This window comes from Mus caroli, unplaced genomic scaffold, assembly GCF_978045245.1.
Source record: "Mus caroli unplaced genomic scaffold, Mus_caroli_1 scaffold_5, whole genome shotgun sequence".
NCBI classification, from domain to species: Eukaryota; Metazoa; Chordata; class Mammalia; order Rodentia; family Muridae; genus Mus; species Mus caroli.
The window spans coordinates 116,851,989-116,996,167 of record NW_028227260.1 but is presented as its reverse complement, the minus strand read 5'-3'; the positions used below and the strand labels follow the sequence as shown (position 1 = coordinate 116,996,167).

Below are 144,179 nucleotides of genomic sequence, written 5' to 3'. Positions count from 1 at the left end.
GGTGGCCCACAACCATCCATAATGAGCTCTGTCACCCTCTTCTGGTGCATCTGAAGACAGCTACAGTGTACTTAGATATAATATATAAATAAACAAATAAATAAATCTTTTTTAAAAAAGGGTGTCAGATCTCATTACGGATGGTTGTGAGCCACCATGTGGTTGCTGGAATTTGAAACTCAGGACCTTCAGAAGAGCAGTCAGTGCTCTTAACTGCTGAGCCATCTCTCAGCCCTAAATAATTGTTAAAAAAAAAAAACCAAAGTGCTAGAAGTGGGAGCCCGTAAGGAAACCGGAAGGATGATTGGGAAGAGCTGGTGAGGAGGCTGAACAAGGAAGCGAGGCCAGTGTTTCTGTTGAAATGGGACTCCGGGAGTGCATATGAACATGACTTTTGTCGCTCATGTTGGTTCACATGTTTAATCTCATAATCACTGGAGGATCTCTGGGAGTTCGAGGCCAGCCTGGTGTACATATTAAGTTCCAGGACAGCTTGTTTCAAACAGGAGACCCTGTTTCAAAAACAAAAGCCAAATAACACAGCCCCACAAAAGGAGCATGGTTCTTGAAGAACTATGTGGCTGGAACAGAGGTGGGTTGGGGCTCAAGGAAGGATGGAATGAGAGGCCCTGGGGGAGAATGTAGGTGAAAAGGCACCTTTTCTGGGCTTTATCCTAGTAAATAGTAACAGAGCCATAGAATACTGTGTGAGACTAAAGAGAAGTCCAAGGAAGAGGGAACTGCCAAAGACATAAATTAAGACAAAGCGTTGGATTTGGCAGTTGGGAGTCGTAAAGTGTGTGTGTGACTTCAAAATTTCTGTGTTGGAACCTAACCCAACATATATCCAATACACTGTAATAACACAAGGATGCTGGCATTAGGTGGTAGGTAGGTCCCTTGGGGGAGACAATCAAGTTATGAGGGGGGGTCCGTGTCCATCAATAGGATTAATATCCTATAAAAACAATCTTCAGCCAGAAACTGGCCCCTCCGTCTTCACATGTGAAATCGCATAGAAGGCATTGTAAATGAGGAATGGTAGGCCCTCAATAGACACAAAAGCAGATTGCTTGTACCCTGGTCTTTGACAGCCTAGCTTCTGGGATTGTGAGCAAGTCATTCCAGTTTTTTTGTTTGTTTTATTTTGTTGTTATTTTTGATTGCTTGATTTTTGATTTTCTGAGACTGGTTTTACTACATAGAGCCTTGGCTGGCCTAAAACTCTATATAGAAACCAGACTGCCCTTGGATTTGCAGCTAGTCTCCTATCTCTGTCTCCTGAGTGCTGAGATTACAGGCAAGAGCCAATATGCTTAGCTTTGCTGTGTGTTTGTGTGTGTGGGGGGAGGTGGTGGTGGGAGGTCTCATAGTCCAGACTGGTCTGATCCTCCTGCCTCTGACTCCCAAGTACTGCGATTACTGACATGTACCACCATGGGCAATTTATGTGGCACTGGGGATGGAACCCAGAGCTTTTTACACACTAGGCAAACATTCTACCAACTTAGCTATGCATGCCCCCCTCCCCCGCTCCATCATCTACCTCTTATGGTTCAATTAGGAGAAAAGATAAGGAGGCTGGAAGCACTAGACATGGTATGTTAGCTGGAATAAGGGCATTTCCATAGATAAATAGGGCTAAGAAATGAAAGGCATGTTTAGCTTTCTTCTCTTCAGCAGATTTCAGACTTGGTTTGGACTCTCATTTGAGACTTCACTGGAAACAATATCTGAAATATTTAATATTTGTTGGACATTTAATAAAAGTTGCTTTTGCAAGACGTGAACCTATGTCCTTGTGCATACAAACCAAGAACTCTACCACCTGAGTTATTTACCTAGCTTTTTAAAAAGCTGGGCATGGTAGCTCACATCTATAATCCAAGCTCTCAGAAGGCTCTGATTCAATTTCCTTGAATTAGGAAGCCACGGTTGGCTGACAAAGTAAGTTCCAAGCCAGTTTGTGCTGAAAGACAGAGACAGAGAGACTCTGCCTCAAAATAAAACAAGGTATGAATAAAATGAGAGAGAGAGAGAGAGAGAGAGAGAGAGAGAGAGAGAGAGAGAGAGAGAGAGGAGAGAGAGAGATGTGGTTTGTGTATCTGTAATTCCAACACTTGTGGGTAGAGGCAGGAAGGTCAGTTTAAGGCTAGCCTTGGCTATACGAGGCTCTCTTTCAAAATCAACAACTCCCTGAGGACTATAGCAGCAGGAAAAGTGTATCTCCATAGTGCAGCATGAGCTTTATGCAAGAGACCTCAGCACCAAACAAAAATAAATAAAAATAAACAAGTCAAAGTCCACAGGTTATGGAGAGCATCAGCAGAGCCATCAATGTCCCTTTTGGGGAACAACTACTTCTCTGGCACATGTGGAAAATGACCAGTAATAAACATGAAGCCTGTTTCTCTCCTCTCTTTCTTCAGTCAAGGATGGCCTTGAACTTGTACCCCCCCCCACACACACACTTGTCCACTGCTAGGATTGCAGACATGTACTACCACATAGGTCTATGCAGCAGTAGGAATCAACCCACAACCTCATGCATGTTGAGGCGGTCCTCTCACTACTGAGTTACACTTTCAACCCTAAGGCAAACCCATTTTAAACCTGAGAGAATGCATCTCAGCCCCAAGATTCCTCCTGAACTACCCCAGCCTATCAGATGGTGCCACCACATGTCCTGCTGAGCCCTTTGCACCGGCTTCCTGTAGCACGCTTTCTACTCCCCATGGGTTTCTAGTGTGCTAATCAATTGTTGGCAGAGGCTTTGGGATCTGAACAGCTCTCTCGGAGAATGGACTGTTCCTGTTTTGCTGACGAAGAAACTGCAGCATTCAGAGAGGTGGGCCTTCTTCTACTCAAGATCACTCACTGAGTGTCAGGATTTGAATTCAGTGCAGGCTGGGCCCTTTCTACTCCATCAGCGGGACTGAATTTTCCTCCAGAGGCCACCTGTCTGTCCATCTAGGAAAAGGGGGGGGGGTGTAGGAAGTGGAAAACCTTCAGCCTGCTGCAATCTGAGGAGTTCCACGTTGCCAGCTCTGCGCATCGGGCTTCTAAGTAAGCCTCACTGGAGTGCAGGTGTAGAGAATAGGAGTCCCCAGTCTGTGTGTCACCACCCCTTTTAGAGTCAAACGACCCTTTCACAGGGGTCGCATATCAGATATCCTGCATACCAGATATTAACATTACCTTTCACAACAGTAGCAAAACTACAGTTATACAGTAGCAATGAAAATAAATCTATAATTGGGGGGGGGGGGAGGTCACCACAACATGAAGAACTGTATTAAGGGTCACAACCTTAAAAAGGTTGACAACCACCGATGTAGAGGGAAAGAAAAGGCTCAAGGCACCGCCTCATGGGGGTCTTCCCTAGCCGAAGCATTGCTCAAGGGACACTTTGCTTGAGAGCCCTTTGCTCTCGGTTCACCCCAGCACAGCCATCCAACCTCCCTGTGATCCCAGAGTGATTTCCTTAAATCCTATCCGCTTAGAGACCTTTGCATGACTTCCAAGTATCTTTTGGCTAAATTCATCAATATGTCTCTTTTAGCACTGCCTAGGAGGCCCGTTGTGATCCGGAGTCCCAGCTGCGTTTCCAGCCTTATCATTAACCACTCCCCAGCTCCCATCCTGCCAAACTGACTGGCAGTTCCTGGCACTTGCTACATTCACTGGCCAACTCCCACTCATCCCCCCCAGCCTCCCATACCTTCCTGCCTTCCTCCCCAGAAAGCCCTTGCGGCTCTTGTGCCTGCATATCAAGTCAGTCCCTCCCCCACCACCCACAGCTTTGTCTGCACCCACTTCCCAACTCTCTCGCTTACTTGACCCATTCTTGCTTTTATAGGTCTTTCTGGCCTGCCTTGTCCAGCACTTGAGTTTAATTTTGCATCATTTTTCCTAACTCTGTTTCTCAGAGAACTTACCCTTTTTCTTGGTGTGAGCATACCAGGGTTGCCTCCAAGAGCATACCAGAAATGCCAATGGCTTGATGCTAGGCACAGAGCAGTTTCAGCATGGGATTCTAGCCTTCGCAGCCAATCCTCAATTTTACATGGAGGCGACAGGCTAGGCCAGATCACAGTGATGAGAAAAAGTCTGTGGGAATGAATAGCTAATTACAGGATTGGCTGTGGGAAGTCACTCTGAAATCCCCCAGCTGCCTTCAGTTGCTTCTTGGAAAGAGCAGCGTGTTCATCTCAGGTCCTCAAATCTCCTAATCGTTTAGATGCATAAACTTCTTACTTTGGACAGCTAGCATAGGTGTCTAAAGTAAAACTCAGTACATGCCAATCTTACCTTACAAGCCAGTAGACATGTGGCAGGAAGACTCACGAGAGCCAGCCCTCACAAAGTCCAATTCACCTTGGCAACTGGAAATGGGGAGGTGTGGACTGGGAACAACAATCTAATATAAATTAGCCAGTTTACGTCTAAAAAACGGTCATAGGGATAGAGGGACTAAGGACACAAGCTAGTGACACTTGATGGGATCTAGGAACTGTTCCCCCTTCCTTATCCTTCAACCATTCCTGAACAGTTTATTTATAAGCAAAAGGAAATGACAGGTGACACTGTACCAATATACCTAAGGTGTAGTTCCTAGAGACACTGGGTAGGCTAAAACAGCAGTAAGAGGGGATTGGGTCATCCTGTGGATAAGAAGAAACGACAGGGTCACTACAGGAAAGTAGGGCAGCTCCTAGCACAGGAGGGACAAAGAGGATCATGAGGCAGGGGTGGGGAGGCCTGCATGTATGGGCTCAGGGGAAGGTTTATGGGCTGTTCTGTAATGACTTGGTTTGCCCCTGGTGTTCAAAGACTGGGCTGAGGGGCTAGGAGTCTATTGAAATCTTCTGAAAGCATCCAGGGATCCAGCAGTTTTTCAAAGCACTGTTCTATAAAGCAGCACAACTCTCTAGTCACCCATCTATCCACCCCCCTCTACACACACACACACACACACACACACACACACCACTTCAGCTGAATCAGCTCTCCTGTGCTCTGCTTCATTCATGCTGCTTCTGAATGGGAGCAATTTTCCAAAACTACAACTTTCATATTACACTTAACTCAAAAAAAAAAAAAACCAAAAAAAAAAAAAAAAAAAAAAAACCAAAAACGTGAATGAGAGCCAGGCACGCTTGAACGAGGAAAGCCCTGTCTCTACTGAGTGGGCGTGTCTCGTTGGAGAACACAAGACAACTCAATTACTGATTCACAATGAACTATCGAAAATATAAGTCTGATGGCTTTCCCTTTTCATTAATTACCCTTGGGCCTCCCTCCAGGACAGCTCTTCTAGGATGAGACATGCACTTAAAGCCAGATGTGGATGCCAGGGCTGAGGGAGCAGGGGGGACTGTGTATTTCTGCTCAGAGCCAAGGTGAATGGCATTCCTTTGGTGCAGGGCTTCTGACCATTTGCCCAGACAATGAAACCCAGAGCCCACCACAGAGCACTAGCTTCAAGGAATTGATTGGTACCCTCTTTCTTGCAAATGGAAGTAGGTCCCCTTACCCCATGGTTAATGAGAAAAAAAAAAGGCACTCAAAGACAGCTTTGTTATGTGGGGTGAAAAATCCCCTTTAATGTACTTAAGAACTCATTCATGATATATTAGACTCTATGAGACTGCTCAGGCCTGGCCATTCTCAGGAGCAGGTTGCCAGAGGCTAACTCTACCAGCACATGGGGATATTTTAGCAGCAGACCCAGGCCGGCAGGTATTAGGCATTTGCTCTGCATCAATAGTTTACAGTCTTAATTTTTTAAAATGTTTTCAATCTACCCAGAAAAGTCCACTAGAAGCTTAATTTCCCCCCTTCTTCTCTTCCAAGGAGGATCACGAGCCCCGTTCCAAATGTCCCAAGTCCCACAGTATTGGAGCTGGGTACCAGGGCCAGCCTGGTTCTTTGGTCGCTTTCTCTATTGATTGTTGTGACAGTTAGCTAGCTACAGAAGACCTGGGACAGGACTAGGGCCCCAGATGTGGTCAGTGTACCCACTGCAAGCCCAAGCTGTATCAGAGGAGCATCTACTTGAGTGGGGTCAGGAACAACCTAAGAATGAGCTCTCTAGTCCATGTCATCTTCAACGATTCTGGGTGAAGGGGAACAGATAGCGCCGAAGGCAACGGCCTTGTCCTTCCTGGGTGCTTGATGCCTTCTTCTCTTTGACGGGCTGAGACGCCTCTTTGTAGTGTACTCCCGTGGACTTGATGCGCGATGCACTTGGGGTGCGTTTCAGCCACCGAGTGGTGGTGGTAGTAGTGGTGGTAGTGCGGCTGCTGTTGTTGTTGGCGTTTTTGCGCTCCCTGTAGCGTTCAATCTCCCACTCTTCTGCCCCGGACAGCTCCCGGAGGTTCAGAGATGCATCGGGCCGCAGATAGTGACAAGGTCGATTGCCGCTGTGATCTCGACGTGAGGGGTCAGCACCCAGGGCTCCCACCAGCACCTTGATGACCATATCATGGCCTTGCAGAGCCGCCAGGTGGAGTGGCGTGAGGCCACCGCTGCCAGGGGCGCTCACATCAAACGGCAGTCCCCGGCGCCTGGCAAAATCGTGCAATAGAATGAGTTCCTCGTGGCGCCCATGCTTGGCCAGCCAGTGCAGGACGCTGTAGCCTGTGATAGGGTCCTCCCGCATCAGCAAGCTGGGCTCAGCCTCCAGCATCTCCAGCAGCACTTCAAAACGGCACTCGGCAGCCGCCAGAATCCACGCGTGCTCCCGCGGCTCAAGGCACACTCGGCTGCTGCCCTGTCCGCTTGAGCGGCGGGACCCAGGCACAGCGGGCTCCAAGTGCTCCTCCGACAGCCACCCGGTGGGAGCCGCCCCCTGCAGCCCCAGCAGCTCCCGCAACTCCCCACGCCGGCGCGCCCAGCTTGCCCCGCTCACCGTCAGGGCGCTGTGGAAGCTTCGCTCCTGGGACAGGTTGGCACTGTCCCTGACGGCTTGTACCTTGTACCTGCCAAGGCAATGGTTGTCCTTGATCTGCGGGTCGCTGGGCGCCTCTGACTCGGCCGACCCGTTCGAGGCTTTGGGCAGCGGGTTCCCGTCTTCTAGGGCCTGGGCCATGGTCTTCCAGCTCCCGCCTGGGTGGCTCCGGGGTCTAGCGTTCGTTGGCCTTCCAAGGGCCCCACGGGGAGAGGAACTGGAGCTAGCGGTGGGGAAGGAAGCGTCTTGAGCAACTGGACTCCGAGGGAGGGAGCGAAGAAGGGGAGGAGAAGGACCGGTGGGAGGGAACAAGCCAGGAGAGGTTGCCTTTGTGGGCGGTGGGGGGCGTGGAGGGCTGGGCCGTCCAGTTGCTGTCCCCTGCACCGGCCAGGCGTCTACATTCTGGGGACCAGTTCACTAGGAGCGCGGCGACCTCAGGACGCGACCAGCTCTACTCCAAGAGGCCAGGTGAGTAGTAGCCTGGCCTCCCGCACCTGGAGGGCGAACTAGGGAGAGTGTGGGGCGGGGTGCGTGCTGCTCTGGTCACCCCGGTTCTCAGCATCCCTGCAGCTGCTGGGGTGAAGAGGCCCCAGGTCGCCTCTTCGTCTGTGGACTGAGCTGGGCTTCCCGTGACAGTCTTCAGGAGCGCGATCTTGGAGCATCAGGGGCGATCGCTCCTCCACCCTCTCTTCTTTCACCCTTTTCGCATCAGGAATCTTTTTGCACTTTGTCCCTATGCTCCTTCTCCCTAAGGCTTCAGGGAGGCAGCCTAGCCCCTCTGACTCAGGCTCGTCTATCCTGCTCTTTCTGTAACCTTGACCTTCTGCACAGCAGCAGCAGCAGCAGCAGCAGCAGCAGCAGCAGCATTAGAAGCAGGAGCGCTGTCGGGGATTCCTGCTGAGAAACTTGAAACCAGGGATAATGGTTGGAGAGGTATTCCCCAGAGCACAACCGCAGATCTCTGCCTAATTCTGCCTTCTTCCTTCATTACTTCTCTGGGTGGGTTTGAAAAAGCATCTGCAGGTGAGTCGGACCCAGCGCCGCAGACACACAGCTTCATTCATCTCTGATATTTCCTTAAGAAACTTGCTGATGTTAGTAAACGCATAGCTTCTAGCTTTTAGAAAAAGGTCCATAGTTTATCTTTTTATTCCAGCATTAGATTATTCTTAGTCTTTCCATTTATCAACGGATGATTTTGCTGTTTGGTTGATTTTTGTTTATATCTTTGAGACAGGCTGGCCAGGAACTACAGGTGAATCCCCCTGCCTTTGATCCCAAGAGACAACAGTTCTTATATTTTGGAAGCGGGGTCTTATGCGGCCAAGGCTGGTCTGGAACTCAATATGTAGCCAATAATGTTGGATTTCTGATCTTTCTTTGTCTTCCTCTCAAGTGTTGGGAATACAGAGGTGCCCATCCCTTGAGACAGTCGTTCTTACCCCCTCTCCTCACAGTGTTAAGGAACTCTGCCTGCAAGCTAGAGGGAGCTACACCTTTTGAACCTGGGAGGGACACAGTCATGATTCAGGATGTGTTTGGAATATGATGTTGAGAGAAGTAGAGGCGAAGCCAGAGTATTGAAGCAGTCCAGATCAGGATGGGTGGCGACTAAGGCCAAGCCAGCCCTCTCATCTGGGACTTAACTGTGGCACCAGCCATGGACAGTGTCAGACGGTGACTTTTCCTCCTTGCTGTTCAAATATTTAGGGCCAGCTCTAAATATCTTGAGTGTTCTTTTGTGACAGTATATGAATTTTAACCTACTTTAAAAATATTTACTCTGTGCTAGACACCGCCAGATGCCTGATATGTGTTACTTCTTAGTTCTTCCCCCATGGTCTTAGGGGCGAATAATGATTTCTACTTTCAGTTTGCACAGAACTTAGACCACTTGCCCAAGGTCACCCAGCAGGAAGTAGCAGAGTAAGTGTGTGTGACACGGTAGCCTTTGTTCTGGCACAAAGAGACTGCCATTCAAGCCAGGTTTATCTGCTGCAAAGCACTCACACAAGCACCAAATTGCAGCCAAATGGCTGAGCCAGACCTAGGTGAAGCTTGCCCTTATCTCTCACTTATATTAGGGTCTTATATAACCCAGCTTGGCTTTGATCTCCTGGTCCTCCTGCCTCCACCTTCCAAGTGGTGGAATTACATGCCTCTGTCACCATGCCTGGCTGTGTTTTGGTTTTGAGATAGGATTGTTTCACCTAGTTCCGGCTACCCTGGGACTCACTGTATAGTGCTGACTGACAGGTCTGGCACTCCCAGCAATCCCCCTGCCCCAGCCTCCCCTTTTCTTCACACTGTGTCTGGTAAAGTTCTTCAAGTTTTAAGATCAGCCTCAGCATCCATCTTATCCAACTAGCCTCCACTGCCCTAGCCCAAACCCTGTTTCTATGACCTCTTATATTTCCCTTCTTTCTCAGACAGGTCAATTGAACTCTGAACTGTTTGATGACTGTACCAAACTATCTTTGTGCGTACTCTGTATTTGCAAAAGAAATAAATAGATGCTACTTTGCTCTAGTTTGGCAGCCTAGGAAAGTGTGATTTTTGTGTGTATGACTGTGTGAGTTTATGTTGGAAGGGTCCATGCCATCTTGGATTGTATTGCTTGCATCACACCAAATCTGCAGGACTTAGCAACTCATTGATTTGCTCAATTTGTAAAAAGAAAGAAAAACAGTGATTAAGTTGATTTTTCCTTGAGCCAAATGGCCAAAGCTACCCCTTTGCTACTGTGGACTACTTAAAGACCAGGCCCTCACCCAGGCCCAGGCCCAAAGTGGACTTCTAAGTTCTCAGGCTTTCATTTTCAAAATGAACTCCGATTTACAAGCAGCTATTCTGTTGCTCTGGAAACTCCCCTCCATAACCCCAAATCTGTAAACACCAAACCACATGCATGCACACACACATACTTCCAGAATATGTGAACAGCTGCAGCAATATTTTCTTTAAATCAAAATGCCAGCATGGAGAATGCTGGATGGAAGGACACTGGGACTATTAATTGTCCTTGTCACTAGGCAAGCAGTTAGCTCCCTTCCTATCAGCATTAATAATATCGCTAGTTCCAGCTCAAAGATGGCAAAGTCAGGCACCTGCCCAGCAGAACACACCCTTGCCACAGTGCTCTTGTTGAATTCTATTTCCAGAGACTGAAGCTGTGTTGCCTCTCTAGTAACTTGTTTCATCTTTGTTTAGAGAATACTCTCTTCCCTAGATCACCAGCTACACACCCTGATTCCCACAAACAGACACACACACACACACACACACACACACACACACATCCCTCTATTTTAGCAGCAAGGGAATTGGGTAGAAGGAATGAGAAACAGAAGGGATACTATCAACTTGCTTAAGACTGAAATGCTAGCTATGTGAAGCAACTGCCAGCCTTCATCTTACTTGCACATCCAGGATGGAACCTAGGCCTCACTCAAGTTAGACAAGGGCTCTACCACTAAGCCACATCCCTAGCGCTCACCTGTTCCAACCCTGGGAAATGATTGACCCAGAGTTAGAAAGTAGTAGCTATGCATATCACCATGCCACCAATACCACACCAAAAGGTGACTGTGAGATGGGTAATTTGTGCTTCTGCTGCTAAAATACTGTATTTGTCAGGGTTCTCTAGAGTCACAGAACTTATGGAATGTCTCTCTATATTAAGGAAATGTGTTGTAATGACTTACAGTCTGCAGTCCAACTAACCCAACAATGAACAGCTCTGAAAGAGAAGTCCAAAAATCTAATGGTTGCTCACTCCCACAAAGCTAAGTGTTTCAGGTGTTCTTCTTTATAAACTGGGATCCTGAAGATTCAGGTTCCAACAGATGTGCTGGCAAGTAAGTGCAAGCAGTGGAAGAAGAGAGAGCCTCCCTTTTTCCAATGTCCTTATGTAGGCCTCCAGCAGAAGGTGTGAGCTCAGATTAAAGATGTGCACCACCACTCTTGGACTTGGAACTTGCTCTGTCCCGGGCTGGCCTTGAACTCAGAGTTCTGTTTGCCTCTCTCCTGAGATTAAAGACATGTATTATCTTGCCTTTGCCTAAGCTTTTCATTGCCACTGTCTCAAGATCTAGATCAACAGCGTCACTCTGTGTCAAAAATCTATGTCTTCCAGCCTCAAGGTCTGGATCACAGATGCCTCCATTTCTGGATTGCAGTTCATCCCATCGTAGTTAAGGTGGCAATCAGGAATAGCCATCACACATACCTTTAATGCCTCGTGGCTTTAGCTGTGAATCCTGTACTATAATGAAGAGGAGTTATTTAGAGAGGCTCTAACTATGTTGTCTAGCTAGCTATGTTGTCTAGGTTGGCTTTGACTTCAAGAGCCTTCTGCTTTATCCCACTGAGTTTTGCGATTATGGTGTAGGCCATAATACCTTGCCTAAAAGAAGTCTGTTTGTTGTTGTTTTGAGAAAGAGCCTCAAACTATGTAGCCTGGGTTGTCTTCAAACTTGTGGATTCTTTGTGACTCAGCCTCTCAAGTTCTGAGATTAGGAGCTTGTATCAGTGACTCTAGATAATTTACACACAGTGTCTCAGGGACACTGGTCCTAGAGTAAAGTCAGAGACATGTGTAGACTAGGAATTTGGCAGTGGACTTTATAGATTCTGAAAAATTGATTAGTGCCCAACAGGCAAGACGAAGATGTGTAGAATATGGTAAGTAAATCTCGAAGACTCCCAGAGTGTCTGTTAAAGGGGGAATAGAGAACATTCTAGAGACTACAGATGTAGGGTTTCCCTTCCCCCAAAGACCTATGCCAAATGCCAAAAGATTTGGGGGCAGGGTGGGAGATGGCAAGGTTTCACTAATGTTGTCCTGTGTGGTCTGGAACTCAGAGATCTGCCTGCCTCTGCTTCCCAAGTGCTGGGATTAAAATGTGCACCATGAAACCCAGATATAATGTCATATGATTTTTAGTGAGATAAAAAAAATCTGTTTTTCCACACTATGTGGGTATGAGTGCATGGGGATTCAAATAGAAATGTCTTCCGTAGGCTCACATGTTTGACTACTCAGTCCCCAGTTGGTGCAACTGCTTGGGAAGGATGTGGAGGTGTGGCCTTGTTGGAGGAGCTGTTCCACCAGGGATGGGCATTGAGGTTTTTATGCCACTCCCCCTCCCATCACTGTATTTCAAGATGTACACTCTCAGATGTTCCCGCCGTCACACCTTTGCTTCAGCACCATGGACTCTAACCCACCAGAATCATGCCCCAATGAAACCCTTTCTTTTATAAGTTACATTGGCCATGGTGTTTTGTCACAGCAATAGAACTGGAGCTAACGCAGAGTGTCCCAGAATGGATGTTTGAGGGGGGTGGTGGTGGTGGTGGTGGTCTCTCTCTCTGTACAATGTCAGTTGAGAAATCATTAAAATGTTAATTTTTGTTTTATTTATTGTGTGTATGTATGATTTGTGTGTGTGTGTGTGTGTGCACATGTGTGCTCAAGTACATGAAAGAGTGTGCATGCTGCAGTGCTGGTATATAGATCAAAGAGCAATGTTGTGGAGTTGGTTCTATCCTTCCATCTTTCTGCAGTTCTGGGGATTGAACTCAGCTCATCTGTTTTGCATCATCTAGGGTAGCAAGCACCTTTGCCCACTGAGCCACTTAGCCAACCAGGGATCTCATTTCCAATATTTTTCCTTCTAGACTATGAACAAGCCATGCTTTGTACTTTCCTGGTACTTTGAGATCACCTTCCTCTATTCTTTCACACACGCACACACAAGTTGAAGTCTTAGTTGTGAGCTGGAGCTGCTCGGAGTACAGGGTGATATTATCAAGTGTACTGAAATCACATGTCCATACTGCTCAAAGTGACCCGGGGGTGGCCAGAAAGCAGAAAGAAGCCTTTCGGCTTCAGTAGAAACTGAGCAGGAAACCTGCCTTAACACTAGGGCTTGAACAACCTGACTAGGGCCCAACAATCCAGCTTCCGGTCTGAAGTGTGAGGAGAAAAAATATTCCACATTGCATTGAAGTCCTGCAGGAAAACGCTGGAAGTATTACCATGTGCGGACACACGAGGGCGCTCTAGCAAACCAATGACTGAGAAAACCTGAAAGGCAGCATTTTAGCCTAGGTAAAGGGCTTTTCAGGTAGGGGGGAAATCAGACTCCTGGCAAGCCTGGCCGGGGCTACTCACCCTTGGCTTTTAGGTAGCAGCAAGGAAGGAGGTACTGGTGCCAGGACTTATGGTAACACCTATAGATGTCATTCTGAAGAAGAGAACCATCTGGAGGGAGGGGGAGGTTTAGATTGACTAAACCATCTAGTCAATAGTGGTTTGTCACTTTACTCAAGAGCTACGAGTTAACTCAGTGGTAGAACGCTTGTCTGGCATGGGTAAGGCCTTGCATTATAACCCTATCACTGAAAAATGACTTTCTGTAATATTTAAGGCTTGGAATAGTACTGTCTTAGAATGTTTTTAAAACATGGTTTCCTTTTTCTTCTTTCTTTCACGTGTGTGTGTGTGTGTGTGTGTGTGTGTGTGTGTATGTTTAGGGCTGGAAGTTGAATGCAGGTCCTCACAGCCACCAGGCAAGCGAGTTCTACTACTGAGCTACGTTCTTGGCCCTCTCTGCTCAGTTTTAGACAAGAAATTGTCGTGTTATCTAGGTTGTTCTTGAATTCCAGGACTCAAGTGATTTTCCTTCCCACCTCAGGCCCCACCCTCAATTATATATATATATATCTCCAAGAGAGTTTAACTGTATGGCCTTGGCTGTTCTAGAACTGGTTCTGTAGTTCAGGCTGGACTCAAACTCAGAGATCCACTTGCCTCTGCCTCTCAAATGCTGTGATTAAAGGTATGTGCCACCACTTGGTAGGAAAAAAATAATTTTATATGCAATTGTGTTTTGCTTGCATGTATGTATGTGTAGCACATGCATTCAGTGCTCATGGCGTCCAGAAGAAGGCATCAGATTCCCTTGAACTAAAATTGCAGGCAAATATGAGCCACATGTGGATGCTGGGAACTGTACCCAGGTCCTCTGCAAAAGCAGCAGGTGCCTTTCTTAATTGCCCAATCATCTCTTCAGTCTGGGGCCTGGCCCTTTTGTATTTTTAATGATCTCTTTAACTTAGGCAACAAGCCAATGATGTTTGTTTAGAAGGCAAGGACTGAGGGAGGCCAAGTGGTCTGCCCAAAGCTGCCTGGCTCAAAAGCCACAGAGCATTGTGGACGTGCTCGTGTATGCCTCTGAGTACAGCACTTAGGAGGTAGAGGATCCTTGTTTTCAAAAGCCCACTCCAGGCCCAGTGTCTCTGCCTCTCTGCCTGCTGATCGGGATGTAGCTCTAAGCGTTGCTCCCACCATGATGATAATGGACTAAACCTCTGAAACTGTAAGCCAGGCCCCAATTAAATGCTTTTATGAGAGTTGTTGTGGTTTCAGTGTCTCTTCACAGCCATAGTGATTTCAGCCCCAAGTTTGATTCTTTCCTGCCTTCTACTCTTCTGGGAGTATTTGCTTCCTTTTGTTCTAGAGCTTTCAGGTGTGCTTTTATGTTGCTGGTGCGAGATCTCTCAGATTTCTTTATGAAGGCACTTAGTGCTATGAATTTTCCTCTTAGCACTGCTTTCATTGAGTCCCATAAATTTGGGTATGTTGTGGCTTCATTTTCATTGAATTCTAGGAAATCTTTGATTGCTTTATTTCTTTCTTCCCTGACCCAGTGGTCATTGAGTAGAGCGTTGTTCAGTTTTCATGAGTTCATAGGCTTTCTGGTGTTACAATCCACTTTAGTCTGTGGTGATCTGATAGGATGGAGGGGGTTATTTCAATTTTCTTGTATCTGCCGAGATATGCTTTGTGCCTGAGTAAATGCTTTGTAAATTTTGGAGAAGGTTACATCAGGTGCTGAGAAGAAGGTATATTCTTTTGTGTTTGGGTGAAATATTCTATAGATGTCTGTTAGGTCCATTTGATTTGTAATGTCTGTTAGTTTCATTGTTTCTCATGTTTAGTTTTTGTATATGGATGACTTTTCAAGTGGTGAGAGTGGGTTGTTGAAGTCTCCCACTATTAATGTGTGAGCTGTATGTGCGATTTAAACTTTAGCAGTGTTCCTTTTACAAATGTGGGTGCCCTTGTGTTTGGGGCATAGGTTAAGAAATGGGGACTGGAGAGATGGTTCAGTGGTTAAGAGCACTAACTGCTCTTCCAGAGGTCCTGAGTTCAAATCCCAGTAACCACATGGTGGCTCACAGCCATCCATCCCAAGATCTGACTCCTTCTTCTGGAGTGTTGAAGACAGATACAGTGTACTTACATATAATAAATAAATATTAAAAAAAAGAATTGAAACTTTGTCTTGGTGGACTCTTCCTTTGAGTATGAAGTGTCCTTCCTGTCTCTCCGGATTAATTTTGGTTTGAAGTCTATTTTATTAGATATTAGAATGACTACTCCAGCTTGTTTCTTAGGTAAATTTGTCCTTTACTCTGGGGTAATGATTATCTTCATTGCTGAGGTGTGTTCCTTGTATGCAGCAGAATGATGGATCCTGTTTTCACATCCATTCTGTTAGCCTGTGCCTTTTTATTGGGGAATTGAGTTCATTGATGTTGAGAGATATTAATGACAAGTGATTGTTATTTTCTGTTATTTTGGTGTCGATGGTGTGGTGTTAGTGTGTGTGTGTGTGTGCGCGTGCGTGCGCGCATGCACGTGCTTTCCTTGTTTTTGCTGATATGGAACTAATTATTTCCCGTGTATTCTTGAATGTAGTTATCCTCCTTGGGTTGGAGTTTTCCTCTGGTATCTTATGTAGGCCTGTATTTGTGGATAGATATTTTTTAAATTTAGTTTTGACCTGGAATATCTTGTTTTCTCCATCTATGGTGATTGAAAGTTTTGCTGGATAGTAGTGTAGGTTGGCATCTGTGGTCTCTTAGGGTCTGCAGGACATCTGCCCAGGCCCTTCTGGCATTTAGAGTCTCTGTTGAGAAGTCAGGTGTAATTCTGATAAGCCTGCCTTCATATGTTCCTTGGCCCTTTCCCCTTGCAGCTTTTAATATTCTTTCTTTGTTCTGTATGTTTAATAGTTTGATTATTATTATATGGTGGGGGAACTTTCTTTTCTGGTCCAGTCTGTTTGATGTTATGTATGCTTCTTTTATGTTCATAGGCATCTCCTTCTTTAGGCTAGGAAATTTTTCTTCTATGATTCTGTTGACAGTATTTTCAGAGTCCTTGAGTTTTTTTCTTCTATTCCTGTTATTCTTAGGTTTGGTCTTTTCATAGTGTCCCAAGTTTCCTGGTGTTTTGAGTCCAGAATTTTTATTTAAGATTTTATTTGTTTTATGTATATGAGTACACTGCAGTTGTCAGACGCATCAGAAGAGGGCATTGGATCCCCTTACAGATGGTTGGGAGCCACCATGTGGTTGCTGGGGTTTGAACTCAGCACCTCTGGAAGAGCAGTCAGTGCTCTTAACCACTGAGCCATCTCTCCAGTCCAGAGTCCAGATTTTTTTAGATTTAACATTTTCTTTGACTGCTGTATCAATTTCTTCTACTGCATCTTCTACACCTAAGATTTTCTCTTCCATCTCCTGTGTTCTGTTGATGATGCTTGCATCTGTAGTTTCTGTTCTCTTCTCCAGGTTTTCCATCCCCAGGATTCCCTCAGTTTGTGCATTCTTTATTGCTTCTATTTCCATTTTTAGGTCTTGAATACTTTTATATATTTCTTTCAACTGTCTGTCTTTTCCTTGCTTTTTTATGTAATAGTATTCACTTCCTCTTTAAGGATCTTCATCATCTTCATAAAGATGGTTTTAAGGTTGTTTCCTTGTGCTTCAGCTGTTTTGGGCATATTCAGGACTTGCTGTCATAGGATAGCTGGGCTCTAGTGGTATCATATTGCCCTTGATGTTGTTGATTGTGCTCTTATGCTGGCATCTAGGCATCTGGGTTTGAAGTGATTATAGGCGTAGTTACTGATTTCCGGGCTTGTCTTTGTTGGATGGCTGTTTTGTTCCTTGGTTTTTGTTTTCTCTCTGGTTTTCTGGTCTGTGTGGCCTGTGGTTAATTAAGTAGGGGGTTCTCTGCCAGAATGAGAGGTCAGACTTCTGGCAGCCAGTGTGCCTGTTGTTGAGTAGGGGGTTTCCACCTGAGTTGGGGGCTGCAGTTCTGTAGGCTGCCATGGCTTCTGGCCCAGCAGTGCATCTCCACCTGAGTCTCCCTACTTGTTCTTTTGACTGGTGTGGCCTGCACTTAAGCAAGGGCTGGATTGGCATTTTCTATGTGACATAACCTAGCCTCAACCTTGTCATCCCCCCGAGGGCTGGGATTATTGGCATGCGATACTACACTTTGATAAGTTCTTAATTTTGTACCTTGAATCGTATTGTTGAGTTGTAAACTTTTTAAAGATTTAAAGATGTATACAGCATTCTGCCCACATGTATGCCTGAAAGGCAGAAGAGGGCGTCAGATCTCAATACAGATGTGAGCCACCATGTGGTTGCTGGGAACTGAACTCAGGACCTCTGGAAGAGCAGCCAGTGCTCTTAACCTCTGAGCCATCTCTCCAGTCCCGAATTTTGGTTTTTAACATCTTTGTTTCTTGGGTGGGTGGGAAATCCTGGTAGAACAGCACTTCATCTGAATTTAAAAAAAAAATCTGTATTTTGAGGTTTAGTGTTATAACTTTGTATTACATTTATTTGTGTGTTTGTGTGTGTGTGTGTACTAGTCATAACAACTTCCTGCTCAGTATTTCTATATGTAAAACAATCATTTTTGATCATAATATATCTGATAATTTGTGTTTCCCTTACACCGGAGAAGTGGTGTAGACCTAAAAAGTGGTGTGTTGAGGATTTCATCAACTGAATAGAGTCTAGTGAGTAAAAAAAACAAAATAAACATCTGGAATTTTAGAGACATTTCCCTTAGCTGCAGATAACACTTCCCATGCTGTCTTTTAGTATAATACTGATTGTTCGAGTCATCACCAACAATTTTAGATGCCACCCAGCAGTGTTTTCTGACAAAGGCATGCATTTCAGTTGTCACCACTGTTTCGAGGACATTATTTTGACTACTTTAACAATGATAAGCAAAATATATGTATCCCCAAAGGACTGGATGAATGTTTGTCTTTTGGTTACTAAGCTAAAAACTTCAGAGCTGGGCTGGTGAGATGGCTCAGTGGGTAAGAGCACCCGACTGCTCTTCTGAAGGTCCAAAGTTCAAATCCCAGCAACCACATGGTGGCTCACAACCATCCGTATTGAGATCTGACGCCCTCTTCTGGAGTGTCTGAAGACAGCTACAGTGTACTTACATATAATAAATAAATAAATCTTAAAAAAACAAAAACAAAAAAAAAAACCCAAAAAAACCTTCAGAGCTCAGTAAGGGCTGCTTAATGGTAGAGCACATACCTCCATCATTATTGACCAGACCTAGGCTCCACCTTTTAACACTAGGGGGAAAAAAGAGGCATTTAAACAGGTATTTTTTTTTTAAAGATTTATTTATTTATTATATGTAAGTACACTGTAGCTGTCTTCAGACACTCCAGAAGAGGGCGCCAGATCTTGTTACGGATGGTTGTGAGCCACCATGTGGTTGCTGGGATTTGAACTCTGGACCTTCGGAAGAGCATTCGGGTGCTCTTACCCACTGAGCCATCTCACCAGCCCTTAAACAGGTATCTTTATTGGAATAAAAATCATGCCGGGCATGGTGGCGCATGCCTTTAATCCCAGCACTCGGGAGGCAGAGGCTGGTGGATCTCTGAGTTCGAGGCCAGCCTGGTCCACAAAGTGAGTTTCAGGACAGCCAGGGCTACACAGAGAAACCCTGTCTCGAAAAACCAAAAAAAAAAAAAAAAAAAAAAAAAAAAAAAATCACAGTTGTCTTGCTTTGCTTTGCTTTTTTTTTTTTTTTTTTTTTGAGACTGTGTCTCTTTTTGTTGTTGTTTGCTCATCCTTTTTTTTTATTAGATATTTTCTTTATTTACATTTCAAATGTTATCCCCTTTCCTTGTTTCCCTTCTGAAAGATCCCCTATCTCCCTCCCCGCCCCCCCCCCCCCCGCTCACCAACCCACTCACTCTGGTCTCCAACTCATTATATAGCTGAGGATGGCCTTAAACTCTTTTTGTAAATTGTATTTAACAAGCATCACCATCATGCTTGTCTCCCATTCGATTATGCCCTATTGGTGTATTCATCTAATCCAGAAAAAAATGGAAACCGAGCAGCCAGAAGAAACTCTCCCCACCACTGAAATAAATGGTGAATTTGTTAAAGGCCCTGCAGAAGGTATGGCAGAGGAGCAAGCATTAAAAGCTCTAGAAACACTGATGGAGATGGTAGAATTGTGTATCTTGCTTCAGTGCAAGAATACTGGTGAAGTGATTGGAAAAGGAGGCAAGAATCTTAAAGCTCTGAGTCTCCCACTGAAGGATGTGCACAATGACGTTTGATGACCACTGTAGATAGTCCGTGGCATTTCCCATGCAGGAAAGAGATAATTTTGATAGAATGCCTCCTGGTTGAGGTGGCTGTCCCATGTTTCCTTCAAGAAGAGATTATATATATTATTGTGGGGAGCAGGTGTGGCAGCAGTCCCAAGATGGCGCCCAGGACTGCAGCCAAGTCTTATGACTTGCACCTGACTTCTTCATACACCTGAAAATAAGCCACGTCCATCGTGAGAGCTGCGCAGGCACACCATGTCGCAAATCAGGCCATTTGATGAAGGCCAATGAACTGAGATTACGCGGACTGACTGGGCTGATAGGGCGTGGTTGAGGGGTTATATAAGGGATTGCAATTGGGGGCTAGAAAGATTTTCCTGCATGCAAGTTGAAAGGTTCCTGAATAAACTGCTTTGAGAAGAATGGTGTGTCATCGCTCTTTTCTGCTGGTCGGAGACAGAAGTGACATATTATACGTGGACCTCCTTCTCCTTGGTTGAGGTGGCTGGGGCAGGAACAGAGCTTGGAATCTTCCTCTTCTTTCACCACCATCAGAGGAGATCTATTGGCTTATGGCAGAAGAGGAAGGCCTTGAGACCACTATGACAGCATGGTTGGTTCAGTGCTGATGAAATTTAGGACTGCAACAGATACAGGGAGCCCATCAGAATAACAGATGGCTTATATGTGACAGGGTAGGTCTCGATATGTTTATTGCTATGCAGGGATTTCTTTGTGGCTCATATGGTGATTTTGGACCTATTATTATTACTACACAAATAACTACTTCCAAAGATTTGGCCAGATGTATTATTGACAAAGGTGGTCAGTGGATTTAACAAATCTGTCACGAGTCATGAGCGTCAATCAAAATTGATGAGCCTTGATCCAAAAATTGGATCCTTACCATTGCTGGAACATAGGAACACATACAGAACACATACTGTTGTGGTTTGAATGAGAATAGCCCACATAGGTTTATAAAATATTTGAATGCTTAGTCCCCAGTTGCTGAACTGCTAGGAAAATTAGATATGTCCTTGTTGAAGTAGGCGTGTCCTTGTTGGAGAGGGTATGTCCTTGTTGAAGTAGGTGTGTCCTTGTTGGAGGGGGTATGTCCTTGTTGAAGTAGGTGTGTCCTTGTTGGAGGGGGTATGTCCTTGTTGAAGTAGGTGTGTCCTTGTTGGAGGGGGTATATCCTTGTTAAGGAGTTGTGTCCTTCTTGGAGGAAGTGTTTCTTTGAGGTAGGTAGGCTTTAAGATTTCAAAAACCCAAGCCAGATCCAGTGTCTCTCTGCCTGCTGCCTGTGGATCCAGATGTAGAACATCTCCAGCATTTTGTCTGCCTGCAAGCTGCCATGCCCCTGCCATAATGAACTAAATCTCTGAAACTTTTAGCAAATCTCCAATTAATGCTTGCCTTTATAAGAGTCACCTTGGTCATGGTGTTTCTTCACAGCAATGGAACAATGTCTAAGACACACAGTATTTCCTGCAGACCAGCATGGTGCAGTATACAGATGTTGAGAGATCCTAATTCAAGATAGGTTTTTTTTTTTTAATAGTGTGAAGAAGTATTCTGAAAGGCTTTTCTAAGATTGGTGAAAAACTGAAGGAGTCCTGAACCTCCACTTCTGTTTTTGTTTAGAAAGCCAGCATCTCTCTGTGTCGTAGATGTTCTGCATCTGAGGTGCAGTGAAACCATTGCTGTTCACCAGGCACAATGTCTTAGAATCTTGCACACAGAGGTGGGGGAACAGCAACAGAGTGAGTTTATTTTATTTTTTTGTTTATTCTTGGTGTCTTAAAAGTCCCCTCATGTAATTATTGTGTACACCTTGCTTTACACTGTCACATTGGGGGCAGTGTAATAGTCCCCATGTCCCTGGCGTTTGCTTAGAGTAATGTGCAGAATGTAATGCTCTATTTTTAAAGAGTTATATATTTTATGTATTCACTTATGTATTTATTTATTTTATGCACAGCCTGCATATACACCTGCATGCCATGGGGGGGTGGAGAGATCACATTACAGATTGTTATGAGCCATCATTTGATTGCTGGGATTTGAACTCAGGAACTCTGGAAGAGTAGTCAGTGCTCTTAACTGCTGAGCCATCTCTCTAGCCCTGTGATGCTCTTTTGTAAGAAACATTTTATGATTTTTAAAATAAAATAGCGAATATAAAAATTGTATATTATTATTGTGTGTGCAAGCATACACATGAACATGGGTATGCTGTGGCATAAAAATCAGCATGCAGACAGATAATGGTGGTACATGCCTTTAATCCCAACACTCAGGCAGCAGAGGCAGAACTCTGTGAATTCTCGGACTGCCTGGTCTATATAGCAAGTTCCAGGACAGTCAGGGCTACACAATGAAACCCTATCTTGGATTAAAAAATCATCAGGCTTAATGACAGCTCCCTTTATCTGCTGAGCCATTATCCCTGGACCCTGGCTTCAAACTCTTGGTCCTCCTGCTTCCCCCTGAACAACTGGATCATAGCGGTGTGGCACCATAGTCAGCTGACTTCTTATCAGAGCCAGTTTGTTCATTACTTTTGCTTTGTAATGGGGCCACTGAAGAGCTAAGACAGGCATGGGAGTCACGCCTTTTCTGTCATTTTTCTCTTGCCCACTTTCACTGTGTTCTTCATAGCATCTCATGTAGGCTGTGCTTTTCTGGTAGGAACCTTTTCAAGACACCTTTCCTTTGCGGAAGGACTGGCTTAGGTAAAAGTAGATTCAGTAAAACCAGAATATAAGTTGTGAATTCACAGACCCAATACAGAAATTGCATAACCTTTGGGATATGCTAAAAATAAAATGAAAGAGAATGGGCTTCCGACTTTGATGTAGTCACTTCTGCTCTCCCTTCACTCTGTTTAGCAATGACCATCTTACAAAGGGACTGAGTGAGGGAACCTTTGGCAAGCCAGGTTTTGGGTACATTTAATTTATATTATATGATTTACTTCATGTATGTATGTATATGCATCTATCTGTGTTAGAGTATGTGCATATGTGTGCAAAGGTGCCCATGGAGATCAGAGGAGGGTACTGGATCCCTTGGAGCTGGAGTTACAGGTGGTTGTAAGCCACCTAACATGGATGCTAGGAACCATAAACTCAGGTCTTCTGGAAGAGTATCAAGTGCTCTTAACTGCTAAGCCATCTCTCCAGCCTTTATTGATTGATTGATTGATTGATTGATGCTACCAAACCCATTTAAGTGGATTTCCTAATATTTTCTTTCCATGCCTCAATGAATCCTTTCTTGTATAGTCCACTTTGGAGACAATTGGTTGACTACATTGAGGCCATTTTTCCAGATAATATGAATAGACACGGGGGCACACGCCTGTAATCTCAATAATTGAGTTTGAACCAGCCTGCCTAGGGTATACATCCATCCTCTTATCTCAAGCAACTGACCTCTACAGGTGCACATACAGAAGCACGCGCACACGTGCATGCGCACCTGCACACACACACACACACATACACACATACACACACACACACACACACACACACACACACACACACACACGACTACAAATAAAATTAATCTCAACAAGGACAATTTTGTATATTATTCTCATATAATAGACACAGAACTGAGGTTTAGAGAGAGTAAGTAACTTGTCCAAGGCCACTGATAGCAAGAGGCAGGTCATCCATCTCCTAACAGATCAGCCTGAGGTGGAGAATAGACAGAATCGCCTTTCTTAGGGAAATGGACTCCAGATACATCAAAAATGGTACAGACTATGGATTAGTGTTTGACTAATGAGATAAGAAAGGAAACTAGTGAGCCCCCATCTGTTTGTGGTGAACCCATGCTCCCCCACCCCTGCCAGGACCACTCACTCCATGAGTTTGAAGTACCTGGAAACCAAATTAAGATGGAAAGACAGCGGGCTGCCCAAGGAGTCAGGGGTGAGGAGTGCAGCTTCACAAGTGTGACAGAACTAGTCTGGGCCAGCCTTTGGTAAATGTCTTGTACCTTTTCCCAAGGTCTATGCTGAGTGACAGTTGAATTGCTACGTGACTGCAATTTGTTTTGAAATCTCTTACCAAATTTTGAGAATTTGGTTTTCATTTATTTATTTATTATTTTCTATTAGTACACTGTAGCTGTCTTCAGACACACCATAAAAGGGTACTGGATCCCATTACAGATGGTTGTGAGCCACCATGGGTGGCTGAGAATTGAACCCAGGAAGAGCAGTCAGTGCTCTTAACTGCTGAGCCATCTCTCCAGCCCTTTGTTTTTCTTTTTTAAAAAAGTGCTTACTTTCCTAGAAAATTTAAAAAGATTAATTTTAAAAAAAGAAAGGAAAAAGTTCAATCCTTGGGACCTCCATGGTAGAAGGAGAGAACCAGATCCCACAAGTTGTCCTCTGACTTCATACACGGCCCCTTTACAGATATAAGTTTTAAAAGGAAATTACAATGTTGGGTATTGTATGACATACTTTTAAAGAAAAGAACTATATAATATTGTGTGTGTGTGTGTGTGTCTGTTGAGTTCTAGCTCCCTACAGGAAATAACATGCCCTGGCCCCAGGTTCCAAGTTAGTCTTATCTGCCAACTCCTAACTGGAGCATGAAGCTCAACCTACCTACAGTATTTCCTGGCTTTTGTTTGATCCTTTTAGTGAGTTATGTTGCTGTTTCTGAGATAGAGTCTCTGTCTCTGTCTCTCTCTGACTCTCTGTCTCTGTCTGTCTGTCTGTCTGTCTGTCTCTCTGTCTCTCTCTCTCTCATTCTAGTCAATTGTGGCCTGGACCTCACTATGTAGGCCCCACTAGGCTAGCCTCAAACTCATGGAAATTCTCCTGCCTCAGCTGAGATCACAGACATGAGCTGCTACTTGTGGCTTTTTAAAAAAATATTTATTTACTCACTTTATATCCCAATATCAGTGTCCCTTTCCTCCCAGTACCCCCTCACATAGTTCCCTCATCTGGCTTGTGGCTTTTAAAATTATTTTCGAAAAGTATCTGTTGCTGACAGTGGAACTTTAGGAGGTAAAGCAAAAGCTTTGTACACAGTTAGTGAAGCACTGATCTCAACAGTGGCCCTGGCCTGGCACTTTGAGAGCAAGAGTGGTCAATGCCATGTAAGGGAAGTAGCCAGCTGCCTAAGAGTGGTTCCCCAACGAGTTTGGGAGTAATTTGATCACCCATAAGTTGAACCTGAAGAGGGTTTGTGAAAGGCAGGGAGGTCTGACCTTATTCCTCTTGAAAGATTTCTAAGAACAGAGTGCTTGACTTTCAATGACAAAAGATTGAAGAGCCAGTCTAGCCTGCACTTCAAGAGCTTCTCCGGCAGTGCTCTCTCCATCTGGCCACCATTACCCGAGAGCATCCGTGTACTGCTCTCCGGGGCGGTGCCCTCAGTGTGGGGTGGACATCACCATCTCTATGTTTACACACAAAGCAGCTGATGGCTACATGACAGGATAGACAGTACATTTCTAGAAAATGGAATTTGAGCTTTAGGGAGCTGAGGGTCTGCACAGGTACCCAGACTCCAACATCTCCCTCCTACCTTCTGCCATGCACCCCAGCCCTGCTTCTCCCCACAGCTCTGCTTGACCAATCGTAACCTAACCTCGTTTCTCTTCACAATACCCCAGAGTCAGAAAGCTCAGCCTTGCACTTTACCATTTCCTAATCTTGATTGGGTCTCAAATGACTTATGTCTCAATCCCACATCTAGGTTAGTGTCCCAAAATGAGTACAGGGGAAAAGGCAAAGGTTGAGCAACCAGAACTGGAGTGGATAGGGGATTAGGACTTAGAGACCATGGGGACTGCCATTCTGAAGTCATGGACAGTCCATAGGAAGGATAGAGAAGCAGAGTGCCAGAGGGCTGGCTTGGAGCTGCTGTTCTCTTTTTGGGCTAGAGCCTGGCACAGGACAGAACCATCAACTAAGGGTTATTTGATTAGCAAACATAGCTCCAGAGTGGAATGCAGAGGAGAAGATGTCTTCTTTCTTGGGCTAGTATTCCAAGCCCCTTAAGGCCTGCCTTTATTATACTGATGAAAACTAATGCCAGGACTGCCAAGATGGCTCAGTGGGGAAAGGTGGTTGCCACCAAGCCTGAAGACCTCAGTATAATCCCCAAGCCTACATGGTTGAAGGAGAGAACCAACTGGCACTAGCTGTCCTCTGATTGCCATGTGCATCATAATGTTCGGGTGTGTACCTGTGCATAAACACAAAATACATAATAACCTAATAAAAGCAATTTTTAAAAGTTTGCACCTGGTGAGCTCCTCCAATCTGCCAGCCGCTGCTCCAACTTTAAATCTTCAAACAGACCTTACCAATTGGTTCCATTATCAACCCCCCCCCCCCATTTTCCAGGTACAGAAACTGAGGCACAGAGTAGTTAAGGGACTTGCCTGAGGCTGTGTAACTAGTACGCAGCAAGGCAGTGTGACCGTAGCTCAGGCTTGACTCAGAGTTTACACTCTGAAGTAGTCGCCTTGTGCTCCGGACCTTCAGTGCATTGATTCATGGAGTGGTTCTGATGATGGGCATCTCAGATGCAGAGGAACTCAATATGAGAGGATTCTGCTCACCCACATCTTTCCTGATGGCAGGGGTGCTATCCAGGCCTTGGGGTTCTGGATGCTCATCTGGGAGATCACAGCTCCCTCATGCGGCACAAACCCTAGGAGATGAACCAAGCCATTCTAACTGCCTGGAGGCTGCCAGCTGGTGCTTTTTTTTATGTAGCTCTGACTGTTCTGGAACTCACTATATAGACCAGGCTAGCCTATACTCACACAGATAACCTGTCTCTACCCCCAAGTGTGACACCACCCCTGGCTGATGGCACTCTGCATGTGTGTAGATTGAGTTTGCCAAAACCATTCTGACTTCACTTGTGAAGGACCTGATGAAATATCCACGTGAAGCATTGCCGGTTGTGTTTTGTTATCATCTAAAGATCAAGAAATAGGGTCCATGTTGTTATTGGCACTGAGTCTGCAACTGTCATCTGTGCCTTCTGTGGTCTTAGAAAGCTGTATCTGGAGCTGGAAAGATGGCCCAGTGGTTAAGAGCACTTCCTGTTCTTCCAGAGGATTCCAGTTCTGTTCCAAGCACCCACAGCAGGTGGCTCACAACCTCCTCTAACTCCAGCTCCAGGGTTGTCTCTTTTTATAGCCTGCAGAGGCATGTGTGTGTGTGTGCGCGCGCACGCACAAGTGGTGTGCATGTGCAAACACACACACAAATAAAATAGAATAAAGTAAAATAAAATAAAATAAAATAAAATAAAATAAAATAAAAGGAAGGTTGGAGAGATGGCTCAGTAGTTAAGAGCACACAGTTCTCTCTCTGAGGATCATAGTTTAATTCCCAACACCTATGTCAAGCAGTTCACAACCACATGTCACTGCAATTCTAGGGAAACTGGCATTCTCTTCTGACCTCCTTAGGTACCCACGCAAAAGTGCCCACACCCACATTCTCACACCAAAAAGAAATGCGAAGATAGCAGCACTGCCTGGCCTTGCTGGGCTGGTGAGTGGTCAGGGTCAAGAGCACGCTGGGTGCTCTAAGACCCAGAAGCCTGCAGTTGTCCGCACCTGTCATGAGGTGGTTCCAACTCTTTTGCAAGTTCAGATCCTCCCCAAGGAATCTTGCCCAGCTCGGACACACATTCTGGACGCCAGCTGGCATCATCAGGACTTCTGTTCCTAGGGCCCCCTGGCAGCCAGTTTGGCAAGAGCAGTCTGGGAAGAATAGTCACTTGATTTGTTTCCTGTCTGCCAGACGCTTGGAGCTGCTGGAAAAGCATGCAGATGCAATAACTAGACATGCTTTCACTCACCCAGATCTGGGGCGGGGGAGATGCACGCCTTCCAGAACAGACAGGGCCTGTGTGCCTGATCTAGAGAGCTGGGCAGGTTTCACATTTGTCTACACATTTCAAAGTCTAATTAAATGTGTTTCTTTTTTTCTCAGCTCACATAACACTTGTTTCCCAGGAGTCCTAGAAGATTGTTGCAAAAGAACAAGACAGATCCAAACATACATGCAAGTTATTCATATGTATGAGTGAAAAATGAGTCCGCCCACAGATGGATGAGACTTTGATCTCCAAGCTGTAGGAATTCTAAGCCATTGTCTGGGGTGGAGGCTCAGGAGACCTGTACTTCATTGATCTGGTCAGGCTTCATCTGAAGGAGTCCTGTGCTCAGGGATTGCAGTTCATCTGGAGGCAGGACCAGAAAGGAAAAGGCCTCATCGTAAGAAATGACAGAAAGCACCGGATATCTTTAACTGAAGGAGAAGATGTGTTGTAAGCATGGCAGCTGCCTTTACAGAACAGAACGCCTGGCCCCTGGAAAGATGATCAGGGTAGATAGTTGGGGGCACAGTGGGAGGACTGCAGTGACCATGGGCTTTGGACTCAGGACTCTGGCTGATTTCATGGTTCTGACACTTACTAGGTCTCTTCCCTTTGCTCAATCACCCTCTCTCCCCTAACTTCAGTTCCCCCACTGGCATGGTGGGTAAGAATGGCTTCTTCACTGTGATGTTGTGAGGATCCTGTGAAAGGACGCCTGTAAAAGAATGTTTGGGATCTGCGAAGACAGTTAGCAATTGGTATTACTTAAGTTTCAGAGCCTGGTCCAGTGAGTAATGCTGATAAAGAGGCAGATTTGGACTTGCACCATTAAGAAGAGCTACCTAACCTGATAGGGGTCATATCAATCGGGGTTTGAACTCTGTGACAAAATGTCTGTCATAGAAAACTCACAGGAGAAAGTTTTGGATGAAAATATTTGGGTTTTCAGTCTTGGATGCTATCAGTAGTCGGAGTACAGGCTGGGTGTTTCCAGGTTCTTGGTGTTCTGGTTTGCTTTCCATTGCTTTGATAAAGAAACTTAGAGAGGAAAGGGCTGATTGCTTCTTACAAGTCTCAGGTCACAATTCATCACTGAAGGAAGTCAGGGCTGGGACCTAGAGGCAAGAACTGAAGCAGAGACCATAGAAGTACTTATCTTACTGGCTGGGCTGGCACTCCATGGCTTGCTCAGCCTACTTTCTTATATACCCCAGGACCACCTGCCCAAGGGTGGCAAGACCACACTGAGTAGGAGTCTCATACAGCAATCATTAATCAAGAGTGAAGATGCTCAAGGGTTGTGAGCATCGCTTGGAGCTTCCTTTATAAGGTTCATGGGCAGGAGGAACTGGCTACTAAGAGTCACAGTCTTGCTGATTCTCTATTTTGGTTGGTAGATTTCTCTATTGAGCTTGTCCCTTGCCATAAAGCATCTGATTTTAATATATGCATTACCCTTATGAATGGGCACAAGATGGTCAACAGGGGATTCCCCATAAAAGTTCACTTGAGGGCATAGTTCAGCCTTATTGCACATGCACTGAAAACCAGTTCAGGCCATATCAACTTTTCACTCTTTGTATCCAGACATATTGGGGGATATATTTGAATAGAAATTATGTTTGATTGTTGCTAGGGAAGGAGAAACATGTTCTGTTGTTTAGAGAGGGGTGCACATGTAGGCTGGAGCAAGTTGCTAGGTGAATTGTTTGGAGATGAGTGTATATGCATCATATAGACAGGTAAAGGGTGTATATGCATCATATAGACAGGTAAAGGGTGTATATGCATCATATAGACAGGTAAAGGAACTAGACCATCAAGTACATTATTAAAAGTGAGGGTGCGCATAACCCAAAACAAGTAGAGTCCTTGGCTGCTAAGCTATTCCCTATGCTTGTCTGCCTCGCAGAGGATTCAGTTTATGGTCTCTTGTCCTCATGGATTTGTGCCTAAAGTAAGACAAAGCATTCATGGTAAAGTCAGGCATGGTGGCTCTTGCTTATGAGCCCAGAATTTGGGAGGTAAAGTCAGGAGATTCTGAAGTTTAAGGTCATACTTGGCCCATGGTCACTATAGTCCTCCAACTCTGTCCCCACCTATCCACCCTGGTCATCTTTCCATGGGCCAGTTATTCTGTTTTGCGTGTAAGTATGTATACACGTGTGTGGGGGTGCCCACAGAAGACAGAAGAGGGTGTTAGATCCCCTGGAACTACCCAATATAGGTGCTAGGGATTAAATGATAGCCCTCTGCAAGAGTAGCAAACACTCAATCACCGAGTCATCTCCCTAACCCCTATTTTATTTTGTTTTTCTTTACTTGTGTATTCCTGTGAAGGCCAGAGGAAGACCTTGGATCTGATGGTATTAGAGCTACAGGAGGTTGAGTCCCCTGATGTGGGTGCTAGGAACCAAACGCTGGTCCTCTGAAAGAGCAGCAAATGTACTTAGCTGCTGAGCCATCTCTTCAGTCCCCAGGGCTATTTTATGTCCAACCTATAGCATACATTTTCTGAAGCAAGTTGCTGCTATGGAAACGGTAGGTTCATCTCCCTGGAGATATTCAAGTAGCTGCTGGACTAGAATTTTCTTGGAAGCTTCAGGGAGGAATTCCTGTACACCGAAGACTGTTGGAACATGTATGAAGGATTTGTTTTGTTGCTATGACAAACATGTGACAGAAGCAGCTCAAAAAACGGCTAAGTTGGGCTGGTGACATGGCTCAGCAGGTAAGAGCACCCGACTGCTCTTCCAAAGGTTCTTAGTTCAAATCCCAGCAACCACATGGTGGCTCACAACCATCCGCAACAAGATCTGACTCCCTCTTCTGGTGTGTCTGAAGACAGCTACAGTGTACTTACATATAATAATAATAATAAAAAAAACAAAACAAAACAAACATAAAAAACGGCTAAGTTGTCTCACAGTTTGATGGTACAGGCCTCCATGACAGGAAAGGCAAGACAACAGGAGCTTGAGGCAGCTGGTCACCTTGTGCCCACAGTCAGGAATCTGAAAGAGGAGTGCTGGAGGTGTGTTCAGTCCCTTTCTCTTTTTATTCAGTCCAGGGGCCAAGAGTTGTTGAACAAAATGAGGGTGCATGTCCCCATCTCAGTTAACCTAATCTAGATCCTCCATTATAACATGCCCAGAGAGGCTTGGCTCCTAGGTGATTCTAGACTCTGTCAAGTTGATAATATAAACCATCACAGAGGGTCACTTCTAAGGGCTCCTGTAACCCTTAGGGTAGAAGATTCTACACTGTCTTTCTGTAAATTTTGCAAATAAGTTGTGCACCCACTATTTCTGTCTTTGACCTACACAAAGACCTTTTTTTTTAAAATAGTTATCTGATTTTTTAAAAATTATTTATGTGTATGTGTGCATCTGTGTAAGCCTACACCACATGTGTGTGGATGCCCGTGGAAGCCAGAAGAGGGTATCAAACCCCCCTAGATCTAGAATTATAGGAAGTTGTGAGTCATCTGTGCTCACAACTGGGAACTGATCTCAGATCTAGAAGAGCAAGCCCATGTTCTTAACCACTGAACCATCTCCCTAGCCCCGAAGTTGTTCTTTCATGGTTTGAGAATTTCATACACACACTTCTGTCTCAGTTCGGGTTTTACTGCTGTGAACAGACACCATGATCAAGGCGATCAAGGCAAGTCTTCTAAAGGACAACATTTAATTGGAGCTGGCTTATACAGCTGGAGGTTCAGTCTATTATCATCAAGGCATGGCACCAGCATGGCAGCATCCAGGCAGGCATGGTGCAGGCAGAGCTGAAAGTTCTACATCTTCATCAGAAGGCTGCTAGCAGAATACTGGCTTCCAGGCAGCTAGGATGAGATCTTAAAGCACATGCCCACAGTGACACACCTACTCCACAGGGCCACACCTTCTAATAGTGCCACTCCCAAGGCTGAGCATATACACACCATCACAACATGTATTTTGATCAAACCTATCTTCCTAATCCCATCCCCCATTCTTTCCTACTCACCCCATGTGTTTTTAAATGACATCTCTCCAATCAGCTCACGGTCATAGCATTGTAGTTTCTTTAGATCTTAGCTTGCCCTCCTACCCATTCCTGACACTCAGCCCCACTAGTCTCCATCAGAAGCTTCAGCTGCCACCCTGACAGAGGTTCACACAGACAGCTGCTGTGCTTGGCCATGCTCCACCCTCTGCGTTTGTCTACTCTGCCAGCCCCTGGACAGACAGTCCTAATTCTTTTCAGGGCAGCCCTTGCCAGTGGATGCTGTCTCTCCCGGCACCACTGTCTTTAGCATTTTCTCCCAGTAGGAGAAACAGCTAGGCAAGCTCCACCTCTTTTCTCCTTCCTTCTAAGATTCCAATGGCAAACTAAAGTTCCATTCCACAAAAGTTCTCCTTAGGAACCAATGGGTCTATTTGGCTCACTCAGAACGTGGGTGAGGGGTTATGGACAAGAGCATGAGGGTGAGCCTAAAACAGCCTCGCTGGAAGGTCTGCACCCAGCAGGGATGATGACTCCCCCCATGGCTGCTTACAGGGAGCTTCCTGCTCCTAGTCCAATTCAGCCTATATCCTTTAGCACCTTCCTGAGACTCCCCCGCCCCCAAGACCACATGCATACAGCTGGTTGGACACTCAAGTGAGGGGCCCATGACATCAAGTCCGGCTGTGATGTTCTTTTGCAAACACATATAGCTGGCCTTCTGAAGACGGCAGCAGTTTGGCTCGGAGAATGGTGCAGGGATAACAACCTCTGTTCTCTGGGGCATCAGCAGGCAGCTTGTCCACCCCAGTGTCCCATGGAACCCCTCATGGAATACTTGGCTCCAAGTTGGGCTTCTCCAAGAGCGTAGCTGGCTGCCAGCTGGCCAGCTCTGCAGTCACTATGGAAGGGAGCTGCCAAGGACTGGCCTTGACCACTAGCGCTGAAGCACAGCCCCTGCTCCCCAGGGGACACCCCGATTTCCACACTTGTAAGTGATCTCCCTTGGGGAATTTGGAACTCCTCTCCTTGGGTGTTAAAATCTGGCTGGAATGGGTGGGTGTGGTGCAGTGGGGTGGGACCTTGTATTTGGAGTCCAGAGCTGCCATTCATCAACTGTGGGAGTATCCATTTTCCTGTCTGAAAACTAGACAATGAAGATGACACCTCTCTTGCTTCAGAAGCTTCCAGAGAACATCCGTTTGGTTAGGTGGACAGCAGCTGCGTGGAGGTACAGGGTGGCAGCATTTCAGCTAAGTTCCAAATTGCAGATTTAATTTTGCGGGAACAGATAACAGTTACTGTTAATTCGCTGAAGTGTTCAAGTTCACTCAAAGGAATGTCCCTTCTTTTCTGGTTTCTGCCTCCCCTCCTACCCACAGAACACTGCTGTTCTTCCCTTCCTCTCTCTAATGGGAATCGCAGCCAAGCTCTCCCTCATGTTAGGCAAGTGCACTATCGCTGACAAAGAGCCATAACCCTATTTCCCCTCTTTAAAAACCACGACCCAGCTAGGCATGCACACGACTATGAGCCCAGCACTCAGGAGGCTGAAGCAGGAACTGTCTCAGGGCTTTTGTACCTGCACTTTCCCTTCCATGATATTCTCCACTCTTTTGTGAGGTTCACTTCCTCACTTTGTTCTGTCCTGGTCAAATGCTACCTGGTCAGGAGGACCCTGCAGAAAATAACACACCTGGTGCCCATCCATTCCCATCACCAGCTTTGTTTGTACTCACATATGTCACCCCACCACCTAACACAACACATAATATATCCATGTGAACCCAAAAAATGGAATCTAGGGAACACTTTTTCTGAAGATAACAAGAAAGATGTTATTTTGTTCTTTAACGAATGGGAACCCAGAGGCAGGTGCATGGTTTGGCCACAAGGGGGCAGCAAAACTCCCTACTCAGGAAAGCTAAGAGGCCTTGCGTTGAAAGCTAGTGAAGAGGGCATCTTAACCAATGCAGCAAATGGGGATCAACCAGCAGATCTTTAAATAATTGGCTAACAGCCACCCCAGGGTCAACATATGGAAACGAGTATAGTTTAAACCTCAGCTCAACTATTAACTATATGTTCTTGGTTCAGTTATGACCTATTTGACCCCTAATTCTCTCATCCATAAACTAGGATAGGGATACTTGCTTCCCTAGTAAACACCTTCCTTTGTATAGCTGTCTTGACAGTGAATCTGAATGATTAAAATAATAGGTGAGGCTGGCAAGATGTCAGTAGTTAAGGGCACTTGCCACCAAGCCTGACGATGTGAGTTCAATTCTTATGATGCTCATGGTGGAAAAAGAAAATGACATCTGCATGCCGTTCTATGTTCTTCACATTTGCACCATGGCATAGACACAGACACACAAAGACACACACACACACAATCAATAAATCAATCAATCAAAATGTAATAAAGATAAAATAATAGGTAAATTCTCATATTCATAACAAAATATAATAAAGATAATATTAATAAGATCTGGTACTGAATACTTGTTAAGTCCCAGAGACCTTGAGTCATAAACGTGATCAAGGAAAGAATGACTAAAGATTAAATGAGACATGAAATGACAGGTGAGAATGTAGATGACATTGTAGGCTCAGATTTGTTAAAAACCTACTTTAATACGGGTTCTTAAACACTTTGACCTCCATATTAGCCCACCAACCAAAGGTAACAGAGAAAGATGGTTAATAGGGCAGGGGGATTGTGGAGCTGTTTAGAAGGAGTTCTTTGGGGGCGATTCCAATCGTTGTTGTCAGGGTATCAGCAGTCCACTCTAATAGCAAACACCAAACATGAATCAGTAGAGCACAAGGATCAGCCGAATCTGCACCGGTCAGTGGAAGCAGCAAGAACCAGCTGGAATACCAGGAAAGGGTCTTTGGTGTGTTTCCGTCTACAAAGTGAAGACCAGCAAAGACCAGCGAAACATTGCACGGATATCGAAGACCAGCCAAGGGTTGCATGGCATAGCAATGCAAGAGTGTCCTCTCACTGTCTGCGGGGCTTATATTTATATTCTTTCTAAACATCACACACCCTCTCAAGGGTCTGCTCCAGCAAAGCATCATATGCCCTCTCAAGTGACTGCTTTGACAAAACATCCTCTCACAGGACAGCGTCCAGGAAAACATCATGTGACATAACTCAGCTTTCAAAGAAACCAAAAATTTCTCCTTCGTGCCATACCCAAGCAAGGCCACATTTTTTTTTTCAACAACAGCATCCAATATCCAGCAAGCACTTAATGTGCACCAGGCACTTATTGCTGTAAGCACTTTGTATGGCGTATCTCACTTCCTACAATGATCCTATACCATAGGTACTCCTAGTGTACCCCTTTGACAGAACAAAAAGCCATGGGGCAAGGATGTGGTTAAATGAGAGCCAAGGAACAGATGGGGGTTTACTTAGTGATAGGACATGTGCTCAAGATCCTGGGCTCTATCTCCAGCAGACAAAAAGAAAAAAAAAAAGAAAGGAGAAAGAGAAAGAAAAGGAAGAGAGGGAAGGAAGAAGGGGGAAGGGGGAACGGCAAGGAAAAGAAAAGTTGAGGTAGAGTCAGATCTAATTATACATACCAGAAATCCCAGCACTCAGGACTCAGAGGCAGGAAGATAAGGAAGAAGTTCAGCACAAGCCTGGGCTTCAATAGTTAATTTGATGTCAGCCTGAAGTACATGATCCTCCTCTGTCCCCAAAGAAAGCCAGGCCAAGCTGTAACAGTCAAATCTGTGAGTTCTAACCGCCATGCTATCTAGCAGAGATAGGATTTAAATTGAGCTCCAGTTAACTTGGTGGTGCTAAAATTCCAGCACTTGGGAGGCAGAGAGGCAGGTGGAGTTCAAGGCCAGCCAGGTCTACAGGACAGAAAAACCCCCGTCTCAAAAGATGAGAAAAAAAACACAAACAAACAAACAAAACAAAACAAAACAAAACCAAAAATTGAGCTCTCGGTAAGGAAAAGTACAGGCTTTGCTGGCCAGCCTACTTCATATCCTGGGAGACTCTCATGCAGAGAACCATCCCAGTCCTCCAGTCCTCATGGCAGCCTGTTCCAGCCACTGCCTTTTCCTCCTGTGTAGGTCTCCTGGGCATACTGCCTTCATCATTCCCGGCTCACTTCCGCTTCCCCCTAGTCCAGCCTAACTATAATCAACAACCAACAGGGAATGAATGCCCCCCCCCCCAATGCGCCAAACTTGATAGTTATTTTTCAGTCCTCCCCCGTTTCTCTCTCTGGCAGCATCTCATTCTGCAACTCAGACTGGCCTTAGACTCATGGAAATCCTTCTGATTCAGCTTCCCATTTTTTAAAATTCAAATTTATCTTTAATTGATACATAGAGACATTAAAATTACAGAACCACGTGTGGTGGAGGACATTTTTCATCCCAGCACTTGAGAGGTAGAGGTAGGCAGATCTCTGTGAGTTTGAGGCTAACCTGGTTTACAAAGCAAGTTTCACAACAGCTGGAGCTAGTTACATTGTGTCAACAAACAAACAAATCTATATATCAATGGTATGCCATGCACTTTTATTAACCCATTCATACTTTATTAGCATATATTAATTACACATAATAATTTCATTATGACTTTTTTGCTTTTATGAGACAAAGGGTCTGTATATCCTTTGGAGGGTTGAATGACCTTTTAGATATCCTGCATATCAAATATTTGCATTATGAGTCCTATCAGTAGCCAAATTACAGTTGTGAAAGAACAAGGAAAATAATTTTATGATTGAAGGGGATCACCACAACATGAAGAAGCAAAGAAAATAATCTTATGGTTGGGGTCACTGCAACCTGAGGAACTGTAGTAAAGGGCCTCAGCATCAGGAAGGCTGAGAACCATGGTTCTACATAGCCCTGGCCGTCCAGGAAGGAGTTCACTATGTAGTGAGGCTCTGCATCCCAAGTGCTGGAGTTAAAAGTGTGTGCTACCACTGCCTGGCTGTGCAATTTTTTTTGAGTTATCACTTTTCTAGTGAACCTAAGTACTGAAATAGACCGGGAAGCACATCTATAAATAGTGTTAACCCCCAAATTGTTTGTGTTATTATTTGTTTAAGATTTATTTATGTTGTGTATGAGTGCTTTGCCTGCCTGTATGCATATGCATCATGTTTGTGCCTGGCACCCTCAGGTGTCATAAGAGGGTGCTCAGATCTCCAAGAACTGGAGCTGTAGATGGTTGTGAGTTGTGCTGTTAATTGATCCAGGCCCTCTGTAAAAGCAACAAGTGCTCTTGAGCATGAAGTCCTCCCTCTAGCCCTTGTTTTGTGGTTTTTCAGACACTGTTTAGCCATGTAGCTCAGGCAGGGCTTGAATTTTCTGTTCTCCTGTCTCATCCTCACAAGGTATGTGCTACCACACCCACTTTGTGTAATGTTTGAATCAGGATAAACAAGCCCATCTCAAATGTCTATCATTTATTTATGGTGAAAATATTTAATATTCTTTCTAAATTTTTTTAAAATTTATTTATTTATTTATCGATTTATCTATTTATTTATCTATTTAACTTACGAGTGTTCTGCTGCATGTACACCTGCCTGCCAGTAGAGGGCATCAAATCGCCTTATAGACAGTTGTGAGCCACCACATGGTTGCTGAGAATTGAATTCAGGACCTTGGAAGAGCAGCCAGTGCTCTTAACCACTGAGGCATCGTACCTTTTTCTCACTTTTAAAAACTGTACCATATATCGTTGTTATCTACAGTTGCCCTACTGTGTAATAGCACACCAGAAAGTCTCCTTTTTATAACTTGTTTCCTTTTAAACAGTCTCATACCTCAGACTGGCCTGTAACTTACTATAAAAGCTCAGAGTTCCCTACAATTCTGTCTTCCTGCTTCTTCATTCAACCCTCTCTCAGTGCTGGGATTGACATGTGCCACCAAAGCAGCCAGTCCACCTGTTGTTTAGTATTCACTGACCAACCCTTCTTTGTCCTCACTGTAGTCAATTCCATTCACATCTTCTTTTTGAGACAGGGCATCTCTTTATAGTCTAGGCTGGCCTGGAACTTTTGCTAATCTTGCCTCAGCCCTCCAAGTGCAGGGATTACAGGCCTGAACCACCACACCTGACTTATTGATCAGTTGTCGCCCGTCCTTCTGCCTTCCCCTTTGGCTTCTGGTGAGCATCATTCAACCCCACCTTCCAACTTCTATGAGATCAACTGTTACATATACTACATGTGGTGAGTGAGATGATCCACCCCTTAACATAATGATCTCCAGTCTCACGTGGCAGGGTTTCTTTCTTATGGTCGAATAGGATTCTATTGTGTATATGTGCCATGCCGTCTTTACCAGCTCAGCAGCTGATGGTTATAGGTGCGTTCTGTTTCTTGCTTCCTGTGGCCAGTGCTGAGATGAACACGCAAGCGCAGAGTGCAGGTGTCTCCTGAACATACTGATCTCATTTCCTCTTGGGACATGCCCACCAGTGAAACTGCCAAATCTTCTGGTGGTTCTACTTTGATGTTTTCGAGGAATCTGTTAGGTTTATGATGTTTTCCATAATGGTGATCTAATTTCCATTCCCAGCAGTGTACGAGGGTTTCTCCTTGCATCCTGATCCTGATTACAGTTGTGAGTTCGTGGATCTGCACGACTTTATTAGCAACTGACTTCTGCTAATCTGCAAGCTGTCTGAGGCCAAGATTGTGTCAGTACTTCCCACAGCTGTGTCCCCAGACCCTAGCACATTGCTGGGTATATATCACCTTCTCACCTGTGAGATAACGGGATTGAAAAAGCACACTGTTTTCATTATTATTGTTGTCGTTGCTATTGTTATCATTACCATCATTATATTTTATGCATATGGTTATTTTGACTACATGCATCATATGCATGCTCACGGAGGCCAGAAGGTTGGTTTTGGAAATCAAACCTGGGCTCTCTGGAAGAGCAGAAAGTGCTCTTAACCCCCCAGCCACCTTTCCAGCTCTGGGGATTGTTTTCTTTTGCTCACACTCCTACCATTGGCCGTGCCACCTTATATCCAGGAAATTGGCTACTCTGGCCTACTTCTGCCAGGAGGAGGAATGGGGTTGATAGATGGAGCCATATACATAGGGCCAAGAAGCAGTGCGAGTTAAGTATGCTAGCACTTCCAATTTTGTCTGTCTTCGAAAGATGAAAACAGCTAGACATGGTGTTGCAGGTCTTTATTCTAAGTACCTGGAAGGCTAAAGGCAGGAGGAGCTTGAGTCTGAGTCTAGTCTGAGATACATGGCCATTTGCAAGCCAAGCTGAAATATATACTGAGATTTGTGTATCTAAAAACAATATGAGGGAGAGAGAAGAGGGAAAGGATGGAGAGAGAGAGAGAGTTGGAGAGAAACGGGGAAAGGGATTGTTACACTTCAGACATGTTGGCTAATGCGAAGCACTTTGGATACGGCACTTGTAGTTATCACTGAAGTCATACCTCAAGTCCCCAGCTCCTCTTTCTAGGGATTGGGGATACAGTGGTAATCAGAATTGACACGCCCTCTTCCCTTGAATAGAGAGGAACAGATAAGCTGGACAGTATAAGACAACATGGCAAGTCTCCTCAGATATGCAAGCATTATGTGCCCTGGAGTCCAGAAAAAGGGGCTTGATATAGCCAGGAGTGGAGGGTGTCCTTGAACCTCCCATCTTCTTTTGTTTGTTTGTTTTTTTGAGGCCTGTTTCAGTTACTTTTCTATTGCTGTGAAGAAAACACCATGACCAAGGTAACTTATAAAATAAATCATTTAACTGGGGGAGTGCTTACAGTTTCAGAGGGTGAGTCCATGGCCAGTGTGGCAGATAGCATGGCAGGCAGGCAGATAGGCAGGCAGTCAGGCAGGCAGGCAGGCAGGCATGGTGTTAGAGCAGTAGCTGAGAGCTTATATATCCACAAGTTGGAGGAGGAGGGGCTAGCATGGACTTTTGAAACTTCAAAGCCTACCCACATGGCACACATTTTCCAACAAGGTCACACCTCCTTATCCTTCCAAAAGAGTTCCACCAGCTAGCACTCATTCAAACATATAAGCCTCTGGAGGTCATTGTCATTCAAACCACAACAAGGCCCCACCTCACCATACAGCCCAGCATGTCCTCAGATTTCCTATATAGTCCAGGCTGACTATGAATTCCCAATCCTTCTGGTTTAGCCTCCTGAACATCTGGAATCATAGGAGTGAGTCACTATGTCCCCTGAACCCAGTTGAGCACAACCTGGTCATTGATGGTGGAGGACTGTGAAAGGTGTGTTTTCAAGGAAATTTGAGCTAGGCACTCTGACAGGAAATCAAATGAGTGTGGAGCCCCTAAGGTTGTCTCTGCTATGATGGACAAGGTTAGCCTTATCGGGAGGGGAGGCTACAGGGCTGAGGCACGGACCTGTCACTCAGGCACTTGGACCCTTTAACAGAGGCAATGGAGAAGGCTTAGTGCAGGGCTCTTCACAGACAAGGGGTGATTTTGTGGTTTGGAAAGGTCCTACCTATGCTGTATTGAGGGCACTATGGGGCAAGATCCACACAGAGATGTGCATCTCAGTCAAGCACTAGGAGTGGAGATAGTTCAGAGGGTGGGTGCTTCTGGGGAGCAGTTGCATACCTGGGAGATGATTCCCTAGCAACAAACCACTGCCAGAGGTACACAGCAAAGACTACATTGATTAGTGGGTGAGTACCCACACAGCACATAGATAACCCAGTAACAGCAAAGAAAATGAATGCCTCATGTGCCCAAGGAGCACCCCTCCCCAGCCCATCTGTCACACAGAAGCCACACAGAAGGGAAGTGACTAGAAGGCAGTTATATAAACGATCAGTTTTGGGTTTTTATTATTTCTAGTTTATGGGAAAGATGGAAGATCTCTGGAAGAGGTCTCATTTACAAAGCTTCTGTTCTTGACTGGGCATGGACCTCTGTCTACCTCTCAGCTGCCATGGAACCCGAGTAGTCAAGATAACGCACTAGGTGAAGTGGTCAAAAGCCAGTCCCACATCATCTGGAGGACAGTACAAAGATGTGGAGTTTGAGAGTGCTGCTAGGTTGCAGGGTGCTAACCTGGCTCAAAGTGTCGGGGATCTACTGCATGTTTAGACCTTAGTGAGAGTGGCAGCGAATTACCCGATCTACACAGGCACCATCTTGCTGGTTAATTTCTATTTGTTTTTGTGGATTTGGGTTTTTGTTTGTTTTTTTCCTTTTTGATAAGATTTCACATAGTTCAGCTGACCTCATACTATGATTTTCCTTCAAAGATTTCTTTGTGTATTTATGTTTATGGATATTTTGTCTGCCCGAGTGTTTGCCCATCAGAAGAAAGCATCAACTCCCAAGGGACTGCAGGTATAGATGGCTGTGAACCACCCACCATGTGACTGCTGAAAATTGAACTCTGGAAGAACAGACAATACTCTTAACCACTGAGTTATCTCTCCTGAGCCTACTATGATGTTTTTGTTTCTGTTTTGTTTTTTCAATCTTCTGTGTCCACCTTCTAAGTACTGGGATTACAGGGAGCATCACTATGCATAATTTATGGGGTGGTAGGGATGAAAGTCAGATGTGGGCTTTCTCTATGGCTTGTGGTTGTATCTCAAGATATTAGCTCTTTTTTTTAAAGATGTATTTATTTATTATATGTAAGTACACTGTAGCTGTCTTCAAACACACCAGAAGAGGGAGTTAGATCTCGTTACAGATGGTTGTGAGCCACCATGTGGTTGCTGGGATTTGAACTCAGGACCTTTGGAAGAGCAGTCGGGTGCTCTTACCTGCTGAGCCATCTCACCAGCCCCAAGATATTAGCTCTTAACTAGTACTTCAACCTCATGCCTGCCTGCCTGCTTGCTGCCATGCTCACTACCCTGATGGTTATGAACTCTAATCCTCTGAAACTGACCCTACTGCTTCAGCCTCCTGAATACTAGCAGTATAGGAATACATAGCCAGATCCTGCTGTCCTTGGGATTTACGTAATGGATACATTTAGTTCAGCAGGGAGTCAAGCCAGAGCCTCCTCATGAAGAAACAAAGGTAGACTACAGGGTGGTATCCATTGTACTTTGATACATGTCAGTAGAAACAGACTCCCTTTAGGCCCAGGACAGATAATGGGTGTAATTCTTTTTTTTTTTTTTTTGGCTTTTTCAAGACAGGGTTTCTCTGTGTAGCCCTGGCTGTCCTGGAGCTCACTTTGTAGACCAGGCTGGCCTCGAACTCAGAAATCCGCCTGCCTCTGCCTCCCAAGTGCTGGGATTAAAGGCGTGCGCCACCACGCCCGGCTGGTGTAATTCTTATCCCTTGATGGTAGTTAGGAAAATTTGAGGGGGAGTTTCTGATACAAAAAAAACATGTAGGACCTGGTGAACCTGGGCAAGCACAATCTTACCATTGAGCTCTACCCCCTAGGCCAGTAAAAGATCTTTGAATGTAATTTATACTGAGAAATTTCATTTTCCATTGTGGCAAACACACACACACACACACATATGCAGAGAGAGAGAGAGAGAGAGAGAGAGAGAGAGAGAGAGAGACTTAAATATACACATGACTCTATCATAAAACTTTCAAAATAATACTCTCACTACATTTGATACACTTAGATATTTTATTTTCTATTTTACTGAACAGAAAGTGCTTGATTTCAAAACATATGAATAGCTAACAGTTTGCAATGCACCAAATCAAAACTCACAAGAGCCTGTAGTGGTAGACAGCAAATAAAAACGACACCTTTTAGGAGATAGTGAATGGGTGACAATCAGGAGGCCAGGAATGTCCAATGTCACAAATACTGTACATATATGCAGATATGTGTAAAAGTATGTAAAATGCATAGTTCTCTACACTTCAGATGAACAGACTCCTATTATCATGTTACAGGAATGGTTCAGATTCAAGGACAAGAATGTTTCTGCACTTCTGCATGGGACAAGAAGCAGGGGCAGCAATCTAGGAAGCACCCTGGGGACACAGAGAAGTGAAGTCAGATCGATTTGAAGCCTGGCTCTGCTGTTTCCCAGCTGTGTGACCATAGGGAAGACATGGAACCCTTCTGAGTTCTGCATTCCACTCCCTACCATGGGGGTCACATGTGTTTAGACGATGTGGTGAATGATAAGCACAGTACAGCTGCTCGGCTCCCTATGCCCTGTAGTTGTTGGCAGCCAAGGACTTCAGAGCCTGTGAGAGCCCTCCCTCCCTCCCCTGTTGCTCTCCGTGCATCTGTTTTGGTGTTCCTTTTGTGTGATGTCTCTCTCGGCTATTCTTTTCCATAGTGTTAGAAAACCGCAGCCCTCAGCTCACAGTGCACCTAGGACAACTTCAGCCACACCTGGACACTGTGCTTGTTAGTTCCACCCTAAATTTACAGTGTTGAACACTTGACTGATTCACCCTGGGTTCATGAAGGGGTTGGTCTACCTATTGCCCAAGGAGTCATAGTAGAGAGAAGAGGTCTGGTAGGTGAGATGGAGCCTCAGAGTCAAACTATGATTGCCTGGGGTTTGCTAAGGGTTAAATTCCCCCCCCCCACACACACACACTCAGAAGACATGACAAAGCCCCAGCCTTCATTGCTGCAGAGTGTAACCTTATTTGGAGATAGGGGTCTTTAGAGAGGGAGAGGTCAAATGAAGCCTTAGGATGACTGGTGTCTTCATCAAAAAGGGGAACTTTGGATCCAGAGACAGACATGCATAAAAGGACAGTGATATGAAGACGTACAGGGAGAAGATGGCCATGTGGAGATGCATCTATTGAGACAAGGAGCCCAAAAGATGCCAGCCGAGCATCCCAAGTCCGGGAGAGGCAAGGACAGAGTTTTGAGGGAGGAAGGCCATGCTACACCTTTATTTTGAACTTAAAGCCTTCCAGAATGGTAAAGCAACAAACTCCCATTATTTTCATTTATTTTCTGTTATTTAAATGAGTCTGTAGCACTTTGCTACTGCAGCCCAAGCATGTGAATGCAGGGAATGCTTTCCAGAAAATGGACTCCAGAGCAGGCAGATACCAAAACCAGGGGTCATTCTGCTCAGCAAGCCCCTTTGCTGTCAGTCACTCTCCGTTTGGAATGAACCTATAATGCTTAGTGACAGAGTGTCCTCTGCAAGTGGTCCTCAAGGGGACTCGATACAAGATAGCTGTTTCCAGAACGCCGTGGCCACTTGAAATCTAGTGCCAAGTGTTTATTTAGTGTTTCCAGCTCCTTGATTTGGCACTAGGCTCTGGGATTTAAGACAAGGGATTGTGGCTCACAGGTGAAAGCACATGCTAAGGGCCCCAGTTCAGATTCCATAGCCTGTAGTAGAAAGAGAGAATGATACCTCTGCTTCCACACTCACACTGAGGCACATGTGTGCCACTACTCACACATATGCGTGCACACACAAAACAAGGATAATTCTTTTAAAGCCGAGGAGATCTGGGTATAGTAGCACATGTCTTTAATCCCAGAACTTAGGCAGCAGAGGCAGGAGGATATCTGAGTTCAGGGCCAGCCTAGTCTACATAGTGAGTTCCCTGACAGGTAGAGCTATATAGTGAGAGCCTGTCTGTCTACCTCCAGTTCCCTTGGAATTGGAGATAACAGTGTTTTTGAGCTGCCATATGGGTGCTAAGAATTGAACCAGGTTCTCTGCCAGAGCAGCCAGTGCTCTTAACTGCTAGGCCATCTCTCCATGCCACTTATCATTTATGATTGCACATTTACTGTATACAGAGCCTTGTGTTAGATGCAGTGAGAATATGAAGAATTTAAATATGGTTTGCTTAAATGAATATTCATGGCTCACTCTTACAATCTTGGGAGCACTGGGATGCTGAGGCAGGAGAATCACAAGTTCAAAGCTAGTCTGTACTAGAGTGGAACTCTGTCTCACAAAAAAATATGGTTCAGTTTCAGTTGATTAACAGCTTTATGTCTGTGCAGGAGAACTATAGGGTACCCTTCTCTCAAAATAACAAAATTAGCACACACATTGAACATGATATGATATTTAAAAAATGCTTTAAGAGCAAAATATTTTCCAGGCCTAAAGCAGAAATAAGAAATTGATTGTAGATGAGCTGGTAGTCCCAGATGGTGAGTTCAAAGCTAGTCTGGACAACTTAAATTCTGTCTCAAAAAGTCAAAGAAAGGGCTAGGGATAGAGCTCGGTGGTAGGTAGGGCACGTGCCAATCAATCCCAAGTATCACACACAGAAAGCAACAGTCCTAAGCCAGGGAAAGAAGACATCTGACCGGAGATGTACAGTCATCATGACAATCAGAAATGGGAACTTGAAAGAGAGTTAGTAGTGTTCTCCCAATGTGGTGGAGTTCAGAGTCCCACCCAGCTCATTGAAATGTCAGAGGTACCCTCCTTAGGATTATGTCTGGATCCCCACACCTTGTCTCCACCATGTGAGATGGACACAGGGAGTCAGAAGAGTAGAGGCTGGGGTACTACAACTAGAGAAAATTAATGAGATGGGTCAACCAGTCAGAGAGAGGCCCTAAAGTCTCAGGGACCTCAAAGGCAGATGCTGAAATAGATGTTCCAAAACCAGACTACAAATAGCTGTAAAGCTTCACTGTGGAGGCAAGGGTTTGGAGTTAGTTATCTAGAGATGATAATGGCTGGGTGAAGTCAAATTGCATAAAGCAAGGAGAGCCCAGGGCAATGCATCAAAGACACTTGGGTGGATTCCTGGGGGCACTGGCTATTGAGGATCTTAAAGGTTATGTTTGAGCTGGCAATGTAGCTCAGTGGTAGAGCACTTTCAGAGCATACTTGAAGCCCTGGGTCGCACAAGTATCACTCGGATGATAACAAGACTGGATGGTAATGAAGGAAGGAAAACAAGGACTGAATTCATGACAGGCAGCTTGTCAGTTCAGCAGAGATGATGGATTTGTTTCTCCTTGCTTGCTGTCTGCAGACTTTGGAACTCCGCAGCTAAGCCGTCGCCTCTGGTTCTGTGGTCACTAAGCAACCTTCTGATTAGCTGTGCTCTCCCACCCTCGTGGGTCTCCTTCTCAAGACTAATGAGCTGAGTTCTTCTTCTCTCTTGATCTTTATTTCTCCACGTATTTTTTTCCCCAAAGTGGGATGTATTTGATCATTCTCCTATTACAACATCTATATATGCAAATCATAGAAGAAATAGACATGTAAAAAGGAGAGCATAACGATCATGGACCATCCTTCAACCCAGAACAGATACTGGGGAGAGTTTCATGTGAGTCTAGATCCTCTTCATGTGCCCTTGTGCCTACTACACATACATATGGCCCTATGCATACTTATTTACCTTTTGTATTCGGCACGTATTTTTCTATATTTTTAAAAGTAATTTATTTAATTGCATAAATAATATGAGTTCATTTTCATTTGTTTTAAATGGTACTGGTCAATGAACCTCATTTACTTATTTATTTTTGTTAGTTAGATAAAGTATTGCTACTTTGGTTGCCTTTGAATTCATTAGTAGCCCAGGATGGCCTAAAACTCATGATAATCTTCCTACCTCAGCCTCTTGGGTGCTGAGATTGTAGGTGTGTGTTACTGTGCCCAGCTTTGTTTTGTTGTTTTTGTTGTTTCTGATCACTGAGATATTAAGGGTTGCTGAGAAGGCTTGCGAGTAAAGTTGCTTACTGCCAAGCCTGATGACCTGAGTTCGATCCCTAAAACCCCCAGATAGAAGAAGAAAACCAACTGCCCTAAGTTGTCCTCTGACCTCCACATATTTTCTGTGGCAAATACAACTCTCAACCTCACATACAAAATTAATAAACGAAAAGACAGCCATATTACATACTATTAAAATAGAGAATTTAGGGTTCTTTCATCATCTTTTGGTAGCTATTTTCTCATAAATGTATAATGATAACGATTAATTCAATTCATTTGTCATTATTTATATAACTATTGTTTGTTGTTGTTACTATTATTAATTGTGGGGGGCATGTGTGTGCCATGACATATATGTGTTGGAGGGGAGCAGACCTCGGATGTCAATCCTCACCATGTCACCAAAGGAACGCTGACATTACAGGCACATACTAGCTGCCTTCGTACTCAGATTGCTGTGGTTTCTGGAGGCTTTGGTCAGGTCCTCAGGCTTTCGAGGTAAGTGCTGTATTCAGTGAGCCATCTCTACAGCCCTACATGACCGTGTTTAATGACCATACAATATTCTGTTCCATGAACTCACTGTGACTTATTTAAGTAGGGTCTTACTGTTTGGCATGGAGGTTGTTTCCAGTGTTTTCCTATTGCGAACAGTGCCTCAGTCAGCATCCACCGAGTATATCATTGTGCACATGAGTGATCATTTGCCTGGAATAAATGTTCACTGGCAGAAGAGTGAGATCAAACAGTGTGAGCATTTGAAGGGCCGATTGGCCTCTGTGCAGGAGGTGTCAATCTGCACCCCACCACCTGGAGGAGGACAGCGCTCGTTTGCTCCAGTGCTTGCCCATGGTGGATATTTTCAGGCTTTTTAGTCTTTGCCAATCCGTGGGCACAATGTTAGGTTATTGTTGCTTTAATTAGCATTTAAAATTGCTCCTGAGGTTTATTCATTTATTTAACAAATATAATTCAGAACCTGTTGTGTGTCAAACACTGTGTTAGGCATCAGAAATACAATGGGGAAGATAAATGGCCACAAATGTTGATTTCTACAAAGGTTTTAATCTAATGAAAGAGATACACAGTAATGAAATGAATGCACAACATGGGTCAGACCAAACACACACACACACATACACACACACACACACATACACACACACACACCCCAGTGCACGAAGTACAAGTATAAAGAGCTCTCTGAGATTAAAATAGGGGAACTTAGCCTTGATGGGAAAGCTTCCCTGAGGAAATGATTACGTTGTTAAGTAAAGGAAGAATAGGCATTATCAGGTAAAGCAAGAAAGCAAACATTCTATGGATGGCCAACATGTACAAAGACCCAATGATAGGAAATATGGTGTGCTCAGCACAGTGAGTGATTAGTTCAGACATACGTGCAGCACCAGAATATCTAGACTTCTAGGGCTGGTCAATCATCCAAGAATTTTTGTGTTTATCCCAAATGTTAAAGAAAGGCAGGGTAATATCACAATTAGTCTTATGAAATGGTCACTGTGGCTGAAGCAGATGAGGCAGAAGGGGTATCCAAGTGGGAGGGAGATGACATTAACTGATGGGGCTTGAACCAGGGTTGTGGTCTTGCAGGTGAAAACAAGGCACAGATATGGACACTGGCATTTTAGGACAGATAAAATGGAAGTAGGAGCTGTCAAAAGTCTTCCCTAAGGAGCTAATTAAAGGTAGTTAATGGTTGCTGGAGAGGTGAAATAGCTTTTTTGGTGGTGTACACATCAGTAGGTTACCAATGCTCTAGGAAATAACCCTTACCCATGTTCCTGCAAGAACCTAATTAAACTCAGTGAGTAGCTGTGTGTGATGGCGCACACCTCTAGTTCCAGCACTAGGAAAGCAGAGGCAAGTGGATCTCTGTGAGCTGGAGACTAGCCTAGTCTACAGAATAAGTTCGAAGACAGACAGGACTATACTGTGAGATGTTGCTTTTAAACAAACAGACAGATGACAGAAAAAAATTCAAAATCAAAATAAATGCAGTGAGTTACCAACCCAAACAAACAGCCATGAACACATGAGGAGGACTTTAGAGAAGGAAAACCTGGGTATGAGAAAGTATCAGGGGTGAAAGTGATGCACATAAACACATATGCACATACAGATTTTTCAAAGAATAAAAAATACATTAGGGGCCAGTAAGACGACTCGGTGGGTAAATATGTTTGCTGGGCAAACCTGGTGACCTGAGTTCAAGTCCCAGAACCCATGTAAAAGAAAGAAAGAAATAACTAACTCCATCAAGTTATCCTCTGGCCTCCATTCCTACACCCCTGCCACAATACTTACGTACACATCATCATCAATACAACTTAATAAAAAGACAAAAATTAGACTATTCTTTTGAGATTTTAAATTTTTACGTGCAAGTCTGTGCACCGCCTATATGAGGTGCCCTCAGAGGCCAGAAGAGAATGTTGTAGTCTCTGGATCTAGACTTACAGATGGTTGTGAACCCCCGTGTAGGTGGTGGTCATCAAACCCGGGTCCTCTGTAAATCTCTCCAGTCCCAGATGAAATAAAACTTTTAAATGCAATAGTAAAAAACAAGATCCAATTAATTTTCAGTCTGATGGAATGGCATGTACCCGTACTCCCAGTATTTGGGAGGCTGAAGAAGGAAGATCATAAATTCAAGACCAGTCAGGATTCTCTCATCATAATCCCTACCCATCCTCCCACACTGCCAAAAAAATTAATTGTCAGCAAGTTTTGACATATCTCTATTCTGTCTATCTATCTAGTGACCTTGACCCAGGTCAGGCTTCCTTCTCCTGCTCAGGCTAATCATGTTCCCGCCTCTGCCTTCCCTCCATGGGGCTTTTATAAAATAGCAACTTGATTAAGATACAATTCTTATGCTACACAATTGGCTCTCTTAAAATGTACAGCTCAGGACTTGGAGAGATGGCTTAGCAGTCAAAAGCATCGGCTGCTCTTGTAGGGACCCAGATTCAACTTCCAGTACCCACATGGTGTCTCACGACCTTCTGTAACACCAGTTCCAGGGGATCTGATACCCCACTCTGGCCTTTGTGAGCACCAGGCACACATGTGATGAAGAAATATACACAGGCAAAACATGCATACACATAAAGTAAAATAAAAGTTAAAACGCACAACTCAGCAGCTTTTAGTATCTAGCTGTGTGTGTGTGTGGTTTTCACAATCACCTATTTTTAGAACATATTCATCACTTCCAAAAGAAACCCCGCACCCACCAGCAGTCACTCCTCATTCCCTTCCTGCCCTCCAGCTCCTGGCTATAATTACTAATTACTACTACTAATTTGTAATTGCTGGTTACTAATCTACTGTCTATCTCTGTAGAATTCTCTATTCTAGGCATTTCACAAAATTAGAATCATGCAGTGTGTGGGTTCCTTTTTATTACTTTTTCAGTTTCTTCATTTAGTGTGTGTTCAAGGTTCACTCGTGTTGTGGTGTATATTAGAACTTCATGCATGGATTGTTGCATAACATACTATACTGTGTGGACATACTACATTTTATTAAAACCATCCATCCATTGATGGAATGCATTTATTTTCATCTTGGCTATTATGATTAATGCTGTCATGAGCACTCATGTACAACATTTTTGTATGGATATATGGTATTCTGAATAGTATATGTGTGTTGTACATATTAATGCATTATATTTTCACACATGTATATCATATACTTTGCATCTAGTCCCTCGCTACCATTTCTTGTCTCCACCTTTCCTGTTGGTCATCTTCTTCTTCTCATGTAGACATACTATTTTCATGGTGTGTGTGTGTGTGTGTGTGTGTGTGTGTGTGATGGCTAATGATACTGGGCATCTATTTCTAGTCTCGGTATGCCTATCATATGGTGTATCTTGTCTATGCACATATTTTGCTTTAAAATTAGTTATTTGGTTTATGTATTTGTGGTAATTCTTTATATGTTTTAATTGTAAGTGTCATCAGATATATACTTTGCAAAAAGAGCTCCATGCTTTAAATTATCTCTTCAATTTCTTGCTTGGAATCCATTGGAGCATAAAATTTTGAAAAATTGATGAAGTTAAACCTATCTATATGTTAACAATATTAAACATTATTTTGTTGATAAAAATGAAGAGAGGGTGTTCCGACACATAGCTCAGTTGCTAGAATGCTTCTCTGACATGAATAAAGCCATGGGTTTGTTCCCTAGCACTACATAGAGCAGTTGTGGTGGTGTACAATTGCAAACTCAGCATTCCAGAGTTTGACGCTTGAGGATCAAGAGTTCAAGGCCATCCTCAGCTACATTCGGAGTTCCAGAATAGCCTGGAACACAAGAAACCCTGTCTCAAATAGGAAAATAAAAAGGAAAAGATCATTGTCAGGGATTATATTGGATTAGTAAATAGTAGTCATAAAATTTTCTCCAGTGTTCTGTGACTTCACTAGCACTGATTATTTAGCTAGTTTTCCAGTAACACAAATGGTATCCCTGTTGTTGAATGGGTCTTAAGTCCAATTAGAGAGCAATTGGTTAATACCAAAGTATGTGTTCCAGTAATTCACCCCTTAGGGGTTATCATGCCATTCTGGTCATTGACTTGGTTCATAGACATCTAACAGTCTATGAATATTTGTCCTGAGAGCCCTCATCAAGGAAACTTCTCTTTGCAACAAAGTTCAGTACAGAAAACCACAACCAATCACAATGCAGAGTCATGGAGCCCAGTCCCAACAGATACATTTACAAAACACTCCCACACCTAATGTTTGGCAACATTGTAGATGAAGACACCAGAAGGACCGTGAGAACCAGGGGATCAGGGAGTTTGCTGTTATAGTGTATCCTCTGGTAGCAATAAAAGCTAAGCCCAAAAAGTCTTATCAACAAGAGCAAATGAGAGCTAAACAAGGATAACATCAAAGAACATGTCAAACTGGACTGGGAAGTCTACAAGGTACAAACACTACACAAACAAGCAGGAGAGGTGGTCTTCCTCCGAGAAGAGCACACCAACTGATCATCTGGTGCCAAACAGCCAGCCAGCCCTGAAAACGTGCATGTAAGTAACATATGGGCTGAGCAGGTTATCCTTATGAATATATATATAATTACAATGAAAAAAGAGATCATGGATTTGAAGGAGAGTGGGGAGGGGTATGTGAGAGGCTTTGGAGGAAAGAGAAGAAAGGGAAATGTTACAATTATAAACTCAAAAATAAAACTATTTAAAGGTGCATGTAGAATTGGTGAAATGTAAAAATAAATAAATAAAAAAATAACAAAACCCAAATTGCTTTTACTTGGGTATAGCAGCAATCACATTTAATGGAGATGAAGACATAGTAAAAAGGGGTCATCTATAAGTACCTTGATTGCGGTGTTCCCAGCCTCTTGAAGTAAGAAAAATAAATTTCTGTTGTTTATAAGCTGCCTGGTGTATGATATTTTGTCAATAGTAACCTGAATGTACAAGACAACATTCTTGCTGAAAATCAATTGACTATAAACCAGAGGGTTTATTTCTGTACTCGAATCTATTCAATTGATCTTTATGTCTATTTTTAAGCTAGGACCTTTCTGTCTTTTTCCCATTTTTTTTTTTGTGTCTGGTGTGTGTGTGTGTGTGTGTGTGTGTGTGTGATTTGCATGTGTGTAGGTATGTGTGTGCATGTGAGGGCTGAAGGTTGATGTCAGGAATTACCCTCTATACTCTTCCACCTTATTCACTAGGGAAGGATGTCTCAGTCAATCCCAGAGCGCACACATATGGCTACTTTTGCTAGCCACCTTGCTCTGGGGACCCTCTCTCTGCACTCTCTGAAGCTGAAACTGCAGACTGGCTGCCATGCCCCTACCCGGAATTTGCATGGGTTTCTTAGGACCCAGAACTGTAGTCTTCATGGTTTTAATACTTAACCACTGAGCATTCTTTCTAGCCCATCACTGTCTTGATTACTACAACTATATGATGAGTTTCTCTTCTCTCTCTCTCTCTCTCTCTCTCTCTCTCTCTCTCTCACACACACACACACACACACACACACACACACACACACACACATCTGCTCCTTTTTATGTCTTTCTAGCTGTGTCTCTGTCTCTATCTCCCTCTCCTGTACATCTCTCTGTGTGTGTGTGTGTGTGTGTGTGTGTGTGTGTGTGTGTGTGTGTTTAGGACAGCATCTCTATGGAGTTCAAGCTACCTCAAACTCACAATCTTCTTACCTTGAAAGTGATAAATTTTCTTCTTTTAAATTAGTTGAAACTGGGTTTTTCTGTCTATCCCTGGCTGGCTTGATATTCACTATGTATCCCAGGCTGGCTTCAGACTTACTGCAGCCCCACCCCTCCTGTTTAGTCTTTCTCCACCTCCCTAGTGTTAGGATGACAGGCATGTTAACCACACTTGCTTAACATTTTCCTTTCCTTTTGATGTTTTGCCCTCCTGGGAATTGAATCTAGGGTCCCACATATGCTTGGCAAGGGCTCCACCACTATTCCGCTGTTTTAGTCACCCCTTCCAAACTATTTGGACTATTCTGGGTCCCTTAAGTTGCCATATGAATGATCACCTTTCCAACTTCTAGAAATTGAGGTAGCTTTGTTTTTTTATATAGATTGTTTTAAATCTATAGATTGGCCTGGGTTTTGTTGACTTTTAAGCAACTTTAAGCCTCAATACAAAGATCAAGAAAGATGCATTTAACAAGAGAAATGTAAGAGGTTAGGGGGGTGACTCAGTTGGTGGAGTGCTCTACCATGCAATCAGGTCTTGAATTCTGATGCCCAGCACCCACATAAAAATCTGGGATGGAGCCGGGCATGGTGGCGCATGCCTATAATCCCAGCACTCGGGAGGCAGAGGCAGGTGGATTTCTGAGTTCGAGGCCTGCCTGGTCTACAAAGTGAGTTCCAGGACAGCCAGGGCTATACAGAGAAACCCTGTCTCGAAAAAAACAAAAACAAAAAAAAAATCTGGGATGGTGGTGATATTATGTATTTGCAGCTCCAGCACTCAGGGAGATGGAGGCAGCGAGAAGCAGAGATAAGCAGATCCCCAAAGCTCAACAAGCACCCTACCCAAATTGATGAGTTTCAGATCCATCAAAGAGAGCCTATCTAAAAATAATATAGATGAAGAATAATCGAAGGAAGACATCTAACAGTGACCTCGGGCTTCCATACTCACCATACTCACATGGACACACTTACACTGCACATACACACCAACTTAAGTTCAAGATTTATACACTGAAAATCAAGGCCTAGGGTTTGCTTCTGTTAGCAGAGTGCTTGCCTAACATGAGGCAGCCTCTCCCCCCTTTTTTTGATCCCCAGCACAGTGTAAAACCAGTTCCATTTAGGAAGGCCCTACCCGAAAGTCTTCTTCCTTTCCTCTGGTGGCGGCCATCAGGTAAGCCAAGATGGGTGCATACAAATACATCCAGGAGCTATGGAGGAAGAAGCAGTCTGACGTGATGCGCTTTCTTCTGTGGGTCAGCTGCTGGCAATACCGCCAGCTCTCTGTGCTGCACAGGGCTCCCCGCCCCACCCGGCCCGAAGACTGGGGTACAAGGCTAAGCAAGGCTATGTCATTTACAGGATTTGTGTCCGCCGTGTTAGTCATAAACGCCCAGTTCCTAAGGGTGCAACTTACGGCAAGCCTGTCCACCATGGTGTTAACCAGCTGAAATTTGCCCGAAGCCACCAGTCTGTTGCTGAGGAGAGAGCTGGGCGCCATTGTGGGGCTTTGAGAGTCCTGAATTCCTACTGGGTTGGTGAAGATCCCACATATAAATTTTTTGAGGTTAACCTCATTGATCCGTCCCATAAAGCTATCAGAAGAAATCCTGACACCCAGTGGATCACCAAACCAGTCCACAAACACAGAGAGATGCGTGGGCTGACATCTGCTGGCCGAAAGAGCCGTGGCCTTGGAAAGGGCCCCAAGTTCCACCACACTATTGGTGGTTCCCGCCGTGCAGCCTGGAGAAGGCGCAATACTCTCCAGCTCCACCGTTACCTAATACACGTGATATTTGTAAAATTTGTAAAATTCATATTCAATAAACAATTTAGGACAGTCAAAAAAAAAAAAAAAAGGAAGGCCCTACCCTCACTCACGTACCCAAATTTGTAATCCTAGCAATGGGGAGGTAAAGGCAGGAAGGACAGTTCAAGGTTTCCCTTGGTATATAAAGACAGTTTGAGGTCATCCTGGGCTACTTGAAACATGTCTCAAAAAAAAAAAAAAAAAAAAGCAAGTCATAAAACAATTATTGAATGAATGAATGGTGGCTCATTATTACTGACTGCAAAGCTTCATCTGATACCCATCTTTTTCAGTTCCCTATTTCTTCCTAGAGTAAATTCCTTCTATTTGGTCATTTATAGGATTTTTAAAAATTATTTCATCAGGGCTGTGTAATCGTTAGCATTCGGTTGTTTATATATAGATATTCATGGCATTTCCCTATAGTCCTTTTCATTTCTGTGAAAATTGGTCAGACTGGCTCCTTTTTCAGTTACGGTTTTGCTAACTTGAGTGTCTTTTCCTTTATCAGCTTAAAGAAATCTTTGTCACCTTGATTTTTTCCCAAAGAAGAAACTTCTGGCTTTGTCAATTCTCTGTTGCTTTTTTGTTCCTTTCCCTTCTGCTCTAGTCTATAACTCTTTTCTTTGGTGTTGTGGAGCTTTAAAAATTATTATTTTATTCTTTTAAAAAATATTTATTATCTCACACATATGAAGGTTGGGACTGTGTGCATGTTTGTACACCATGTGTGTACATGGTACCCGAGGAGGTCAAAACAGTGTTGGATCTCCGAGAACAGGAGTTACAGAGGGTTGTGGGTCACTCTGTGGGTGCTGGGAATTGAACTCAGGTTTTCTGTAAGAGCAGCAGTGCTCTTAACTGAAGAGCCATCTTTCCAACCTCCCATTATTTTGTTCTTGATGATGTGAATTTGTGTGTGTTTGGGTAGGGATATGTACATTTGAGCCTAGTGTCCACGGATGAGGCCAGGAAGAGGTTGTTGGATCCCCTGGAGCTAGAGTTACAGGTGACTGTGAGTCACCTGGCACGGATCTTCAACTAGAGCAGTATGTGCTCTTAACTGCAGAACCATCCCTCCAGCCTCTACTGTGGGATTTATTTGACCTTGCTTTTGTTTCCTTGGGTGGGAGGTTATGCTATCGATTTGAGAGCTTTCCCTTTTTAATGTGGGTATTTCTAGCTACACATTTTCCTGTATGTATTACCTGGAGGGATAGTGTACATTGTTTTCACTCATCATGAGAATTTCCCTCATTACCTTGTCCTCTCTTCTTTGGCCCATTGCTACTAGTGAAATTGTGTTGCTGATCTCTTTCCTGGTTACAGATCTCAGGATTCAGGATCTTCTTGCAAGGACACTAGTCCCATTGAGGAAGGCCCCACCCACATGAACTAATTACCTCCCAAACACCCCAACTCCAAATACTGACACATTAAGAATTGAGGTTCGGGCTGGTGAGATGGCTCAGTGGTTAAGAGCACCCTGCTCTTCTGAAGGTCCTGAAGTCCCAGCAACCACATGGTGGCTCACCACCATCTGTAAGGAGATCTGACTCCCTCATCTGAAGTTTGTGAAGTGTCTTCTGAAGTGTCTGAAGACAGCTGCAGTGTACTTAGATATAATAAATAAATAAATCTTTAAAAAAAAAATTGAGGTTCAAGTAGTCTCAGTTAACCTGGATCTCTGAGATCTCTCAGACACTGGACCACCAACCAGGCAGCATACACTAGCTGATATGAGGCCCCCACATATACAGCAGATGACTGCCGGGTCTGAGTTCTGTCAGAAAGATACATCTAACTCTCAAGAGACTGGAGGCCCCAGGGAGTTTAGAGGTCTGGTGGCGGGGGGTGGGGTGGGGGGGTGGGAGGGCGGAGTTGGGAGTGGGGGGTGGGAGGTTGTGGACAGGGGCATGGGGAGGAGGTATGGGATATGTAACAGTCAGAGGGTGGACCAGGAGGGGGATAAAATCTGGAGTGTAAAAAAAAATTAAATAAAATTTTAAAATAAAATAAAAAAGAATTGAGGTTCAGCATATTAACTTAATAGGGATATAAACAGGAAATACATATTGGCAACTCACTATTTCACTTAATAAATAAACAGATGGGGCTGGGGAAGTAGTTTGGTTGGTTAAGTTCTTGCCTAGCATTTCTAAAGCCCTGTGTTTGACTCCCTGGCACCACACAAAATGGGCATGGTAGTATAAGCCTGTAATCTCAGCATTTGGGAGATGGAAGCAGGGGGATTATAAAATTCAAGGTCAGTTTTGGCTGCGTTACAAGTTTGGGATTCATGAAAAGAAAAAAAAACAAAGTGGTTAATGTAGCTTTTATTATATGACAGTATTGTTCTGAGCATCCTGCAGATTTGGAGGTATTTAATTTTTATATAACCCTGTACTATGTCTAGGTTTTCTTCTTTTCATTATCTCAGTTATATGAGAAAACAAACTATGGCACAAAGAGGTTTATGATATTGCTTAAGGCCACATAGCTAGCAAGGGACTCTGTGAGGCTTACCCCTAAGAGGTCTGGTTTCAGATTCCATTTTTTTTTTTAGTGCCAAGTCACATGAAGAGGTGAATGAATAAATAGGTTCTATCAGTTCAAAGAGAAGCTATTAAAACGTCCAGTGTTCATTTGTTATTGGTGGGGTATATACATCAAAAGGTGAGCAAGATTTAAGCACTGTATGTAAGCCAAGAGAAATTGGGTGAGTCTAGCTGTCATTGCCTCATAACATAAACTTTGCAAGTTCGATTTACCACACATGTAATGGAGGAGGCAGCAACAAGCATAAATTTTCTCAAGCCTTCACCACGACCAGCTTCCAGGCTGCTTAAAAGATACCAGATCTGAAGATGGCCTGAACTTCAGCCACTAACTAAGGACTTTGGGGAAATGAGTCCTTAGATCCAACTTGGTAGACCTCCAGTGCTTGACAAGATTGCGTTTTCTTGTGGAAGTGGCAATACATCTAAACACACTGAACTTGAAGCCACAGGAGACAAACAAGAGCTCTGTTGATTGGTTCGAGGAAATGCAGACTCCAACTGGCCCTGCGGATTAGGCAGATGGTGACTGGGAGCTGACTTGTGCCCAGTGCGTTTGTAGATTTTGAACAATGCTGTGCCATATTTGGTGGAGAATAAGTTATGATTGCATGAGGATTCGTGAAGATTCCTTTCCCCAAGTGCAGGGGTGGAGGGTGGGAAGAGTTCAAAAGAGGATTCAGATCACAGGGTCCTGAGAGCTCAGCTCTGGAGGGAAAAAGCCTCTCCCATTTTTTTGGCTAGATGTGCAGAGCCAAGAACTCACAAGATCTAAAGACCGGAGTCATAACAGCAGGGACACAGCCAGCCTAAGGATGTGCCATGCCTAGCAGAGGTCTGGCACATTTGATTGTTCTACCTTTCATGTGGTAGCCATGGTAGGGTTTAGAGGCCCAACTAAGTGTAAGACAGTGAAGAGACAGGCAGGTGAGGCGCAGAGACATTTTTAAAATATTTATTTTTAGTGTCTATGTGTATGATTGTTTTGCTTTTGCATATGTTTTTGCACCATGTGCAAACAGGGTTCGAGGAGACCAGGAAGAATGTGTCCGATTGCCTGGAACTGGAGGTACAGATGGTTGTGAGCCACCCAACGTGGGTGCTGGGAACCAAACCTGGGTTTTCTGGAAGAACAGCAAGTGCTCTTAACTGCTGTGTCATCGCTTCAGCCCAGATATTTTTAGAAGTGTAACGTAACTACTTACTGTGATAGAATTCTACACATGTAACCTTGTTCATGTCTTTTCTTTGTTGGTCAGTGTTATGGTGCTGGGAATTAAATGTAGGTCCTCATGAATTTGGGGCAAGACTCTACCACCAAGTTGTATTCCTAGCCTTTGGCTTTTTGAGATAAGTTCCTGTTTTATATAGCTCAGGCTAGCTTGGAACTCCCCATTCTGCCACTGTCTCTCAAGTGCTGGAATTTCAGGGGTGGATTAATTCACAAGTTTTGATAAATATAAGCACCTGTTTAACAAATGAACAAAAATACAAGTTTAAGGGCCTTTTCATGATTGCTTTATGATTTACAGACATTGTATGTGCATCCTACCTTGCTAAATTATCAAAACCTATGCCAGGATTTTACAGATGAAGTCAGGCGTGATAGAACACACCATCATCCCAGCATTCAGAAGGTGGAGGTTGGAGGATCAAAAGTTTCATACCAGCCTCAACTATACAGCAAGCTTAAGGCCAGCCTGTGCTACCTGAAACCCTGTTTAATCCCCTCTTACCCTCAGCAAAAAATTTTACAAGTGAATATGTCTAAACTTCTTAAGATGAATGGCCAAGTTTGTATATGTGTGTGTGTGTGTGTGTGTGTGTGTAATTTAAATTTTTTAATTTCATATGCATTGGTGATTTGCCTGCATGTATGTCTATTTGAGGTATTGGATCCTCTGGAACTGTAGTTACAGGCAGTGGTGAGCTGCAATGGGGGTTCTGGGAATTGAACCCTAGTCTTCTGGAAGGACAGCCAGTGTTCTAAACTGCTGAGTCACTTCTCCAACCCTCGTGGCCAAGTTCTAACCAAAGTTGAGGGTCATCCCTAATGTTTCTAAATTAGATCTTTCTTTCCCCTCCCTTTCTTCTCCCTTCACTTCACCCCCCTTTCTGGTTTTATTGAGCTAGGTAGGGTCTTGCTATGTAGCCCTGGCTGGCTTACAACTCACTATATAGAGCAGCACGGCTTCATACTTATAATAATCCTCCTGCCTCCACCGCCACCCAAATGCTGGGATTATGAACATATAGTACTAACTTCAGCTTCAAATTAAAAGTCAACTTTTATGCGTGGTGGGGTGCTGAGGCCAGAACCTAAACCTTGTGCATCTAAGGCAAACTCTCTGCTACTGAGCCTTATTACTGCTCTTCTTTCTTTGTTTTGTTCTCTAAAGTTCTTTCATGTGGAAGAGTGTTTTGCCTGTGTGTATTTCTGTGCAACACATGTGTGCAGTGGCCACAGAGGTCAGAAAGGGAGTTGTATCCCTGGAACTGCAGTTATAATAGTTGTGAGGGCCCTTGTGGGTCCTCTGTAATAACAGCAAGTACGCTTAACCATCTCCACAGCACCCCCACATTTGTTTGTTTGTTTGTTTGTTTTGTTGAGATAGTGTTTCTCTCTGTAACACCCCTGGCTGTCCTGGAACTCTTACCTGTAGACCAGCTGTCTTGGAACTCACAGCGATCAGCCTGCCTCTGCCTCCTGAGTGCTGGAATTAAAGTTGTGTGCCATTCCCTACAGTACCCCCATTTTGTTAAAATTGTCAAAACTGAAGCCCCCCATCACAAATAGGTCAGTGGAATCATCATGAGATAGGACTAGACTAAATAGCTCCTACCAGACTAGCTCATTTTGTTAAATACCCGAGTTCTATTCATATCATTGGGTCAATCAATACTGATCAATGACCAACAGGAAGCCTGGAAATGTGCCCTTTTGAGTTCATACAATTGATTAAACTCTCGGGGAATGCTTTTGCATTGTTGTTCTTACAATGCACATTATTGAATAGATAATAACCCATCTTTAATCAATACTTTATTCCACATGTATTCATCTGTACTTTTTTTATTAGATGACCTCCAATAGCAAAAATGTAAGTAATCTGGGTAAGCAAATTTTCATTTAATATCAGGAATCTTGCTTGGATTTGTGATCAGATCCATGGTAATTATATTTTTTAAAAAAATATATTTTCATTAGTTCTTTGGAAATTTCATACAGTGTATTTTAATAATACTTCTCCATCTTTCCCCAATTTCCTCACAGATCCGCCTCCACCTTTCCTACCCTTTATGCCATGGCAGTTTATTTAAATCTATAATTTCTGACACTGGATTTGAGAGCTCATGTTTTTACCACTGTCACTGCTGAAGGCTGATGCATTCCCTTAGGAAAACTGGGGAGGAGATAGATGGTTTGTGAATTCCTAGTATGAATGTGGGGAAGCTTGACTTCTGCTCTCACTTGAACCTACTGTAACAGGGCCTACATTGAGGTAGGCTGGGAAGCCATTTGTAGCAAAGTCGACATCATGCCCAGGAGGCAGCTTTGGCTCTTTGTCAGTTTGTCACAAAATGACTACTTCAAGTCCCCAAGTTCCAAAATAAGAAGTGTATTTTCAGGTAACCTGTATGGTAGCTGATGAACCTCTGTGTCATGCCGCAGCACAAAGGCTGCATGCGGACCCTGTCATGGAGGGAGCCTGCTGCGTACAGTATAAAAATATGGATGGTATTTATCCTTAGTTGATGTGCTGGCTAGCTTCAGGCCAACTTGACCTGTGCTAGAGTCATCTGAGAGGGGAGAACCTCAACTGAGAAAATGTCTCCATAAAGTTGAACTGTATGCAAGCCTGTAGGGAATTTTTTTGATAGATTATTGATGTGCAAGATGTCATTCCACTGTAGGTGGGGCCACCCCTGGGTGGATGGCCCTGGGTTCCATAAGAAAACAAGTTGAGCAAGCCATGAGGAACAAGCCAGTAAGCAGCACCGCTCTGTGACCTCTGCATCAGCTCCTGCCTCCAGGTTCCTGCTCTGAGTTCCTGTCCTGACTGCCTTCAATGATGGACAGTTATGTGGAAGTTTAAACCAAATTAACACTTTCCTCCCCAACTTACCTTTTGGTCATGGTGTTCTATCACAGCAATAGAAACCCTAAGACAACTGACAAGATTCCATCTATACTTGAAGCAAGGTATTTTGGATCTGCATACTTTAGAGATCTGTTCAAAGATATCTCCTTGGCCCATGGAAAGTAATGATTCTAAGTTTGGAAACGTACCCCCTCCCTGCCCTCCACACACGCACATTTATGCTCTCTTTTGGGATTGGATGCCAGCTCATATCCACCTCTGTGACTGGTTTTTCTTCTTCTTTTTTTTTTTTCATTTGGCATTTCCCAACCTATTTCTGGTTACTGGTGCTTCTGTTATTGAAGTCTTAACTTAGCTATCATCACATCAATAAAGGCTCATTGGATTGCCTGAGTCTGACTTAAGGTACCCATTCCCGAGGGTCCAAGAGCATGGTCTCTTTATATTTTCTCTGTACTATAATAGCCAGACTGTCTTTCCATGTCCCTTCCCCTATCCATGTCTGGATTCTTCATGTAAAATGCTCTGCACACAGAAAGTGCTCTGTAAATCCTTATGAAATAAATGGGTATGCATAAATTAATTCTACTAGCTATCGCTCTTTGAATCCTGAATGCATCTCTGAAATCTTCCCTCAGCTAGAGCTTGACATTAAAGCTCATTTAAAATGGCATGGCTTCCTTATGCAGCGTCACCAATTAGCTACAAGTCAATATGCCCCCAGGTGATGGGACATACTTTACAAAGTATTTGTGACTTGAGTATGCCAAAGTCAATGGTTACAATTTTTAATTGTTTCCAACAAGAACAACATACCATGACTAGTTACTTTGAGGTCCTTCCTGGCCAGGTAACTATAAAGCCATGTGTTCTAGTTTGCTTTTCTGTTGCTGTGATAAACACCATGACTAAAGCAACTGAGGGAGGAAAAGGCTTCTTTCACTTTACACTTCCAGGTCACACAATCCATCACTGAGGGAAGTTAGGACAGGAAGTCAAGAAAGACCTGAAGCAGAAAGCAAGGAGAAATGCTATTCACTGGCTCCCTCACTGACTTCTGGCCAGCTGATTTTCTCATATGGCCAGGACCAAGGGCAGTACTACCCATAGCGGGCCGGGCCTCCTACATCAGTTAGCAATCATGACAATACACCACAAGTAATTCTTCAGTTGAGAGTCCCCTTTTCCCAGGTCTCTCTAGGTTATGCCAAGTTGACCATAAAAAAAACAAGGTACTTAAACTCTGTCTGCTAGAGTAGATAAAATACTTGATCGAGTGATAGAAATGTAGATTCAACTTTGAAAGGAAGGACACAGGCTACCTAGAAATGCCGTCTGCATATCTGAAATACTTAGTGGAAGGGCTAGGGATGTGGGTCACTTAATTTTTAGTGCTTGCCTAGTTTAGTGCTTGAGTTCAATCCCAGCATATTATAAATGGGATATTTTGATACACACCTGTGTGGTCTCAGCACTTGGGAGGTAGAGGCAGGAAAACTAAAAGTGCAAGGTTATCCTCAGCTACATAGGGAGTTCCTGCTTTACCTAGAATGTTCTTGCTGCTCTTCTTGCAGACTCCTATGTAATTTTCATATCTCAATTCAAACATCATTTCAACCATGGAGACTCATATACCAAACTACCAGACTAAGTTCCACCAGTCTTTAACCTCTTTCTCTCCCACTACCTCTACTCTCAAGGTACCCAAAACATCCACCCCCTTTTTTGCTCGTTCATTCATTTATTTACTTTTGCTAAATATGTATTTACTTATTCTGGGGGGAGGAGGGGACATGAGCATGCCACAGTGCATGTGTGGAGCCTTTAACATATTGGCCTTTTGGGGGTAGTTAAGATCTAGCTATAGTAATGGGTATCATGATGTTTTCATACATATATGCATTGTTTAAGTTCAGGTAAACACACACACATTTTGAATGATAAACTGTTTATCATTCTGTTATGGTGAGAACATCCAAAATATTTCATCTTTGTGAAATGTACAGTGCATTATTATTATATATAGTAACACCATTGCATAATAACACACCAAAACTTTTGGGGGGCACTGCTGTGGATTTAATCCAGAGCCCAATGCATGTTAAAGAAAAGCTCTATTACTGAAATGCATTCCTACCTCTAGAGGTTTTTTTTTTTTTTCTTTTCTTTTTAGCATTTTAAACTTTTTGTTGTTTTCTTTTTAGACAAGGTCTCATATAGCCAAGGTTGACCTCCAAGTTGCCTTGTAGTTGAGGGTGACCTTGATGATTTTTCTGCCTTTACTCCCTAGTACTGGGATTGCAGATATGCACCCCATGCCTAGCTTTCGAGCATCCTGCTTTTTCTAACTGTAACTTAGTACCCAGTTTATTGGCCTTTCCACACCCTCACTTCCTCTTCTAATTCACATTAAGTATCACTCACTAAGACACATGGATAGACTAGGCATGCTGGCTCTTGCCCATAATCCCAGCTCTCAGGTAAGTGACAGGAAGGTCAGAACTTCATGATCAGGAGAGATGGCTTATCTGTAAGGAGTATTTGTTGCTCTTTCAGGGGGCCTGAGTTTTCTTCTCATGTTGAACTTTAACAATCTGTAACTCTAATTCCAGGGGATCCAACACTCTCCTGGCTTCTGAGGATCTCTGCACAATATGGAATACACTCACAGTGATACAGATACATAAAAATAAACATTTTAAAAATTCAATGTTATAATTATATTACATTCTAAAAAATAGTTCACGATCACAGGGCTTCACATTGATGATGTCATCTAATCCTAATCACTTCCTCGAGGCCTCACCTCTAAACACTATGCTGGGGTTACATGTACACCTTCTCAATATCTCACGAAGGGGACTACATTTTAACATACGTTTTTGAATGGGCCAACCACAGCAAATAGCATCCTGAGAACCTGTCAGTGTACTTGGGAGTACTAACTGCTTCAATCATTCTCTGCTCCAAATTCCTTTTTCCTAGCTGAAGACAGAGTGACCTTTTCAAATTGCAAATGGGCTCCTGTCACTTCCTCATTCCAAACTCAACAGCTCCTCGCCATCGAAGGACCGTTTCTCCACCAGGTTCAGGTAGCACAGCATCTGGGTATCATGGTGTCCTTTCTAGAATGCCATAAAATAATTGATATATTAAATTATACCATGTGAAATAAAATGATTTTTTCTATAAAACACTTCTATGAACAAAAAATATGTCTACATTATGTGTGTGCAATATAAAATCATAGCCACAAGCACAGATGTCCATGAAAAAATAAACTGTTGAATTAAGCATGGTCAGCACTGGGATGGTCTGTCTATCATTCAGTTACTACTCATTCGTTCATCTTGTTGCTTGCTAGCTGATAAGTGGGAGCATCTGTCAAATATTTAGGAAAGATTTACATTAAAAATCTTTAAATAGAGAAAATTCTACCCGTTAACCTTCTTTTTCCATTTCTTTAGGAGCATCTCATTTGTGGCAGGCACACATTGAGACACTGGATGGGCATTCTCCTTAGACAGCACAGCCTGAGCACCTCCATTCTGGAGCAAAAAGCCCAAGCAATTTGCTACCATTAACACAGCTCTTCCAGACATGGTCCCATCTCATCTTGCTGTCTCTAAAGCTATTTGGCTTCTGGTCCCACCCCTTCTGTTTAAGATCTGGAATTTCTTAAACCTTCTCTTCCTCTCTTTTTTATTTGTTTATTTTTCTTTGCTATACTGAAAAATCCAGGGCCTCATGCATGCTGACACTGAACTATACCCACAACCTGGACTCCTTCCCGTCTTCATCCTTTCTTTCCACCTTTACTTCCTTTTTATTCTTCCACATTGTATTTATTAGTGCATGCCTGCATGCATGTGTGTGAAGGCGCACTTGTGCCATGGCACACATGTGGAGATTAGAGGACAACTCTCGGGAGTCAGTTCTCTCATATGACCTCATAGAGTTAATTAAGGTTATTAGTGCCTCGACTTGCTCACCCATCCAGCTGACTTCCTTATTTATAGCCTTCTTTAAAAGGTATGTGTGTGTGTAATGTGTAATGTGTAGTGTGTATATTCCATGGTGTGCTGGTGGTGATCAGAAGATCAAGTGTAAGACTCGGTTCTCGCCTTTTACTATGTAGATCCCAGAATTGAACTCAGGATTTGAGAAGCTGTTCCTTTATCTGCTGAGCCATCTCTGTGGTACCTCCTGTTCTTTGGTATGCTTTTATTACGATCTAAGATAGGGTGTCCTGTAACCAAGGCTGACCTTGAATTCACTATGTAGTTGACTGTGACCTTGGACTCCTAATCCTCCTGCCTCACCTTCCAAGTGTCAGGATTTACAGTGCCTATGAGTCCAAAAATTCATCTTTACCAGAAGCCTCCTCACAAAAAGCCTCCCCCATTCCTTCTTTAAAAAGATAGCGGAGACAGAATCTCACTCAGCCCAGCTTGCCTTGAACTTGACTTGTAGCTGGAATAACCTTGAATATGCAGTTCTCCTGCTTTCCCCTTCTGAAGTACTGAGAGCATGAGTTAAGCAGGAGATACTGCACCTGATTTATGTGGTGCTGGAAATCAGATCCAGGCTTGCCTGTATGCTAGGCAGGTGCTCTACCAACTCAATTAACTGCCCAGCCTCTCCCCCTGACCTCTGCTCTTGTTTTTGTGTTTAATTTCCTGAAGTTTTTTTCCCTATCACAAAAGGAGGAGAGAAGAAACAAAACTTACCAATTGACCATCTATGATATCTCTCCTCTCTCCTCAGTCTTCCTGCCTCCCCTGTGCCTGAGAAGATAACCCAGACCGAAAAGATTGAGAAGTACAGATTCAAGCCGGTTCCAAAACTCCTGTAGAACTGAACGTTCTTTGTAATGGCAGACAGCAGGTAAGGAAGCAACAAGGGCATTGCAGGAGAGTTGAATTACATACTTTATCTCAGGCTGGGAGGTCGTGCATTGTACAAAGATCTTGTTCAGGTTCTCATCCCCTCTAGGGACAGGCAGCTGAGTGTGCTACTTCCGTAGGGCACCAAGGTATCTGCTGAAGTGTCCCCAGTGCTCTGATGTCCTATGTGGGATGTGTATGTAGGGGCTAGAGGCAGGCATGACTCCTCACAGGGTTCCCACAACCCCATTATGGCCTCTATCCACCGCAACCCTCCTCGTAGCAGCTCTTAAGTCTGTTTTCAACCAAATCCCATGCCAGTAACAGAGCTCGGCCCAGGCCCTTTGTCATCTACCACGTGCCAGCCTTTGTCAGGGGAAGACTCAAAGGCTACCTACTGGAGGCCTAGCCTGGAAGCAGCCAGTGCCTCTGCTTCCCTACCCCCATCCGGTTGAGGCCCAAACCTTAAAGCAGTTCCTCAATTTTAGTCTTGGCTTTATATGTTTGTACTACATCAGTCCAGGGCCTAGGCCTTCCCCCAAGTGGACCTGGGGGTCTCAGAAATGACAGCTGCTTCTCTTCCTTGATACTGTCACCCAACCTGTGGCCTCTGACTGTTCCAGGCTCTTCTCTTTTAGCCCACTCTCTTGAGTATCTAGAACAGTGATGAAACAGGGATCCCGCTTTCGGCACTGGGGACACGTTTCAGAGAGTCCTTGTGCTCAGGATGTACAGGTTACTTGAGGAGTCCCTGAGAGAACATGAGAAGCATTCACTGCTGGGTGCAGTGCAGGACCAGGGCAGTTCTGTTGTGGACACTTTGGTTCCCTATATTTGCTTCCGCTCTCCCTATACTTTCTAGGGCTGGTCTTTGTGTGAGACCCCTCTCCCTGGTTCTTCTTTTCTGCTCTCCCCTCCTCAGGAGAGAGACCTAAGATCCTATCGTTCTGAAGTGGGGGGCTTCTGGGTCTTTGAGAAACCATATCACGCCAAGTTCATCAATCATATGGAGCCAACAAAAAAGCCAATCCCAAGACAGAGAGAGAGAGGAGGAGAGGGGTGGACTCCAAGGCTAGGGAGGTGGGAAACATGCTAGGAAGAGGGCCACCAATGGCAGTTGGCTGGGAGGAAAAGGAGAGCAGGCAGGCATCCTTCTAGCTTTTGGATGTTATGAGCTGTCCCAGGTCAGCCATATGGTCCTGGGCTGAATAAGTATTGAGGAGCGATTGGAACTGGACAAAATGATTACCCCTCCTGTATCTGCATCTGCCCCAACAGAGCTAGAGACCTTCAGTTCCCATTCTTAGACTCCCTTCTGGCTCCTAACCTAAAAGGTGGGATGTTCTGCATCCCTGTTCGCCCTGTTCATACTTAGAGGAGGGACCAGACTGGGACCAGTGACGTCAGTTTCTATTTGGTACAGTAGTGGAGAGCTGGGCTCCTACTGCACCTCAGGACAGGAGCGATGTCCTCCACAAGTCCCAGCTCAGTTGTGGGGCTGCAGTGCAGCTCCCCCGTTAATGCTCCATTTCTAAACTGTAATGTGGTGGCGCTGCAGGTGCCGCAACCCCTGTTCTGCCACCGCCCCTCCCCAACCCAAGGAGATAACAGGATTAGTTAGGGTGGACTAGGGAAAGCACTGATACTCCAGAGACCAATGCTCCCACCCAGGCACCCAGGGTTCTCAGTTGGGAGCACGAGAGGTTATGGGGGCTGGGAAAAGAAAGCGGACTGCAGATCTCAGCCTAGGAGCAGAGAGTAGGAGGGGGAGGGGCCGGGACACCCTTCCAGCCTCAGGTCTGGGGGCTCAGGGATGTAAAGGAAAACAGGGGTGTGTGTGTGTGTGTGTGTGTGTGTGTGACAATTCAGCAGAGGTCGGGACGTACCACGGAGCCCAGTAGCGGCAGGGAGGGGGGGCGGAGGACGTGGTCACCGAGGGGAGCCCCCGCCCCCTTCACAGAGGCTGAGACTCGGGTTGCAGAGAGAACTGGAACTGGGCTCGCCCTAGGGGAAGGCAGCGCGGCCAATCCGTCCCCTCCCCACACCTACTCTGAGGGGGTGGGTGATAGAGGAGAGGTTGGGGTTGGAGCAGCGGTGAGGGGGCCCCTCCCTGGCACCTCCCTCCACCAGACTTGGTCGCGCCCGAAGTGTAACACTTTCTCTTTGTCGGAGGAGCTCTTCTGTTTCCTGTGCAGCAGCTCCCGTTGCGGAGGCACCCGAAGCAGCCCTGGCGGACCAAGGAGCGATGGCAGCGGCCGATATAGCTCGCCAGGTGGTGAGTGTAGGGCTTGGATACCAGTCCCCAGGCTAGGGGTTGAGGGTGTGGGGCTGGGGACGGCCGAGCAGACTTGGTTGCGGCTCGACTACCACCACTACCACGAGGAGGGCAATGGGGTAGCATCCAGGAGCAAAGAGGCAAGGCGGGACTTTTTGCTCCTGGGGTCAGTGGCTCAGTCTACTCTCCCCTCAGCATGTCCTGGAGACCTGTGTTGGCGGGAGGGTGGGGGGCGGGAGGGTTGGAGAAGCATACTGGCGGGCAGCTGAACTTGCATCTCCGGAGAGAGCTGCAGTGAGCGCCTCCGCCTCCCTTGCTGCAGCTGCGGCCCCGCCGCTGGGGCGTTGCCGAATGAATGGCAGCAAGGGTCCGGAGCCCTCCGGGGCCCCAGTCCTCTTAGCTTGGGAGCGCCCCTGCCACAGCTGCCTGCTGGGACTCCAGCTTGCTCAGATAGAGGGGCGCGGAGCTGGGGGGGGGTAGCCCGGGACCTAAGGCAGAGTGTGGTGAGGGGGGCGGGGAGGTGACTAGCTGGAGTAGGGTTTCTCCATATGCATTACATACGTGACTGCGTCTGTATGGGTATCAGCGTGTGCGCATATATGTGCATGCGCGCCCTCCTGCCTTCCCCGTGGCAGGGTTATGTGACCCTAAATGAGTTGGCCTGTTTCTGTGTGCTCACCTCTACGGTGTGTGTCCCTGTGTTCCAATGCTGTGTCCACTTGTGCTGTGTCCCACGGGGTCCCATTTGTGTATCTGTGGAAGGGAGGGAGTGATGCAGTTCATCCCAGCCTGTAGGTGGCTGGTTGGGTATTTTGGCACGTTCCTGAACGGTTCCCTGAGCGTCGGTCTTGGGTTCAGTGTACATGGGCTTATATGCTAAAACCTGTGGCGCTAACATCTTTCTGTAGAGACCGACGAGAACAGTGTGAGACTTGCAGAAGCAGTGTTCTCTCTTTCAGTAGCGATCAACTCTGGAGGAAAAAAAAATATCATCTTAAAAAACTAAAGTTTTCCAGCCTGGGATGTGCAGAGAAATCATACCCAGGAACCTGAGGTTCCATGTTTGTTTGTTTTAGGTCTGAAGTTTGCTTACAAAGATGAAAAGTGGTGACAATTCCACCAGCGCATCAGCACAATGAGCTGAAGCAGAATGAGGTAGAAGGCAGCCAGGCATAGCCCACTACCCCAAATACTGCTGGATGAAAAATGATAACCCTGTAACCTCCCATTTATGAACAGCCTGTGCAAAAGGAGGGAGTGGGGAGCAGCCTCTGGGGAGTTGGTGTAATTGCAATTGATTTGTTTTCTAAATCTGAATCTCGAATCTGATAGCATTTTCTCTACAGATAAAGAAGTTTATTCCATTTCCTGTCTGGCTTTGGAAGGACAGGGTGGTTTATTCGAAACCTAATCCATCCCGTGTACAGCCCAGCCTTACGCAGCCATGGTGTAAGAAGGTAGAGGCAGTTGTGAGACGCTGCTTGACAATAATGGAATTTGAGAGATTTCTCAAGATTGATGCTGTGATATTTGTTCCTTCTAGTGTTTTGAGGACAACCAGGGTGATTTTCTTATCTGCATTCTAAAGATGCTATAGATTTAAGAAGATGAATCCATCTCCTGGCTTATACTTGCTCTATCCTTAGTGACAAAAAACAAAAACAAAAACAAAACCCACAACACTATAATGATTTTTTGTCTTGCTTTAATGAATTTGCATTGACCTGCCCTCACCAGTTCCCCTTGCCTGGATTGCAAGGCTGATGTTGGTGAGGGAGAAGATTCCAGAAGGTTGCCTTCACCTTAGGCACAACTCCAACAATCCAGAGATCACCTTTGTTCTGCAGATGGGGAGGACAGCAAGGGGGTGGTTTGGGGGGGTCCCTTGATTTGCTTTGGGGTGGCTCCACTTTGCTCTGGCTGGCCTTACCACATTGTAAACTGAAAAACATAATTGTATGGCAAATTCTGGAGTAGACCGAGCATTTGAGACTTTGTTATCATGATAAGTGGGTCTCTGGGAAAACTGACGTCACTCTCCATGCTTCCCTCCCTCAAGCCAGCGAAGCTCTTATTTATGTGTCATTTGTCTCTCTGCTTTCCTTTGTGTCTGCAAAAGTTGTAATTCACCAGGGGAAGCTGGAATTAACTCAAGAGTCTTTGGGTGGCTCGTTGCTTCTGGTTTCTTCAAAGGAGCATGTGTCTAGGGCTTGGGAAGAGAAGACCAGCGAGCCAGGCTATGTGTGGCAAGTTTAGAAGTTCTTCTTAGTAAATTCTGAGGCATGGTGAGAGACTGTCTTGGTATGTGTGTTTCAGCGTCTTCACGGATTCACTGGAGGGTCACTGCCATCAAACATTGTTAGTGGTAAAACTGGCACAGCAGTTGTTGGGCAGGGCCTACATTTGGGTATGTATGCCCTTTGGAAATTTGTAATTCAGTTGCATCTCATCTGAATGAACTCCAGAAAGGATTCTGCATGAGAGCCCTATGTAAAGTGTACTTGTTTGACTGATGTGAATAGTACTATTCAACCATACCAAAAAAAAAAAAAAAGTAGTATACATGGCTTTCAAGGTTCTAGCCTAGTTGGAGACACAAATTGTGGATACTGAGGTAATTGAAGAAGTAATAAAAGATCCCTGGGGTGTGTCCCACCTATGAGGTGACTTGCACTGTCATTGTTCTGTATTTTGAGAGGTTACGTGACTGACTCGTCCAGGGTGACCTAGGAGGGCACAGTACAGTCAACTAAAAGCTCTATCTCTTGGCTCAATGTTGCATTTTTAGTTCAGACTGTAAGTACCGTGCTTTGGAAATCACTAGGCTTGAACAGATCGTACCCACAATGAGAACAGTGTTGCTTTTTCCAGTTACAATCAGGCCACTGCCCCTAATAAGCCATCTTGCAAGGACAACAAGAGTTGCCATAAGCCAGGGTTGTCCTGGAGCAGCTGGCCTCCAGTTGCCACCTGCCATTGAGAAGAAGACTGCTTCTGCATTCTGGTCTTACAATTAGTGATAATTATCTAATACATCTGTTTGTTTATTTGTTTGTTTGTTTGTTTGAGTTGAGACAGACTTTTACCTGTCAGCCATGGTTACCCTAGAACCCCTGCCTCAGGTGCTCTGGACAGCAGTTAACTCATGGTTTCCCTCTTAAAGCTCCTCCTTAATTCTTGATCACTAAAAGTAATAATTGTATCCCCCCCCCAAAAAAAGGAAAAGGAAAAACTAAACCCCATAGATCTACCCAAGGATACAGTGCCGAAGAAAGTTTACATGGCCCCAAATAGTGAAAAAGTGTTGAATCCAAGTCAAGGGAATATGGGCAATCATGGTTTCCCAACTTTTCTGTGCCTTTAAGGTTTGTCAAAAAGGTTAGAGGAGCCAGATGTGGTGGTGCACACCTTAGAGATCTCTGTGAATTTGAGGCCAGCCTGCTCTACAAAGCAAGTTTTAGTACAGCAAGGGCTACACAGAGAAACTCTGAAGGGAGGGAAGGAGGGAAGAAGAAAGAGAGAGAAAGAGAGAGAGAGATTGGAGGAATACTACAGCGCTAACCCTCTGTGTATGACTTCTTTCTTCAAAGGAGTTTCCAGTTTAATGGATGATGGAGGCAGACACAAATCTTTATGTAGGGCTGGTAAGAGGGCTCAGTGGGTAAAAAACACTTATCATGAAAGTCTGAAATTTGAGTTTGATCCCTAGAATATGCAGAATCCACGACCCTCTGACCTCTGCACAAACACCATAGAATGCAAATCGCCCCCCCCCCCGTGTGCCTGTGGGCCTGTGTGTACACACACACATTTGCACAATAACAAAGTGCTTACAAATCCATATTTAGTTATCATTATCCTAAGTGCTAAAGAGAAGAGCTACTGCCTGCCATGAGAAGTCATTACCGGGGACCTAATTCAGCCATGGATGAAGGCTGTAAATGATAGGAGAGGCCTCCTGAGGGCTTCTGGATAGGAAAAGGGTAGCTGTGAAGATGGGTGAGATCACACTTCTGCCACTTGCTTGGGAACAGTTCATTTGTCAATTCATCCACTGCTGTTTTCATTCATTCTCTACCATTTATTTATCGGGCACGGACTCTGGCAGATCCCATGCCAAGTGCTGGAAGTGTAGTGGTGGCCAAGGCAAGAAAGAACTCTGCCCCCTCACAGAGCTGCCAGATGAGGCAGGAACGAGCCCTGTTTCCTCTTGACATTTTAACTCCAAGAACTGTGAGTGGTAGTAGTGTGTTTATTACAAAACTTCATTACAGTACACTAATAGGCCGGTGTCATAAAACGAAAATTTGATCTGCAATCATATGCATAGCATTTACTTTGTGGAGTGTCTGATATACAATTTCTATTAATTGCTGGTTGTGTTACCAGTATGCCCCCTCCCCCCACACCTTGTGTCTGTAAGGGAACAGCACCATTGCTTTAACTTGAGCAAAACTAATTTGCAAAGTTAGTCTGCTAGAGGAAAATATAAGCACTATTACAAAATTCAATAGTTCTGACTTCCAGGCTTGCTGGGACTTTTGGATTGTCAGTGCCATGACTTCATATTAGCATGAACAAGCGAGAAAGCCTTTATTCACAGATGTGTTGAAAGTATATTCAAGACACTTGGAGAGAAGAAAAGGGGATGGGGAAGGAAAAAGGATAGCATGCATAGATGTAAGATGCTCAGCTTTCTTGAAATGCTTCCGTCTGTATGACTTCATTTTCCCCAACAACTTCCTGGACAGGCATTTCTGGCCTCTTTATTTTATGCCTGCAGCAAGCAGGAGGCTTAAGTCCAAAGCCTTATTGCTGGTCAGTGGATGAAACAAGGAGTCACCTACCAGAATACACAGATTCCCTGTTTAAAAGCACTAGTCTTTCCAAGGTGTTTCTAAGAAATTAAAATTCTGCCATGTCCCTATTTCCCCCTCTTTTCCTTGCATCTGCCAACATCCCCCAAAGTGGTCAGAGAAAAGCAAGCTTGGTTAGCTGTGGAGACTCTCTGATGGTAAAAAAGCTTTTCAGCTTAAATCCAAGATAGCACAGTCACGGGTTGTGTGGGTTTTTTCTTTTTCTCTCTCTCCATATTGCTTTAAATAAAAATCTTGGAGCCACCAGCCATGTAATGATGGATTATTTTAAGTAACAACTGGAGGGGGTACAGAATAAATTAGAAACACAGACCCTTCCTCCTCAGTTTGGCAGGAGGCGGCTTCTGCTGTGGGGATTTGAAACCGTGGGCTTCTCAGCTGCCTGCACAGAGGAAGGAGGCCACATGCTCGGGAGGGTGAGAAACAACGTTATCCTCTTCTCCACTGTCTTCCCACTAGAGACAGCCATCTGCTGAATTATGCAGCAGGCTCTCAGCTGGCTCTGGAGTTGGGTCATTCCTGTGACCAGGGAAAGATTTCCAGGCCTTCTCAGGGACAAACCTCTGGGTTCCGGTTCCCCCTGCTAAAGCGGGCCCTGGGGTAACAGGAGCAGAGCTCCGCTCTCACAGTCATGATGAGGTGCGAGGTGGTGTTTGGTTTCCTGTACCACAGAGGCCCCTAGCTCTGAACACTGGCTCAGAGGCAAGAACTGGGTTTTTTTTTTTTCAGATCCCCGTTAAACGAGACCAGATGGAGGCAGAGGCAAATTCAGGCTCCCCAGAGGGCAGTTGGGCATTCACCCAGAGGCCTATGGGTAAACTCTTTCTTTCCTTTCTTTTTCTTAAAGAAAAAAAAAAAAAGATTAGAGGTAACATGGCCAGAACACCTAGAAAACTGTTCAAACGGCCTTACTTGAAGGAAATGTGTGTGGCTTTTGTGGGAAAGTTGACCCACCCAGAGCAGGGGTCACCCCTAGCCTGAAGTGGAGATATTTTACATAGACAATGGCTTGTTGAGTTAGATAGACTCATTAGCTCTGGTGCTCTTGAGTAGAGCTGGGCAGCTGGCCAAGCCTAGGATCGGGCTGGAGTCAGGAGAGACCTAGAGGAGAGAAAAGTGGGGGAGAGAGACAAGAGTCTGAGCACAGACCTGAGTACCCTTGGTTGTCTTCTGCTGGCCAGAGCTGTCGTGGGTGAGCCCAAGAACTCCCAGTTCATCTCTCCCTTGTCCTTTCTCACTCCTACCTGCATGGAGCCAGGAGCCTGCTGGCCTGGAATTTTAACAGCAGGAAGAAATACATCTGGTATTTAAGTCAGCTTTTCCATCTGAGAGAACGGTCTGCCTGATGCTAGCACCACTCACTGCCACTAAATCATCACTGGATGACTCGGGACAAGTCACTCCCCCCACAGGCACACTCTGAGTCTCCATTTCCCCCTTTGCAAAAAGAGCCCTTGGGTTAGGTGATCTTTAAGGGAGTCTCCAGCTCTCAAGTCCTTGTTTCCTTTTTCTCCAGACTCAGTTCTGTTAGCATCCTGCCAGCTTCTGCTTCTGCCTGAGGTAGCAGAACCGAGCCCTGCCCCTTCCCTCCTTCAGCTTTGAGCTGGGTGAGGAGAGAGTTTTGGAGAAGGAACTTATGCTTTTAGCTCAGCAGGGTCTCTGTAAGTGAACTAGAAACAACCATTTGAACATTGCCTGTCTGGATAGGTATGTATATATATATATTGACATTTTATAAAGAAACATGACAACTGAATGTTTGTCTGTGGAATGTAACTTTAACTGCACTAGGAGAGCTGGCTACTTAATGGAGTCCTTGCTGTGAATCTTCTTACAAACGAGAAGCCACTTTGGAGTTTATCTTTGGTATTAAAATCAGTTTCATCTGCAGGCTTTGCTAAAGACCGACCTTCACCCTTCTTTAGTAAAGATGGTTTCTCCTTTGTGGTTCCTTGAGGTCCCCTAAACTGTTTCCCCACTGAAGCTTTGGAAAACCTTGTTTCTCCTTAGAATGGTCCCTAAATGTCTATCCTAGCCAAAGATTTTATATCTATTGTTTTCTCTTACCCCAACTTGATCAGCCCATGAAAACTCCTGGCATTTGATATGTTGGGTACATTGGTTTTTACCTTTTTGTTTTAAATGTTTGGATCTTATTGGTCTGTCAAGGCTGATAGTATAGTACTTCTCATTCCTTTCACAACATTGACGGCTGTAGATGGGGTTTTATCAGGACTTTTGACATGTTTCAGGGCATAAGGTTTGTCTTCTGGTTTACAGGACTATAATTATATTGTACTGTTTAATAGTGAATTATATACTAAATGTGACAATAATTCACAATAAAGGAAGAGAAGAATTTATTGTATTGTTGGTAAAACAAATGTCTTACATATAATAAAATTGCCCAGATGCTATAGGCTGTACTTAACTAAACTGCTGATTATCTGTGTGTGTATAGCAGTGTGTACAGCATTTTCTGGTTGAAGTTGAGGATTTTTTTCCTAATATAGCAAAGCCACTTTCCTGCCTAGGAATGTACCATCAGTCTTTATTCAAAACAAAACATTTTTCCAGATTATAAAACTAAAGTATGCCCATTTTAGAAAAATTGGAAAACAGAATGGCTACCCCCAAAGTAACCTGTTACACTAGTTTTCTCTCCTCACTGGGTTGGGTGTACAAGGTTGTTGTTGTTGTTTTTCCTTTGCTTTACATAACAGCTTTGGGCAAGTATTTCATGCCATTTTGCACTCTTAGAAAACTGTTTTCATTACTTGCTTAATAGTCCATCCAATGTCATTGGGTGGATGGATTGGTTTCAAAAGTCTAGGAGATTTACAGTTTCTCTGTTCCAGAATGATGGTGGAGCAGGGAAAGAGGTGAAGGATTGGGCCCACCACTAAGCAGTCAATGAGGCTGCTACCGAGAACCATGTTTAAGCATTTGTCTCCCTTGCTAACGTTTGAGTGTAAAAGACCAGAGGAGAAAGTTAAGGGAAAGTAGAGTCTTAGGTCCAAATGCTCCCTCTGCCCCATTCCTTCAGGATGACTAGGGCTAACTTAGATACCTTGGGTTTGAACAGAGACAGGAAATTCCCTATCAACACAGGCAGACCCTGAGTTCCCAGAGGCCTCACTCAGCAATGTGCTTTCTCTGTCAGGGCTGTTAGAGGACAGGTAGAAGGCAGTGGAGGACAGCAGTTGCTAATCGGGCGCTTCTGGGACACTTTGCTCCCCCAAAACACAAACAAACAAACAAACAAACAAACCAAAAGCAGTGGGGGAAAGATACACAGCTGGTCGCACCATACCTCGCTGTTCTTTATGTACCTACCATATGAAATATTCAATTAAAAACTGAAATCCGTGTGTCCTCGGGAGAAGGCAGAAGAGAAGAGCAGTGTTTCTGCCTTTGATACAAAATGTGGTTATAACGTGTTTCAAAACCGCAGGTGACTGCAGATGACAAGCAAACAGGAAATGGAGTTGGGCGGAGGGAAGTGGGGGCTCTCTCAGTTCCCAAGAGCACCTTTCATTTTGCCTTCCTTTAGCCACTCTCGGGCTACAACCTAAGTAACCACCTGGGCTGCCAAGCTGAATGAGCAAGAACTTTCCTTATCTTATTATATATATATATATATATATATATATATATATATATATATGTCAATTATACCGGTAACAATGTGAGTTAGTTCTTCTGTGTCATAAAAGAATTGAACACTACAAAACCCGATGACACCTCTGATTAGGCCTCTGTTTCCATTTCCTGTCCTCTGAGGTAACTGCCGGTGTCTTTTGGTTTGGTGTCTTTTCATGCATCTGTCGTAGGTATTGGCATAGATTTATGTGCATGTGCATATATACCAGGCTATTTGTACATACGTGTACTAATTAGGCATGTCTTTCTACAATTTCTGTTTTCTGTTTTATTCTATGTCTTGGGGGTATTCATATCATTACATATGGTCTTGCTGCATTCTAGCGGTAGAACTGTTCCAAAATATTCATGTTCATAATTTATTTTTTGGTTGTCTACCATTTAAGGAATTCCTAGCTTTTCATTTACTATCATCAAGGCTTTAATATATTTCCTTGTACATGAGTCTTTGTACAGCTGCGCGAGGTTCCACAGAACAGATTGTAAGGGTGGTTCAGGGTTATGGTAGATTCACAATTTTGCTGATTTGCTGCCATGAACATGGCACCACTTGCTACTCAAGATAGCTAGGTAAAGTTTCGGTGTCAGATGTGCTAGGACAGGCTTCTAGTCGCATCTCCTCTTCGGCACCTTATAGTCAGGTGAACATTCAATTAACTGCAATCAGAGTAATTAGGATCTCAATTAATTATACCACCTTAAGAAGGACTAAGGAGATAAGGCATCAGAGGTGCTGTAAGAGAGAATAAAAGACACTTCCTGGGGCTATCCTGGGATCAGTGTACACTTAGCCCAGTAGTCTGTCCATAATTTGCATGCATATATTTTCACTCTGAACAATTATGATCTTGATGTAAGATTCATTATAGCAAGACAGGTGCTCTCTAGACAGACTTTTCTAAATCAAGAACTGTACAAATATGTTTGGATGCTTTCTTAACCACAGAGATTGAGACAAACCTTCAACCCAGTAAAAAGCAAAAATGAAAACAACAACAACAACAATACACCAACATCAACCAGGCCCTATGTCTCAAGTTCTCTAGTTAATTTAGGTAGAGTGTACACTGAGTAAAAGACACCAAAGAAATAGAGATTCCGAGTCATGTGTGATGCCACTAAAGGCAAATCTATAGTTACTTCGCTGTAATTCTTTTTTTTTTTTTTTTTTTTTTTTTTTTTTTTTTTTTTTTGCTTCAGACGGCAGGAAACTGGTCTGATTATTTCTCCCTCTTGGTAAAACCCTCTTCATCTCCCCATTATTTATGGGTGTTTCCTATATTCGTTCTTTATCTCCCTCACTCTTACTACCTCCCAGTGAGCACATCCAATTTTATATCTCTCACTCCCCAAATTTGTTTCTCAGATTTAAATGCTCTCTGCACCTAAAACCTCACATTGCTAACTACTTATTGACTTTCTTCTCTTAGCTATCTCACCTTGAAATCAATTCTTATCTTCCCCGATGCATGTAAGACTCTTACAAAGCAAAGAGAAAAGGCAAACATATATATTTTTTAAGTGAGCAAAATCATGACTAGATAATTTACATACACAATACTCATACACAGTGGACATTTTTAATGTTTACTATCACTAATAAAATTCAAATTAAAGAATGTGATACCATTTCCCAATGAGTCAGTTCACAGTAGATACAAGTCCATGAAACTTCATGGATACTCAGACACACACACATAGTAGTGATGGAAACACACATTAGTATGGCCCTCTAGGCCATGTTAAGTGATGAATCAGTGTATAAAATCTGTAAACCTTTTGATCTGGCAAGATGGCTCAATGGGTAAAGACACCTGCTTTTGTTGTCGGGCTTGACAACTTGAGTTTGGCCCCCAAGGCCCACATAGAAGGAAAGAATGAACTCTTGTAGATTGTTTTATGATGTCTACATATGAACTGTGGCATGCATGCCACCATAAACACACACAATACACACACACACATATACATACATACATACATATGTACATAAATGCATGTATATAAAAGAATATATGAACACTTTGGTCCAATAGTCTTCAATTTTAGGAAATAGAAACATTTACAACCCTGCAAGAAGACTGTTTGTTTGTATGTTTATGTTGAAAACTTGGAGATATTAAATATTCAGCAGTTAGGAAGAGGTGGCAGATTCCTGCATGGGTATGTTGTATGGTCAATAAACATAACGATTTGGGGTCTAGAGAGATGGTTCAGTGGTTAAGAGCTCATACCACTCTTCCTGAGGATCTTCAGTTGATTCTCAATACTCACATCAGGTGGCTCACAACTGCTGTAGCTTCAGGTCCAAGGACTCAATACCTTCTCTTGTCTTTACAGGCACCTGCACTCATGTGCACATACCTATACTCAGATGATATGAGTGCACACTTTCAAAAATAATATAGACCTTTTAAAAGACAATGTTCTAAAGAAATGATTTAGAAGTATACTTAAGTACTCAGGAAAACATCTGTACTAAGTGTCAGGGTATTAAGTCAGAGTGTGGAAAGGAGCAGATTATAGTATCCCTGTTTTGTTAAAGAAAGGTGTGCTGACTGGCAGGAAATATCTAGACATGTTAATCATCTTGGGGGAATGAAAATATTATTTCGGTTGTCTAATAATTTCTGCTGGGTGTGATAGAACAGGCCTCATCTGGGTACTGTGAAGTCGAGGCAGAACGACCGACAGTGTAAGAACATTCTTTGCAATATCTTAAGTCTGAGACAAGTGAGCTACATAAGACGCTTCCTCAAAATGAAGATTTACCAATCACCTATCACATGCCTATTGTTATCACCCACAGCAGTATAAAGAGCCCCAAAGAGCAAAAGGAAGAGTATAGACTTTATTCCATAGCAATGGGCTTGAGGAGTTTGGGGTGTTTTGAGTAGGGAGTACCATGAACCATGTAATATTTAAAAAATATTTATTTTTAGATTTGTTTTATATGGTGAGTGTTTTGCCTGCATGTATGGATGGATACATACAATGTGCATGCCTGGTGCCCTCTGAGGCCGGAAGAAGGTGACAGTTCCCTAGAACTGGAATTAGGAATAGTTGTGAGCCACCATGTTGAGTGCTAAGAACTTAACCTCTGTAAGAACAGCTAAGTCCTCTTAACCACAGAGCCATCTTCCAAACCCCACATGCAGGAATTGAAAAGCTCTTTCTACCTACACAATACTTGACTGGATGAAAGAACAAGAAAGTAGGGGCAGGATATGTCTCCAGTGGTGTTGAAGTGACAAGGTGACAGACATGTACACATTTTGAGAAAAAGTGCTGGTTAAAGTCAACTAACCTAACTTGAGACTCAAAAGGGGAGAGCCAAGGTTGGGAGCATAGCTTAGCCATAGAGCTTAGTAGCATGTAATTGCCATGCCCCAGTTATGTGGTGCTGGGGATTGAACCTAGGCTTTATGCATGTTAGACAAGCATTCTCCCAACAGAACTACATCCTAAGCCCTATATTTGGTAAGTCTTTCACAGTGGCGTGAGTTTTTAAGGTAAGGCGCTCTTCCTGCTATCTTTAGTTTGAGAATTCCTTGGACTTCGGAGCACTTAAAGTTTCATAGCGCTGAATTTGGAGGCAGGAGGAGATGATAAAATATGGCTCAGGAAACCTCAACTCTGAATTTGTCCCAATTTTGAGGCCTGCTACGTAGGAGGCTCCCTGGAGAGAGCATATTGGCTCTGAAGTCTCTTCGGTGCTTTGCCGAAGGCTGAGAACCAACAGTGGTAAACTTCCAGCTTACTGTTTGCTTTAAGCAAGAAAGGAAAGATGGGAAATGGGGTAAGGGAAGTGGAAGGGGGTGAAGTGAGTATAGTGAAGTAAGGTGATGTGGATCCCTCGTCTTTGGGTGAGCAAGGAAGGCATCATCAACCTAACTCAGTGATAGCATATGGCAGTCTGTCAAGTGTGCTCTGTTGGGAGTTTGTATGGAAAGATGTCAGAGGGGAATGAATGTTCCAGATGGTAGTCACCAGCACAAGCTCTTGGAGGATCCAATGGCACTGATGGGGCAGGGACACCCCCCCGCCCCCCCCATACACACACGGTGAAGAGGTTGAGTGGCTGCTCCACCATCACATCACATCCCTTTTGATGTGACACCTAGACTACAGCAGGTCCAGTCAGCAGAGGAGCTGCCTGCTGGCACAGCCTGGGATGCTGGTATGGTCCCTCCTGGCACAAACCATGGCCTTTTGGGTTGCTTTTGGCATCCTGGTGGTTACGGAAAGTTTCGTGCAGCCTCACCCCACAGAATCTCTGCCTATTTCCATAGCCCATCATTCTTGTGAAGTTTGCCTCCAGCTTCCATTCTCCACCCTTCTCCTGACACCCCACCCTCGGCTGTGACCATTGGCAGTAAGCATAGTTTATGAGTACATGCAGGCCCATTTCACCCTTTCCCTTGGTTCCTTGGAAGTCTGCCTGAGTTTGAGACTCTCCTCATTTTATAAAACCATTAACTATAAGAAGCTTAGGCCCTATGCTTTCCAGGGCTGGGAGTGGCTTGGCTGACCCCTGTGAAGTCAAGGGAACCAGAGGAAAGCTGGAGAAAGCTCCTTCCAAGCTAGAGGGAGCCACAAGTGTTTTACTGCGTGGTGGGCCAGTTTTTAGGGTCCAAAGATAACCTCACTGTGCAGTGATAAAAACAGCTACTGTTTGAATGCTTTCCACATGCCAGGCAATGTGCTATGTGTGTGAGGAGTATTGTCCTGTGGAGTCTGCACATTCACTACTTACTCGTGGTTTTGTAATGGGAGACTGAGAATTTAACTTCTTAAAGCTTGAACTGCAAAAGTTGGCCTCTGACTCAGACCTGCCTGATTAAAAAATTCTGTACTTTAAAACCTTTTTACATTTAGTTGTTTGTCTGTCTGTCTGTTTGTTTGGTTGGTTGTTTAGTGAGGATGGGGGGAACTGGTGCCTCATGAGTGTGGAGATCAGAGGACAATTTGCAGGAGTTGATTCTCCTACCATGCGAATCCCAGGTTTTGAACTAAGGTCATCAGGCTTGGCAGCAGGCATTTGTACCCTCTGAGCCATCTTGCCTGCCCAAGCCTGTAAGTTTAACCTCTCTGCTGTGCCACCTTTGTAGGTCTCCAAAGTGTCCTAGAGAGAAGGTTCACTGCCTTCTAAGGACTTTAGAATGTTTATTGAATGTATGTTCACACATTAATTATATATATAGCATTATTATAGATATTTATAAACATTGTTGTCCCCCTATCACCTCTGAAATACATCCTGTTGTCTCCTGTGACAGATGTGGAAGGGAACTGAGTCTCAGAGAAGCTCCCCAGCCTCTGAGTGATTGAATTGAGATCTCATCCAAGTTTGGATGAGGGGGATCAACTGCCCACATAGTTGATTCTGTCTAGGACAACAAGTGGTATTTATTACTGAACGTATTGAGTGCTGTACCCAAGCATCCATGATTTCCAAGCTGATGGACCATTTTGCTTTTTAGGTATATGTGTTGCAGGTTGGGGAGGGGTGACTGAGGAAAGAGATGACATATTAGGCCTCTGTGGCTGTTACTTTCTGGCACAGGATAGAAGTCCAAATGGCTTTTAAGCACGTTTTCATTTTCTCCCTTCCCTCCCTCCCTCCCTCTCCAAATTAGGGCGAAGATTGTCGAACTGTCCCCCTGGCTGGACATGTGGGGTTCGACAGCTTGCCTGACCAGCTGGTGAATAAGTCAGTCAGCCAGGGCTTCTGCTTCAACATCCTGTGCGTGGGTGAGTATTTCCAAGGCAGGAAATTCTATTACAGGATATAGATCCTTAATGGCTAGATGTGGCTTTGCAGGTAATTAGGTTAAATAATGTGTCATCCCCATCTAGTTACATGCTCGCACCCCCAATCCCTCTTCTCTTATCCCTTTGTTTATTTTTGTAAGCATCCAGCGGCAATTACGTCTTTCCCCCCTCTTCCCAGACCAGAAACTGGGGCTGTACCTTGGGGAAAAACAGAGCTTTGTGAGACTCAATGGAAAATTTTGTTAAAGGGGGCTGGCCGGCTCAGTTACTGCTGTCAGCTTCTTTTTGAGCGCAGAAGATAAGAACCAGGACAGAATTAGAAGTTGTGTGTCTCTCTAGTTTGTCTAAGCTTGCTTGGTACAGCTGGAGCTTAAGTGTAGGCATCACAGAGTTGCATGCAGAGATCATTTGTTCCCTAGCCTATATCTGTTCCTAGGCTTTATTTTGTTTTGTTTCAAGACAAGAGTCTCATTATGTGGGCCTAGGCCGGCATGGAACTCAACAAGTTGCTCAGGCTAGCCTCTAACTCTCAATCCTTTTACCTTAGCCTCCCAAGCCCTGGGATACCTATGTGGGGAGACATGGTGATTTGAGCCCACTTGGTGTGCTAATCGTAGCACAAGAAGTGTTCAATAATATTTCTGAAGTGAATGAATAAGTTAAGTCTGAAGGAAGCCCCCACTATGCCTCTCAACAGTTTCTCACAGAAGTGGTTTTGACCCCCAGTCTGCAAAGTGAAGCTCGGAAGTAGTAGTCTTAGGCTCATGGAGAAGACAGCTGAGAAGGACAACGGGATTGACTTGAGGCAACATGGAAAAATGGCAGAGCCAAAATACACTAGAGATGCAGGCCTGACTGACCTGTTGTTCTTCTCTTTGTCTCCAACCACTGCCAGCAATGTCCCTGGAGACCATGAAAGTACTTTAGAAACCACTGAGTACCATCAAACAAACGTGGACAATGGTACCTTGTCATTCTTTAAGAACATGTTTTGAAACCTTAAAAGTCCCAAATTTGCAAACACAGTGCTAACTTATAATTTTCACCCCACAGTGCAAGAACATATACCTGTATATTTTTAGTGACCCGCTTCCAAACCTTAATGGTTGCATAAATGCCATAATAAAGCCAATTTTCACACTGGCTAGAACACTTACACACTGTTGATAATTTCCTGTTCTTATTTTTGTATAAAGCATATGGAGAACTCATTCACATCATAGATTCAAGCTACCACTGACTTAGGTACTTTGGTGGTTTAATGTATTGAAAAAAAAATTAGTGGTATAGGTCTGTAATCCCAGCACTTAGAAGGCTGAGACAGGAGGATTGTGAATTTGAGTGTAATCTGGGTTGCATGATGAGACCTTGTCTCAACTAATTACCTAACTAACTAAATACTAATCTTAGAATTTTTTTTGAAGTCATTCATTTTCCTCTGATTTTTTTCTTCTTCTCCATTTCCAGTACTCTTTACCAGGTCCTCTTCTGTAGGGAATTCACTGTACTTGTAAGGACAAACAGAGCAATAAGGTCACTTCTAAATGTGGATGGCAGGCAGTCAGCTAGGCTCGCTCACTAGCAAAAGTGACTCATTGCCGTGTATCAGCTTCAGAAGCTATGAGATAAAAATATGCACTTCATGGAATTACACATCAGAGGCCTTAGAGTCTGCCTAGAGGTTGCCAAGTCTTTGGATGCTGACAGTCATACTCACAGTCACATTTCAGTGCTAATTGGGACGGGCATACAAAATAAATGCAAGGCAGGGCGACCAGCCTCAAGAACAAATGTCATCACGTCTAATATTGGCACTACCAAGTTTTCTGTTTAACTAACAAGATCAATCTCTGGCTAATGGCCAACTTATTTCACACAATATTTGATGACTGAAATATCCCAGTGCACACACATACCAGCTTCCCTTGGCATCCCTCCCAGAGTGCCGTATGACCTGTGCTGAAGTTGAGATGAAAGCAAACTGACAGCCCCCCCCCCCCCCCGTGAGCAACCTTTCAACCTCCAGCAAAAGACTGACCTGGTAAAAAGCCCTGTGAGTCAGAATGGGACCTTATGTCCAAGTATAGGGAAATTTGTAATCTGAGTCTGAGTCCCCAGGGCCCCCAAGATGAGGCAGCCAACACCAAGACAAGGTGATGGGGTAAACAGTCAACTCATATTCCCACCAGGGTATTGCTCATCCACAGCACTTCAGCATTCACCTGATGACAACAGCCTGAGGCAGACTCTCATCCCCAAGAAGTCATATATCTTTTCTTTCCCTTTCTACTTGTCAGGTTTCAGGAAATGGCTCTCTTCCTATACTGTCCCCAGATAGGACAATTAGATAAACCAATCCCTGTACTGGATCCAAAAATGCTTATAGTGCATGCAGCCCACTCTCTTACTGTATTCATGACCTTGCCATTGCTCAGAGAACCCTCAACTAGCATCAAGGTCACATGAAGCTCTCAGACTGCCATCTCAAACCAGCCATGATGCTAGGAACTGTCAATGACTTGGCAGAGTCCACAGTGAAGTTGCTGAAGGTGATCTTTGCTCCCCCTGGGAATTTTAGTGACTGTATTCTTATGCCTTGTACCTGTATGTGACTATTAAATTTGCCTCCTTGATAACCTATAAAATGGTTCTGTTTGGTCACAGAAATTGTTCACCCAAAGTATTTTTAGTGTCAAATTATGGTATTGCTAATCTTGATTATTCACAGTCAGCTAGGATAGTTTGTTTGCACATTGTTGTTTATTTAATGTTGCCCTACTGCTGTTATGCCCTTACCTAGCAGAATAAGTATTATACATTTATGGATGCCTGTGTGCATTTGTGTTTGGTGAGACTGAAAGGAGGGAAAGAGAATGTTTATGAATCCAGAGCCTAGTTTATAGTGCAATAAATTGACTGTATCAATAATTGCTCTCCATGATTATTATGATTTTCAGCTAAGCACATAGACATAAGCATATTATGACTTCAGTCTGATATAATCTCTAGGGTTGACAGTAATTACCTAGTAAGGTGAGATTCTCCCCTTTCTCTACCCCATCAAAAAAATCATATCCCAATCCCTTAGCTTTGGAAACTTGAGGATCCCATGGCTGTAAACATTCATGTAGCAGGCTTAAAAAAAAAAAAAAAAAACCCGAGCTAGCAGTACCAATGTGTTGAGGCCCAGGGCTTTGTAGTGCTGGGAAAGAGCCCTAAAGAGACTTGCCCATCCGAATGTGCTGGCAGCGCTAATGGCCACGAGGAGCACAAAGGCTCAGAACGATAATATTTACTTTGAAGCTGCTCAAGATTCCAGGCTCAACTGGGCTCTGTTGAACTTGGAAAACACACACAGGACAAGCAGGATTGCAGCTTTATTGCAGGAGGTGTGCAAAGGGCAGCTAGTATTCTATGAAGGTCAGGTGCTAACCTTTCCATCCCCGTGCCTCTGGGAAACGCAGTTGTTAGCATAAGGCGGCCACAGGGCTTGGTCACTGGCTAGCAAGGCATCATAGGAGAAAACAGGTTTGTAGCAGCCATTGATTTCCATGGTGTCATTACTTCCATCACATAGGCTTGGGAAGAGGTGCAGGAAGCTGCCTGTGCTGGCTGAAACACACCACAGTCTGCCTCACCCCTGCAAGAACAGGAAAGAGAAAGGACAAGGTCGCACAGCCAGGCATGGCCTTGTCTCTCTCCATAGACTCTCATGGCCAACTCTAGTGCCTGGAGAGTTTCCTTTCAGAGAGTTTCCTTCCGACCTCCCTGTTGAACTCAGCAGAATTTTCTCTTGGCTTATTCCATCATTTACAGTTGAGTGAGACTTCTCTCCAAATGACCAGGGGCTGTGACTAGCTCACTCTTTGCTGTATCTTTAGCCCCTATATAATACCTATATCTGGTGATTATCAGAGGCTTTGTAAATACCTGTTGAGTGACTAAATAAATGAATATGTCATGCTTGTGAACCTCACTAAAATGTATTGGTTCAACACATGGACTACAGAGGTAGCCCATCCTGGTGAAAATACTGGCTATGCTACCTATTAGTTTGTGACTTTGGACTGTCATCTTCTATACAGTATATAGAGGAGGAAAATCAGGTACATGGAAGTGGAGGAACTTGCAAATTCACGAAGCTAATGGCTGACTCGGTTAACCTAACTATAAATTAAGGACAAATTGTATTATCTACCTCTGGGTACCACCGTGCCCAACCAGGATAGAGATCTTGCTTAACCTGATTGACTTGAGACCTTGGGCTCCATTACCAACACTAAAAAAAAAAAAAATCATAGTGCCTATATACCTTCTAAGCTTCCTTCGAGGAGCAAATAAAATCTATGGAAGCTGAGGGTGTGGCTCAGTAGTTGAAAGCTTGATTCATATCTGTGGGGTCCTTGGTTCCATTCCCAGCACTACATGAAAGAAAATGAAAATATGCATTTGGTTACAGCAATGCCTGGCACAGAACACATAAATCTGCTACAGGAAAATACTATTGGTGTATGCCTCGAAGTCCTAGCACTTCGAAGGCTGAGGCAGGAGTCTTAGGACTTCAAGTCCTTGTCTCAAAATCAAACCAAACCAAGCAGAAAACCAAACCAAACCAAACCAAAAACGCTGCTGCTACTGCTTCAACTTTCCCATTTTGTAGGAAAAAAGGACTAGGATTCAGACTGGGGACAGGGCTCAGGTTTTGTCACATGACAATGTAACAGTAGCATATCTAGGACTTGTATTTTTTCCTTTTTCTTTATTGCTTATTTTTGTTTTGAAGACTGGGTTTCTCTGTGTAGCCCTGGCTGTCCTGGAACTCTCTCTATAGACAAGACTAGTCCTGAACCCAGAGATGAATGTATCTTTCTCATCTTGCAAGGACTTAACTGTCCAAAGAACCAGAGATTGCAGATATTGACAGCCACTGAGGAGAACGGCTAAACTTTTATCACATAATATGTTTTAAATTTAAATTCTTTTCCAAAGAGACTTATTTGTTTTATGTGTATGCATGTTTACCTCCATGCACGTATGAGTAGCACATGCATGCCTGGTGAGCAATTTTGGGTCCCCTGGAACTGGAGTTACAGTTACAGCTATTAGCTGGCACATGGATGCTGAACCCAGGTCTTCTGCAAGAGTAGCTAGGGCTCTTAAACACTGAGCCATCTCTCCGGCCCCTGTGTTGTTTTAAAAGTTATTGTTTCTAGCACAGTGTCAACAATAAGCAAAGTGAGAGCTAGAACATGAGTTCAAGGGGTTAAGAAACCCTGCTGTCCATTACGACATGCTCTAGGAGGGCTGGGGAGAGGGAGAGGGAAATTGAGCCCTTGGGACTCATTGAGTTTCCTGCTAGAAGCCAGTTGCCAAGTTCCTACCTTCTTGCTGAGGCATGGTGGAATATGCTGACCTGACCCTATTAGGCCACGTGTCTTATCCCCATACACATTTACTATTGGACCCAAGACAGCTATAGGAGGAGATATCATTCTAGTCTTGGGCTGGGCCTGTGCCAGCCATTGAAAGAGGGCTTCCTTCCAGCTCCAGGTCCCACCATGATGACAACTGAGAGCAGAAGCACTCAAAAGCCACTGAAGGAGCTGGCTTCCTTTTCTGCCTTCTTCTAATGTGGCATTTATTGCATTTCCCTAAACACAGCAAGTTCTCCTCTTCCAGACCGTTGTTATTTAACAGCTAGTTGCTGCAACCCTTGTGTGCTGGCAGGTGTCTGGGTGGTCAGTTTCCTTGCTGCTCCTCCCTGCTGCTTGCCCTACCTCACCCAGCCCCCCATTTCTCCAGCTGTGCAAACAGGGCGGGTCTCTGGCTCAGTAGAGCTGATCCTGAGACCTATGTGAGGCTTTCTTCAGGCACTCTCAAGTATACAGAGGAGTGTCTGAGAATTCTTAGGATGTGGAGGCAGGGGGCCCGTATTGGAGAGCTGTGGAGATTGGAGCCCACCACTGTCCAGGAGCAGCAGGCATATTCAGTAATGATCTCAAAGGACAAAGAGGGATGAGGTTGAGGAAAATCCATTAGATGTACAAAAAAAAAAAAAAAAAAAGTTAAAATGTACCTGAAACATGGGTGTCCAGAGAGTGGAACATGGGTGTCCAGAGAGAAGTTGAGTTAAAGCATGGTGCCCATCCTTCCATTCTCACCTCAGAGATCGTGGCCCTACTTGAAAGTGAGCTGCACCATGGTCTTTGATGGGGTGTTCTGCTGCATGCCTGAATCTGTCACCTCCCATGGCAAAGACCTTACTGCACCATATTTTTCTTGGGACCTGAACACCTTCTTTAGGGGAGGACCCCCCCCCCAAGCATCTCTTCTTAGACAATCTTTGTCTCTGATGAATATAGCAGATCCTGGTTGGAAACACAATCTGTGTGAGGAACTCTTTTTGCATAGCCTGGCAATTTACCTCATTACTCATACCTGGCTATGGAATAGGGCTGGGGACCTTGGTAACCAGGCTAAATTGAATGTTCTTTTCTTTCTCTGCACATAGAAACTCTCATAATAGGTATTTTTATGTCAGTGTTTAGGATTTTATATATACACTGAGAGAGTGGGAAAGAGGGAGGATTTTCGGTTCCCCACCATGCAGTTCTATGCACTGCCTTGCAAATGTCTACTGTTGGTCCCAAGGGAAGATTTGCCAGGCCGGGCACTACCCAGGGTAAACCTAACCCTAACTATGAGGATAAAGCAAAGGTCACGTAGTCTCTCTTTGCTTGGGGAGGTGTAGGAAGAAGAGGGACGGTGCTAGTAAGGGAGTACTGTGGTCCAAGGTGGTCCAAGAATAATCCAGCATCATTAACTTTGTGACAGGGTTTCTCTACATAGCCCTGGAACTCACTATGTAGGTCAAGCTGACCTCAAACTCACAGACATCCACCTTCCTCTGCCTCCCAAGTACTAGGATTAAGGATGTACACCACCATGCCCAGCCTGTCATTAACTATTGACTTAAAGACAAGGCTGGGCTCAAACCAGAGATTTAACAGAGGTTGATCTTATCCTTCTTATTTGTCTCTATCTCCTGAGTGCTGGCATTACAAATGTGTATGCTCGGTTTCTTCAGTGCTGGGTATCAGATGGGGTGTCAGCTATCATAAACAAACACACTACTGGCTGAGCTACATCTCCAGCTTAGCTACTGACTTTTGGTTCCTAGTGTTTCTTATTTCCTTGGGGAGGGATGGGGAGCCAAATACAATCTGAATCCACGGAGATGAAAAGTGGCTTTGGTGCCTATCCCAGCTATGGCTTCCTATCAGCCTCCTGCCTAGGTCCATGTCACTAGCATCTCTCCATTTCGTGGTTGTGATGTCTCATTCTCCAAAGACTCCTTGGTTTGAGGTAGTGAATTGGTAGCCTCTCGTGTCCCAGGAATAACCTCCCCAAACCTTTACCAGTCCACCATAACCCTTCCCCCATTTATCGGCCAAGTGTAAAATTCTAGTGGTTGGATTTATTAGTGTCACACAGCCAACATGTTAGTTAAGCAAACAAATGCCTGGTTTGTTTGAAATTTAAGAAGAGTAATTTGCAGCTCAAGTTCATTCCTCGGTAGATTAAAAAAAAAAATAGTTTCCCTGAAAGGTCATCTAGGCTGGGAGAAGCCAAAAGTAGATACAGTCTTTCCACTGGGAGACAAAAATGTGGCATCTGTGGGTTGAGCACAGTTTGGGCAGAACCTGAGGCCAGGGGATGAGAGGAGAGGGTATTTATTTGACAACTGGTATTTATTTACATGTTCTACTTAGAAAATACAGAAAAGCTAAAGAAAAAAATGAAAACTATATATAAAAGGCCACCAGTCAGAGAGAAGTATTAAGAGGAGTATATTATACCTCTGTACAGGCTACTTCTAGGGATAATTATACCCCTCTATCAGTATGGATAGCATTTCGTTCTCTGCCTCTAAAAGCAGTATATCCTCAAGGTGAGGATTCAAATAACAGAAAAAACTGTGAAGACAAAAGTGGAAATTAGCCCAATTCTCTAGTACTGTGAGCTATCTGCTGCTGGCATGTCTCTGCTTTCCTTTTTCACGTAACTGGTACTATATATTCTATGTACTTCTGTGCAATTGCTCACTTATGTAAAATATGATGCACAATGGCTACATAGTCATTGCTTGATCTCTTTTGCTTTTCAGGGGAGACAGGTTTGGGCAAGTCCACGCTCATGGATACCCTGTTTAACACCAAGTTTGAAGGGGAGCCAGCGACCCACACACAGCCAGGGGTTCAGCTCCAGTCCAATACCTACGACCTCCAGGAGAGCAATGTGGGGTTGAAACTCACAATTGTGAGCACTGTAGGCTTTGGGGACCAGATCAACAAGGAGGACAGGTAACAATGGGACAGTGGGGGAGGAACCATGAAAAGTACCTTACCATGGGAGTCTTGGAGAGAGCACAGATTCTGGGGCCCACTAGAGTGATATGGGCAGGCAATTTGTAAGCAGGGCATCATTGTGGGATCTTTATCTACAACTGTGCCACTCCATATACTTTGCCAAAAGAAGGGTGTCTTTCTAATACACGTGAGTGGATCCTTGATTCCGTTCAGCCTTGTGCCAGGCCCTCCTATAATCTAACAATCTACAAAGGATTGGCTTAATCTTTGCTCTTGACACATTCATGGGAAAGGCTTTTCTTAAGCAAAGGATTTCCATATAGATGACTATGTTCTATGAAGGAGTGGATGCAAAGAGGTGAAGGGCAGATTGCAATGAGACCACAAGGGCAAGTACAGTCAACTCCATGCAGAGAAGAAGTCGAAGAGGACTTCATAGGAAAGCCTATGATAACTCCTGAAGAGCTGGCCAGACAGACAGCTGATGAGAAAGAAAGGCAATCCAGGAAGCTGCCCACTTCTTTAAAGGCAAAGTGATGCAGAGAGCTCAGGTGTGGTCTGGGGAACTGCAGCTTGGTGTGCTTAAGTAGAGAAGCAGATTTTTTTTTTCTTTTGAAAATTTATTAGATATTTTCTTCATTTACATTTCAAATGTTATCCCCTTTCCTGGTGTGCCCTCTGGAAACCCGCTATTCCATCCCCCCTTCCCCTGCTTCTATGAAGGTGTTCCCCCCACCCACCCACTCCCACTTTTCCATCTTGGCATTCCTCTTCACTAGGGCATAGAGCCTTCACAGGACCAAGGACCTCGCCTCCCATTGATGTCCAACAAAGCTATCCTCTTTGGTTGGTGGTTTAGTCTGGAAGCTCTGGGGTTCTGGTTGGTTGATATTGTTGTTCTTCCTATGGGGTTGCAAACCCCTTTAGCTCCTTCAGTCCTTTCTCTAACTCCTCCATTGGGGACCCCGTGCTCAGTCCAATGGCTGGCTGAGAGTATCCACCTCTGTATCTGTCAGGCTCTGGCAGAGTCTCTCAGGGGACAGCTATATCAGGCTCTTGTCAGCAAGCACTTCTTGGCATCCACAATAGTGTCTGGGTTTGGTAACTGTATATGAGATTGATCCCCAGGTAGGTCAGTCTCTGACTGGCCTTTCCTTCAGTCTCTGCTATACACTCCATATTTCCTCCTGTGAGTATTTTGTTCCCCCTTCTAAGAAGTAGCCAAGCATCCACACTTTAGTCTTTCTTCTTCTTGAGCTTCACATAATCTGTGAATTGTATCTTGGGTATTCCAAAGTTTTGGGCTAATATCCACTTACTACTGAGTGCATACCATGTGTGTTCTTTTGTAATCGGGTTACCTCACTCAGGATGATATTTTCTAGTTCCATTCACTTGCCTAAGAATTTCATAAAGTCATTGCTTTTAATAGCTGAGTAGTACTCCATTGTGTAAATGTACCACATTTTCTCTATCCATTCCTCTGTTGAGGGACGTCTGGGTTCTTTCCAGCTTCTGACTATTATAAATAAGGCTGCTATGCACATAGTGGAGCATATGTCCCTATAAACATAGTGGAGCATGTATCCTTGTTATATGTTGGAGTATCTTTTGGGTATATGCACAAGAATGTTATAGCTGGATCCTCCCGTAGTATTCTTTCCAATTTTCTGAGGAACCTCCAGACTGATTTCCAGAGTGGTTGTACCAGCTTGCAATCCTACCAGCAATGGAGGAGTGTTCCACTTTCTCCACATCCTCGCCAGCATCTGCTGTCACCTGAATTTTTGATCTTAGCCATTCTGACTAGTGTGAGGTGTTGTTTTGATTTGCATTTCCTTGGTGACTAAGGGTATTGAACGTTTCTTTAGGTGTTTCTCAGCCATTTGATATTCCTCAGTTGAGAATTCTTTATTTAGTACTGTACCCCATTTTTGCTTTCTTTTTCTTATTAGATATTTTCTTTATTTACATTTCAAATGTTATCCCCTTTCCTAGTTTCCCCTCTGAAAATCCCCTATCCCCTCTCCCTCCCCCTGCTCCCCAATCCACCCACTCCCATTCCTGGTCCTGGCATTCCCCTGTACTGGGGCATAGAGCCTTCACAGGACCTAGGGTCTCTCCTCCCATTGATGACCGACTAGGTCATCCTATGTTACATATATAGCTAGAGCCACAATTTTCACCATGTGTTTTCTTTGATTGGTGGTTTAGTTCCAAGGAGCTCTGGGGGTACTGGTTAGTTCATATTGATGTTCCGCCTATGGGGCTTCAAACCCCTTCAGCTCCTTGGGTTCTATACCCCATTTTTCATAGGGTTAATTGGTTCTCTGGAGTTTAACTTCTTGAGTTCTCTGTATATATTGGATATTAGCCCTCTATCAGATATAGGATCTTTTCCTAATCTGTGGTTGCCATTTTGTCCTATTGACAGTGTCCTTTGCCTTACAGAAGCTTTGTAATTTTATGAGGTCCCATTGTTGATCTTAGAGCATAAGCCATTGGTGTTCTGTTTAGGAAAATTTCCCCTATACCCATGTGTTAGACGCTCCTCCCTACTTTCTCTTCTATTAGTTTCAGTGTATCTGGTTTTAATGTGGAGGTCCTTGATCCACTTGGACCTGAGCTTTGTACAGGAGATAAGAATAGATAGATTTGCATTCTTCTATATGCTGACTGCCAATTTAACCAGTACCATTTGTTGAAAATGCTGTCCTTTTTCCACTGGATGGTTTTAACTCCTTTGTCAAAGATCAAGTGACCATAGGTGTGTGGGTTCATTTCTGGGTCTTCAATTCTATCCATTGATCTATCTGCCTGTCACTGTACCAGTACCATGCAGTTTTTATCGCTATTTCTCTGTAGCACAGCTTGAGGTCAGGGAACTTCTAATTCCCCCAGAAGTTCTTTTATTGTTGAGAATAGTTTTTGCTATCCTGGTTTTTTTGTTATTCCCAATGAATTTGAGAATTGCTCTTTCTAACTCTATGAAGAATTGAGTTGGACATTTGATGGGGATTGCATTGAATCTGTAGATAGGTTTTGGAAAGATGGCCATTTTGACTATAAAGATGGCCAATCCATGAGCATGGGAGATCTTTCCATCTTCTGGGATCTTCTTTGATTTCTTTCTTCAGAGACTTGAAGTTCTTATCATACAGATCTTTCACTTGGTTAGTTAGAGTCACACCAAGGTATTTTATGTTATTTGTGACTATTGTGAAGGGTGTTGTTTCCCTAATTTCTTTCTCAGCCTGTTTATCATTTGAGTAGAGGAAGGTTACTGATTTGTTTGAGTTAATTTTATATCCGGCCACTTTGCTGAAGTTGTTTATTAGGTTTAGGAGTTCTCTGGTGGAAATTTTGGGGTCACTTAAGTATACTATCATATCATCTGCAAATAGGGATATTTTGACTTCTTCCTTTCCAGTTTGTATCCCTTTGACCTCCTCTTGTTGTCTAATTGTTCTGGATAGGACTTCAAGTACTGTATTGAATAGGTAGGGAAGAGAGTGGGCAGCTTTACCTATTCAATGTAGTACTCGAGAGGCAGATTTCTTGAGAAACCAGTGAACTTTAATCTTTGGGGTTCCCATGTGCAGCCACTTTTAGTTATAACATAGTCTTTTTCTTGAGTTGTCCTGTGCATTTCGCATAAGGCCCCATTAAACCTAGAACATACCCTGGGCTACTAGTTGAAGTGAGCTAGGGGAAAGTAAAGGGAGGGGGCAAACAGAGGACAACTCCTGCAGGGGTTATAGAATGTACAAATACAGATCCATTCAGAAGTTCTAAGCAGCAGAATGTAGTCTGATTAGATTTTGAGATAAATCCTTTGGGCTAGTGTGGAGATACACTGGGTAAGCAAGACCATTCAGGAAAGTATTAGACCAATGAAAATTGAGGCAGGAAATAACATAGGAGGTGAGATAGGGAAGAAGAGATGGAGTCCATAAATATTGAGTAAAACTGACAAAACATAGTAAAGATTTCATATGGGGTTGTGAAGGCAGAAGTATCTAGAATAGAAATTCAGAAATCCGAATTTCTGGCTTTGGGGAATAACTCAGTTATAATGGCCTCCCTTGAGAGATATAGGTGAACCAGACTTTAAAATACCAGAAACAAGGCATTCCAATTTGGAGATATGTATAGAATATTTACATGCAGGATAGCCTCAGTAGTAGGCAGTTGACCATACAGTCACAAGTCCAGAGAAGAAGGTCTGGGCCTAGGTAAATGATATGTTCCAACCACATACACATGTAAGATCATCCAGCAATCAGAGAGAGAAGGATGCTGTGCTAAACACAGGAACCTCAGGATATCTGTGAGGTCAGCAGATGGAGGAGAGGATTGTGAAAAGGGACTAAGAAGGTCTAAACAGAGAGAAAGAAAGAGAGCCAGAAGAAGCTGGAGGATTCTGGGGATGCATGTGAGGGGTGAATGAGGCTGAGATAAGGGTGTGATAAAGGCTGGGGGGAGCTGGTAGGATACTGACAGAAAGGACCACTCAAATTCCTTTTTAAAAAAAATCTTTGTGCGTATGTGTTCTTGTATACAAGTATAAGTGCATGTACCATAGCATATGTGCCATGTTGCATGTGTGGAGGTCAGAGGATAACCTCTTGGTTGTTGGTTGTCAACCTTGTTTGAAAGATTGCCTTTTTCTGTTCTATGCATATGTCAGACTAGCTGGCCAGAAAGTGGATTCTCCTTTCTTGGCCTCCCATCCCATTTTAAGACCGCTTGGGTTATTGATGTGTGCTACTTTCTTCAGCTTTCCAAGTTCTAGTGATCTGAACTCAGATCCTCATGTTTGTATAAGTGCTCAACTCACTGAGCCTTCTTCCCAACCCTTTATCAAAAATCAGAAAGCAGTTAAGTACCGCATAACAGTTATACCACTACTAAAGTGAATACATCTTGCCTGGCAGATCAGTATTCTAGGCTCTAACACTGGGTAAGGTCATTAGTATCTTTTCTTCCCCAGTGGCCTATGTAGTACCTAAGCACTATGAAAGCTACCCAGTGGGAATTTTCAGGTCAGGTCCAGATTGAATTCTCTGTGTCCTGCAAAATAATAGCAATAAGATCTTAATATCTAGTTATGATGGGCAACCAAGAACAAACGTAGTAGCCTCTGGAGCCTCCAAGACCAATAACTGAGAGGGAGGTATGTTGTGCCTGGCCCTGGAGTTTTTGTTTTCTAACCCATGTCTCCTAAGAGCGGCATTGCCCACCCATACAGCATATCTCTCTGTTCAAACTCTTTTTTAAGAAATTCATTCTTTGTGCGTTCATGTGTGCATGCATGCTGGGGATTAAGCCTGGAACTTTATGCATGTAATGTCTTTGAAGCCAGAAGAGGGAGTCAGATCCTCTGAAACTGGAATTATAGGGGTTGTGAACTGCCTCATAGATGCTGGAATCAAACCCAGGTCTTCTGCAAAAGTATCAAATATCGCTTACAAAGTAGTAGTTTTCCACAAGGAATGAAAATACATTCTTAGTTTGGGTTACCCCACTCCTCCCTCCTCTCCCCCATCTTTCCACCTTATCCCTGCTTAGACTATTTAACCCCTGGTAGACATGTAGTTTCCTAAGAACTGAAATATAGTCTGTTTTCTATACAAACCTCTAAAAGGAAGACACCTCTCTTTTTTAAAAAATAATTATATTTGTTTATACATTTACTTATTAATTAATTGCTTAGTGTGTGTGTCCATGCACATACACCCATGTATACTTGTGCCATGGCATATATGTGGACATCAGAGCACTACTTTGGGGAGTCACTTCTGTCCTTCTGCCCTGTGAGACCCTGAGCTTGGACTCATACTGTCAGGGTCTGTAGCAAGTGCCTTAATCTGCCGTATCATGTCACTGGCCACAGCTGATTTTTTTTCTTTCTATAAAATGGCTTATTATGTTAATCTTCTTTAGTTGAGCATCACTTAGACCCTATTCCCCATCCATTTAGTAGTTGGGCTCAATATGATCATTACTCTAAGCTGCACATTTTTTTTTTTTTTAGAAAGCCTTCAGTGAAATTTCTCACGGTCCTTTCCTTATAGACATTCTGCATATGAATGCTGTCTTGAATGGGATGGCTTGGGAATACTGAAGAGATACTATCTCCTAGACAGCAGTCTATTTCTGCTTCATTTCTAGAATGTCATCAGTAGTTTCTCTTGCTTAGAAAATTGATAGTGTGGCATAGTGGCGCATGTCTATAATCATAACACTCGGTAGGTTCACGCAGGAGGATTTGGTTTGGTGCCAGTCTGGGTAACTTACTGAGAAGTTAGCTAAAACATAACCAAACCAACCTAACCAAAGAAAAGACTGAAATATTTGTTACATATATATTTTAAAAATCAAACAGTACAAACTCAAATAAGAAATGATAAACTTTCCCTGGGATTAGGGTAGAGAGCAAGAATGAAATAAGCTGTAATCATCTGTAATACAAAGCAGTTTGTTTTCTTGAAGCACTAGGGATTGAACCTAGGACCTTTTGTGTGCCAGACAAGCACTCTAACACTGATCTATATACCCGGCCATTTTCAATTTTTTTTTTTTTGAGACATGGTCTCGGTAAGTCGTCTAGGCTAGCTTCCAACTCTATCTGTAGCATAGACAGTTTTGTTTGACTTAGTGATCCCCATCCTTGTAATCCTCCCTCAGCCTCTCTAACAGCAGAACTACAGACCAGTGTCAGCAGCCCTATGAAACCGGTGTTTTCTATGTGCTATGAGGGGTATTTTACCACAAATATGTCAGAAGACCCCGTCCTTTCCACAGCATCTGTTTAAACAAGGACGAAACAACCCAAACTGGTGGAAGCCACATTAGTTGCTACATCCTTGCACTTCCTGTACTTGGTAATTCAAGCATGCAGGAGACTGTGGCAGAAAGACCAAGAGTTTGGGGCTATTTTGGGCTACAGACTGAAGCCCTGTCTTAAAAATATTGAAATAGGGACTGTTGCTGGAGGTCAGTTGGTAGAGCACTTGCCTAGCATGCACAGAGCCCTGGGTCTGGTCATCAGCATGCCCCCAGGCATGGTGGCACACACCTGTAGTCCTGGCATCGGAAAGGTAGAAGCGGGAGACTCTGCAGTCCAATGTCATCCTTACTGTACAGTGAATCTTTGGCTAGCCTCGGATACTTGGGACCTTGTCAACAAACAAACAAACAGACAGACAAACAAACACAAACAAACAAATGGATTTGGTGATGTTTCGCTGTTCACAAGGATACATGCCTAGAATCATACATGCATAGAATCCCAGTACATGAGGTATGTATCCCTATGACACAGAGGCAGGAAGATCAGGAATTCAGAGCCAGCTTCAGCTGCAGAGTGAGTTTGAGGCCAGCTTGTTTACAACATGGGACATTGTCTAAAATCACACACACACACACACACACACACACACACACACACACACACACACATGACTTGCAGCTTGGTCTACTTATTGAGTTCAAGGCCAGCTAGGACTGCATAGTGAGACTTTCTCTCAAAATAAACACCACCCAAACAATCAACCACACATAAAACCCCGAATACTGCTAATAAATGAAAGAAGAAAAAGAATAAGGAGTGCTAGAGGAAAAAAAAAAAAAAGAACCCAGGGGTAAGTAAGACTTTTCAAGACCAGCTAGAGAGAAGAGTGGCTAGGAATGTAAGCTTTTGTCACAAGCAGGCCTGGGTTCTGATCTCATATTGCCATTTGCTAGACCAGGGACCTTTAAAGGCAAGATAGTCCAATTGACTATGTATCAGTTTTAAAATCACCTGTAAAATGGGTACAATGTCCATAATAATCTTTACACTATCAGAATATGGTATAACATACTTGACATGGATGACAAAAAAAAAATGCTGAAACCATGCCTGGTACAGTATAACTACCTAACAAATAGAATGTGTTATTATGAGCATGATTTTACTGGTAAGAATCAAAGGAGAATATAGCATTATGTAGCATTTATGGGAAAAAAATAAATAGTGTACAAGAAAAGGAGAATTAGAAAAAGTCTATTAGATGTGGCAGGATGAAAACTTTCAAAATATTTAGGACTGATCATTCTCAGAAGATTGTAGGTAGAAATTAGGTTGCCATTCTTGTGAACGGGACAGAGAGGCAACAGAACACGGGTGGGGGAGAAGCAATAGAGTAGAACCGTGAGGACAGGGTCAGATTTGCATTTGCATGGAACTTTCACCGCTATAAGTCAGCAGGGATAGAATGGACCATTGAAGAAGTGTTGCTGGGAAAAATAGGCCATCCACTTAGAAAAACATAAAATGAGACCCTCTCATCCAAACACCGCTTATAAAAATAGATTCCTGTTGGACTAAAAACAAATTCTAAAAATATAAAGAGAAAATGTCGGAGAATATTTTTATATCTTTGGGGGTAGAGAAAGCTTTTAGAATTGTGAAACCGTCTAAAACTCACAGAAGGAAAGAGTGTTTGGGTCTAAGTTAGAGGAAAAGTTGTTGAGGGCTGGAGCAAGGGTGTCATGGTTAAGAGCACATACTGCTTCCAGAGGGCCAGAGCTGGATTCTTGCATCCACATCAGTTGGCTCACAGCTGCCTGTAACTAGCTCCAAGGGATCTGATGCCTCTGTGGCAGACGCTTACTGCCACGTGCACACACTCAAGCACATACATATAAATAAAAATGATAAAAATTTTAAAAGTAAAGATATCTTATGTTTTAAAATATAAAAATACCATAAAGCAAAAGCGAAATCAAACTACAAATGGGGCAAAACTATTTGTAACCTGTGTAATAGAAATGGATTTTAAATGAAAGAAGGGCTTCTGTAATTCCATGAGAGATAAACAGATAATTGACTAGGAAGAGAAATACAAATGGAACAGTCAACACTATGAAATGATGTTCATTCAGCTTCCCCGGCAATGAGGGGAAAAAAAAACATAATTTTTTTCCTCTCTCAGATTTGCAATAATAAAAGATGATATAATAGCCACTGCCACCAGGGAATTTCATTCACGTGAGTGTGTGAATTGATCAGATTTTTTTTTGGAGGGCAAATTTGGCAGCATCCATTAAATTTTTGAATGTGAATAATTCATAGCCCAGCAATTCTCCTTTCCTTTACGTTGCCCAGAAAACACACACACGTGCTTACAGGAAGCAATAGTGTCCACTGCAGCATTGGCTATCAAATGAAAAAACCTTTAACCTGCCTACCTGTCTGTAAGTAAATCAGCTACATTAGCTGTGTTGTGACCATACCATGGGATCATATTTGCAGCTTACATTCACATGGATACATCATCGGGTCATGCTGTTAACAAAAATGAGAAGTTGTTTCACTGTGCCATTTATGAAAATTCCCCCTCTCACAAAAACAAATAATCTCCTCTACATCTGCATAAAACTATATAGGAAATCTCTGGAACAATATTCAACTGGTTACTGATAAAGCAGGAAGCATGCATGCATAGATTGTTTGTATAACTGAAAGGAAATTTAAAGGATGGTGTTTTAAAAACGGAAATAGATAAAGTAGGTGTAGACAGTGGATTTTAAAAGCTGGGGAAAGAGATAAGGCAGTGTGCAAAGGGAGATAAGGAAGGCAGGGGCAGTTCTTTAGGATAGGAGAAATTAGGAAGGCTTAAACAGGGAAGTGAAAGTTATAGGATAAAGAAGAGGAGGTAGACTTGATTGAGAGAGAATCCACCAAATTTAAGATTCAAGTGAGTTATGGAGGAACTTATTCAGTTTATCAACAAATGTCTACAGTGTGCCAGGAACTGTGTGAGAGGCTAGTGCCACTAAGAAACATTGCATCTATTTATTTACTGTATGCATGTGAGGACAGTGTTGTGTGACAAGACTTTTCCTGGGGAGACATGACACACATGTTTACTTACCCCAGATAAGGAGCCCACGACAAAGTATGGATACCAACTGTATTAGTCAGGGTTCTCTAGAGTCACAGAACTTATGGATAGTCTATATAGTAAAGGAATTTATTGATGACTTACAGTCCAATTCCCAACAATGGTTCAGCCGAAGCAGTGAATGGAAGTCCAAGGATCTAGCAGTTACTCAGTCTCACACAGCAAGCAGGCGAAGGAGCAAGAGCAAGACTCCCTTCTTCTAATGTCCCTATATTGTTTCCAGCTCACAAAAACTGGGAACTTGGAGTACACTGCACAGTCTTCAGGCAGTTCAACAAGTTGGGGAGTGTCCTTTCCAAGTGACTCAGTTGGTTGAACCCTCTTCCAGGCTGCTTGGCCTATTTCTGCTTCCAGGAAGCTGGTGTGGTCTGAAAGTATCCTTTGCAGCTTGGCTTAATTGACAGTTGGTGAGACTGAAGAGTGACTCTCGGCAGTCTTTATTGCTTACTAGGAAGGGAGGTGCCTAAGTGAGTCTGCTCAGTTTCAGGGACTCCCTAAAGCTATTTTGAGATGTTTACCTTTTGGCTTAAAGAATTTCCTTTCAGTATGGACTGTTTCTGAGGAACTAGCTATACAATAGCAGCTGTGTTAGCCAGCTGGTGCCATGGTGTGTGCCTGGAGGTCAGAACAACCTGTAGGAGTTGTTTCTCCTTCCACCATGTGGGACCAGAGCGTCAAATTCAGGTGGTCCGGCTCAGCAGCGAATGACTCTATCATCTGACCCATCCTTCCAGCCTACTAGTAGGATATAAAGCACAGTGCTTGGGTAAGGAGCTTTCATCTTGGTGGAGGGGATGAATATGTATGCATAAATGGGGTCAAGTCAGTAATAGATAGCAGGGGTTTAGAGTGTGGAAACAAGAAGGGGTAGCAATTGGCCAAGCCTTGCTGTGAGAGTCCAGAATGCAGGTTGATAAGCAGGGTGAGCAGGTGGTCAGAAAACGCTGGGCTTAGTCTTGAAGTTGTCAAGGTTAAGTACAAGTTAGCCACCCTGAATATAGCTGGTATTCGGTATGTATTGAATGAATGCATGAGCTATACATTAGTAGGGAAAAATAAGAGAATACCGGTAAGGTTTCATCATTTGATAACAAAACTATCCATAAGATGTATTTACTAGGATGCTGGCACAGGATAGAAAATAGTCTACAGTGAAGTGAAGAGTGAATTAGATTTAAAAAAAAAAAAAGCTAAAAAACTTGTTCTTTTCAAGAAACTTCGATTTGCATCTGAGTATGGTGGTACATGCCAGTAATCCCAGCACTTGGTAGATAGAAGTAGACAGGTCAAAAGTTCAGGTCCCTAAGGCTAGAAAGATGGTTCAGCAATTAGAGTACATACTGCTTTCTCAGAGGACAGAGTTAAATTCTCAGCACATATATGTCAGGTAACACATAACCACATGTAATGATAACTCCAAGGGACCTGATAACTCTAACCTCCCCAGACATTCATATTCATGTGCGCATATCAACCCCACATATACATGTGATTTAAAATGAACATATGATTAAAGCTCAGGGGATGAGGTTGTATGAGCTTTGTGGCCTTGGGTCTGTTGGTAAAATAAGCTGCCAAACTATCATGTGACTAATGGGGTCAAGAATCATATGGGAGCCTGAGATATCAAGTGAAAAATTAATATGGAGAGATGGCCTAGCAGTTAAAAGCACTGACTCCCAGAGGACCGAGGTTCAATTGTTAACACCTACTGAGCAGCCCATAACCATCTGTAATTCCAGTACTAGAGAATATGATGCCCTGTGAGTACACTGCATCCAAATGGTACACATATGTGAATGCATCTTAAACACCCATATATGTAAAAAAATAAATATTTCTTAATTTTTACATTTTTCATATATTACATTTTGATCATATTCTTTCCCCTCCTCCAAGTTTTCCCAGAATCTACCCACCTCCTTACTCACCCAACTACATGTTCTTTCTCTCCAAATAGAGAAAAAAAAATCAAGAACACAAACAAAAAACCAAACCCTAAGTCAAAAACAAAATAAATCACTGAATCATAACAACAACAACAACAACAAAAACCCACACACATGGAAATATATGGAGTCTGTTTTGTGTTGATCGATTCCTCCTGAGCATGGGGCCTGCCTTAGAATATAGCCACTGTCAATCTATTGGAGAAAACTGATTTTCCCCTCGCAGCAGTTATCAACTGCAAATAGCTTCTTGGTTGGGGGTGGGACTTTGCATCCCCCCATCTCTGTGTTGGAATTTTGTCTAGGTCGAACTTGTGCAGGTCTTTTATGTGTTGTCACAGTCTCTGTGAGTTCATATGTGCATCGGCACTGTTGTGTCCAGAAGATGCTGCTTCCTTGGAGTCATCCATCACCTCTGGTTCTTAAAGTCTTTCCATCTCTTCTTTTACACAGATCTCTGAGCCTAGAAGGGAGGGGTTTGATAAAGACATCCCACTTAGGGCTGAGTGCTCCAAGGTCTCTCACTGTTTATGTTGTCCAGTTGTAGGTCTCTGTGTTAATAGCCATCTACTGCAAAAGAAAAGTTCAAGGTCATTCTCTACTACATAGTGGGTTCAAGGCCAGCTTAGGCTATATGAGACCCTTTCTTTAAAAAACTGAAAAGAAAAAAAATAAGAAATCTCTCTCCGCTCATTAAATATTTACTGAGCTTCTCTGTGCTAGGTATAGATTCAGAACTTGACTGCTTAGGGAAAGGAAGGCACAGGAACATTGTTGGGAAGGATCAGAGTTGAGGAGGATTGGATTGGGTTAAGAAGAGTTCTCTTTTGAGATAAGACTTAAGTATGCTCAAGAGTTGAGGAGAAAGAGTCAGTAGGAAGAGAGGAGACAGAGCATGGACCAAGGATCCCAAAGAGGCTGCAAAGGATGATCACGCACACAAGGATAACAAGCCTTGCAGAGCTGAGAGATACTTCATCCTTAGATGAGAAGGAAATGGGAGGGTGGGTACATCTTTAAAGCTCAGGAGATGGGGTTGTATGAGATTTGTGGTCTCAGCTCTGCTGGTAAAGGAAGCTGTCAGACTGTGACTGATGGAGTCAAGAATCATTTTGGAGCCTGAGAGATCAAATGAAAGTCTGAAATGATCAATGAGAGAATAGTGGCGAATGAGCCAACCAAGGCCAAGCAGGGGGCTATTTTATTACTCTGGAGATTCGGATGAAGTTAGAGAGCTCTGTAGGGAGCAGAGGAAAGCCCAAGAGAAGTCCTATGCGAATGTATATTGTAATGGGCATGGCCATGTCAACGATATCCCAAGGCCCTTGGACCTATGGGACAATTGGGGAAAGCTTTTACCCATATGATTCAGGCTCAAGAGAAATGGCAAATCTCCTTTTATGATTTATCAGTGTGTACAAAGACTAGTAACTCCAGACCCCCCCCCTCTCCAAAATATTTATAGCCAGAGACTGCTCACCTTCAGAGACCTCCTACAGAGACTTGCTAGGCTTTGCTCCTGTGCTGTACCTAATAAACACACTGAGGTTCCAGTTGATGGGGATACAGGTAGCAGAGCCCAGTATGATCTCAGGTTCACTATATGTGTGTGTCCTTTCTTTATTCCCTTGCCAGGATTTTGGAACCCTAGACACATGGGAGTTGTCAAGCTATGAATCTATAAAAGTCTCAAGAACCACAGCTTTGTATTTGTGTTCAAACTTTGACAGCAATCAAGTAGTCAGAACCTGAAATGTATTCAGTTCTTATTTTACTAGGCAGCCAGGGTGGAAGGACAAGGGTGGAATGGAGCTGAAGGTGTTGATAAGAATGTTTCATGATGGACGTAGTGTCGCACATCTGTAGTCACAGTTATTAGAAAGTCTAAAGCAGGAAAACTGCTTGAGCTAGAGTTCAAGACCAGCCTGGCCAACACAGCAAGACCCTGTCTCCTAAAAATGTGGTTCAGTTGACCAGCCATATGATTCTGCTTTGGCAGACAAGAAGCTGAGACCAGGAAGACCTTGGTATCCTGTGAAATGAGACAAAGAGTCAGACTCCTGAGCATTCTGAGGAGACAACTCATACTTAGGAGGATCAAAGGCATATGGCAGGTTATAGACACCAGATTGTGGTCAGAGACTTGCATGTTACAGGGAGGATTTCTTGGGTGGGGAGCAGAGGGAGCCAAAGTTATAAAGTCAAGGTAGTCACAGCATTTGGAGACTGGAAGAGTTGTTAGCAGGTACATTGGAATTACCTAGAGTGGGGAGAAAGATTGGGCCAGGTACTACCGAAGGAAGACATGCTGGGTCTCCAAAGAAAAGAGGCTTTGCATTGACATGATAAAGGAAGGGATGTCCAGAGGGTTGTCTAAAAGAGCTCCATGCTGGCCTACCTTATCTCACCTCAAGGTGCATGGGTTGTAGGGAAAAGAAACATATCCTGGAGATGGCTGCTGAGGGATAGTGTCTCCAGGGGAGAGTTAGCTTTCAGTCAGGTGATCAAGTTAATGATAGATGCCAAAACTTCTCAGACTTTAGTATGTACCCAAATCACTGAGGCTCTTGACAAAACTCATTAAGCACAATGATTCAGTGGCATTTAATACAGCGACAATCACCACCACCTCTGTTTGCTGTTCAGCCATCCCTCTGCACAGTTCCCACACATCTATTTCACCCCCAAAGAAAACTCACCTAGTCGGCCACCATTGGCCACCCTTGGTCTTGCAAACTTTATATGCCCCAGTACAGGGGAACACCAGGGCCAAGAAGTGGGAGTGGGTGGGTAGGGGAGCAGGGCGGGGGGAGAGTATAGGGGACTTTTGGGATAGCATTTGAAATGTAAATGAAGAAAATATCTAATAAAAAAAAGAAAAAAGAAAAAAGAAAGAAAACTCACTGGGCAAGTCTCCATTCCTTGCTCACCTCAGCTTCCAAGAAATGCCATTATTTTATGTCTCTGTAAATGTCACTGGTCCAGGTGCCTCATATAAGTGAAATCCCATGGAATTTGTCTGTAGATGAGTCACTTCCTCCCTCCAGCCCTCCCCCTCCTTTCAGTGTTGGTGATGGATCCTAGGACTTCACCTGTGTTAGGCAGGTTGCATTAGAATTTCTTTATCCCTGAGGCTCTTTATTGTCTGGCTAGTCTACGTTCTCTGTACCCAAGCATCTCTGGATAGACGTGTGGGCTGCTTCTATTGTGTAGCTGTACTTAATAGTTTCTTCATTCCCTTTACAGTCACTACATTTTAGCTCCCCACCCTTCTACTCTTTCTTGTTTTGTTTTGTTTTGTTTTGTTTTGTGAGACAGAGTTTCTCTGTGTGGCCCTGGTTATCCTGAAATTCACTATATAGATGAGGCTGGCCTCGAACTCAGAGAGATCCTCCTTCCTCTGCTTCCTGAGTGTTGGAATCAAAGGGGTTCCCCACCACTGCCCCGCCAGCTCCCCGCCTTTCTTCCTTGCTTAAACTTGTCAGGCTGGCTTCTGCCTTTGGGGCATTATTACAGACTGCTTCTTGGACTGCCCTTCTCCCGGATCTCGTGGCTTGCTGGTGATACTCATTCTTGCAGCTCTGATACTGAACCCTCAAAGAAGCCGTCCTTGGTAATGGTATTAAAGTAGCCAAACTCCTAGTACTTTCTTTTCAGTACTCTATTGTAGTGTCTCCATAGTGCATTTCACTACCAGAAATGAAGGAGAATTTAGACCATTGTGCCATCTAGACCATTTAGTACTGTGCTGTAGACCATGGCCTCATTCTCAAAATAACTTCTGAATGCCTAATGTACTAATTGTATTAAAATACAGTTATCTAAATATTTTTAAATTATGATTTAGTAACCCATATGCTTCTCTGTTAAGTTCCAAAATAATGATATCTATTTGCAGGCTTAATAATTACCAGAATACAGAAACTATGATGGATGTAGATGCTATTTTGATATATGTTCAACCACTGGAATGGGAAAGAAAAATATGAGTGATCTGTACTGCATAGAAAAATCACAGGCACCACAGACAATACTATCGATTATTGTCTCAGTTTATAACTGAAGAAACGGGAACATTTCAGTTAGAGATGTATTTTGTTCCTGTGCAAGTTTGTGGATTCACTAAATTCTATCCATAGGCTCCTTGGAGGTCTGTGGGCTCCATGTTTAAAACTGTATGGATAAAGCTGAAGAGGTGGCTCAGTGATTAAGAGCACTGGTTATTCTTCCAGAGGACCCAGGTTCAATTCCCAGCACCCACCTCAGGCCTTATAACTGTAACTTCAGCTTCAGGGGATCTATCACCATCTTCTGGCCTCCATAGATATTAGACAAGCATGTGGTGCACAGACATGCATACAGGTAAAAACACCTTTACATGTTAGAAAAGAATTGCATGAATGGTCTGTGAAAGTCTCAAACTTATTGTCTTAAAGGGAAAAAGATTAATTGTAGCGATGAGGAAGGATGGAATCTGCCAGGGATAGAGTGGTAGAAGAAAACTGTCTTCTGTTAGACCTCCATGAAACTAGTGGGTGTGTCATACAGAAACATCCTCTTGGGAGGAGCATGAGAAAAGTAGTGCCTTAAAGAAAGAAATCGATGGTTTCTTTGCCCCAGAATAGAGTTCAGTAAGGATAGCAACATGTAGCAAAGAGATAGCCACTGAGGGCAGATCGGCCATGGGGGCAGAGGTGAGGGAACTCAGACAGAAGGTGGAATCCTTATTGTATGCCAGACAGCAGGCCAGACACTGGCAATACAAAGCTGACGGAGACAAAGATGAGTCACCCATCTTTCAGATCTCATTAAACCCAATCCTGGGGGCAGTTTGGCTGGTCTGTGTACTTCTTCGGAGACCCTGAGGGCCAGAGGCAGACCCTGGGATTTTAGGTATTCAGGAGGAAGGAAGTTGAGGAAAAAAAAATCTGCTCTCCTGTTTCCCCTGCCCCTTCGTGTGGAGCGAAAACTGAAGTAAATGAGAAATTATGTAATAGAAGAAAGCAAAGCCATATCCTGATCATATCATTCAAACCAGCTACCCATCTAAAAATTAACTACGTCTGAGGGATGCATTCTCTACTGTCACTATGAAATCTTCAGGAGCTTCTAAGACTCTTTGCTACCTAAAGAATCATTTGTGCTTCAAAACCGCCTCAGCTGGGGAGGGGGGAATCAAAAAAAGAATGAATGAATGAATGATATTTTTAGATTTTTTTTCCTTTGGGGTGCCAGAGAGACCCTGCACCTGGGTCTCTTCCTGTCCTCGCTTCTCAGGGATGAAGGATGCTGTGGTTCTTTTTTTAAATGTTGCTTTCTTCCTTGCTCCTTGGGGGCTCTTTCACAAAGGCTCACATAGGGAGCTGCTGCAGGTAGGAGGTGTTGGCTGGGCTTATGTCTCCCTTTGATCATTCTCTTCTGGCAAAGGAATCTGAAAATCCCCTGCCCTAGGCTGACAGAATGAATTTCTTCCTCCCAGAAGGGAAGCAGCATTTCCAGTGGAGAGGTAGCATGCAAACTGAGGGGATGAGAAGAGAATAGGGATGAAGTTGTAATGACCTACTTAGAGCAAAAAGATGATGTTGGGGTCATGGGTGAAGCAGAGATTGGGTGAGATGGCTTAGTGGGTAAAGATGTTTGCCACTAAGCTGGTGACCTGAAGTCAATCCCTGGATCACTCATAGTGAAAAGAGAGAGAAGTGATGCCCATGAGTTGTTTTTTAACTTCCACACTTATGCCATGGCACACATACAGTAAATAAATATATTTTAAAAATAAAGGAAGGAAGGAAGGAAGGAAGGAAGGAAGGAAGGAAGGAAGGAAGGAAGGAAGGAAGGAAGGAAGAGACTATCAGGGCAATTGGTGTGGCTTCAGTGCAGACAGGGCAAGGAAGAAAGGAATTTCCAGCGCAGAAAGGAGGAGTGAGCTGACTCTTCTTTTCTGAGTTTTCAAAAATTAGCATATATTAATCATCTATGATAATGGGTATAGTGTATTTTTTATTATATCTACTCCTCATTACATTCTCTGGTCCCCTTTCTTTTCTTTTCCCCCTTGGTTTTTCCAGACAGGGTTTCTCTGTGTAGCCCTGGCTGTCCTGGAACTCACTCTGTAGACCAGGCTGGCCTCAAACTCAGAAATCCGCCTGCCTCTGCCTCCCGAGTGCTGGGATTAAAGGTGTGAGCCACCACCGGCCAGCTCTGGTTCTCTTTCTATTGATCTCCTTGTTCTTCCCAAGTAACCCCCCTTTTACTTTTATTTATATAAATAGAGGTATTTTAATAATCACATTTTCATTTATTTATTTATTTGTGTGTGCATACATGTATGTGTGCATGTGTATGCATACCATGGTGCATGTGGAAAGGTCAAAGGGCAACTTTGAGAGAAAAACTGGTGAGAAACCCTCTAGTTTTCTGTTTCCATCATGTGGACTCTGGGAATCAAACTCGGGTCCTCAGGCTTGATGGCAGATGCCCTCACCCACTGAGCCACCTCAGCAGCTCCCTCTTCTACTTTCATGACTTTGTGTATGTGCACAGGCAAATAATTGAATTACAGTTATTTATAGGAGCATGCTGTAAGTGATTAGTTATAGAATCATGGGCAACTCACCAGTGGGTACACTACTGAAGAAAATTCTCACTCCCTTAACAACTACTACCTGCCTATAGACTTACTATTGTTTAGGAGGCCTTGATGAATCAGGTGTGGTGGTACACATATGTAATTCTAGTACTCAGGAAGCTCAGGCAGGAGGTTCATGAGTTTGAGGGCAGCCTAAGCTACATAATGAGTTCCATACTAGCTTAGGTGGTGTGGCAAGACATTGTCTCAAAAATAAATAGATTGAGCTGTGTGCATGGTGGTGGATGCATTTATTCCTGGCACTGGGGAGGTAGAGACAGGCAGATCTCTGTGAGTTTGGTGCCAGCCTGGTCTACAGACCAAGTTCCAGGACCGCCAAGGCTATAATGAGACCCTGTATCAAAAATGAATGAATGAATGATCAAATGAATGAATATGTCTTGTTGAGTCATGGAGACTGCCTAGGGGAGCTTTGCATGGATACTCAGTGAGCTGGGGTTCCTGTGTAGATGATATGGGGGAAGTATCTTTATCAAATTTTGTCTGGGTGCTTAAATGAGAAGTAGAGAAATAAGTGGCTATGGAGGTTGCTAATTGAAGTGCTCCACTCATTGCTGCAAGAATGAGCAAAGATCCCATAGCACTGTGACAATAATTTACCCCCAATGGATCACAGAGAGATCTTGTGTACACAGCTCTGGTCCAAAAACATGGTGTGAGGAGATGCAGGAAGCCTCTAGTGGGCTTAGATCGAGGGCCTAATATGGAGGAATGTCCTCCCAACTACAGATCCCACCAGTGGCTTCCACGTTGCCTCAGGGCCCATGGATCTGAGAGAACAGTAACTCCTGGGAAGCAGCACTGAGCAAGTAACACCATGTATATATGTCTTTACACTGCTGGCTCACAGAAGGGATTTAGGGCATACGTACAGAAGGCTTAGGAAGAAGGTAGATATGAAACTAAGCCCCAAGGCATGCAAAAGCAGGATTGAAACGAAGAAAGAGAAATGGTCATTCCACACTGAAGAAATAAGTTGGGCTCGTGTGCACCAAGAAGTCAACCAGAGCTGACAGTAGAAGAGATGGAGAGTTCTGCCAGAGTAGATGAGGGAGGGTACAGCTACATAGCACACTTTGCATTTCTAACTAGGACTGACTGTCAAAACCCAAGCATTCAAAGCTGTTTCTCTCCTCTCTGCTCTAGCTACAAGCCCATCGTGGAATTCATTGATGCTCAGTTTGAGGCCTACCTACAAGAGGAGCTGAAGATCCGGAGAGTACTGCACTCCTACCATGACTCCCGAATCCATGTCTGCTTGTATTTCATTGCCCCGACAGGACATTCGCTTAAGTCTCTGGACCTAGTGACCATGAAGAAGCTGGATAGTAAGGTATGAGACAGCTTCTGGGGCTCCGCAGGCTGGACTCTTCCTCATCTAATACACAATGGCTCCTGGATTCCAGTAGAGGTCTTACAGAATCCTAATCCAATCCTTTGTTACCGTCCTTCATAAATATGATATTACAGATCCCTGCATTTGGGTCATATGCTGTGTCATCTGGATTCCTAGTATTAGGGATGGATTTGTCCTGAGTGCTCTTCCACCCTATCTGTCTTGGAAATAAAGATGGATACAAGCATGGTGGCTATTCAAGGCTAAGGGTGCTGGGTTTGGCAATGGAAAGTGGTTCTCTTTCCTTAAAAAAATTAGATTTCCTTTATTTTGTGTTTTCGAGTATTTTACCTGCATGTCTGCACGTTTGGTGCTGAAGGAGTTCAGAAGATGTCCAATTCCCTAGGACTGGTGTTAGAGATGGTTGTGAGCCAACAAGTAAATGCTGGAAACCAAACCTGGGTCTTCTGCAAGAGCAACAAGTACTCTGAACCGCTAAACCTAAATTCCTAGCACCATAAAAACAAATTGAACATTGAATTCTTTAAAAAACCTAACACAGGGCCCCCAATGAGGAGCTAGAGAAAGTACCCAAGGAGGTAAAGGGATCTGCAACCCTATAGGTGGAACAACAATATGAACTAACCAGTACCCCCCAGAGCTCGTGTCTCTAGCTGCATATGTAGCAGAAATTGGCCTAGTCGGCCATCACTGGGAAGAGAGCCCATTGGTCTTGCAAACTTTATATACTCCAGTACAGGGGAACGCCAGGGCCAAGAAGTGGGAGTGGGTGGGGGGAGGGTATAGGGGACTTTCAGGATAGCATTTGAAATGTATATAAAGAAAATATCTAATAAAAAATATTTTAAAAGCCTAATTACTATAGTTTTTCTTTCCTAACATTTGGCACACACCAGGCATTGTATACGTATACATGTTACTTCATCTTTCTTTTCCACTTGTATATATGTTATATGTTGTTCATGTGTTCATATGTATGTTTGCACGCATGCAGGTACACATATGTATGTGCATATGCGTATGGGTGTTTATATACATGGAGACTGAAGATTGATAACAGAATCATCCTGTCATCTCCCTTCCACCTTGCTCATTGAGGCAGAGTCTCAGCCATACCAGATTTCACCCATATGGCTACTCTTGCTAAGCTAGCTTGCTCTGGGAATCCTCTGTCTCTGCCTTCTGAGGCTGAGTTACAGGCAGATTGCCGTGCCCACCTGATGTGCTTGTGGGTTCTCAGGATCCTTATGCAGAAAAAGCTTAGTCAGTTGAACGTGCTCCATTTTGATTGTTTAAGAAAAACTATTTTATTATATTTTTGTAATTTTTAGATTTTGTTAATCTAAAAAATGTTATGCAATATATTCTCATCAGGGCTTCCTCTCCCCCAACTCCTCCCAGGTCCTCCCTACCCAAATCCATGTGCTTCCTCTCTCAATCTCTCTCTCTCTCTCTCTCTTGTTGAAAAAAAAAAAAAACTAAAAGAAACTTCATGAAAACCAAAACCGAATATACAAGTAAAAGATCAATAAGAAAAAAAACCTAAACAAAGGAATATGAGACAAAACATCTACAAAAACATTTTGTGTTGGCCATCTACTACTGGGCATGGAGCCTATCGTGAAGTTAATATACTCAGGGAGACTTCATTGGAAAAAAACCAAATTTTTCCTTTGCAAGTAGGTATCAATTATAGACAGCTTTTTGGTTAAAGATGGAGCCTGTGTTTACATCCCCTCTCTCAGCAATTCCATCTGGCTTGAACCTGTGCAGGCCCTGTGCATGTTGCCACAGACTCTGTGAGTTGATATCTGCCTTAGCCTCATTGTGTCTAGAAGATGTTGTTTCCTTGGAGTCATCCATCCCCTCTGGCTCTTACAGTCTTTCCACCTCCTCTCCCACATAACCTGGGAGAACAAGTTTGATGAAGGCATCTCATTTTAAGACTGAATGCTCCAAAGTCTCACTTCTACACATTGTCCAGTTGTGGGTCTCTGTGTTAGTTCTCATCTACTGTAAAAAGAAGCGTCTCTGATGAAGGTTGAACAGGGCACTGATCTATGAATATAGTGGAATGTTGTTAGGAGTCATTTTATGCAATGTTCTTTGAACAGAACTGTAATATTTGGTTTTCCCCTAGGCCCATGCCCTATCCAGTCTCAGGTGTAGCACTGTCAGGCATGGCTTCCATTTCATGGAGTGAACCTTAACTCCAACTAGATGGCAGTTGGTTACTTCCACAATGGTTGTGCCACTATTATGCTGGCATCTCACTCAGTCTGGTGACCATTACAGGGTTTGTAGCTGGGTGGGTGATTGTCTTTATCCTTTGGTAGTGTACAAAGTATATTCCAGTACCATGAACACTAGTCAGCAGGGGTGAAGGCTCTAAGTAGGCCTGCTCAGCTTCTCAGTGTTGGATGAGAATGTGTAAGTGTTGGCTCTAGCAATAGGGACTGGGCCCTGTTTTTGTCCTTCTGATAATCTAGTGTAGTCAGGTACTGTTAGTTACATTTTACACATGAGATCACTGAGGCGTGGAGAGGCAAATTGCTTGTTCAAGGTCAGACAACTTGTAATGAAGCTGAGATTTGGCTTTAGCTCTCTAACTGCAACTTATTTCAGTATACAAAAGTCTAATTTACATCTAGTCATTTGGTAGCGTAGCCATTATAAAAACTGAATGTCAGCTATAATCAGAATAAGAGTAGTTTTTCCATTTTTGTAGCAATGAGCTCACTGCTCATGAATAATAGGCTGCTCCTGAAATGCCTTCATGCCCAGCATGCCACAGTATAGGGCAGCATTGAGCCATGTGGTGGGCAGTCTGGTGGGTGGGCTGCATTAAGTAAGCAGTTTTTGGCTTATGTTTATTGTGTACCAATGAGGACTTAGACAAAAAATGACAAGGAGATTTAGATTTGCTTGTGGTTATGCTTGGCAAAGATTCTGATCTCTTGATACCCCCCACCAAGCCTTCAAAGAAGATAACTGCAAGACCTAGTCTTGGACCAACATCCTAAGCTATGAGCCTTTGGGGGACTTGGAAAGTTCAAAAGAGACAGGACTTCCCATGCTCTCTTTTCAGAACCCGGGGCCTAAGTACCATTCATGCTGCCCAATGGGGTTTATGAGCAAGAATGACTCCATTCTATGCAGGAATGTGAGCTTTAGTATGCTCTGTCTCCACAAACCACACCCATGACACTTTCCCCCATCATAGAGGGATTTCAGGCAGGTTGAACTTTGGGCTTGCACTGGGCCTTTCTCTTGCTATCTGAAATTGGGCATTCACCCCTGCTTTCTTTACCCAGAAACAAATCCTCCAACTCAAACATTAGTAACTTGGGTGAGGTGGGATTGGGGGTACAGAGTGGTGAGACAGGATCTCGTGAAGCTTAAAGCTACCCTCAAACCCAATATATAATTGGAGATGACATTGAGTTGATCCTCCTGCCTCCACCTCTCCAGTGCTGGGATTATAAGTGGAGCAGAGGATGGAACTAAGCGAGCATCCTACCAACTGAGCTCTTTGCCCAGCCCAGTCTACCATTTCTGCATAAGTTTCATGTCAAATTGGTATCACTGGTTCTTCTGTGCTTAATTGAGTTCTGGACCTGTTCTTAAACTTGTGACCTTCTGGAAAAGTTATTGTTAAGATTAATTAATTACACTAAGCCATAGCCAGTGGCCAACACATAGTAAGTACTCATTATTTATTATTATATTGTTGTTTGGCCAAAGGTGGAGAGTACAGGGCCTATTTGCTGAGCTTTCCCTCTAGGCGCTAATGGGAGCCCTAGGTTATGCAGTTTTCAGTTGCTAGTCAACAACAGTTAATCCCGCTTTGTCCCTCTTTCTCCTAGGTGAACATCATTCCCATTATTGCCAAGTCAGATGCCATTTCTAAGAGTGAGCTGGCAAAGTTCAAGATCAAAATCACCAGCGAACTTGTGAGCAATGGAGTCCAGATCTATCAGTTCCCCACAGACGATGAGTCGGTGAGCGAGATCAATGGAACCATGAATGTGAGTGGGAACACAGGGTTCACCTTTCTAGTCTTGTGTTCTTATGTTCTTGTCTTTGACAAGAAGCAGCGAAGTACCTTCGTCATCCATCTTAATGTGGTAACTCTTGATTATCTGAGTCTCAGGTATTGATGACAGAGGATCCAGAGCCTAAAAAGCTCCTCTTTCTACTGATGGCTGCTGCAAAGCCTCAGCAATGCAGATTAGTAACCAGGGAAAGGGCAAAGGCTGCCTCTAGACTGAGTGGCAAGCTGGGAACGCAGACCTCTCTTTCTGCTCTCCTTCTCTTCCTCCTTTGTGGCTCATATGTGTGTTCATATGTGTGTGCAGGTATATGTACATGTGTGTGGAGACATGAGGCTGATATTGGGGGTCTTCCTCAATCACTCTCCACTGTATTTATTGTGGTAGGGTCTCTTGCTGAAACCAGAGCTCAACAAAACCTCATAGTCTCTGCTGGCCTATGGGCCCTGGGGCTCCCCTGCCCCTGCCTTGTAAGTACTAGGATTGCAGGTAGGTGCTGTACTTGGCCAACCCTGAACTCAGGTTCTCAAGATTACCAGACAAATGCTTTATCCACTGTGCTACCCCTCCAACCCTCTAACCACCTTTTCAACAGCCCTCATATCTAAGCCAGAGTAGACTGCAGGAAAGACATACCTTGTTTGTTGCTGATTCCCAACAGTGCTGGTCCAGCAAAAGACATAAAGGCTGAAAAAGTTGGTTGGCCTCAGAGGATGGGCTGTTGTCCAAGAATTAATCCCTGTTGTCAAGGAGCAAGTACTCTGAAAAACTGAGCTGTCTCTCCAGCCCCAGTGATGTTGTTTTTAAGCATCAAGATTATGCTTTACCTTATTAAGTATGAATGAATTTATAAGACGAGTCCTCTTCCCTCCCCACCCCCAGAGGAATGAGTAATAAAGGAGGCAGAGAGTCAAATACTCCCCATGCTTCTTTACAGTGTGTTGCTTGCTGTCGCTGTGGAGGCTTCAATGTTGTGATTTCCAGGAGACAGCTAATAGCATTCAGCAAGCCTCTGCTTCGGGAACAGATTTCTTTCTCTCTATTGAGAGGCATCAGTTTTTCCTAATGACATAATGTCAGGGGACAGCCAAACTCAGGAAAGTCTTGTAATAAAAGCCATTTTTAGCAAACTTTTCCTGCTGCTGGTGCCCTCTAAGTTATCATTACAACATCAGCTGCCACCTCCTATGAATTGGCCAATGAATTAGCATAGCCGGGCAGCAAGTCACTGTCTAGCCTCATGTCCTGCCCATCAACACAGCCCACCCGAGACAGGTTTATTAGTAGAAGCCCTTCATCTGCCTTGACAAGTCTGAATTAACTGACTCAAGTCTGCATGCCTTGTGGTAGGTGGAGTTGTGTTCCCCGTGACCAGCAATGGGTATGGATAAAAATGACAAAACACAAAACAGTGCTGTCTTCTCCAGGAGTCAGCGCTTCTGAATGGAAATGAGGGACTGTGAGGGCAAGAAAACCAGAAAAGATGCACACAGCCTGCAGAGAAATGGGAAGTGCTTTCTGGGTGTGGCTTGCACTGATGTCTGGAAGCGTCTACACACCTCAGGACCTTAGTCCCTGTAGATAGCTTCTGAACTCATTTTCTCTGAGTCATCAAGCAGTGTTCATACTTGTGGTTTGATTTGCTAGGAACAAATAGGCCTGATAAGTTCTCAGCAATATGAAGATGTCCCGTTATTGCCACTACATTATGGGTTAAGAGTGACAATCACCCTTGCTCTGTTCTCCTCTCAAATCTGGCTTCCTGCTCAGCCCAGGGCTGCTCCAGCCTCAGAGTTGGAAACTTGCCAGTGCTATGAAGCAATAGTTCTCAAGCATGCTGCTGTGGCAGAGGAGAGCTTGTGAGTCCCACGATGCTCATAACAGTCCATAGCTCATCACTGCTTCACTTTGAAGAACTCAATTAAAAGCTAGATGTTGCAGTGCATGCCTGTGATCCCAGTACTGAGGCAGGAGGATTACATGTTTGAGTCTGGACTAGGCTACATTTAACAAGACCTGGCCTCCAAAAGAAAAGAAAAGGAAGCTAAATCCCATGGGTTCAGAGTCACCCCCCTAAGTAGTATTGCTCAGTATTCCACCATGCTCTCTTAAATGGGAAGGGAGGAGAAGTGCCTTACAGCTAAGATGCCTGGACTTGGGGATATCTGTGGAAGGGGCCTGTATGAGAAGCCTTTGTGTTCTGTATGCTGACTGGGAGACAGGAGGGAGGAGTCACTGCTATAATAAACCCAGGAGTACTTTGCCCACCTGCCACCATTCCAACTGTATCAAAGTCTCTAGAGAAACCATACAGTGGCACCACCAGGGATGGGGAGCAGTGCCTGGGTGCTATGAGGACCGAGTGCCAGCCTTTCCAATCTAGCTATAGTTCCAGATCCCTAGTCCTGCCTGCTGCACAGCCAGTCATCATGGGAAATCGAAGAGGCAGAAGTGTTTTTGTTTGTTTGTTTGTTTGTTTGTTTTTTACATAGTTCAGGAAGACTTTTGTTATAGTTCAGCTGCTTTTGGGGGAGCATACCTGGCATTGCCCTTGGCTTCTGGATGGCTCTAGAAAAACTTATTTCAGATTGTGGGACAGGAGATGGAGAAGTTGGGGGAGATGGAGTGAGTCTGCTCTGTGCTATTTCCAACTCATGCTGGGATGACTCTCACAGCCATAGAGGTTAAATCTCAAAAATGTCACATTGTTTACATTAATTCATTAATTTGGGACATGGTTTCACTATGTAGCCAAGGCTGTTCTTAAACTTGTGACCTTCTTGCCTCAGTTTCCTATTGCTTGCATTATAGAACAGAGTCACCATGCCCAGCTTACTATTTAGATGCAATGCTACTGGTCGGGCAGAATAAACACACCTATAGTCTCAGCATTCGGGAGGTAGAGGCAGGAGGATCAGAAGTTTAAGGTTATCTTCCACAATACAGAGAGCTGGAGGATAGCCTGAACTACATGAGACCCTGTTTCAATAAATAAATAAATAAAGTAATGCTATTCTTAGAATAGCGCAAACTGTAGCTAGGGGATAAAGAACAGGTCCAGAACTCAATTAAGCCCAGTTAATTGGCCAGTTGTTAGGCACTGGGTTTGATTTTAACAGTAAGGGCATGTGGTTGGCAAACTGGATCACAGGGAGGCTAGAGGCTCAAGCCTGTCCTCTCCCTTAATTCAGCAATGATACCCACATTGTTCCCATGTACTTCTGTTGGGATGACCAATGGTATTTGATGCAATTAAGTGACAGTCTTGTTTAGCCACTAGGCTGAAATGGGGGTCAAGTAGAATCAGCCTTATAGGAAACTCTGTCAACCCTGGGAAGAAACCAAAGCCAGTCAGTATACATCACCAGAAAAGATTTCGGTGGAATTTTGTAGCCTAAAAGGAAAAAAAAAAAAAACCAACCAAACAAACTAGAAAACCACCCTTCCAGTCTTCAGAGCATAATACATGTGGTTGTTCAAGGATAGAGTAAGTCATGTAGGAATGGATCGTCAAACAACTTTCAAGTGGACCAAGGGGAGTTCAAGGTAGACGTGAGCCTGGAAAAGTAATGCTTTCATTTGAAAGTGTTGCCCATGTGATAGTAATAGGAGATGGAGTCTTGCAGGGCCTGATGATGCAGCCCTAGAATCTCAGCTACCCTGCAGGCTGAGGCAAGAGGATCACAAGTTGAAGATGTGCTTAGACTACAGAGTTGAGTTCCCAGCCTGGGCAACTTAGTGAGACCCTATCTCAAAACAAAAACTAAAAAAAAAGGAAGGCTGGGGATCTAAAACTCAGTGGTATAACATGTGCCTGACATGTGTAAAGCCCTGTGTTCAATGTCTAGGATTGATGATTTTTAAAAAGAAGGGGACTAGAGAAATGGTTCGGAGGCTAAGAGCACAGAGAATCTTAGTTCTGTTTCCAATACCCACGTAGGGTGACTCACAACCTCCTGTTACTCCAGCTCTAGGGGATTTAACCCTTTCTCCTGGCCTCTGTGTATACCTGCCCTCGCATGCACACACCCATATACATATATATGCAATTAAAATAACTCTCATTTGAAAAGAAGAGAGATTGGGGTGGGGTGAGGAGCCAAGTGGTGGCGTCACAGCATGCTTTAATCCCAGCACTCAGGCTCTCTGTGAGTTCAAGACCAGTTTATTCTACAAAGTGAGTTCCAGGACAGCTGGATCTGTTACACAGAGGAACCATGTCTCAAAACAAATAAACAAACAACAACAACAAAACAAAAAAAGGAGTCAGAGTCAGGGATAGGGAGATTAGGCCTTTATGGTTAGGTAAGCCATAAGGGCTGCTCCCTCACTAATAGGATTAAGGGTCTTTATAAAAGAGGCTTCATGAAGACTTTAACTAACCTGATCATCCACTTTCTGCAGTGGGAAGATGCAGCAAGAAAACTCTCATCAGACACTCAAATGTGCTACTACTTTGAGCTTAGATGCTCAGTCTCTGGAGCTATGGAAAGAAGTCCACTTATGTTCTTTATAAATTACTTAGCCTCAGGTATCTTTTTTGTGGTTGTACAAAATGGACTAAGTAGTGACTCTGGAACCAGACTCCCAAGACAAGCCCAAGGCTGTGTGTTGTAATAGCACTCTGCACCTGGAAGATCTCCTATCTGCTGTCCCCCATCAGACACTTAGGTAGCATTACACAAGGTCCCTGGAAGATCTCCTATCTTGGTATCCCTCATCAGACACTGAGGGAGCATTACACAAGGTCCCTTTATCAATCTTCTCATTATGTGTGGGCAGGAGTCTTGTCTTGCAATGATTAAGAGTCTCCTCCCTGAAGCCACATACATGAAACACCGCTTCTCAGCTTCCTGCAGGAACATAAAATAGGGAGGGTGGAGGAGAAAGTCTGGCCTGTATTTTGAGAGGTATCATGGATAGGACCTGGTAGTGTGATTGAAAGTAAAACTTCCTTTGTGGACACTTTGCCCCTTCTTAGAATTGGGAACAAAACATCCATGGAAGGAGTTACAGGGACAAAGTTTGGAGCTGAGATGAAAGGATGGATCTTCTAGAGACTGCCATACCTGGGGATCCATCCCATAATCAGCCTCTAAACGCTGACACCATTGCATACACCAGCAAGATTTTGCTGAAAGGACCCAGATATAGCTGTCTCTTGTGAGACTATGCCGGGGCCTAGCAAACACAGAAGTGGATGCTCACAGTCAGCTATAGGATGGATCACAGGGCCCCCAATGGAGGAGCTAGAGAAAGTACCCAAGGAGCTAAAGGGATCCACAACCCTATAGGTGGAACAACATGATGAACTAACCAGTACCCCCCGAGCTCATGTCTCTAGCTGCATATGTATCAAAAGATGGCCTAGTCGGCCATCAGTGAAAAAAGAGGCCCATTGGTAGTGCATACTTTATATGCCTCAGTACAGGGGAACGACAGGACCAAGAAGTGGGAGTGGGGGGGGGTTGGGGGACTTTTGGGACAGCATTTGAAATGTAAATGAAGAAAATACCTAATTAAAAAATAAATTAAAAAGAAAGTAAAACTCCTCTCCATCTTGCCTGATTCCATGCTGGTTGTCATAGCCATGTGTCTTTCAAGAACAGCTGACTTGCAGTGACTCCTGGCCTGCTGTGCTTAATTGATTTCTAGCAGATGCTGTTTATTTAGCCAGGACACAGAATATAGACCACCCTAGGTGGCTTGTGAAGGCTGGCAGCCAAAGTGTGGTGCCCCCCCCCACTTCCTGCAAAGACCTAGCCTAGGAGTTCAATACATGCATGACTTCTTTAAGCAGTCTGTCCTGGCTCCCTCCAATAGCATATAAGGAAATGATGTTTGCCTGTACTTTCCAGAAACATCTTTGATGCCAGTTGCAGAGAAGCATGCTGTGGGAGGTTCTAGGAGTCCTCAGAATTCAGTCTGGTGTGGGCTGTGCATTCGGGAATAGTCACAGAGCTAGAGGAATCAAATGACAGGAGTTTGCGGAAGAGAGGCCTCGAGTGACCCTATCATTCTGACAGTGTCCCTTGATGATAAAATAACAGGCCTAAGGGAAGACTGGCATTTCCTGTGCCTTTATTTTCTTTCTTTCTTCTTGAGCCTAGAGAAGTGCCTCCCACTTCACACCCGGTCCCTCCTCCATCACTTTAGAGCTGAGAGCCCAGGGTGCAAGCAGATGATGCTACAGCATGGTTTTCCTTCTCACCTCCTCCCTCAGTCTAGCCCTCTGCAGTCACTGCCCCTCATCTCTCCTGCAAACCCCAAGCTCATGCCCCTTTCGTCCTGCTTCCTACTCCATTCAAGGAGTGTTATGAAGTATCTACTATTTGCCCTTGGTCACATAGTATCTAACAGGATTTCGAGTATATAATTTAGGCTTCCTCAACAAGAGTACAAGCTTCCAAAGTGCAAGGGAATGTATCTTCTACTTCTTTGTGTCCCTTATAGTGCACCATCAGAGCTTGCCGGTAAAGATGTGGTGACTTGCCCTCCAGGCTCATGGGGTCAGTGAGCTCTTGCCTCGACAAGAATAACAACAGTCCATCTTAGTGGTTTTCGGCTGTGCTCTCATACTCTAGGAAGGAAGAGAGTAGCAATGCCAGTAGCTGTACGCAACCCTTTCTGATGCTTATCTACCTCCAGCCGGCAGCAACTGTGACTGTGGCTATAGCAACCTGCTCCTGCTCCTGCTCCTGCTCCTGCTCCTGCTCCTGCTCCTGCTCCTGCTCCTGCTCCTGCTCCTGCTCCTGCTCTGTTCCCTATGTGTTAGACCATGCCATTGTTATCTGTTATCTTAAATTCCAGAGCAGGGAGGAGAGAAGGAGGCCTCATATCCCTACATAGCTGTGGAGCTCTTGAGCTTACTGAATGCCTCCCAGTGCTGAAGCAATGAGTGATGTTGTAGAGGGAGCACCCAAAGGCCTGGAGATGAGCAGCAGTTGCATCATGGGGTGCTTGATGCCTTTCTTCTGGAGTTCTGAGTGCTTGTTTGCCTCTGTTCCAGGCCCACCTGCCGTTTGCTGTTGTTGGCAGCACAGAAGAAGTGAAGATAGGCAACAAGATGATGCGGGCTCGGCAGTATCCTTGGGGGACTGTGCAGGGTGAGTCTCCTGCGGATGGGCTGCTGTGTTTTTGATGCCCCCTGCCATGATATGACAAGTTCCTAGCTTGTCCCCTGCCTCTGCTACTCAGTTTAGGTCTCAAACAGCCATAGGGGGTCACGAGCAGCAAGCGCTGGCCCTGTGCCTGGATTCTAGGATGTGAGCAGACTCCCTTTGTCTCTAATGAAGAAAATACTCCCTTGTAACTACCTCCAAACACAACAAAAGACAAATGGTCTTGGCACAGCATAGAAAGGACTATACAAGTGAGTGTGTCCCTAAGAGACGCACAAGAATGTTCACAACAGAGAATAATAATGATAAATTATTACAAACAATGAGGTGTCCATAAAAATAGATTGGATAATTTGTGAAACAGTCATATCATGGGATCTTAGACAGAGGTGAAAATGAATGAATGATAGCTATGTCTGCGTGACTGGATCTCAGAAACACAATGCTGAGCTAAATAAAATCACACAAGCCTGCGTATGATATGAATTCCAGAAGCAAGCTAAAATAACATGATAATATGGTTTTGTGAATTCATACACAAGTAATGAATGATAAAACAGTTTTAAAACACACACACACACACACCAAGAGCTGGAACAATGGCTCAGAGGTAAAAAGCACCTGTTTTTCTTGCAAAGGACCTGAACTCCTACAGCATGGTTTTCCTTCTCACCTCCTCCCTCAGTCTAGCCCTCTGCAGTCACTGCCCCTCATCTCTCCTGCAAACCCCAAGCTCATGCCCCTTTCGTCCTGCTTCCTACTCCATTCAAGGAGTGTTATGAAGTATCTACTATTTGCCCTTGGTCACATAGTATCTAACAGGATTTCGAGTATATAATTTAGGCTTCCTCAACAAGAGTACAAGCTTCCAAAGTGCAAGGGAATGTATCTTCTACTTCTTGTGACCGCGTCACAAGGGTCACTTCTGCTTTTATCTCCAGCTCCATTGAATCAGAACTTTCTTCTGACTTCTGCAGGCATCTCATGTAAACACACACACACACACCGCAAAAAATATAAATTAAAATAATTCTCTAAAAACAGGACTAGCGTGATGGCTTGTGGGGGAGGGCTAAAGGCATTTTCCTGATTCAAGCCTGCTGGCCTGAGTTTGATCCCCAGAGGCCACACAGTGGAAGGAAAGAGCTGACATCTGAAGGTTGTCCTCCAACCTTCACACGAGTTCACACATACACACCCACACCCTGTCACACTTAAAATAAATTAAAATTTAAAAATATACAAATGAATGATAAATCCACAGGCAGGATAGCGTTAACGTTTCATTGGCAGAGGAGGCAGGGAATAGAGAGAGGGACATGATATCAAAAAGAGGCCAGCAGGGCCTTCCAAGGTACTGGTAACAGTACTTTCAGTTGTGGAGATACTTAAAAAATTTTTTAAATTTAAAACTGCTTTAAATTGCACATATCTATTTCATGGACTTATATACATTTTTATATATCCATACATATATGATTATTTCATAATTTTAAAGAATCAGATATATATTTGCAACCATTCATCACAGGTTTTTTTGGTAGTGTGCTTCAGACATGCTATGCTATGCTATGCTATGCTATGCTATGCTATGCCATGCCATGCCATGCTATGCTATGCTATGCTATGCTATGCAGTTTAGTAGATCATACAAGCTCTAGGACACTGCAGTGGGCAGAAGTTTAAGGACCTGAGTCTATAGCTGTAAACTGTGCCATAGCTGGCAGTTTCTCTGTAAATTCATCCCAACCCTTGGACAAATAATAGAGAGTGGGCACCCAAGAAGAGTAGCATACATCTGTAAGTCCAGCACTGGGAGGGATGGAGAGGGGCAACTGGGAGGAGAGAGTCATTCCTCTTCCTTTTGTGGTGCTGAGGATGGAACTGACTGAGAGCCTCATGCATGCTAGATGAGCGCTCTATCTTTGAGCTCCATCTCCTGTTTGGATGTCCCATAGGTAAGAGAAGATGGTCAGAGCTGCACTAAATTTTGTGCTTCCCTGTTATTTGGAGCTGGGGGTGTTACAGTAGGAATCTTGGCAAGTGGCTTCTAGACCAAGAGTCACCCTCTTTGGAGTCTGAGGCCTGACAGACAGGAACTTGAGGTGGGAGGAGACAAACCAGCAGACAAAGTTCCAGTGACTTCCATGCCCAACTTAGACTGCCCTGCTCTTATCCCAAACTGGTTTTTTTGGGGGGTGGTAGTGGTTTCAGGGGTTGTTTTGTTTTGTTTTTTACTCCTGAGTTGACTATTCTTTTTGAGTGAAGAAGCAATTGAATACTGCTTGGGAACCTTAAAGAAAACTTAGAATTATTCCTTCTTTCACCACTCCCTCACTTTTTAAACAGTGTTTCATGTAGCCCAAGGTGGTCTTGTATTCACTGTGTAGTTGAGGCTAGCCTTGAATTCCTGACACTCCTGAGCCAACCTCCTAAGTGTTGAAATTACAGGTATACACACACTGTTATGCCTGGTTCTGGAATCATTCCTACTGACCAGGGATAGCAGTCCACAGTTGGAGAAGCAGCTACATATAGCTTGGTCCTGAGAAGTTACTTTACTGATGCAGCTTTTTATACTAGTTTATGTTCTATAGCAACAGTTCTCAACCCATGGGTCACAACCCTTTGTGGGATCAAATGGCTCTTTCACAGAGGTCACATATCAGATATCCTGCATATCCAATATTTACATTATAATTCATAACAGTAGCAAAATTACAGTTATGAAGTATCAAATAATTTTATGGTTGGTGGTCACCACAACATGAGGAACTGTGTTAAAAGGTAGCAGCATTAGGAAGGTTAGGGACCAGTATTCTAAGGCAACAGGTAGGGTTCATGTCATGTAAGGGGCCTTAAGCAGAAAGAGTACATGGACCACCCTGGAGTTTGGACAAATACTTCTGATGACCATATCTGACCATCTATGATGATACAACTATTCTCAACCCTGTCATTCCAGAGCCCCTCCTTTCTGTCCCTACTGTCCTCTTCCAGACCCTGAGAGACAGAATCTTGGCTAACTTATCTGTTTATCATCTCAAAAACTACTCTCCTCCTGTACATGGCCAAACACTACCACCCAACACAGTGGAGAAGACCTGGAAACATCCTGACAGAGCTCTACTTACAACATTGCTCTAGCCAGAAACCCACTTTGCTATCTATGACTTAGTCCACATCCCTCACCTTCTTGCTCACCATCCAAAATGAATACCTTTGCCCTCAAAGCAAAGAAATGGTATACACTTTCTCCTGCTTAGGATTGCCGTGCTCATGCCATTATCCACCCTTGGCAAAAACACCTCTTTGGAAGCTTCTATTTCCCATATGGGCCACCCAGGAGGTCTGCCCCTCCTTGTCCCCACCACCTATTGCTACCCTGGTTCTTTTTCCTTGCTCTTTGGAGACTCTGCCTATGGTCTTTCCCCTACACTATCTGCTTCTGAAGCCTGACTCTGCAACCTGCCCTCCATATAACCTTGCCTAGCCTTCTGGAGGCCTGGTGGGGATTGTGTTCTATTATCTGCTTTATAAATTCTGTTCTTCCTTCCAGAGTCATCCAAGAGGTTGTGTCTATGGGGATGCCTACAGTCTCCTGGGAGCTTGTAGGTCCCCCTCTTCTGGGCTTTTATGGCACTGCAATCTTACCTTCATGTTTGTAACTTTGGCTTTGTGTTGTATTGTTCTGTTTACACGTGCTTTCCCACTAAACTGTGGCTTCCTAAAAGCATAGGCCCAAGACTTCATTTCTTAATTCTCAGGGTTACACATAATACTGGGAACTGAGATTCCAGGAATACTTACTGGGGTGCCTGGTTAGACAGATGTGCGTCTATCTGCGAAGCAGTGCAAAGAAGATATTCCTGTGGAAGTCTGCTTGGTGGCATTAACGCATGTTCTTAGATAGTTCCACAGTAGTAAAGTTTTTACTATTGCCCTTTCATAATGTTTCTTTCCCAATGTTCACAAGAAATAGAATTAGGTAGTTTAATTTATAGGCGCCGTATAAACAGGCTGCAAAGCACTGTCACCTTAGACATTTTACTTCTCACTTCATCCATTTCTTCCTCTGCCGGCCTTCCTTTCCATATCCATCCAATGCCCCAATACCCGCTATGCAGTTGAAAACGAGGCTCACTGCGACTTTGTGAAGCTGCGGGAGATGCTGATTCGGGTCAACATGGAGGATCTGCGGGAGCAGACCCACGCCCGGCACTATGAATTGTACCGCCGCTGTAAGCTGGAGGAGATGGGCTTCAAGGACACCGACCCTGACAGCAAACCATTCAGGTACCTCTTATGCCAGCTCAGGTCAGCCTGCTCTAGCTCAGGAAGCCTTGCCCTGAATAATCAGCAGGGGAAGCGAGGCGTGGAGGTTCACTAGAGAGCCAAAAGTAACTCCTAGATCATTGGTGCTGCTTGAGTGTTCCCTCTCTATGTCTGCACAGCTGCCAGAACAGCTGGCACCCTGCTTAGAAACACAGACAAAGGAGGGGGCCTGGAGGAACTACTCTGCTGATTGATCACTCACTACTTCAGCCCCTCCGTCCCATGTATAGCTGCTGTAGTGAGCTCTGCTTACACGGACTCGGTACTGGGGCTTTGTTCTACTGGGTGGCAGTTAGGAACTGCCCTCTGTTCCCACTTTCTTCATCTGGCTCTCGTATTGCTTAAGACAGCTTCCCAATATGTTCTTCCCCAACTTCCCCGTTCTCAAAACCAGATAGGAAAAAGTCAGGCAGAGTGGAGCAACACTGGAATCTCAGCTCTGGGGAGGCCTAAGCAGAAAGATGGCCATGAGTTTGGGGACAGCCTGGGGTACTTAGCAAGTTCTGTACCATAGCTACATAGCAAGAGCATTCCTTTAAAAAGAAGAAGAAGAAGAAGAAGAAAGGGGAGAGCTGGGTATGTGATTTGGTAGTTGAGTGTTTGCCTAGCATGCACAAGCTGAGTTCATCCCTAACACCAAATAAATAGATAGGAAAATACAAAAAAAAAAAAAAAAAGACCAAGAAGTAGTTACTTGGCTTGTATTGGTGATTTGCATGATGCTCTCTCTTCCCCACTGCCTTAGCATTTCAGTGTGAGTTTTGTTTTGACCACTAACGATGAATAATCACTGGTGTTTTCCTCAAATCAGAATCTAAAGTGCTTTTCATTATGCAGGTGGGAGCCATAGACCAACGAAAGCATCTGCTCTGTATATACAGTATGCGTCATTATCCCTGCATTTTGAATTACCATGTGTTGCCCTTTACTGTGGCTCTATCTCCTTTCAGGAAATGTCAGACATCCGAGAGCAAGCCATGGGGGGGGGGATATCTGTGGGAGGAAAATGCTTTCAAATGGCCCCTGGGATCCCACAGAATTTGTTTATAGCTGAAGGGACCCAGGACACCATACAAGCAGTCCTTTGGGGGATGGCTGCTTTGGGAATGGCAGCTTGCCAGCTCTCTGTGGACAGGCAGGTCAGGGCCCCAGAGCTCCTGAAGTGGAAGGAGCTAGTTTGTCTTTGATGGAATCTCCTCTGTTTCTCTCCTTCACCTCCGCAGCTTCCATCTGCATCCGGAAGGAGGTGTGCCTCTACCTGGCCACTTAGTCCTGGCCTTTCCTCTACTCCCTGCTTAATACCTGTTCCTTGTCTCTTCACCCTCTTCCACCAACCCCTTCCTGTCCATCTTGTTTGTAAATGCTCCCCACTAAGAGAGTACTTTTTTTAGGCCAGTTCCTCACCTGTCAAGAGGTTTATCTCTGACAGGAAGGAAACAGTTCTGTAGCTCCTGATTATCTTCCTCCTCTCACTTCCTCAGCCCACTACAATCTGCCTTCTGCCTGCCTCCAGCTCTCTACAAAATTCTCTCCAAGGCCTGCACTTGTGGATTGGTGGCCTTGTGACTTGATTTTTAGCTTTGATTTTAATGTGAAACATTAATTTGGCTTGAGACACCCTGTGCCTTTAGCTCTTGCAGTATTGCCCTGGCCAGCCTTGTCTCCCTTTCTGTCTTGTTCCTCCTTGCTCTTGCTTTCAAGCTCATTTTCTTCAGCTTCTTCCTCTAAACGTTGGTGCTCCCTTGAGATTCCTTCCACAAGCCTCTGCTCTTTCACACTCCCATCTCTTTGTTCTGGTTCTTTTATTCTCACAGCCCTAATCACCACCAAGCTATCTGATGAATCCAAAGCTAGAATTTTACCTCTGAGCTGTGAACCTATTGATGCAACTGCACCCTGGACATTTCACTCAGGTATCTATGGATACCTGATCTGAAGCTCTAGCAATCTGCCATCTACTCCTTCTTCTTCCTCCTCCTCCTTTTCCAGCATTTCCTGTTGCTATTCCTGTTCTGCCATCTATCTAGTGGCCCAAGGCAGAAACTTGAATCAGATTCTTTTGTGGGTATATTAAGAGTTTATTGTAGATCGTAAGCACTAAGATTCAAAGAAAGATGCTTGCAAAGAAAGTAAGACACACTTAAGAAAGTAGGTAAGTCTGAGCAGGAAGAGCTGCCAAGAATCAGCCTTGATTTCCCCCACCCAAGTCCTGAGAATTCTTCAGCCCTACTGTTGCTCCCGATTGCTCCATTTGCTGCCAGCCTTTAACATGAAGAGCCTTCCATTTTATACTTGAATTGCTGGAAATTTCCCTTCCTAAAATTGCCAAGTGGACTTTCTCGTGTTCTGACTGATGGATAAATACATGTCCACTTTTTAAATGTGGAACCCAAAACCTGTCTTCTTTTTCCAGACTCAGGAACCTCCCCTCTCACTCCTCCATGGGTCACATGATGTCCCCAGGTCTGTTCAAGTATGACCACATCCCCAGGAACACCAATCTTCACTTGTGTCTTTCTTCTGTCTTTGGAGCACTGACCTTCACCACACTGACTCCTAGTATTTAAAAAATAAGTGCAGGTCGGGAAGTTGTCTTAACCTGGGCCTCCCCCATTACACCCTAAGTTCCTTTAGGACAGGCATGGTGGCTCTGGGCTCTAGATGGTGAGCAGCCAACATCATGTCTATTCACACTGGTCACTTAGGTGTTAGGTAAAATCTCAGCAAGTGTTCAGTGAAGTGGGAAATCAATGTGGTCCGTCTCAGAGCCAGGGCCTGGCAGGGCAGGGCAGTGGGAGGGAGGGAGGTCTTAAATGAAAAGACAGGAAACCCAGCTTCTGCCTCTAACTAGGTGTGTAATCTTCAGAGACTCACTCTCCTCCGTGAGCCACAGTTTCCTCATCTGTAAGAGAGAGACAGAGACAGAGACAGAAAAAGTTAGCTCCTCTGGCTCCTCCAGTAGCTCTGCAATATTGCTGTCGCATCCCAAGCCAGATGTCCCGCCCTGCCCCACCCCACCCCTTTGTGCTTCTCACTTTATATTTCTCTGTCAGAATTAGGGAAGAGAGGAGCCTATTTTCTTGACCAGGGGTTGCCCCAGAGGCAGTGGAACTGACTTGATCATATCTACAGTTTACAGGAGACATATGAGGCCAAGAGGAATGAGTTCCTTGGGGAGCTCCAGAAGAAAGAAGAGGAGATGAGGCAGATGTTTGTCCAGAGAGTCAAAGAGAAAGAAGCAGAGCTCAAGGAGGCTGAAAAAGAGGTAAACGTAACCATGGAGACCAGGTGGCAAGGGAGGGGAGACTGAGCGTGGCAGGAGGGGCCTCAGCCTTGACAGACAGAACTACTAGAAGGGAGAGGGGCTTGTAAGCTTTGGGCAGGACTTGAGTGCAATTTGGACAGACAGGGAATCTGATGGCATCTGTGTCTTCTTGGACACCTTTGTTTCCTAAGGATGGGACATTTTTCTCATTCTGCCCATTATTTAGAGCCATTGTCATCCAACATGGTAGCCACTAGTTGCAGTTGGGCATTTCTTTCCATTTGAATTAATTAATTTATTTAGATTTTGAAGCAAGGTTTCTATATGTAGCCCAGGCTGGCCTCAAATTTTAGATACTCTTGCTTGAGCCCCATGAGTTTTAGGATTGCAAGCACGTATTACAGTGCCCCAAAATATTTTTTATTAAGTGACAATAATAATTGCACATATTTATGGAGTATGACATGTAACTTTAGTAAGTGTTTATAGTGTAGAATTATTAAATCCAACAAATAAATCAGTCACTTCATATGTTTATCTTTTTAGTTCTGTTGGAAACATTTAAAATCTAAGCCTAGTCTGGTCACCAGGCCTATAATCTCAATATGGAAGAGCAGAGCAGGAACACACGTTCAAGGCCTCACTGGGCAACTTAGTGAGATGCTGTCTCCAAATAAGAAAAGTTGTAAGGGGGCTAAGAATGTAGCCCAGTGGTAGAGCTCTTGTATAGCATACTTGAGGCCCTAGGTTCAAAATCCCCAGTACTGCTGGGAGTTGGGGCATTTAAAAATCTACTCTTAGCCATTTTGAAATGCACCATAATATGTAAAGCTTAGCTCCTCTCATTAGCTCATTTCAAATATTCAGTCCTTGTGCCAGTGGTTCAATACAGCTCGAGCACTGACTATAGCACAGGTACTGAGCCTCTCCAGTATCACACAAAGTTCTCTTGGGCAGTGGAGGCAGTACAGTCACAGAAGGGTTGATCCTTTTCCCATTTCCTGGACATTTGGAGTTCTGTAGAGACAAATAATCATTTTCATAGTTGGCTTGCCCCATCCTACCTTCTCTGATAACTGTAGAAAAAGGTAGTCCCAGACCATCTTAGATAAAATGATGAAATCTAAGATGACGACAGTGGGAGTATTTCTTGTTCGCTTAAATTTCCTACTCTGTCCTCTTGATTATTTATTTGTTTGTTTGTTTGTTTGTTTATTTTGGTTTGGATGTCTATTTGTTTGATGTGGGGCTGGGGTGGAACGAACTCAGGCATTCCGCATACTAGATAAGTGTCCTACCATTGGTTGTCACGCCTAACACCTTCATCTTGGTTTAGAGTGGAAAAAAAGAAATCACTGCAATTCTAGCTGGTTTTGAAACCAAGATCTGATGGTACTTTCTAAGCATTGTGAGCTGGCCAGATGTCTCAGTGGGCAAAAGTGTTGGCCAGTCAAACTTGACAAACTGAACTCAATTCCTGGAATTGACATAAAAGCTGGATGCCAGTGGCACCCATCTGTAATCCTAGCACCGTGATGGTGAACTAGAAGGCCAAGACAATAGAATCACCTGGAAGTTCATAAGCAGCTAGTATAGGGCATGCTGTATGGCCGAGACAAGATTGGCACAAGGTGGGAGGAGAGAACCAACTCCCAAAGTTTTCCTCTGATTTCCATATGCATGCTATGACACATGGACACACCACCATCATCATCACCATCAATTTTCACCTTATTTTATGTGCATGGGTGGTTTTATTTTATTTTTATTTTTTTGCCTGATTGCATGTCTTTGTACCACTTGTGTACCTGGTGCCCAAGGAGGCCATAAGAGGGCATTGCATTGATCCTCCAGAACTGGAGTTCCAGATGATTGTAAACTGCCAAGTGGGTGCTGGAGATCCAAACCAAACCTTCTAGAAAAGCAGAAAGTGCTTTTAACCACTGAGCCACCCCTCTAGCCCATAATAGTAATAAGTTCTTTAAGAAAGAATTAAACATATGCAGTTATTCCTTTAAGCAATGGCCTTGGCTTCCAAGGCTCCTATACCAGTTCACCTCCTGGTACCAGAGTAATTATCCTAAGGTTCAGTTTAAAAATATCAGCCAGTGTTTCCCTTCTGGGCCCTAGTTGCTTCTTTGGTCTTGTGATAAAGACCTACCTGAGAAAAACAACTTAAAGACATCTGCTTTGGCTCACAATTCATTGTAGTAACACAAGCATCATGTAGCTGGTCACTTTGCGGGAGGACAGGGCGGGGCAGAGACTGTTGATACTCAGATCATTTTCTCCTTTTAATTCAGTTCAAGACCCCAGCCCATTGAATAGTGCCACTGACTTTCAAACTGGGTCTTTCCACCTCAGTTAGCCCAATCTAGATACTCCTTTATAGACACATCAGAGGCTAGTTTCCATGGTGATTATAAATCACCCATCAAGTTGACAGTCAAAATTAGTCATCACTACCCTCAAAAGCATAAACAGGGGATATAATTAATCCCCGAATCTGTTAACCTTTGATTTCCTTTGACTCTCCAAGGTTATCACCAAAGCTTGTGGCAAAGGTATTGGTTTTATTTCAGTTTCACTTTAAGAAGATACAAATGTTACCCACTACCTTTAGGAAGAGTGGTATGGGCATCTTAAAGAAAAATGAATAAAAGTTGAATGAAGGAAAGCTCCTTTAAAGCAATTGATGCTCCCCTTAAGTGATTAGGAGAAGCTGGTTTAGACAGCAAACTCATCCATTGCTATACCTTACTAGGCACCAGTCCCAAATGCCCACAGCACCTAGACAACTGACCTGTAGTCTGCACTGCAAATGCTACAGAGTGCAACATTTCCTCCTGAATCCCCAGGAGAAAGAAGAATTATGCTTGGCATATTAATTAAGGTTATTTTCTGCATTCTAGTAGTGTGACTGCCTGTGCTTCAGGCTCTCGGAGCCACTTGTCACAATGGCCTTCCTTGCCTCTGGTTAAGACTGAGGTTTCAGGTCTGTAGAGATGGCTTAGCAGTTAAGAGCACTTGTTGCTCTTGCAGATGACCAGGGTTTAGATCCCAGCTCCATGTATGGTGACTCACAACTTAATACATCCTTAACTCCAGTTCCAGGAGATTTGATGCCTTCTTGTGACCTCTGAGGGTACAAGGCACACAGGTGATACACACACACACACACAGAGAGAGAGAGAGAGAGAGAGAGAGAGAGAGAGAGAGAGAGAGAGAGAGAGAGAGAGTGAGAAAGGCAAAAACACATACAAGTAAAATAAATAAATCTTTTTAAAATTGTTTGGAAAGACTGAGGTCTCAATACTCATCTAATTTTATGGACCCTTTCTTGTCTCTGTGTTCAAGGCAAATATTGCTGTGGCCAGCTTTGCTATGGCTCATGTTTTTACCATGATTCATGGGGAGATGCCTCAGTGAACATGAGTGCTTGCCCTGCAAGCATGACAACTTGAGTTCAGATCTCCAACACCCACATAAAGAGCCAGGCATGGTTGCACGTGCCTGTAATCCCAGCCTTGAGGGGCAGATATAGGTGGACCCTAAGATATGCTTATTCAGGAGATCTTTACATATGGACGATCCCATTATATAGTCCTCTAAAGACTGGGTTGACCTTAGACAAATGCCTTCATTTAGGAGACTTTTGGTTTTCTCATAAAATGAACATAATAGCAGAACCCACTTCAACAGTGTTGTAAGCTAAGGCATTGTAAATAACCTGTAATCTCAGCACTGAAATGGCAGAGACTCTGGTCATAGCTGGGCTGGGGACTGCTTGCTGCTGCAGAGGGACTCTCTCTAACCTCCTTGTGGCCCTCTGCCAGCTGCATGAGAAATTTGACCGCCTGAAGAAACTGCACCAGGAAGAGAAGAAGAAGCTGGAGGATAAGAAGAAATGTCTGGATGAGGAAATGAACGCCTTCAAGCAGAGAAAGGCAGCAGCTGAGCTGCTCCAGTCTCAAGGCTCTCAGGCTGGGGGCTCACAGACTCTGAAAAGGGACAAAGAGAAGAAGAAGTAAGTAGCAGGCTGCTAGTGTGTGTGTGTGTGTGTGTGCGTGTGCGTGTGCGTGTGCATGTGAGAGAGAGAGAAAGAGACAGAGACAGATGGAGAGGAGAGAGAGAGAGAGAGAGAGAGAGAGAGAGAGAGAGAGAGAGAGAGATCTTTCTTTTCCTACTCATCCCTACACCCCTCCATCCACTACATAGCACCTAGAGGCCATGGGGATTGGCTGGCAGGTGTGAACTGCAGGCTGGCAGTTACACTCAGATAGCGTCCATTTGTCCCTGTAGCACCCAAGTTGGAGTTGCTAAGAGAAGGTGAGTAGTGGTCCCCAAAGTGTAGCTTTTCTTTTTGTCCCAGCTAGGGAAGCTCTGCCAATGCCTGGCAAATGGTAAGGGAAGGGGGGCTGGGAAGGGGGGCTAGGAAGTCGGAAACAAACCAGGAGAGATGTGGAGGGATAGGAGAGGTAGAAGGAGAGCAACAAAGACGATGGGCAGATCAGCATCACCCCCAGACTCTAGAACAGTGGTTCGCAACCTGAGGGCCGAGACCCCAAGCAATCTTTGCACACGGGTCACAGGTCAGATAGCCTGCATACCCAATATTTACATTATGATTCATAACAGTAGCAAAATTATAGTTCTGAATAAGCAACCAATGTTATGGTTGGGGGTCACCACAATATGAGGAACTGTATTTAAGGGTTGAAGCAGTAAGAAGGTTGAAAAACACTGCTGTAGATGTTCAATATCATGCAGCTTACAGGCCTGCTTGCTCCTCCCAAATCTGACTGGAGGAGCCTACAATCTAACCCTTACTCTGCCTCAGTTATCAAAAGACACAGCCTGTGGAAGGTAAATGCTACCACTGAAAGGCTGTACCTTGTGTCCCATCTCCCATTCCTTTTCTATACCTTTTCATGCTGGCGGCTTAGTTAGGCCCAGCCTGAGGTGCTAAGAACCTAGAGGGGAGTCTTCAGATGCCAGTATCCTCTTTGTAGCCCATTTTCAAACTCAGGGAATGCTCCTGAGAGGGTTTTATTTCTCTAAATGTTTGGTAAGTTCTGTCCTATCCCCCAGACTCTGCTTGCATAAATTACCCACTCCTCATTTCAGAGCCAGAAAAGAGGAAAATGTTTCTGCAAGAAAATATCCAGAGGTTTCCTTGTGTTCCACGGTTGTTTGTGTAGTAGGTTCAAGGGAACTCCAAGACAGAATGTTTAACAATAGCCTTTCTAAAGGATTCTTAAGGTCCCAGGATACCCATGGTCATGACTTTCTATTTTGGGTCACTACTCTGAGCCAGTCACTGGATGCTTCCCAGAAGAAAGAACAGTCTTTTTGCCTCTGTCCTGGGATTCTCACTTAGGAACCACACAATGAATACAAACTACTTACTAATTCAAAACACTGAGTTTTGCCATCGTATTGTCCAGATTGACTACCTAATATGTAATTTGAACATTTTCACCAACTTGGCCCAGAGAATTTTTTTTCCCAGAAGAGAATCTTAAAACTTCATATTGCTGGGTGGTGGTGGCCAACATGGTCTATCTACAAAGTGAGTTCCACAACAGCCAGGACTGTTATACAGAGAAACTGTCTCAAAAACTAAAAACCAACCAAACAAACAAACAAACAAAATCCCTACATATCAATGACTCGGTTTTTTTGTTGTTGTTGTCATTTTGGGTGCTTTGCGGGGTTTTTTTGGTTGGTTGGTTTGGGGGTTTGAGGGATTGTTTGTTTTTGCTACTAAAGTTCAACTAGCCAGATGGAAAACCTCTTTGGATCCACCATCTATTAACTTATCAGTGATAATATATCAGTTATACTAGCAGAAAATAATTCATACATCCCTTTTGGGAGTGATATGGGTGGAGCCCTGAGCTCTACACATGCTAAGCAAGAGCTCTACCACTTGGCACCCCTGGCCCTGGATTCCTCTTTAAAAGACCAGAAATATCTGGGGTTGGTGACAGTGTCCTTTTTCAGTTCCAAGATGGAAGAAAACCTTGCTGGAACGTGGCACCTTACACTAGCAATCAGAGCTAGCACAATAGCCTGTCCCCATCCATGCTCTGATGGACACAGGTCTGGGCACCTTATGCATCTCTAGAAGATGTCACTAAATTTATGCTACCCTGCTCCCATAGTGCTTTTGCTGATGATTTGGGGAGGGTAGAGATTGTGGTAGAAATGTTTTTTACACAGATTGTGGTTGAATCTGATCAAGTTCCAGATTCAGTATTTCCTCTGGATACCCCTAAGAGACTAAGAAAGGATACCACTGTTTCAGGGGTGTCTACCAAGCCACCCTCACCTGTTCCCTTTTCCGTTTCTCCTAATTGCCTTAGATTGCTAACATTTCACTATTGGTATTAATTCATAATATTGGATTTCTCCTCATACTCAGTCCATCTTCATCAGTTCTTACTGTTTTACAGTTAACTCTGCTGTTTGCTGCATGCTGCATGACACCCAGGGTCCTGGTAAGCTTTATTAACTCTAAATAATACTGGCAGTGGCTTCTCCAACACCTCCCCAAACCCCACACTTGTAGCACCCATAGCTAACCATAAAAGAAATGGCTTCATCGGACCGGCTAATTTCCTCCTGAGACTTACAGTATGAAGATGTTATCTGGCTGTGGTTTTAAGTGGAATGCTTGCCTGCCTGTCTGATTGGAAGTAAGTGTGTGTGTGTGTGTGTGTGTGTGTGTGTGTGTGTGGTTTTGCAGCTAGAACAACTGTGTAGCATAGGTAGGCAGATCATGCGACCAACATGTAAGGTTTCAGTCCAGATTTTCTTTTTCATGAAGAGTCATAATCATGAATTTCAAAATGAATTGTGAAGTAGTAGGAAATTGCTGGGTTCACAGTACCTACCGGCAATGTCACAGTCAGTCTTGACTCACACCACACCCCAAATTTAGGAATGCGCCAGGAGAAATTGCTTCTGTGTCTCCCTGTAGTAAACTGGTCCTTATCTGAGGGGTTCAACTTCTACAATTTCTTTTGATTATATGCCTTACCCTCCAAATATAAGCAATGTAGAAAACAAGGAAGAGACCTCAGATACTACAGGAAAGCGATAAATTTGGTTCTGTGAGGGCTAGTGAGATTGCTCAGCAGGCTTCGGTGGCGGCACCTTTCACAGAAATCCATTTAAACCTAGCAGCCTAGTTCAATCCCTAGAACCCAAATAATAGTGGAAGGAGAGAACCAACTCCAGAAGTTGTCCTCTAATCACACTACACCATGGCATGTGTGCCCACAAAAAGTAATAATAAGCTAATTTTTAAAAATTTAATTCTGGGTCTGGAGAAGTGGTTCAGGGTAGTTAAGGACACTTAACTGTTTTTCCAAACAAGCTAAGTTTTGTTCCTAGCACCCATATATTACGCAGCCCACAACTGCCAGTAACTTTAGCCCCAGGGTATCTGACAACTTCTTTTGGCCTTTGTGAAAACCTACACACACACACACACACACACACACACAAATATAAAACATTTAAAATATTATTCTGTAAGTAAGTACAAGCATCATAGAAACCTCTGTTAAAGAGATAAAGCAGGGAATTCTTAGTAAAGATCCCTGAGGGCTAGTGCTTGTGTCTACAGAAGTAAAGAGGACTGGTCCCTGCCATCACAGCTTTTACGGAGAGTGAAAACAGTCGTCATAGGATGGATGAAAGCAGTGGTTACACACCGTTTATCTACTCTACCAAAATCAGGTAGTGACGGGAAATTGAATGTAAATGCTTTGAACACCACACTTAGATTGATTTCTTTTTAAAACTCCACCATGGAAACTTTCAAATGTGGCTAAGAGAAGAGATAATAGCACACAATTCAGCTCCATATTCCTGGAGCTGAGCCATCAAGGAATCATTGACATACAGCTAAGTCAGACTCTGCAATTACCTCAGACATGCTGGATTATTGTAAGGCGAAAACGGTATCAATTCATGGGTGATATACATAGTACATAGTTCTAAGAGATAATGATGCTTAAAAAACAGTCACCATTGTCGCAGCTACAAAATCAACAATAATTTGCAATACAAAATGTCTAGTTGGTGTCGGATGTACTCATGAATTGCCTTACTTTGTTTGTTTGTTTGTTTGTTTGTTTGTTTGGGTTGAGGACTAAAGCATTGAGATGATGTCCCCTCGGTAGGCCATACAATGGTTTATATAGAGAGCCTGCTATTAGTCACAAAACCAAAGGCTACAACTATTACAGTAGAAACTTCAGGCAGCTGGCAAAGGCATCCTCCTTCCAAACAAATCCTGGCAAGGAAGTCCATCCAAGCTTCTGAAACAGAAAGCCCAGGAAATGAAGCCAAACAAATGCATCCTAAAAGAACAATTAAATGATTTACTGCCTGGTTCTAAAGCAAACCCTGGAGCCCCTACTAGGGCACTGGCATCAAAGAGCAGCTTTCTATTTAGGAAGACTAAATTCCTGAAGTCTCTGCTCCCCACCATAGTCCAAGTGCCTAGCTATGGTCTAAGACGTAGCAGGAGCTCAGATCATATGGAGTTTCTTTGTTCCACCATTTTTAATGAGAGCAAGACAGGTGTATTCTGGTGAATTCAATTTTGGCACATTCCGATATTGTTGCACACTGATTGACACAATTTCATTCAGATTTCCTTGAGTATATCTTTATTAGTACCCATCCCTAAAATGAACCCTGGAAATTATAATTAAAGCCATGCCTTATAAGTAAGAGACAAGTGATAAACGTCTGGAGCAGCCAATTTCAACCCCAAGTCAGTTAGCTTTTCTTGGCAAGCTTCTCTGTAGTAGATTGCAAAAGCAGTTCTGGATCAGTTGGTCTGAGAGAGCCTTAGCTGCCAAGATTCTGAAAGCCACAAAGGTTATGTGCCCTCCTTCCCAAACTTCACTTGGGGTCGTTGATCAGAAAAGCCATCTGAAATGCAGGCTGAGTGAGGCTTACTTACATATGGAGGAGAGTGGGTGTATTCATTGTGTAAAACTGATTGCATGTTCTCAGATATGCATGCTCTTCTAACTCCACCCCCACCAAATAGCTCTCATTTAATAGGATGGCTGTTGAGTCCATTTTTCTGAAAATAGCTGAGAGAATCAACTTAAGGAAGAAAAGTTTAGTTCTCTCCATGGTCACTTGGCCTCATTGATGTGGCAAAGGTCCTGCCAGAACATCCTGGTGGAGGTGTATACTGGAGCAGAGCTGTTCACTGCATGTCAAGCCAGAAATCAGGCAGGGGCAAGATTGCAGGGCTTGCTCTGGTGACCTACTTCTTCCAATAGGCCCACCTTCCAGTAATGCCTTCATATGAATCCTTCTCAGGCTTCCTCTCTCAAAATCAGGGCCCTCAGATGCTAGTTATTTCCTTAAAACTCCTTAGTTGGCAAGGAAGACTTCAATACATGAGTCTTTAGAGCACATATCATAGCTAAACCATTAAAAAAAAAAAACCTTCTTCCGGTCATAAACAAGGATTTAGATACATAACCAAGAAGTTCTCTGAGACAAGACTCTCCCAAGTGATAGAAATGTCTTGAGTAGGTATCTCTTATCCTGTATGTAATGTTACTACTTTCTTTACAACCACAGGCATGTCAGTCTCTTCATATGTGACATAAGGATCAATATGACTTGACTTTACTTATATCATAGGAGTGAAATCCCCGAAACCCCAGGAGACAGGTCAAAACGCTACATGAACACAAGCTAGTGATGGGTTTCTATAGTTCAGGTTTACTGGTCACTGGTTGAAACCCAACCCCATCACACACTTGACAAGCAGGTATTGGCATAGGGGTAAAGGTTAGCCAGCTAAGCTTGCTCTAAAGACTGCCAAAGTTGAAACCTCCGCTTCTTTTCCAGTAGGTCAAGGGGGCAGTGAGCCTGTTGCTGTATTCGGTGGCCTAAGGTCACTAGATACTTGGTATTCATAGACAAGGTTAACTGGATACGTGTGTGTGTGTGTGTGTGTGTGTGTGTGTGTGTGTGTGTTGGCAGGTTGTTTGTCAAGAACAGATTTTTAAAACTGTGTAGGTTTTGATCTTTATTTTGCTTTTTAATACCACTACTATTTAATAGTATTTAATAATACTACTGCCATCCGTGTTAGAAAGCATTTTCCCAAGAGCCAGTGCACAAGACTTTAAGATCATCTAACATAGCTATTCTACTATATCTATTAGTTATGACTTAATTTCCTTCTGACTTTTTTGGTACGTTCATCCGTCCATTCATTAACCCCCCTTCTCTTTTCATTTTCAGTTTGGGCTTCCTGTAGACGCGCCCTTTCCTGTGCAACAGAGCTGGGCTTCCCTCTCTTTATTTCCCCCTCCTTAACATGCTTAGAGGGCATACATCCCATGCCTTCCCCTTTTCTTCCTTCAAATGTTTATAGAAGCCTGAGAGTCAAATGATGATGTCTGGTTCCTGACCAAGAAGCCAGCAATCTCGTGGCTTGGAGATACATTCCATACCTCAGTCCCTCTCCTAGTACCCTCCACCATATGCTCCCTCACATCCTCAATCCACCTCTGCCAGATTCACACATGTTTACAGGTCACTGTTGGTCACATTTGTGTACCAGCTTCCCCATTAGAATTCAACCGATACTTGTTTCCTTGAAGAATTTCCATCCACCAGTCAGGGGTCAGAACTGTCCCCTTATACTCCTGCATCCTAGTCACTGGGATTGTTCTTCCACTCCTCTAATGCCAGGAGCCATAGCCCCTTATAATAGGTTCTAAAAGAATTGCCAGCGATGCCTGTTTCTTCTCCCATCTTAGCCAAGCCCTTTCTCGATTTCCTTTACTTGGAGTCAGTTTACACAAGCTGTGTTAAAAGTCAGCCACACATTTATTCACACCAAGCCCTTCCTATACAAAACACAATTGCTGGAGCAGATAGTGTATATTCCCCCTCTCTAATTCTAGGGACCCCCACAGATACAGAAGGGAAAATAAACCGGAATGTTATCACCAGCCTAGAGTCTTGATTCATAGGCTTCTAGAATTCTCCTTGGGGGTTTCAGCATGCCATTGGTCATTTCTTGCCATCCCAATGAAGTGGAATAGCAAGAAGAATAATAATCCCAGTGAGCTGATCAAAGAATCCAGGCTTGGGGTTGTCTAGATGAGTGTTCTAGTCTCCCTGATGAATGTAATGGTAGGGTGAACCTGCATTTGCACAAGTGACACTTGAAAGAGGGAAGAAAAGAGGCATTGTCACTTGAAAGGTCATTTACTTTGGTCAAAATATTTAAAAAAAATATATGGTAGTTTTAAGTTTTATAATGGGTCCCACCTGATTGTGGCTTTTGGAAACCCTTTGAAGTACAGAGCCTTCCACCGTCAGGGCCAGGAGGCAGAGTATAGCTTTTGGCGTTTGGCTAGTGACAGAGCAACAGCTAGAGGCGACCTGGCAATGATCTGTGGCTAATATGGCGTCTCTCTGCCCTTCCTTTGCAGTAACCCATGGCTGTGTATTGAATAGTATGCCCCGCTACAGCTGGACTGGACTCCACTTAGCCTTTTAAGCGAAGGTTCTTATTTTAACTGACAACTTTTTATAAAAAAAAAAAAAAATGGTGCCAGACAGCTGGGCCTTCCACCCCTGCTCTGGCACTTCAAGCATTTTGTTTTTGTTTTTGTTTTTGAGTTCTGCAACTTGCTTCTGCCTCCCAGTCCCACTGGCATGGACCCTGACTTCTTTTATCTTGTTATAAAGGTGGCTGTATGATCACTACCTCTAAAAAAATGCAATAAATAAATTTGCAGGCCTTCTGAACTGTTACAAAAGGGCAGGGGCCACTGTCTACGATCATAGTTAATAACTTGAACCTAAGACTAAGTCCAAAGCAGAACTTGTTAAAAGCAAGCAAATCAATGTGCGCACTTTCTCTTTTCTTGTTGGCAAAGAGAGAAGGCAAGGCGGTTTTGATCTGTACTGGCCAATGGCCAGAGGCAAGGACCAGGTGACAAAGTGAAAGCCTGAGCTAGTCCTTCAGGAAAACCAACTGGAAGTGGAGAATTGCAGGAAACCCTATGCTTAGAGGCAAAACAAAACGAACCCAGCCACCTCTGGAACAGAAAGCCCTAAAGCAGAATCTCCAAGTATCTCAGATACAATCAGTAATCAGGAGAGTCAGGCTACTGAGTGAAGGCTGTCTGGGTCTCCTTGAGAAAGGCCCCTTATTTGTAGCCATGGAGTTCTGTTTGTTTTTAAAAACAAGTTCTTACTATGCAGTAAGAACTAAGCCCTGGCTAGCCTTGAAATCACAAAGCAGACCAGGCTGGCCTGAAATTCAGAGATTTACCTGCTGGTATTTTGCGCTGGCATTAAAGGCAAACACTACCACACCCAGCTGCCTTGGGGGGGGGGGTTAATCCACCTTCCCAGACTGCCTGCCAGCCCGAGGAAAGTACCATCTTCCTTAAAAAGTACTTGTATTTTAAAATGAGGCCTTTCATTTGCATTTGTATATAAACTCCCTACTTAGGACTGGAGGATCTCAGAATACTTCACAAATATTTGAGCTACACAACCCTCTAAAAGCAAGCAAAAACTGTATATAAAGTGAGGAGCTTTTTGATCAGCATGGCTGATATACCCCACCCCATGCTATAGGAGGATAGTGACACGTAGAGAAACGAAGGGACTCATCCAAGGTCCCAGCACTATTCCTTGGCAAGCAAAATTTCCAATTTCCTATCTCTGGGTTCCCAATCCTTTTCACCAAGCAACCCAAGTATTTATGTTTTTTTCTGGAGACAAGATTTTTTTTCTTTTCTTTTTTTTTTTTTTTATGTTCAGAGAAACCAGTGTTAGATGACTCTTGAGGGTTTTCACGTAGAAAAATAGGATAGGGTGGGTAGGCACAAGTAAAAAGAAAGCTCCAGGCCAGCTGCCATGATGCTGGATGATCAGTTAGCTATAAGTCTGTAAGTCTAAACAGGCGATCAGATCCTGTAAGTCTGAACCAGGACCAGGCCAGTGTACATTTCACTGGTGCACTTTGTAATCAGGGAACTCAGGTAGATATAAAAAGCAATGGTACCTATTAAAAGATGATGCTAAATTTCATTGAGAAGTTCTTCTCACTGTAAATGAGACAAACTTTTGTCTGTCTTCACTTGAAAGTCTTTAATTAGTACAATTGTTACTATTTTTTTTTAAATACTCTTAAGTTCCCTGTTTACTTCTGGCAAAACAAAAAACACTCATTAGAGAAATGGTCTGTGCTTTTCCAGACTGGAATGGAATGGCTTCCTGAAACACACACACACACACACACACACACACACACACACACACGCCATTTCTCTTAAGCCAAGAAGTCTGCTTTCTCCACCTGGTTTGGATTTTTTAAAGATCATTTGGCATTCATGTTTGGCTGTTAATATGTGCATATTTTTAAATTAAAGCAAGATGCAATTAAACTTGTGTGTGGTGTTCTTCAAACCTTCTCTATAGATTTCCCGTGCTGATGGCCCATCGTGACCTGTTCCTGTCTTCTCAGCAGTTAATCTGCACTACCTTCCACTGTCCACCCCCTTTGCATGTCCCTTTGAATGTCCTTTCTCCTTGGCTAATTTCGTGTTTTCTCTCTCTTTCTCTCTCTCTCCAGCTTTTTTTAACCTTGTCTTCAGCAGCTGTACTAAGTCTAAAGGAGAAGACTGCCATTATAGAAGAGTTAGTTAGGGCTCCATACTGTCTCAAGCAAGAAACCAACCAATCCCCCTCCCCTGCAACTGCGCACATATACACCACACTCAACAAGTGTACATGTGTCCCTGTGTCCAGGCAAGAAGCTCTCTTCTGACTTACATGATGTTTCACATGGAATTGTCTTGTCCTAAACTCACAAGGCAGGAAAAGAATCATCAGAGCTGGAAATGGACCAAATGTAACCTCAGAGAGACAACAACAGGACCACTCACCCAGGTGTTAAGTGACTGTGGCAGACCTCAGCTGTGGTGTGGAAGTGCTGTTCACGAGGTTTTGAGTGTTACGTTGTTTTTCTTAAAACGATTCTCTGGTTCAGTGGGTTGACTGTCTTCAGACACTATTAAGCTGATTTTGAATATGGAAGAGAAAGTTGAGTGGCATTTGCACCTTCAGCATTCACAGACTTTCTGCAGACCCCAGCAAGGTGGGGAGAAATGGAACAATTACCATTCAGCTGGAGAAAGACATGGGGCGGGGGGAGCTTAAGCTTAGTTGAGAACCAAGTTTCTCCACACAAACTTCCAAGGGGCTTTGCAGGTTTCACAAGAGGTTTCTATTCAACTTGGTAACTTGAAGGAGAGCTTTGATGGCGGTACATCTGCCTTGAAATCATTGGCTTTCCTTACTCTCTGAATACCATGCGAATGTGCTCATTCCTATCTGTCCATACCACAGACACCAACATTCTGCTGTCTCGTCTCTTGAGAGAGCCTCTTTGCATGTTTCCCAGAATCTCCGTTTGTTTTTCCTTTCTTCTCTGTGGTTCTTTTTGCTCAAAGGTGTGATCAGTCACTGCTCCTCTGGGGCTTCCATTCTCCAGAAGAGACATCCCAGAACCAGCACTGTTTAGCTCATTATCTTTCTAATGTCCATGTCAATTTTCAATAAAATTCAAAGAAATGCTCAGTGGCTCCATGATCTGCTCCCATCAGTTGGTGGCATAGGTCACGACAATTTGCTTTAGGAATGGGTGGCCACCTCCCAAATTGGGAGGCTCAGAGAGCTGCCAGGAGCCCACTAAGTCTTCCTCAGTGGACTGGCATGCCCCTTCCCCGTGCCTTTCTTCTTCCCGTCCCTGACATTCCCATGGGACTGGGTGGTATTAGCAGGAAGTCCTCAGCTTTCCCTTTAACTAGCACTGGTTGAACTAGTGTTCGACAGTAGAGGAAGGGTAAAGACAGAAAATGGCATTCCACAGAACAAAAACAAAACTAGCTCTG

At 43.9% G+C, this 144,179-nt stretch overlaps 2 protein-coding genes and 1 pseudogene across 8 annotated transcripts; 2 read left to right on the top strand and 1 right to left on the bottom strand.

Moving 5' to 3' along the window:
* Positions 1–5,654: 5,654 nt before the first annotated feature.
* Positions 5,655–7,152, bottom strand: Sowahd (sosondowah ankyrin repeat domain family member D). Its single transcript, XM_021153888.2, has one exon. The coding sequence runs from the start codon at positions 7,091–7,093 to the stop codon at positions 6,110–6,112; it is 984 nt and encodes a 327-aa protein (XP_021009547.1). The 5' UTR covers positions 7,094–7,152; the 3' UTR covers positions 5,655–6,109.
* A 46,233-nt stretch (positions 7,153–53,385) lies between these two features.
* On the top strand, positions 53,386–55,379 carry LOC110287108 (large ribosomal subunit protein eL15 pseudogene; annotated as a pseudogene).
* Positions 55,380–67,529: 12,150 nt separating this feature from the next.
* Septin6 (septin 6) lies at positions 67,530–143,868 on the top strand. 7 transcript variants are annotated; one of them, XM_021152934.3, is made up of 11 exons: positions 67,537–67,836; positions 82,016–82,130; positions 90,319–90,514; positions 110,218–110,404; positions 114,295–114,456; positions 121,490–121,586; positions 125,729–125,897; positions 129,069–129,201; positions 133,038–133,228; positions 135,660–135,704; positions 142,859–143,868. In XM_021152934.3, exons 1-10 carry the CDS (start codon positions 67,807–67,809, stop codon positions 135,661–135,663), a joined length of 1,284 nt encoding a protein of 427 aa, XP_021008593.1. In that variant the 5' UTR covers positions 67,537–67,806; the 3' UTR covers positions 135,664–135,704; positions 142,859–143,868. The 7 variants fall into 7 exon arrangements, with proteins under 7 accessions (XP_029329238.1, XP_021008588.1, XP_021008590.1 ...); XM_085838180.1 differs by lacking the exon at positions 142,859–143,868 and adding an exon at positions 140,700–142,669; XM_029473377.2 differs by lacking the exon at positions 142,859–143,868 and adding an exon at positions 139,498–140,667.
* The last annotated feature ends 311 nt before the right edge of the window (positions 143,869–144,179 follow it).

Coding starts and splice junctions, on each gene's coding strand:
- Septin6 (XM_021152929.3), top strand. CDS start 67,807: ATGGCAGCGGCCGATATAGCTCGCCAGGTG. Junction 121,587..125,728: donor TCCTTGGGGGACTGTGCAGG/GTGAGTCTCCTG, acceptor CCCGCTATGCAG/TTGAAAACGAGGCTCACTGC. Junction 129,202..133,037: donor TCAAGGAGGCTGAAAAAGAG/GTAAACGTAACC, acceptor GCCCTCTGCCAG/CTGCATGAGAAATTTGACCG.
- Sowahd (XM_021153888.2), bottom strand. CDS start 7,093: ATGGCCCAGGCCCTAGAAGACGGGAACCCGCTGCCCAAAGCCTCGAAC.